This window comes from Amphiura filiformis, chromosome 9 (genome assembly GCF_039555335.1).
Source record: "Amphiura filiformis chromosome 9, Afil_fr2py, whole genome shotgun sequence".
In the NCBI taxonomy this organism is placed as follows: domain Eukaryota; kingdom Metazoa; phylum Echinodermata; class Ophiuroidea; order Amphilepidida; family Amphiuridae; genus Amphiura; species Amphiura filiformis.
Genome location: NC_092636.1, coordinates 32,612,034 through 32,749,443, shown reverse-complemented (window position 1 = coordinate 32,749,443; position 137,410 = coordinate 32,612,034). Strand labels below are relative to the sequence as shown.

The 137,410-nt window shown below is 36.6% G+C and overlaps 3 protein-coding genes and 1 non-coding gene across 5 annotated transcripts; 1 reads left to right on the top strand and 3 right to left on the bottom strand.

The window, feature by feature from the left end:
* Positions 1-22,754: 22,754 nt before the first annotated feature.
* LOC140160889 (major facilitator superfamily domain-containing protein 6-like) lies at positions 22,755-73,245 on the bottom strand. Its single transcript, XM_072184225.1, is given in 6 exon segments — positions 22,755-23,665; positions 27,750-27,938; positions 29,719-30,643; positions 30,646-31,367; positions 33,259-33,639; positions 73,140-73,245. Coding segments are annotated over 5 exon segments (2,340 nt in total). The 5' UTR covers positions 33,323-33,639; positions 73,140-73,245; the 3' UTR covers positions 22,755-23,225.
* A 3,613-nt stretch (positions 73,246-76,858) lies between these two features.
* Positions 76,859-88,681, bottom strand: LOC140160888 (major facilitator superfamily domain-containing protein 6-like). The gene is given in 4 exon segments (XM_072184224.1): positions 76,859-77,120; positions 77,798-79,087; positions 79,269-79,352; positions 88,530-88,681. Coding segments are annotated over 4 exon segments (1,635 nt in total). The 5' UTR covers positions 88,597-88,681; the 3' UTR covers positions 76,859-76,926.
* A 59-nt stretch (positions 88,682-88,740) lies between these two features.
* On the top strand, positions 88,741-106,181 carry LOC140160887 (mitochondrial 2-oxoglutarate/malate carrier protein-like). Of its 2 annotated transcripts, XM_072184221.1 has the most exons (12): positions 88,741-88,935; positions 93,231-93,386; positions 93,831-93,892; positions 94,430-94,520; positions 94,894-94,977; positions 95,551-95,594; positions 96,324-96,402; positions 98,870-98,960; positions 100,743-100,833; positions 101,371-101,470; positions 104,969-105,020; positions 105,816-106,181. In XM_072184221.1, the coding sequence occupies exons 2-12, from the start codon at positions 93,277-93,279 to the stop codon at positions 105,966-105,968; spliced, it is 957 nt and encodes a 318-aa protein (XP_072040322.1). In that variant the 5' UTR covers positions 88,741-88,935; positions 93,231-93,276; the 3' UTR covers positions 105,969-106,181. The 2 variants fall into 2 exon arrangements, with proteins under 2 accessions (XP_072040322.1, XP_072040323.1); XM_072184222.1 differs by lacking the exon at positions 93,231-93,386.
* On the bottom strand, positions 94,031-94,102 carry Trnav-aac (transfer RNA valine (anticodon AAC)). The gene has a single exon. It is a non-coding gene; the product is annotated as a tRNA-Val (tRNA).
* Positions 106,182-137,410: the final 31,229 nt, after the last annotated feature.

The following is a 137,410-nucleotide window of genomic DNA, read 5'->3' as shown; positions in this document are numbered from 1 at the left end:
TTTTTGGTCCTCTCGGGAGAACCCTCCCTCTTGAACCTCTTGATTTTGTATCACATTTTTGGAGCCATTTTCGACGGTTTTGGAACCATTTTGGGATCTTTAGAGAACCTCTAAGGGTAAATATGAATATATTACAATTGTTATATATATTTTCACAAATGCACATAAAAGACAATGTATAATTTTATCTGTGGTGACTTTCAACCTCCAAAGCAACCAACATCATATTATTGTGGCTGCCATCTTGGCTATGCATCATCATGATTTCAATTCTCAACAGCAACATTGCCTCACCAAGTGATGGCACACTAACGTAAAATAAAATAAAATAGTAGTATTTAGATGGCTATAGATATAAAACAATGCAAAAATTAAGCGTACAATCCAAATTGTCTTTGGTGCTTTAAAAATGTAATGAATATGGTAAATCAAGTTGTTTTACATTTTGTGGTGTTTCTTTAATAAAAAAATATCAGGACCAATGTAAACTCAACCCAGAAAGTATCGAAACGATTATAGATGGTCAGATATATCGGGAACTGAAATATATAGCAAAAATTTATTTAATGTATATAAAGTGCAGCTTTCTCCTGCGCATTTTGATACCTCTTTTGTTGCTCTACGATATCATTTCGTCGAGTTATGGGTGCTTGAGTGGCTTCAAGTCAGATTTTGAAAGTTGCACTTGGCTCCTATTCAAGCCAAATGCGTTCGTCGTGTACACACACCCCCACACCCCACACACAATCAAGACAAAGGACACCGATGTGCTCTGTTTACTTAAAACCATGAACTTTATTTTATTCCTTCGACTTCCAACTTCAATACTTGCTACCCTTATCTCTGACTTATCTCATGAACTCTTTCTGCTGACATCGCAATACTTGTAGGTGTGCCCACCATCACTGTCTATCACTGCCTGGATTTGTCGTCGTATATGCTCTGCACAGGATGTCTTATCTTTCCTTGGCTTGAATAGGAGCTAAGTGCAACTTTCAAAATCCGACTTGAAGCCACTCAAGTGCCCATAACTCGACCAAATGATATCGTAGAGCAACGAAAGAGGTATCAAAATGCGCAGGAGAAAGCTGCGCTTTACATACATTAAATAAGTTTTTGCTTTATATTTCAGTTCCCGATATATCTGACCATCTATATCGTTTCGATACTTTCTGGGTTGAGTTTATTTTATTATACATTTATATATTCAATATCTGTCATGTTTTTTACTGTAATTTCTATATATTATGTTTTTCTATATCATTAATTGACAGATATTCTGTCATCAACGTCAAAGTGTCTATAAATAATATTGGGTTATGTTGAAGACCAAAGTTTACGAAGTTTTACGGAGAAATTTCACAAATTGACAATCTCGAAAAACAGAAATCAAAATCTGAAATATGTTGCAAGTGGTAAAAACAAAAGAAGAAATATTGTAGAAATACCAAAAAAATCAATAAAGAATTAAATAAGTGCTGTGGCCATTATCTAAAACAAATTTTTAAATGACATAAATGGTTGTTTACCCATTAGTATACCTACTAACATATTTCTAACAATATAGTAGTGTAGTTTATGGCCATTTGAATTCTTGAAACAAGTATTTTTATAGGTCTTTAATGAAAACTGAAAATCTGACAAATTTCATTTTTGTAACATGGAATTTGACTATAGTAAAATGGCAAACTTTGGTCTTTAGTTTATGTATAGAAGCAGCAGTAGTCTAAAAGTTGTGTAGTAAATGACCAAAAATGACCTGCAACTAATACACCAATAAATGCTATCTACAGTAGATAGCACGGGGTATACATGTATTACTGGCGAATGTTAATTCTCAGTAAATAGTGTAGGACTTTAAAAAGAACAAATAGTGTAGGACCTAATACTGTCTATGAGCGTGTTTCTACAGGCGCTACGCTAAGTTAATGCTAAATGGATAATGGCATCTTCTCATACAGTACTCTGAGTATGGAGTCTCCTACACATGTTGGTAGCTTGTGGGTAGTAATCAGTTTCCTGGTCTGTAAAATTCACATACACGCAGTAGATGGCACAGATCACCAATGTTGTTAAGCAAAATCATGTCTTCAAATATTTTTAATCATTAAAAAGGCTGCAATGCCCTTAAATCTAATATAAATTGGACTTGATGTTCCTTAAGTTATATTTCTTTGTTGTTATTTTGAACCTTGTATATATTTAGGTCCACGGATTATAATGCTATGATAAAGTGTTGCATGAGGCAAAAAAAAGGTTTGTCTCAAACCCTTCCATGTGTTAATTTATGAAAGCCATCCTAGCCTTTCCTAGCAAGGCCTTTTCTACGAAAAAAAGTGGCTGTGTAGCACAGCAAAAAACAAGAAAGGCTAAAAACACCAAAACCTTAAAAAAGAAGAAGCATATAGACATGTATAGCAGGTGTTAGAGAGTTAAACTTTTTTTGGCCTGATGCCTGACTTACAGTGTAATCAGTATCAAAAGGTGGGCCTCATAACTGTGTGAATTAAAGGAGTGTTTCGTGATCCTAGCATCCTCTTTTTATGACATTTTTCAGTACATATCCACAAAAAAGCCTATTCCCAAAATTTCAGTTGATTCCGATTTTGCGTTTGCGAGTTATGCATGATTATGTGTATTACACTGCTCCATAGACAATGCGTTGTAATTTCGTTCTGGTGCACCAGAACGAAATTCAAATTTCACGATATCTTTGCAAAACGAATTAATCTGCAATAAATATTTTGGACATAAACATTATGTAGCCAGAGGTTTCCAGTGATATAAAGATCTCAACTTTTTTTGAGAAAAGTGGGGGGATGAGACTGTGGATCACGAAATGCCCTTTTAATAGTGAACAGTTGAGGCACATAAGTTTGTGCCACCCCAACACTTGCCAAAAGTTGTAACATAAGCATGCAGAGAAATAAAACATTCTGCCTATTTAGTACTGATTAAACTATAGTTCACATGTATCTTCTACAATGTAAACATGGTTGTTTGAAAACATTACACAGCACTGCTAACTACATGTCAAAAATTACATGAACCTAACAACTTGCTAAATTTTTTTACTCTTTTCAATGTTTACATCAGCATGTGGTTAAAGTTTTACACAAGTTGTAATAACATTTTATGCCAGGTTCATACAGTAGTTTTATTCTACCTGGTGGAAGGTATACTGGGATGTGCCATGGTTTTGGGGTACCTTTATAAGCGATTTCGGATATCAACAAGTGGGTTTTCAGTGGAGACAAATGCACCCAAATGGGTGCATTTGGTCAAAAGTGCCCATAAACTAAGTGCCAAATTAGGGTATATTGGGATGGTGTTTTTTTTGTGAAACATTGGTATACTGATGGCAGAAAAAGTCTGTTATCCGACAGTCTGTGTGGAACATCCCCGTAAAAATGTTTTTGAAGAACCTCCCAGAAACAGCACATGTGCATATTAATCAACCATTTTAACAATGTTTTGGTCAAGCTTGTTATTGTCTTGTAAAATTTGTTAAAAACTTTATTGTAAAACATGTTGCCCTAGCTGTATGGGGATGTTGCTCTGAATAATAGGCCTACATGTATATGCAAAATAAAAAAGTGCCGAGTTCCATTCATTTTCAACCAATGCAAATTCAACCAATGCATGTCTTTATAGAGGGACTTGCTGTATTTTCAGTAACTTTTCAACCATTTTAACTCGCAATTTGCAGCTGATGTTTTTCCAGTAGCCCATTTGATTTTTTAGCAGCCTAATGATGATTTCAGGAATGACATGCATGGTTTTGAAGAGTGCTACTACAATGACGAGAAATTTAACTATAGTAATAAAATTTCATTGGAATGAATACAGCTGTTGGCGATATGACCACGGTCATCTTTCAAAATAAATTTGAATGCACAACCTTGTATAGACCTATTTGATGAAAATACTAACCAATCACAAATGAGTTGGATTCACATGCATGTTACGTAAACGCCATCACACAATGTATGTGGGTAATCGTTTTTGGCAGCTGTGTTCATTCAAATGAAATTTTGACCATAAGAATTGACATTTTGAAAAATAAGATTGGGCTTCCACTCCTGGAAGTCATTTTGTAAATCATGGAAAAAAAAACCTAGTAGCATACTAAGAAATAAAGTGTTATCCTAACAGCAAACATGTGTGCTATTCACTTAAAAGTTGCAAGATGCATGCATCTGTAACGTCCGTAATGATAGAATTGGCCAAATGCGCTTTTATAAATGCGCACGTGACCCATGGGCATGACATACCAAGACCAGCAAGTGTGACCAAATCCTCATGTATTGACCACTATACAGAAAGGGATACGAACTATGTAGATAAATATCATCAAATTTAAGTATTAATTGAATTGCAAAATTATTACACATTTTGCAATTCCAAATTTGTAATATGTTATCAAAAACAACATTTTGAAAGTATTTGATGACGGAAAAAAATATTCAATGACGGAAACGTTTACAATATAATCATAAAGTTGAACAAAATAGACAATTTTGCATTCAAATGTATAGAAAGAGACTTTTTGAGACTTACAGTCTATAAGCTGTTATGGCAGCGCGGAGGTGGTCATGTGCACATTTATAAAAGCGCATTTATAAATATAACCAAAGTACACTGATAACAAGAGATAAATCAATGATGAGACCCTGGTACATTTGTTTTGTGAATGTGAAAAAATTACTTGTTTGTGGGATGGCTTGAGTGCCTTGATTGAAAGTAAAACCGGTGAGTGTTTTGGATTCTCAAATTTTCAGAAAATGTTTGGTTTGGATGTTGAAGAATCTGAGCACAAAAATGCCATCAACTTTCTTGTTTTATGTTTGAAATATATTCATAGATGCAAATTTCAGGATGTCAAACCTAGTTTTCAAGCTTACAAGAACATGGTGAAAGTTACATTTGGCACAGAAAGCAAGGGAACACTGAGTAATCATTTTAAGAAATTTTCCTTTGATCCTGGTTTTTAATGGGATGCAATTTTCATTTATCATGGTGTGTTTTATATTTTTACCCTTTTTTTCAATTTTTTTCTTGCCATGGTGGACCATGTTATTTGCACTGTGATATGGGAAAGTTTTCTGGGTTTTGTTTTGTCACTTGTCCTGCATGTTTGTGTGTTTGGGGGATGGGTGGGTGCATTGACTGTTGAGGGGGTGTTTGGGTGGGATTTGTGTTTTTGCAGGTGGTGGTCGCATTGCATTCTCTAAATTCAGTAAATTTTCATTGTCAACCGTGTAATTGAATGGGATTATTTTGAAATTTTAAAATGCTTGAAATATCACAAACAAATAGGCCTATGTTAATAAATAATATAAATACATGCTAAAACCGTTGGGGTTTGATAATGAACCCCACAAAACTAACCGAGCATATGGGCGGTTTCACAAGTTGCCGGCGCTATCACAAGTTGCCGGCGCTATCATGCCATTCGCCGCCTGTGTTTTTGTGTAGAAAATCCCTGGTCTAGTTTATTGATGCACTCGTAACCAACATTACATTACAGGTTGGCGCCGTGTTTAATGTTAGCTTTGGCCGATGCTCTCTTGAGAAACTTTGACGCATGCCTGTAATTGACTGCTGACAGGCAAAGCATGTAGAGTATAAACAATTAATTCTAGACCCTGGACCCTGCCCGGTTCCTACACCGTGACATGAAACACGCTGCACACAGATCAAATTTCAACATGTGGTGTCACCGATCAAACTGCAGTGTGCACCACCATGCATACACTGTGTGTGTATGTGCAATATGATATCTGTGATCAAACCAGGCAAGCTAGGTCCAAGGTTTTGCGCATGCACAACAGATGACCCCCAAATTTCCTCCGATGGAAAATTCCTACAATGCATGATTTGTTTACCCACAGAGATACATCCACTGTGAATAAAATTCGTGAACTTGAAACTTGAAACTTCATTATTCTATAATTTATAGGCCCTGCAGTGCGTATGAGCCTTAATAATAGTGTATTTTTTGTCTTCTGTTTTTAAAAAAGGCACGAGGTAACTTTAAATAATTATTAATTACTTTTTTTTACTTTGAAGCGAATCAAATGTATTATTATATTGCAATTATGGTTGATTTTATACATTGATAATAATGCAGAGGGGTTCTTTGTTTTTTCAGCATCATAGTTAATTTAGGAGGATCAAATTTATATGAGTAGCAAATTAATGTAATTAAAATGTCAGTTAATAGAGAAAATGTCAAATAAATATCAAATAGGTCTAATTAACTTTGCAATTCTCAATTTTGGATGCGGCAGTAAACTCAAAACCAATATTGTGAAGGGTCCTAAGATTTTGTTCGAGACCACACCCTTTCATTTGCTCCAGGCCTATGCAACCATTGCAACTTTGCCGTTGCTAAGTGTCGTATTCATGTCCCTTCATGGTAATAGAAAGGGGAGCGAGAAAGGGATGCGGACTTAACCGATAGTTATACATATACAGCAAAGGGACCAACTTGATGAATTGAACAATATGTCACCAGAACGATACTATAAAGGGGAGCGGGTTCGTGCTAGACCTATTATAGTTTAACTATGAACTAGATTTTCCATTTTAAAATTTAACCGTGTCAGTTTAATTTGATGCAGGCCTATGTGCCTTACATTTCCCTGTATGTTAATACCATAATAAATTTAGAAAGGATATGGACAAAGGAGAGCGAGTAAGAATGCGACTTGAAATTTGTGTCTTTGTAGGTGTAGTAAAAATTAAGGTACAGAAGAAACTGCAGTTAACAGAAAGTGGTGCGAGAAAGGGGTGCGAGCTATCGTATTTATATACATCATCATGATCATGACCGAACTAGAATTCCGCGACCTAACCCGTTCATTTGCTCCAGACCTATGCAACCATTGCCAGTTTGCCGGTGCTATTAAAGTGTCGTAATCATGTCCCTTAATAGAAAGGGGAGCGAGAAAGGGATGCGGACTTACCCGATAGCTGTAGTTGTAGAAAAAGGACCAATGAATTGAACACGATGTCACCAGAACCATATTAGAAAGGGAGCGGGTTCGTGCTAGACCTACCATAGCTTAACTATGAACTAGATTTTCCATGTTAAAATTGAACCGTGTCAGTTTAATTTGATGCAGGCCTATATGCCTTACATTTTCCTGCATCGTGTTAGTACGATAATAGAAAGGATATGGACTTAATATACAAAGGGGAGCGAGAAATGGATGCGACTTTAAATTTGTGTCTTTGTAGTAAAAATGAATGTACAGAAGAAACTGCAGTTCACGGAAAGTGGTGCGAGAAAGGGGTGCGAGCTATCGTATTTATGAACATCATAACCGAACTAGAATTCCGCGGTAAAATTCGAGGCCACACCCTTTCATTTGCTCCGGGCCTATGCAACCATGGCAACTTTCCGGTGCCTTCATTGTAAAAGGGGAGCGAGAAAGGGATGCGATAGTTGTAGCTGTGCCAGAATTCAGAAAGGGCACCAATGAATTGAACAAGTTATTATTACAACAATACGAGAAAGGGGAGCGGGATCGTGCTAGCCCTATCATAGCTAAAGCATCTAACTATGAGCTATAATTTCTATGTTAAAATTTGAACCTTGTCAGTTTAATTTGATGTAGGGCTTAAAGTCTTTCATTTCCTGTATGTTAATATCATAATAGAAAGGATACGAACTAAAATATACAAAGGGGAGCGAGAAAGGGATGCGACTTTAAATTTGTGTCTTTGTAGCTGTAGTGAAAAAGCACAGAAGAAACTGCAGTTAACAGAAAGTGGTGCGAGAAAGGGTGCGAGCTATCGATTTATGAACATCATGACCGAACTAGAATTCCGCGGTAAATCCGAGACCACACCCTTTCATTTGATCCAGGCCTATGCAACCATGGCAACTTTTCCGGTGCTAAGTGTCGTATTCATGTCCCTTCATGGTAATAGAAAGGGGAGCGAGAAAGGATGCGGACTTACCCGGGGGGCACTTCAATATGAAATGGATATAGGTGTAGGGCTGGCACTTTCGCACTAAGGGGCATTCGGTGAGAGCAAAATGTAAAAAATATGGGGTCATTGGGTGAGAGCATGATTTTGGCATTGGTGAGAGCAAAATGTAAAAAATATGGGGTCATTGGGTGAGAACATGACCTTTTTTTAAATGGAATCTTTGGGTGAGAGCCGAAAAAAGCGCCACAAAAACCTCTAAAATCGAATTTCTAGTTCTAAATGGCTTCAAATTTCATTGTTTTTTCAAAATAAGTAACAAAATCAGTGATAAATGAAAGTTGCTGTACAAATTGAACTTGTAAGGGTCTTTGGGTGACAGATCAAATGGAAAAATAGGGGGGTCTGCGGGTGACAGAGCATGTGTTCGTAAAAAAATATGGGGTCTTTGGGTGACAGCGAGTCTGAAAAAGGGGTCTTAACAGCCGGCCCTACATAATGCGTCACCTCCAAAGTTGGAGTGCCCCCGGGACTTACCCGATAGTTGTAGCTGTGCATAAAAGGGTCTCCTTGATGAGTTGAACAAGATGTCACCAGAACCATTTAAGAAAGGGGAGCGGGTTCGCGCTAGCCCTATCATAGCTTAATTATGAACTAGATGTTCCATGTTAAAATTTAACCGCGTCAGTTTAATTTGATGTAGGCCTAAATACCTTTCGTTTCCCTGTATGTTAATATCATAATAGAAAGGACATGGACTTAATGTACAAAGGGGAGCGAGAAAGGGATGCGACTTTAAATTTGTGTCTATGTAGCTGTAGTGAAAATTAATGTACAGAAGAAAATGCAGTTAACGGAAAGTGGTGCGAGAAAGGGGTGCGAGCTATCGTATTTATGAACATCATTACCGAACCGGTAAAATTCTACACCACACCCTTTCATTTGCTCCCGGCCTATGCAACCATGGAAACTTTTCCGGTGCTAAGTGTCGTATTCATGTCCCTTAATAGAAAGGGGAGCGAGAAAGGGATGCGGACTTACCCGATAGCTGTAGTTGTACAGAAAAGGGACCAATGAATTGAACAAGATGTCACCAGAACCATATTAGAAAGGGGAGCGGGTTCGTGCTAGACCTACCATAGCTTAACTATGAACTAGATTTTCCATGTTAAAATTGAACCGTGTCAGTTTAATTTGATGCAGGCCTATATGCCTTACATTTTCCTGCATCGTGTTAGTACCATAATAGAAAGGATATGGACTTAATATACAAAGGGGAGCGAGAAATGGATGCGACTTTAAATTTGTGTCTTTGTAGTAAAAATGAATGTACAGAAGAAACTGCAGTTCACGGAAAGTGGTGCGAGAAAGGGGTGCGAGCTATCGTATTTATGAACATCATACTAAAATTCCGCGGTAAAATTCGAGGCCACACCCTTTCATTTGCTCCGGCCTATGCAACCATGGCAACTTTCCGGTGCCTTCATTGTAAAAGGGGAGCGAGAAAGGGATGCGATAGTTGTAGCTGTGCAGAATTTCTATGTTAAAATGTGAACCTTGTCAGTTTAATTTGATGTAGGGCTTAAAGTCTTTCATTTTCCTGTATGTTAATATCATAATAGAAAGGATACGAACTAAAATATACAAAGGGGAGCGAGAAAGGGACGCGACTTTAAATTTGTGTCTTTGTAGCTGTAGTGAAAAAGTACAGAAGAAACTGCAGTTAACAGAAAGTGGTGCGAGAAAGGGGTGCGAGCTATCGTATTTATGAACATCATGACCGAACTAGAATTACGCGGTAAAATCCGAGACCACACCCTTTCATTTGCTCCAAGCCTATGCAACCATTGCAACTTTTCCGGTGCTAAGTGTCGTATTCATGTCCCTTCATGGTAATGGAAAGGGGAGCGAGAAAGGGATGCGGACTTTCCCGATAGTTGTAGCTGTACAGAAAAGAGACTCCTTGATGAATTGAAAAAGATGTCACCAGAACCATTTAAGAAAGGGGAGCGGGTTCGCGCTAGCCCTATCATAGCTTAACTATGAACTAGATTTTCCATGTTAAAATTTAACTGTGTCAGTTTAATTTGATGCAGGCCTAAATACCTTTCATTTCCCTGTATGTTAATATCATAATAGAAAAGATACGAACATAATATACAAAGGGGAGCGAGAAAGGGATGAGACTTTAAATTTGTGTCTTTGTAGCTGTAGTGAAAATTAATGTACAGAAGAAACTGCAGTTAACAGAAAGTGGTGCGAGAAAGGTTGCGAGCTATCGATTTATGAACATCATAACCGAACTAGAATTCGCGGTAAAATTCGAGACCACACCCTTTCATTTGCTCCGGCCTTTGCAACCATGGCAACTTTCCGGTGCCTTCATTGTAAAAGGGAGCGAGAAAGTGATGCGATAGTTGTAGCTGTGCAGAAAGGGCACCAATGAATTGAACAAGTTATTATTACAACAATACGAGAAAGGGGAGCGGGATCGTGCTAGCCCTATCATAGCTAAAGCATCTAACTATGAGCTATAATTTCTAAGTTAAAATTTTAACCATGTCAATTTAATTTAATGTATAGGCCTTAAAGTCTTTCATTTTCCTGTATGTTAATATCATAATAGAAAGGATACGAACTTAATATACAAAGGGGAGCGAGAAAGGGATGCGACTTTAAATTTGTGTCTTTGTAGCTGTAGTGAAAATTAATGTACAGAAGAAACTGCAGTTAACAGAATGTGGTGCGAGAAAGGGGTGCGAGCTATCGTATTTATGAACATCATGACCGAACTAGAATTCCGCGGTAAAATCCGAGACCACACCCTTTCATTTGCTCCAGGCCTATGCAACCATGGTAACTTTTCCAGTGCTAAGTGTCGTATTCATGTCCCTTCATGGTAATAGAAAGGGGAGCGAGAAAGGTATGCGGAATACCCGATAGTTGTAGCTGCACGGAAAGGGGACTCCTTGATTTGATGAATTGAACAAGATGTCACCAGAACCATTTAAATGTTTAAGAAAGGGGAGCGGGTTCGCGCTAGCCCTATCATAGCTTAACTATGAACTAGATTTTCCATGTTGAAATTTAACCATGTCAGGCAGTTTAATTTGATGTAGGCCTAGTATGTGCCTTTCATTTTCCTGTATCTAATATCAGAAAGGATATATGAACTTATACAAAGGGGAGCGAGAAAGGGATGCGACTTTAAATGTGTGTCTTTGTAGCTGTAAAGAAAAGTCACCCATAATTTGTACTGTACTGAAAAACTGCAGCTAACATAAAGTGGTGCGAGAAAGGGGTGCGAGCTATAGTATCGTATCTATGGACATCATGACCGATCTAGAAATTCCGTATTAAAACCCGAGACCACACCCTTTTATTTGTTGCAGGCCTATATACAACTTATCCGCTGCTAAGTATCGTATTCATGGTATAGAAAGTGGAGGGAGAAACGGATGCGGACTTAGCCGATAGTTGTAGCTGTACCAATGAATTGAACAAGTTATTATTACAACAATACGAGAAAGGGAGCGGATCGTACTAGCCAGAGCGAGAAAGGGATGCGACTTTAAATTTGTGTCTTTGTAGCTGTAGTGAAAATTAATGTACAGAAGGAACTGTTAACAGAAACTGTATATGATGACGCCATCAAAAATTTGAATTACCGTGCGTTTTAATGCACATTTTATTAGAACCCCGAAAATATCCACTACAAACACTAATGTTGTGAAATAACATCTATACATTCCAAATTCGTGGAGGTTCGAACTTGTACCAGGGTGTTTTTTTTAAATATTGAACTTAACTTTCTACAAAAGTTTAAAATGCAGAGCAGGGTTTTTTGAAACTTAGGCCTAAACATGACGAAAAGTGAAATAGCCTTGACAGAGATTTTCATTTCTTATTAATTTATCATGATAAAGTGAGCATGGTGAGATCAGATTAAAATCCAAATCCAGCTACACGTTAGTACAATAATTTGCGAAGTGCTCGATCAAAATTGATAAAATAAGGAAATAGCAAACGATTTGCCTAGCAAATTTCAATGAAAAATCAGCCGGAGAAAAAGGCCGTCATACTTTTGGCCGAAATATTTCCATAAAAACTCCTTCATTGTAGCTTAAATTTTTTGGAGCTCCGTTTTTCAATGAGAAATTATTCAAACATAGGCCTATAGGACATTGTAAATAAAGGTAATTTAATGTAAAAAAACAAATATCTAGCACGGGTCACAAATTTCAAAATCATTGCTTACCATTTAAATTAAATAACCTGACTTCATAAGCACCATTGCCACTTGTATTTGTTCTCTAATTTCTTATTTAAATTAGTTTAATCTAGTCTCACTTTATAAATTCAGAAAAATTATAATCTATGTTAAGGCGATTTCACTAGTTACGCAGGTTTGAATAAATGATTAGCTGCATGTGTGATAAGACGTGTATTCTTCCCGGATAAAGTCATAATCGTATAATAGGATGAGAAGATTTATGAAGTTTCAAGTTGAATTTCATTCGACTATGGATAAGTTGTACCCTGTATCACGTGTATAGCCATATCTTTGTGGGTAAACCAAGCATGCCTTGTAGGAATATTCCATCGTAGCGGTCATCTGTTGTGCATGCGCAAAACCTTGGCCCTTCCATGCGTGGTTTGATCACCGTATCACATTACACAGTGCGCAAATCCTTGGACCTTGCTTGTGTGCTTTGATCACAGATATCATATTGCACAGCACCATGCATGGCATGCATGGTTGTGCACACTGCAGTTTGATGAGTGAAACCATATGGTGAAACTTAATCTGTGTGCCACGGGTTTCATGTCACGGATACTGACAGAACAGGGTCAGATTCATTAGAGGCCATTAATTCCTACCCGGGAAAGCCGGGTAGGCCAAAGCTAACATTAAACACGGCGCCTCCGCCTAATGATTTGTTTGATTTTATTATGCATGTTGTATGGTGCTGATTCTGCCCACCCATGGCAGGGGGACCCAACTGTTGCCTTTGTGTTTTCATGCTTTTGCTGGGCTACCACTTCTTTTTCTGCTTGCCTTTTTCATCACTCTTGGTAGTTCATAGCATTTGCTCTTTTTTAAATTATTTTTTAACAGAGGTATTGGTTGGGTCCTGTCCGGGGGTCCTGTTGTCATGGTGGGGCAGTATTATTTAAATCTCATTGTCATAATCTGATTGTATCTTTGCATCTATCTTGGTTACAGTAATTAAGATGGGGTCTGGTGGACCATGTCTGTATGTTCTTTTTTCCCTTCCACCAGGCCCAAGTACAGGTGAATAAAAATGGAAAAACAAAAAAAGATAAATCAGTTGCAGCAAAAAGTGCTTGCATCATTTGCAAAGCTTATATTACAACATAAAATTTTAGTTTATTTTGCAACCATCGGTTTGATGCACTTCATGTGGTGATCATCATTTTTGCCTGATGATCGCCAAGGGTGTGTGGAACCGATAATTGAAAAAATAAACCAAAATGTTGTTGTTTGAACTCCTGTATAACTGTCAATCATAAATGCAGTCTTGCTCCCCCATATGCAGTTGTGCCTTATTATATTCTGTACAAAATGAAGAAACTGCAAAGTTATGCATTGATAATTTTGTAATCTTGAACTGCTACAAAATTATATCCAGTAATGGATTATATTGTCCATGTTTGGGATGCTCTATAATTTTACAATGTATTAAGAAATTACAATAAAGATCGATGAAAATTCAATCATTGCACAGGGCCGGGTTTACCTTTTTGGGGGCCCTGATGGGCCAGACCAAAATTAGGAGGTCCCCAAACGCACCATGAGGAAGGCATGTGCACTCAAGTGGCCAAGTTTTTAGATTCTCACTAGGACCTTTTCTGCGTGAAGCAACTATTTTAGCCCAAATTGAAGCTGAATTTTGCTATATAATAGGCCATTATGCACAACGTGCGCACAATTTTGTACACTATTTTGGCCAAAAACTGGTGTTTTCCGTTAAAATGTAAGATGCACACTACACAGGGCAAAATGGGGCCCAATGGTAAATCCGGCCCTGCTAATGCATCAATAATGTCACTTTTTATCTAAATATTTGCTCACAAAATTGGACATGACTGGTCCCAAACAGACCAAGGTAGGAAATGTGAAACCAATACCAAAAACTAATAAAATACATAACCAAAATTGGCACTGTAAATGCTCAGAACTTTGAAACCAAGTATTGCTAGGGAAACAAAATTAAAACTTAATGTTGTATTAGAGTAATAAAAGACAATAAAATAACAAGACACACTATTTGCATATAAAACATCCAAGCAAAGTTTATTACGAAAAGCACTTGGTTTGTTACAACAAGCTTACACTAAGGAACATCCTAAAGTTGAATGACTTCCTATAAACAAAAGTGCTTTCATTAGGAGGCTGAACCCCCCCCCCCCCACCCTCTCTGTAACATAAGTGTGAAATATTGAAAATTCAAACCTCAAAAGATCAACTTTGATCAATATTTTAAACTAATAGTTTTTTACAAACATAATTGGAAATTTTGACCCCCTCCTTAACGAAAGGCCTTTTGTTTATAGGACATCATCAAACCTTTGGTTTGTTCCCTAAAATCAACAAAATATTCAAATCTGAATAGGGATCATAATTTATAACTATAAAAACCTATTCCTAAAGTGCTGAGTAAAGTTTGTTTGGTTTATATAAGGTGGAAATTATTCGGCTTTTGTTACTGCACATGTCAATAAAGTCAAAACTTACCCTCACGTAATTCACATAAGCGTGCGCTAGTCAAGCATTACGCAATGCACACCAAGTGTAAGCATTGCGCCCAACAGCATGCACATCATTCTATATCAATACACAGTGTTATGAGTCTCATTTTTTCCACCTTATAAGCCAAACTAACTTTAGTGTGGGAAAGAGGAGAGCTATATGCTCTGGCAATTTTCCAAGAATATGGGAGGAGAAAGAGGAGGTGAAAAATGGGTAGCCACACCCATCCCTTCATCCACCATGTCCCTGCTCAGTGGCATAATGCGAGTCATCCTATTGGTGGGGCACTGACCATAATTGGGGACCGCCGGGCCTGATTGGGGAGGGGGAGGACACAATCTATTTTTTTGGAATTTTCCTATGGGATTTTTTTTATTTTCCAATCTGACACTTGATTTTAAGGCCAAGATAAAAATTTGATTTGCTTGTCCTCCAGTGGGATTTTTTGGGTGGGTCGGATGGTCAGAATTTGTTTTAATGACTCATTACTGTATAGGCCTGTAGGCAATGAACATTGTGGAAAGATACATCAATACTTCACTTCAGACCTTCAATATGCATGACACAGCATAGAAATTGATTCAATAAGAACGACTGCCTACTTAATACAGGCATAAAACACCCAAGTTTATTGGAACCACTGATGCAGGATAGTTAGAAATGTTATGAGTTTACAGTAAAAAATGTTGTTGGCCAAATTTAGTTTTGAAATGAAATTTAGACACAGAAAAAGTAATAAAAACCATTAAAATTATAAAGTAAAAACTATAAAAAAAAAAAAATTAACGGGCCGATCTTGATTTTGGCTATTTTGGGTTGGTCGGTGGAGGGCAAGCAAACAAATTTTGTTTTTGGCCTAACACTAATTCAAGTGTGGTTTCATTTAAATACAGTACTGTTTGCATCATCATTGTTTAGGCCTAAATGAACTTAAAATTTGGCTACAGAATTAAAGGCATTATAAATAACTTACAATTTTCAAGTATCATAATGAATTTACAATATCTTTGGTGTGCATTTAAAACTGTATGTGCAAAACAAAAACAATTTGTTACAAAATATCAGTGACATTCACAACTTCTACACATAGTACATGTTTATCTTATGTACACATAAAATAAAGAATATAATTGTTGATTTAACTTAAATATGTTATCATACATAATGCACCAAAATGGTTAAAATATTGCACAAATTCACTTTTACATCATAAATATATAACATACAAATTATTATCACTGCTATCTGTGTTAGCCTGATTTTTTTACACATCAAATATTTGCACGTTTTTGTTATTCAATCTAATTCCATTTCAACATCAAATTTTATAATTGATTGTTTTCAACAAACATTCTTCAGAAAGTATTAAACTTTGGTATTTATATAGGAACAAAATCAAGGAGAATTTAGACTTGTCTGACTTTCAACCCAATCTGGTGGAATAAAAATGTTCGGTTAAAAACAAAAAAGTTTTTCTTTTACCCTGAGTGGGATGAAAAGGGTATTCATCAGATTTCAGATCTTTATTATGGTAACAATTTGTTCAAAACATTTGAAGATTTAGTTGTTGAATTTGATATTCCGATTAAGAATAGGAGAAAATATAATTCTCTAATGAATGGGATTTATTTGAACTGGTTTCAGAATTCCAAGAATATTCAGGAAGATGTTTTTACTAAAATCTCTGCTGGTCTTGTGGGTGAGGCCAAAGTTCCCAAACATGTTTACTCTATTATGAGGAAATGTGCTGCAGTGGTGGTTGAAAATAACAATATTTTCTAATTGCCAAGGAGGGTGCTTTTTACTTTCACAATTTTTTTTGAGACAGGCTGTACTTCTCTGAACCCTCTCCACACAGGTGTTGACCAGGGTTGCCAAACCCGCGATTTGGTAGCCCAATTGGGCGACTTTTGAAGATTTTTCCCGCTACTTTTGACAATTTCCTGTCCCATAGACCCAATGGTTAAGAAAAAATTTGGGCGACTTTTCAACATTGGCTCCCGCGACTTCCGGTAGTTTCCTGCCCCATAGAAACCAATGGTGAAGAGAAAAATTGGGCGACTTTTCGATTATTTGACCCGCGATTCAGGCTGAAATCTTTTGGCAACCCTGGTGTTGACTGCAGATGACAAGTTTCAAATACATTTAAATTTTTTTTAAATTCAGAATTGTACATATTCATGACCATGGAATTGGCATGAAAAACCCATAAAATTGAGTATGGTACATACAAGCCTATTATTGGGTCAGTGGTTTTTGAGATAGCTCTAGAGAAAATATCTCAAAACGTGCAGAACATTAATACAAAATACTCTTACAGGGTTGTCAATAATTATGTGTACAGGGGGGGGGGGTAAAACTAATGCTCACTGGGCATTTCTTTGCCCCCCCCTTAAATAATAATGGTCTTCTCAATTCACACTGATAAATGAACCAACATAATAAAATATCAAATCATTTTAACAAATGGCACCAATAATTTTTACTTCATTGCTTCAAAAAACATTACATAATTGTGTACAATGTTTTTGTACAATGTAAGTTTGTTTTCATATTGCATATTTCCTGTTTCCATAGTTACCGGATATATGAATAGTTTCTAAATACAGCTGTCTGACAATATTAAAACCGAATATTCCAATAAATATGCGCACACCAACCATCCAAACATAAAATGTGGTGCCAACTAGCAAAATGAGTCATGTATAGCAATTGATTCCAACATAATGGTAAATAGAAAGCAAAATTATACTTCTACGCTACTCAATTTTGGTACAGTAGCGTAGAAGTATAATTTTGCTTTCTATTTACGTTTACCGCTACGTATGAATATACATCATTATAACATAATGGTAATTTTAAATTCTGGTTTCAGCAATGCAAGTCAAATACCACTGTTTTTATTGTGTTTTGTGTCACAGTTACCAGCCTTGGGCCCATATAGCCAGGAATTATTTTTTTGGGATGAGCAGATTTTTTATAATGGTTATGTTACTCTTTGTGACTGCAGCCTATAGAGGCCTTGCATGTGACGTATCGTATCATCCCGTAAATATGGCGGACTACTCAAATGCATTCAACAAAAGCATGATTGCAATCTACCGTGACAGTTCGTCTCACACACATAACCCTGCACTACGATCAAATAGGTTGATGACAACATTTGATTGAATGGAATGCACTCCGCCATAACTACGGTGAAGGACACCGGCTCAAATCCTTTGTTTGTAGCCAATCGATAATTTCATGCAGGGCCTCTATAGATTCTTACAACGTTATCAACACCACATAATTTGATCATTAAATGTATCAGGGGATCAATCAAAATGTGTTGCTTGTAGGTGACAAAAAAACAAAAAAACTGTTCTACATTCTACGAATTCACTGTTGCAATTAATGTGTTTATAATTATACTGACATTGCCATTTACAAAGGCATACATTTGTACTTGGTATTTGTTGCCATCATAGATTTGTGCCTTTTACAAGTAAATATTGCACATCATGTTGAATATTCCAGTTACATACACCCCATGTGGAAGGCATGACCTTAATCTCTCCCACATAGGGAGTGTAGATTTCAAATGGAATCACCCACTCAGGTAACCCCAATTGAAATTCACACACCCTGTGTGGAAGATTAATGTCATGTCTTCCATAGGGGGTGCACCAGGCCCGTCGGAACCGCTACGGCCGGTACGGCCATGGCCGTACCACTTTTCAGCCTAAAAAATCAGTCCATATAAACATTCAATATTTGTATAATATTGTATAAATATGATAACTTAAGGTGGTTATGGAGGCATTATAAAAGTACACTAAACATGTTTTAAACAGATTAATTGAGTAGAGCAAAGTACACTGATCAATATGCCTTTTGTTTGGAGTCAATCTGACATACGGTTTTCAAAATATATCAATTTATATTTTCTTTGTATCTAATTTCTAGAAAATGCATCCAATACCACCTTAAAGGGCAGGTCTATTGCAAAAACAAGTTTATCTCTATTCGAAGAGAATAATTATTACATTACAAGTTGATACTTGTTGCAATTTTTTTATGCGTATTTCTCCTGAAAAAGGAGATATTGTGTGGGTAAAGTTCAGCCTCGTACGTGTTCTTCCCCCGTTTGAAGCCTACATGCGTAAAGTAAATGAAGCGGACACTATATCATGCTCTCATCATACAATCACAATCACTTTGACAAGTTTGACATTAGCAACAATGAGTTGTACTATCATTTACCATAACAATGCTGCATAACAATATGCAGACTATTGTTCTCATTTCGGGAACAAAGCCCACACAGTATTGTTACTATGCGTTTGCTTTGTAATATATTTCATCCAACTGAAACTATAATAACTATAGCAGTGTAATATACAGGGAAATCAGATACAAGAGTTTGTGGACTTAACACGGTTTATATGCTAGTCTCAGATGAAATTCAAATTACGTATTTATTTTTTAGGCCTAATATTTCTCATGATATTGATATACATATGAATTGTAATATCACAATTTACTAATATATAAAAAAAGAAGCGGCTGAATTTATCCATATGTTTAAAAACCATTAAATTTGTAATACTTAATTTGGAGGTTTTTTTTTCTGGGAACAACAACATAATACGTTCTGTCCATTGAGAGCGTTTATAGTCCCTAAAGTTTCTCAAAGCGGGCACATCTCATCATTTTCATGACGTCGCCTTTTTTCTAGACCAAATGTGTCTTGTTCGAAGGAACGCTTAAGTTGGTTTTTGCGGAATATCAATTTTAAACGCCTTATTTTCTCAAAAAAGGAGTCATTTTCGTTGTCCTCATAATATTAGCTTGCCAATGATATGATGTTGTTTTTGCAATAGACCTGCCCTTTAATAACTTCGGTGATTTTGGAATGGTTGATTTTATATGTTATTTTATTTTTTTGAGGTGTGACTTACGAATTTAGTATCGTGTGTACTGCAATCGAGTCTTATCATGAATTGGTAACATGTTTTATGGTTGATCATTTTATTTTGAATGTCCTAGTTTTGAAGTTTAGTCCTATTAGGGGTATTACACCTCGATAAATTTCGTCTATTTTGCATTTTTCTCAAAAACTAATAACACAGTGGTAACAAAGTTATGTATATTATAGGGCAAGGAATCCAATTACTACACTCAATTTCAGTGACCCAAGACAAGCGGTTCGTTATTTATGATAAAAAATAAGGTACCGCTAAGATGTACCTCATTTCCTATCATATATACTGAACCGCTTGTCTTGAGTCACTGAAATTTCAGTGTAGTAATTGGATTCCTTGCCCCAATAATATACATAACTTTTGTTACCAGTGTGTTATTATTTTTGGAGAAAAATGCACAAATAGTCACAAATTTACCCTAGGGGTGTAGTACCCCCTTAACTTACCGTTGAAATTGTACTTTTCATTTTCAAAAGTGCTTGGGCTTCCAGGGGGCTTTTGAACCCCCATTAGGGGCTCTGCCCCTTTAAACCCTGCTGGACCCCCAATGTAGGCCGTACCACTTTTAATTTGCTTCCAACGGGCCTGGAGTGCACATATTCCAACTGGAATACCCCATTAATTTCACTAGCCCCTGGTCTGTACAAAGTGCATGTTTGAACTTGAAGACAAATCCGGGGTACTCAAGTTTGGTTTTGGTAGGGACGTGCCACTGAGAATATGAAAGTGGACCCATAAATATACCAATTTTTCAAGAAATTTGGACCCATTGATATACCAAATGTCAAAGTTTTCGGCCGAATTTAACCCAAATTGTCTTAGTTTTTACAAATTTTCCCAAAATTTTGAAAATTTTGGCTAGATTATGGAAAAATTGGACCATTTTCCGAAAAAATTGAGAAAATGACCCATTCATATACCAAAATAGGCTTTGAAAAACGGGTCATTGATATACCAAGAGGCTGAAAAGCTACCCATATTTGAGGCATGTCCCAGTATGGTCATTTGTACTGAGTACCCCCCCCCCCCCGAGACAAATAGATGATTTTTGGTGTGAACAATCCAGCAATTTTCATACTGCACATTTTATTTAATCCCAGTAACAACAATGGCAAAAATCTCTGAATGAGGCCAAACAAAATTAAATGTTGTGTTGCCCTCAAGTGGAGAAAATGGAAAGTTGGGTTGGTCGGTTCATTATCTTTTTTTTTTTTTTTTTTTTTAACCTTCAGTTTTTAAAAACTCCCCACAAATATTCAATAATGCTTCTTCCATTAGGAACATTTTGACTTTTGGATACTTATTAGATAATCAATTTAAGACTATCTTTCAATAAAATATTAATATAAAGTGAAAAACATTGATTTTTTGAACATATCTCTGTTAAACCTGTCATTCAAAACAAAATTCGACCCTGATCAGGATTTAGGGTCGGTGGCTGAGGGTAACACAACTATTTTTTTGCCTGATCAGTGATTCATAAAATAACATTTGTTCTTGCAAGCCTTGCAAGTAGGGCTGGTGGACAGCTAGGCAGACCTATGGTTGCATGCCTATGATATGGCCTACAAATGTTTGTGGATGGCAGATAGGAGCCTGCTGGGGAGCCTGCTAGCTTATATTTACCTATATCTGCTCCTTTTCTAGATAGAAACTGCTGGCAAAAGGACCCACACACGTATGGCAAGCCAAAAGGCCCATTACGTATTGCGACAACGCGTTGCTTTCGAAAGCAACGCGTTGCTAAGCCAGCCAATAGAAATAGAGCTTTTAGCAACGCGTTGCTTTCCCAACGCAACGCGTTGCTTACATACTCAATTCAGAGGCGCCCAAGCCGAGTTTTTATTTAGCCAATCATATCATCGCTTTGAAGAGATGTTGGTTATGTCCATCCCACCTTAGTGGTACCAGCTGGGAGTAATGGAGATATCCTGTAAGAGTCGATGTGATTGGTTGTCGCCACAAGACGTAAAGAATGACAAAAACGTGTTGCTTTCGCCTTCTGAAAGCAACACGTTGCTTTGGGCAAAGCAACATGTTGCTTGTGAAAGCAACGCGTTGCTAAAAGCCCTATTTCAATTGGCTAGTTTAGCAATGCGTTGCTTTCGAAAGCAACACGTTGTCGCAATACGTAATGGGTCTTTTGGCTTGCCATACACACGGCCCACACCTGTATTCACTCATTCTCCTTTGGTTCCATAGAGTGTGTCTTAACATGGGAACCAATTACACCAAAAGACTCCATAGACCTTTTCAGGAGACATTTTACAAAAAACCACAGATCATACAAACAAATTATTATTCAACCAATCAATTTCTGGCAATTTGAACACATATTGGACCACACAGTGGACATGCATTATGCTTTATTCCAGCTTGAGAGCTACTCAGTAAATAATTGGTGTGAATGATCATGCCACGTATGTCACTCAATCATTGAAGTGTGTTTTTGCCAGTGTGTGATTGGTTGAGGTGTTTTTGTTTACACTCATGTGACATCTTTCTGAACTATATTATTTTCTACCCTGATGTGGCACATTTCATCGGGAGCAGCTACAAATAGCTAGTGATCGCTCAAAGTGCTGGCATACGCACCCACAAACTCAAAGCCGGGACTTAAAGATGCCGTATCTTCGACTTCACTGCCACATTGGGGTGAAAAATGGTTTAGTTTCCGAAGAATTTTGATCATTTGATGAAAAGGCCTATTCCCTGCAAGGAAAATCACTGGAATATTGACCAAGTATCACACATACATTTGGCAAAGTAAAATAAATAATGTGTGTACCGTCCAAACTTTCTCAAAATTTGGTGGTGAAGGAGGCCCTTATTATTTGTTAATTTGTTACAAATTTACTATTCATTTCTGTGTAAAATTGTAATTGCAAAGGCTTTGTCAACACACCATAAAAATGGGGAGGCCCCTAATATTTTTGTTATTTCCCCAAAGCCTTACCACTAGCTTAAAGAAAGTGTTTGCAATGTGTTTATAAATGATAACCAAGAACTTCTCAATATGTCTTTTTCCTCGGGGTACTCAAGTTTGGTTTTGGTAGGGACGTGCGCTGAGAATTTGAAAGTGGACCCATAAATATACCAATTTTTCAAGAAATTTGGACCCATTGATATACCAAAAGTCAAAATTTTCTGCCAAATTTAACCCAAATTGTCTTATTTTTTACAAATTTTCCCAAAATTTTGGGAAAAGTTTGAAAATTTTTACTAGATTAAGGAAAAATTGGGCTATTTTCCGAAAAAATTGAGAAAATTTTGAAAAAAGGACCCATTCATATACCAAATTAGGCTTTGAAAAAGGGGTCATTGATATACCAAAAGGCTGAAAATGCTACCCATATTTGCAGCACGTCCCGTATGGTCATTTGTACTGAGTAACCCCCCCCCGGGTCTTTTCATCACAACAATTTTAGAAACAAATTAATGGAGCAAATAAGAAAAATAACAAACATATCTGAAAATCTCCCAAAGTCGGTGAGGGCAGGGACGATATACATGTTATTTCTTTTACTTGGCCTAATACAATCCTATACAGTGGTTGATTTTCCCCCATGAGGTAGAATAAGCGTCGTTGTATCATCATCATTATAATGATCATACTCGTCATCCTCCACACCAACGGCTGGTAACCGTACAGCGCCATCACTGCTATCCTCTCTTCCAATAGCCGGTAACCTCCCTCCTAATTTGAGTAGCTCTGAAAGACTTGATGATCCTGGCGAGTCATCATCAACTTTGTCACCACTTGGTATATCATCTCCTTGCCAACTAGGGCGCTTTCCGTTTGTGGACATTTCAATGGCTGAGCTACTGGATGGATCGGAGGGGTCGTCAGGATCCATAAAATCTGTGATTGTACCCAATGCCAGCTGCATGGCATGAGCATCAACACTACAAGAGTTGAAGTCTTCAATTTCAAGACGACATCGGTCAAATTCAGTGGGAGCTGATTCATCACGGCTTTCCTCTGAAAGAAAACAAAGCGAAATCTTACATTTAAATTGTCATCACTGAAATTTTCAGAAAGCAGGACTGTGCCTCTTTCACATTAGAAATCCCCAAATGAGGGACAGTCCCTCAAAATGAGGGACAATTGGCAGGTCTGCATTTATCTAATAAAATATGCCACAAACAAACAAAAAGATATTACTTTGGAAGCCATTTTGAATTTTTGAAAAGTAGAGGGTCAAACATCATCGGAGGTCTAAAGTTTTGACAGATTGGTGTTTTACGTTAAATTTGGCCATACAGGCTGAGTCAAAAAGAAGTAAACTCAAGTTTGAAGGGCTATAACTAGAGATCTGTAAGGAATCTGCTAAAAATGAAAATATCATTGGAAAGAGCAAATTTCACACATCTAAATAAAAAAAAGAATTGTTTTTGTTTAAGTTATACTTATTTGAATATATAACCACCCATTTTTGTAGCTGCACACGGCTGATTGATTTTCATCCTCTTCAATTTCGAACCAACAAAGTATAGGTTTTCCTGGCCAATTTCGCAACTTGTGCGTTCGATTTCATAAAAGTGTCATTCGTTTTCGCGCAAGATTGAATGATTGCAACGAATCCCGATTTCTTTTTCGCATTATGAGCAATCGATTTCATTTTAGTTCAATCAAATTAATGTATGATCAGAACAATTCATTATTGTGAATTCAATTTCGTTCTCGAATGTTTCAATTTCACCATTAGACGTCTAATTTAAAGGAATAGGCAATCAATTTCGCAAAAGATGCACGGGGACTCGAAGCGTTGTCAATCCTATTTTCAATTTCATGCATTGACAATCTAATTAGCGAAAAGGATTTCAATTTGAACTTTTGCGGATTTTCAAGTATACTGACATAGGCCTATAGGCCCCACGTCTACCTTGCAGCAGAAAAAAGTGAGTAGCCCTATGTAACACAGAATAAACACACACATGTTTTAATGGGTAATGCTTGTAATGAGAAGTATATACTTTAGGTACAGTGTTCATTAAAGCACATTAATGCTTGCAAATCTGAATCTGAATGTAACATGTTAATATTGTTTTTAACACACGAACACATTAAAATATGTTTAAAGCGTAAGCTTAACACATTCGGTGTTAGCAATATTAACACTTTAACACGTCAGTTAATCCAGTGGCGTAGCGTCATAGGGGCACGGGGTGGGGGAGGCACGCCCCCAATCGATCTGAAATTTTTAAAATCCCACAGGAAAATGGCGAAAAACGGCTTGTGCCTTTAATCAGACCGGTGCCCCTCAATAATGGTCGGTGCCCCCAATAAAAATTAATGAAATGTTATACTATAGGCCTATATTTAATTCAGATGGAAATGGACACGATTGAGGTCTAATTAAACAGGTTGTGATGTGAAGGATATGTTTATAAGTCGACTGCAAAATATGCTTATTTAATTTCTAGATGTTGTTTTGACTGTGTTCATTCAGTTTTTATTCTTATACGATAGATAAAGGTTATAGGCCTATTATACAATTAAAAATACGAAGATTGAAAACAGATCTATCGTAAGAAAAAGTAGCATTAACTTAAAGGAAAAGTTTCATTATATTTTTACAATTTATATGATTAACGAGACTGAGCTTGATTGAACTATGAGACATACATCACTTTATGGTTTCTGAACTAAACCGGGAAAATACTTTTAAATATTATAATTAGTTATAATTCATTTTCTGTTACTAGGCCTATGCATACGGCAATTTTTAACATTACTTAAAAATATGTTTTCCCTTCACTGACATTTAATATAGCAACGTGCTTGTTTGAACAATGTTGACGATACATATATCTAATGTTCAATATAAACACGATAAACAGCATTTTTATATTTGAACCACTGTAAAATATTTAAGAACTTCTGGATGTGATTTTGCACTTTGCGAATTCGATTGAACATTTTTCCATTTTGTTTCCGCATATATGAATTTGTATTTCCAAATAGGCTCTGAATTCAAGGCCACGTGAAGTTGGCTGCACAATTTGCGAAATTTGCTGCACAATGTGCGAAATTGGGTGCTCTATTTAGAATGTTGAATGCGTATTAAATGAAATAGATTGCACATTTGCTAAATTGAAATCGAGAATGTAAGCGTTCATTCAATTTCGGGCGAAAAGGAATGACACTTATACTAAATTGAACGACCAAAGTTTGAAATTGGACGGGAAAACCTATACTAACAGGATGTATTGTTGAATTGACAACTTTTGCTTTTAATTAATTACAAACAGCGTCCCCAGGATGAAGTCCATGGCAGTACTGTAGTTTGTAGGGATACCAATTCAAGTCTTTACGAAGGATCTGGCAGAAACTTGATTGGGAATGTTGGGTAAAGGATTGCGTCTTGAGCTGATCTTTGGATCTTGCTGTAACACATGTCTAACTCTTACATGGAATCTGATTAGCTGTGGGAAATTGGAGACGAAAAAGACGCCGAGTTTCATGATATTTCGTCTGCAGAAATGTGCGCTCCCGTGCGGTAAATTGTGATGCCATGTTGTCATTTGGCCCGTTTCATTATAATGTAGTGCAATGACGCAAAATTCAAATTGAAAAGAATCCTTTCACATGTAGGATTTTTTTATCGAAACCACACCTGCCACATAACTTTATTTGCATTTGAATAACGCGCCTTACCAATCAATACAATAGGTACTTGGGAAATGAAACCGTGTGCAGCTACAAAAATGGGTGGTTGTATTCAAATGAGTATAACTTGAGTTTGCTGGGAGCAATTGCAACTATTTGTTTTTCATTTAAACGTGTAGAATTTGCTCTTTCCAATGATATTTTCATTTTTAGCAGATTCCTTACAGATCTCTAGTTACAGCCCTTCAAACATGAGTTTGCTCCAAGCGCCAATTCTCCTGTATCTGCTCATACCAAGTCCGGTCACAATATTGACTGGGACGGAGTTACTATTTTGGAAAAGGACAGCAGGAACGATACAAGGAAAATTCGCAAGCGATCCACATTAGGAGAGACCAAGAGCCCAAAATCAACAGCTCGTGAGGGGTACGAACTATCTCCAGTTTACAACAGCTTGCTGAAATCAGTGAAACCAACTGGCAACTCTAGTAGAAGATCTTCTAGAAACACTGATTTCAGCAGCATCTCACACACCATCACCCACTGAGGAAGGAACCAGTTGGTTCTGAAATATTTGGGAAAATAACCTGGTGAGTGCAGTTGAAAGTTTTAATCTTTTTACTTCATGAGTTTACTTCTTTTTGAATCGGCCTGTAGAAACAACTCATTTGAAATCAGTTTTGTAAAAAACATTCAGATTCGCCCAACTCTACTAATGAAATAATAGTAAACAGTCTATAATATCGAATTGATTAATTCAAATTAAACAATAGAGGCCGTCAGTGTGACATCATATGCTGCCATCTTGTGGGTACACGCTGCGATGGTCGTTCGATCTGCATGCGTGAACAACAAAATCAACGTGTGATAACAGCTGCGTGGCAAGCTGCGCCCTGCGCGTAGCGTCCGATGCATGAACACGCAGATCATTTGTACCCACAAGATGGCGAAAGGCTGACAGCCTCTATTCATTGATGTTAGCACTGGGTAGTAGCCATTACTGCCAGTAGACAGGAAGTCTAGAAAGTTGACCTCAACACTCTGGGTGGTCTTCCTGTGCTTTTGAATGGGACAGCGGTAACCTTCGCCAATTTTTAGACCAAAATTTAGATTTTTCAGATTTTTTTCTAAGTTTGTAAGAGCAAAACAAGACTATCCGTCTATGGATTTTTATTTCCGTCAGTGAATAGTTTTAAAATTAAGTTTTTCATAACATATTAAAAAGGCAGAGACCCCTGTTGTATAATAAATTAGCTAGGTAAGTTTTGAGTAACCTTGATGAAAAATATCAAAAAAGTGCCCATTCTTTTTTGTGTGTACGGTCCATCAGTTTTGTAACATGTCTAATGGCGCTGCCCATGGCCACTCGATGAATTGTTTAATTCAAATTAATCAATTCGATATTATAGACTGGTAAAGCTGGCCAAATGTTAGATATGACATGATACCCTACCTAGCCTCTCGGACCCATCACATATCTCATGAAACCTGCTGTAGCGTAAACCTTTTCTTATGACAAAGTTTTGTAGAAGGAAGAACGTGATCGCAGAAAGAAGGCACAAACCAGCGGAGACTCGAAAAAGATTCCTTGCCCCAAACCAATGGTAGATGAGTCCACCAAAAAGTGTTCCAAGACCCTTGCCTAAGAAATGAAATAACAATGCATTATAAATAGTTATGGCATGTTAGAATCTTCACTTTCAAAAGATACATAAAAACTGGATATCAATGCCAGCCATATAATTTGCAAGTTATGAGAGGGTCACAGAACTTATTCAGTAGAAAATTTATAAAAGGTTGCTCTCCTATACTTACAAACACTACCATTGCTACTATAACTAGTATAATTAAAGCCATAATGTGTGATATGCCACAAATGATACAAAATAGCCCCCAATTCCTGAATTGTGTGCCCTAAGCATGCAAAAATTTGCACACATACCACTAATTTGGTTATAATCAAGTTGAATTTCAGTCTTTCAAATGACTATTTATGGGTGCAAAAATTTTGACTTTCACCGCTTGCATGGAGTGCGCCTCGCAAAGACGGTGCCCAGGGCACATGCCCTCCCTTGCCCCCTAGCTATGCTAAGTTTAGTACATCTACTGAAGACAGCATCCTGATGTCTAATAATGCATAATCAATGGAAGGACCTTGTCTGTTATAAAATACTGAGCAGTCAGAACCTTGTGTTGTGCCATACTGAAGTAGACAGACTTCTATCAACTGAAGGTAGCACATATCTCATTTCATACTGTAGTTAAAAACTCCTACTGAAGATAGCATCCTTTTACAACAACAATCTATTTATTTAAAGCTGCAAATCTATATGTAAACTTATATAAGGTACAACGCTATCTACTGAAGATAGCTATGTTTAAAAGAGTATACATAGCTATCTTCAGTAGATAGCGTTGTTAGCTATCTTTAGTAGATAGCATTGTACCTTTACTGAATATAGCTATGTAAATTAATAATATAATAATATAACGGTACAATGCTAACTACTGAAGATAGCTATATAAATTAATATAACGGTACAATGCTATCTACTGAAGATAGCTATATAAATTAATATAACGGTACAATGCTATCTACTGAAGATAGCTATATAAATTAATATAACGGTACAATGCTATCTACTGAAGATAGCTATATAAACTAACATAACGGTACAATGCTATCTACTGAATATAGCACCTATCAGTAAGAGTACATACCCAGCAAACACAAAACGTTTTTGACATCATTCGCAAAAGGTTATAAAAGGTCGTCAGAAAACGTTTAAATGTCGGGTTATATAAAGGGTATATTAAGAGTATCAAACGTTTTCATAACCTTAAAAAACATTTTTTGATAATCTACTGCTCAGCAAACAAAAATGTTTTACAGAAAACATTTAAATGTCGGGATATATAAAGGGTATAAAAACGTTTTAATAATATTCCAAAAACAATTCTTGAAAACTTGATACAAAACGTTCTAAACAGAATGTTATTTTGGGGTTGAAAAAATAATTTTGCGAAAAATGTTTGCCCCAAATATTTTCAATAACGTTTTAAAAACGTTTTCATGACCTTTGTATAACCCGACATTTAAATGTTATTAAAAGGTTTTGAAAAAACATTTTAAGAACATTTCTGTGTTTGCTGGGTTCAAACATTTTAACATAATGTTATTTAAGTATTGACACAATATTTGGCAAAAATGTTTGTAAAATAGTTTACAATAACATTTTTGAAAACATTAAAAAATATTGTTGTAGTGTGTTTTTCATACAAAACGTTTTAAAACGTTATCATGACCTTTATATAACCCGACATTTTAATGTTATTAAAACGCGTTTTACCTAAAACCAAAAGCCAAAATATAACTTATTTAAAACGTTTTTAAAACGTTTTTGTGTTTGCTGGGTACATACCTAATCCCATGTGAGTCACAGAGAACAATGACTGTAAATTGGCCCCCATTCCAGGGGGAGCACACACATTAGCATATCCACTACATGTTGCCCAGGCAGCTCCATATGTGATTCCATGAAGCAATTCTACTGGTATCACTACCCATGGATTCCGTAGCAATGAATATCCCAAAAATCTGATAGCATAACATAATAAGGTGAAATACAGTACATTATTATGGCCCAGATACTTCACAAGATGTCCAGAAAAAAAGAACACTGGAATTTCTGATATGCAGGTTACTGTCAATGTCAAACCCATCAATGTGTATAGACCTCCAAGCTCTTCCAAATACAAGAATAAAAAAGTTCCAATGATTCCAAATGAAAATCCTAGCACAAACACAAGCAAAAGAAATGTAGTGATGGTTGGTTGTCGTAACAACCCAAATGAATGTAGAAGCAACGTCCTATTGCTGGTGTGGGGAGGGAAGACCAGCACAGCAGCGGTCATAGCTGATGCAACCATGAACGCAAGATACAGATAAAAGGCTGGGCTCAGTTGCAAAGTTCTCGTAGTGTAACTAATGCCGTCAATGAGGGCGCCTGTTGCGAGTGCAAATGTACCCCATCCAATGGTACCCCATATCTTTTGTTTACTGTAGTCCTTACGTGCATCTTGCAGTAATTCCATAACGGTTGAGTCTAGAATTGGAAATACATTACAGTTGAAAATTTTTGCAAATAGTACAAAAAACAGCATCAGGGCAAAGGTCACTGAATCTGATTCATTCTTAATAATTTTCTTGACATTCTCCAAATGAGGAGGTGTGCAGATGCATTCCAATGACTCCATACATTGTGGTGAACGGGTACTAGTTTGTATGTTATATATTGGACACTGAGTGGTATTCTCTAATCCTGAACATAAACTTGAGTTTGTTTGACCTAAATTTGTCTCAAATTTCTTGTGACGTTCCAACAGATGACATTCACTTTCAAAGAACAATGGGTTTGTGATTTCAACACTACTTCCATAATCAAATCAAATCCATCACTGTTATATTTTTGTTTTCGTTGCTTCAAACAAACATGGCAATCATATGTTTGATTTTGAGCTGACCTGTAAGTTTGGTTAGTTCTTTCATCTGTAGTATATTGTTTGTGCATGATTTTGTTATTGTCTGAATCACTTGCATGACAGATATCTGGACATACATCGGTTAACGTCATGCTTGTTGTATCGCCGAAAAAATAAAAATTGTTGCAAAAGGCACTTAGTAAGTCATAACGTTTGGTAGCATTACATCCGATTCTAAAGCTGAAGTTTCTTGTCCAATTATTATCATAATAAGCAGTCACTGACAAATTATTGCTGTCATTTTGAAAGGCAGCAACTGAAGGTCCTGGGTTCGTGTCTGTGTAGGGATGCAAATTTAACTGTTCAACGGGTGGTATAAATAATGTCACAAAAAGAAAGAAGGCTGATATGAGGAGTGATCCAATAAGGATTGGTTTATGTTTGTTGAATTTATCGGCAAAGGCTCCCCATAGCGGACAGAAGACAAAATTAATGATCGGTTCCAAACCTCTGATAATGCCAATCTCAGCTGCTGTGAGTCCTAAATGATGCATGTAGATTGGTAGAAATGGGATGAGGCAGGCCAGACCTAAAAACAGTAATGCAAATACAATGGCAGTTTAGTTGTAACATTGCATTAGCTAGTATCATTATTTTTCTTTTTACAGATTTGATAGAATGTTTAGCTCAATGTTGAGCAGATATCATGAAGCATAGTGTTCTATAACATGCACATTTGCAGAATATTTAAAATAATATTGAGTCCATTGGAGTAATGTTTACTGTAGTATGTTTAAGTGTACATCAGGGGCGTAGCCAGCTTTCTTGGTCAGGGGGGCAAAATAAAATTTTGGGGGCACAGACGAAAAAAATTGCAGTTGCATCATACAATACATAGAGACTGTATGTCTTCGAGATTCCCGTAAAGGGCCTTATTGGGATGATGTGCGCACGTAGCGAAAAAAAATGGTATTTTACACTATTTTACGCCCATTATCCGCTAAAAAGGGCTTTATTGTTACAATGTGCTTGGCGCATAGTGCGTAAAATTTTGTATTTTACACTATTTTGGCCCTGAATTTTGCTAGAAAAGGGCTCCTTCCCTTTTCTTTTCCTTTGCCCTCCTGATTTTCTCTTTCATTTTTTTGTCAGGGGGGCACTCTGCCCCCTTGCCCTCCCCCCAGCTGGCTACGCTACTGGTGTACATGTTTTATGGTAGAATGCTTCAAGAACTAGTTTGAAAGTGAGAATAGCACCTGTTTTGATTCAAAATTTTATTAATAATATCCTTGTGGCCTAAAGGTCAATTACATATTTTTTGCATGGTATAAAACATCAAAATAATCAAATAAAAACTGGTATAGAAAAACACTCATTACTAAAATACATTGCACCTTGCAAAGCATACTGCTATCTACTGAAGATAGTATATTGCTATCTACTGAAGATAGTATACTGCTATCTACTGAAGATAGTATACTGCTATCTGCTGAAGATAGTATACTGCTATCTACTAAAGATAGTATACTGCTATCTACTGAAGATAGTATACTGCTATCTACTAAAGATAGTATACTGCTATCTATTAAAGATAGCACACATCTATATCTAAAGTTAGACCTGGTCTAAGTGGAATTTAGTCCCAGGAGAAAGGACATTTTCCTTTACATTTGCTTAAGATATTTTGTATTATTTTTGAACTCTGCATTTAAATCTTTAGAATTTGCTAGCTACTTTAGGAAGGAAATAGGAGTAAAGGACCATTCCTGATGGAACTAAAATCCACTTAGACCAGGTCTAACTTTAGACCCGGTCTAACTCTTTTGTGCATACGGACAGAGTCTAGATTCCTGTCATTCATTCATTCATTCATGCATTCTTCATTCATTCACATTAATTCAATCAACGGAATACAAATTGAATGCATCTAACGAGGAAACTTAAGCAATCCTACATGACATGCACAAGTTTAATGTTAGTCATAACTCTGGAACTATGGAAACTTCTGAGCCTCAAAACTACTATATTGTTCTCAAGTATGTATATATGCATTCTTGCATTCATCATTCATCCATTCGTTCATTCATTCATTTATTCATTCATTCATTCAACTGAAGACAATATGAATGCATCTAAAAATAAAAAGTAAGCAATTCTACATGACTCGTACACAAGTTTAAGGTTGGTCTTAACTCTGGAATTATGGACACTTTTGGGCCTCATAACTGTTTTGTTGGTCTAAAGTATAATAATAGAAGTATACATATTTAAAATGACAAACACTTGACAAATTTGATATCTGACGTCAAATTGAGTAGTTATGATACCCATAAGTTTTCATACTTTCAGGGTTAAGACAAACCTTAAAGAATTGTACAGATATAACATAGAGTGATATTAAACATTTTTGATACAAATTGCATTTAACTTTTCTGATTGGCTATGTGGTTATATGAATGTAATATTCAGATATTACCTACCTGCAAGTGTAAGAAAATATATGGCTTTGACAGGGAGTAACTTGGTGTTGATCTCTGATTTCATGGCTCACACTTGGCAACCTGATGTGTTGGTTGCTGATGATGATGATGATGACGATGATGATGATGATGATATCGGCTATGGGTGGAGGTGAAGTTATCAGTCTATTTAACTGTGGCATTATGGGATGTTATTGTTTAACTAATCACTGGTGATGATTTTCCCTCATGCATATTCATGAAGAATATGCTGCTAATGGTGTACAGTTCAATTGTTTCATTATTGAGTTTCAGTTGCTTTGATGTTGATGGGCTGTACTGGTTTTGGTAGAACTGCATCTTAGATAAAAAATTTGAATTTTTACAAAGTAGTCATTTTGCCTGAAAGAAAAAAGAAAAGAAAAAAGAAATACTAATAAAATATTTCACAAAACTTGATATGATTTACAGAATGAAATTAACATGGCATACTGAATATATGTTGAGATACAGCATTTGGACAAACAATAGATGGACAAACAAAATTGTATTCCTCTCCGGAAAGGTTCCCCCTATTTATTTGGTTCGCTTCAAGTTCCGTAGTGACGTCAATGCTTTTTCGCTGTTGCATCGCAAGCGTGCTGACAAAGCGCTCTGGAACGTGTGAGTGTACGCTCTGCATGATTAACTTTACGCAGCGATTCACTATTGCGGCAAGCGAATTACACACATACGTCACTACCGAACTTGAGGTGAACCAAATTATAGAGCCTGTTTATAGCGAGCCAGCTTATCCATTATTTAGCGTATATTAGCATATAAGTACTTCAAAATCAATTGTTATTGCACATAATTGCAGTACTTATAATCTTTCCAGACAGCCACTATAAACCTGCACACTCCTTTTTGTCATAGCTGTTGTTAACATATTGTCTAAACATTGTCTATGTACACTTGCCACTTGCTCTAGTTAGTTGCTAAACATCATACACATATGTATGTTATGTGTGAATCCCCACCCACATACACACCCACATACACACCCCCACTCATCTTTTCTCTCTTTTCGTCAATTGATAAATTAGGAAATAAAGCCATAAAGCCACACAACAAGTGTAAAACATTAAAGAGCTAGGTTAAATCCATCTATCAAGAATAGCCTTTTATACAAACATATATGGCGACATCTCATATGGCACTTCTAACCCATCTATACATCCTCATTGTGCTATGGGCTATTCCTGTTGAAATCCATACACCCCCTATAGAAGACTTGATCTTAATACAGGGAGTGTGAATTTCAAATAGGGTTACCTGAATGGGTGACTCCGTATGTGTGGGTGAGCAAGGTCGTGTGTTCCACAGGGGTGTGTGGATTTCAACTGGAATTGCCCAATAAAGCTGCATGCGCTGGAATGATACAAGATACGGGTACTCATCGCCACACAATATTCTTGTACAAACAAACACACAGATTGATGATGGCACGGCATTTCTCTTTGATGCCATACAATACAAGATAACCATCAATTAAAAGGGACAGTGTTTGCATGTCCAACTTTTAAACGAGTCGGGGAACATTGAATAATATTTTTTAGATATGATTTAAGACATAGTGTACAATTTGTTTTATATGTCATTATTTAATGAAAATGCTGATAAGAAAGTTCACTGAAAATCTATCGACTGCAGACGACAAGTTTCAAATTTTTTTAAATAAAAAATGTTAGAATTGTAAATGTTAATAACCATATTTGGAATCAGCATGAGGAATACATTAAAATGAGTACAAACAAGCCTAGTATTGGTTCAGTGGTGCTTGAGATAGCTCTTAATGTTTTGAGAAAATATCTCAAAACTTGGGACTTTTTATGTTGAAGCCTATGGCTAGCACGCAGAGCATTAAACATGATGTACAATGTAGGGAGATGAAAGAATATCCTACATGTTTGTTTTGCCTGACTTGTGCCACATTCTGGTAGATCAAACCTGTCACCATCATGCATCTTTGTGTTAGGAGGGACACAAGGCTGGGTTACGTCAATTACTTGCATGATGTAAGCTAGAGTCCGAAGTTTTCCGTTTTACGGAAAACGGAAGAAAATCACAGAATCGGATGTGACAAAAATTGTTAAAAGATAATATTAGAAATAGGCCTAAATGTTAAAAACAATCATGAGTTGTGTATGTCAATTTTTATGATAGAAATACTGTTTAATAATACGGAAATAAAGGTATATTACCAAGGCATGAACCCGCTATATCCCCCCAAACATCGTAATAGTCTGCCTAATATTCCAAGCAGAACATATTGATCGCAATATTGAACATTTTATTGTGACATTAATATCATTGTTTATACATTTTAAGCTTTATTCATGACACAGATTTACAAATTTTACAACACGGATTACAACACGGAAAATGAATTTTACAAAACGGTAAACTTCGGACTCTGTAAGCCTCCACTTCTGCACGGAGATAAAGATAACTCAGAGGATGATTTCAGCACTTCCCAGCAAGTCTTGCGGTTAGCACAGCTGTGTGAGTGAACATGACACCACTGCCGCCCACGGCATACTCACGTTCATGGTAAAAATTGAATTTGGACAGATATATTTACAATAAAAACACCTTCAAAAAGTTGGTCGATTTCACATTTTATGTTATCTACAGAAGGTGTGAATTATCCTTCATGCATACATCACTTTAGATCTGAATCGACCCAGTAATAATGACACACGGGCAATTCTAAAACAACATCTTTTGCACAGAGTTCAATGGGATTTGAAAAGTAAAGTGGCAGTTGAAACTCTAGTGATAACACTTTTACAGTGCATGATGGGGCTTCCTTAAATCATCCTCTGAAGATAACTATAGCCTGATATGTGCCATTGCCAAAAAAAACCAACTGCGTGATATCCCATATGCTTTGCAACACCATCTAACCAGGTGTAAATAATCATGTCAACTCAAGTTGTGGAGTCAAGCTTGATCATGCTCGTGCATTAAAATCTCAAATTTTGGCTGCATTTTCAGCTGTAATTGGTCAGTTTTAAAACCCTGGATTGAATTTCTTTGGTGAAAATGCTAAATTGAAGAAAATTCTCCTCTTGATTGTATATGTGAGTTCAAGTTTGTTTGGTAGGATCTTGTTTTGTCTATAGTTATTCTTTATGAAAGCAATTTCAGTCAAAATGTGCACATGAAATTGTGAAAAGGTGATTGTTTCAATCCTCTTGAAAGGGGGCACATCCCCTAGGTGCCACCCTTAGGGGGGTGCCAAATTGACCAATTCAGCATTGATTTTGCGTCCCCTTCAAGCGATGAAAATCAAAATTTTCACGCCCTGCCTGTGCAATTCAGCACAAAATCATAAAACATTTGAACCATTAGAAAGAGCTATAAAGGGTATGATGTGATAAAAACATTAAAAGTCCCTCTATGGAAGTTGCCAGCATCAATAATTGCAACACAAGTAGAGTATATAGGCACAAGTTTCACGTTTGGGGAAGTTATATTTCTTAATCAAATTTATCCTACCAAATCCACCTGCCATAATAATAAGATGTAAAAACAAAAATTCAAGTGATCCCACAAGACATCACTTGGCACCATTATAGTACTCATTTATCATGCCAAGTGTTTAGCAGTGTCCTCATCCATCATCTCTCCCATCATGTATTGTCTCATGTACACTTTGAACTATGAGCCTTAAGCCCGATCCTGACTCCACTTCACAGCGCTATACGATGCTGCGATGCTTTTCAAACATCGTAGCATCGCGCGATGAAATTGAAATGTACATTTTAATTTTATCGCGTGATGTTGCGATGTTTTAAAAGGGTCTCCATCTCCTGTTAATGTCATTCTACTGACCTTGGTTTTCCAGCAGCCAATCAGAAGCGCGTATGGCTGCGATATCGCAGCGCGATGCGAAAAAGTTGAACATTGTTCAACTCCATCGCGGACCCAAATTTCCACCCCGCGATGAGAATTTTCACCGCTGAGCTCGTAAAAACCTGGCTCAGATTACAGTTTTTATAGCATCGCAGCAACGCATCGCGCTGCGATGTGTTGTCAGGATCGGGCTTTACTTTTCTATTAATTGCTTATATTGCATTAGTGTGTTGTATTTTATGATGATTGGATAAAATAAAACTGAAACAGAAAAAGACATCAGCACATTTTACAGAAAACACATTGGTGAAACCTTCATTAAGAAACTGAAAATACCAGGCATATGTTATAAAGAATTTGGATTCATTTGAATGTTCTGTCAATCTGCAAAATCAGCATTTTTTCAGGTGATTAATCCTGTCTGCCATTAATTGTCAAACCCTGCATTCATCTGTGATATCAATTTAGCACATCTTCATCAAAAAATTTGCGCTAAATTTGTGATACGATCAAGCAAAATCAGTCGGAACTCGGAAATATTGATTTTGAGATATAGCCATACAAAGGAAATATTTCCTTTTGTTCCATGTTGTTTTGGAAACGCTTTAATTGCTCACATCTTTGGAACTGGTTGTTCAATTTCAGTGGTGTTTCTGCAAAATGCAGCTTTGTAAACACTTTTTACTAACCTATAATAAACTGAAAATTTAATATATCCGAGTTCTGACTGATTTTGCTTGATCGCATCACATATATCTTCATCATTGTTTATGATCATTCATGTGAAAAGTCCATAAATGTTCACCTTTTACTATTTTTTCTAATAAAAACTCCTAAAGTGGGAGAAAAATTGACAAAGGTGCAATATTTGGTGATATGATGTTCAAAAGTACAAAAAAATTGCCATTTTTAGAGGGTATACTATATTTAATTTTATGCTAGCTCCACTCTTTCCATAAATCTGCACAAATGCCCTTTACATTTTAAAAGTCCCACCCCAAACAATAAATTGTGCATCGGTCTGTTCTATGTATGTGCCTAGTAGCACTGATTGAGAGGTTATCACCATGATCACTAGTTTTTTAAATTGTACCATATGGAATGTTTTCAATATTTTCATTTGAATAGAGGAGAAATGTATTAATCTCATAATGACTCAGAGCTGTGCATTATATTTATATTTTTGGCTTAAAAATTAGAATATGTGGCTGATACTGACAGACATTGTTTTTACTGAACATTCCATATTGTCCGACTCACCGACTGACCTTTAAGCTCATCCCTATCATAAAATCAGGTTTGTTTCGACTTAACACACTACTGGAAAAGTGGAAATTTTTGCTGAACATTAATTTTCACACCTGTCGTGGTCAACACAGCTTCCACAAAAATAACTAAAGCGCAAAAGTGTTCTTTTATGCATGGGCTGGGCATAGGGGTATGTATATGAAAACTCACGATTGCGATTTTAAGAATAAGCGAAGTATAGTTCAAACTCACCAAAGCACAACAAAATTATATGACCATTTTCACAATATATGAACAGGTTCAACCTTACACACTGTAAGCAAACATGACAGCTAAAATACATCAATATTATGGCACGCGAGACAAGACAAAAAACGGCGAGACTTAAAAAATGACGACCAGATGTAAAAATGACGCCGAGAATAAAAAAAAATTAACGCCGAGAATAAAAAACAACGTCGAGAATGAAATGATAACGTCGAGAATGAAATAATAACGTCGAGTTTTAAAATACAACGTTGAGTTCAAAACGATGACGTTGAGATTGTAAAACCAACGCCGAGTTTGTAACCCGATTTGTAACGGGCCGAGTTTTTTCGCGTCCAGATTTTTTTCGCGTCCAGATTTTTTTTCGCGTCCAGATTTTTTTCGCGCCGAGAAGCGCCCTCTATAGTCTTTCTGTATATATTATATCTCAATACTAGTAATTATTATAAACCATGCAATTTATTGATTATTTACTAATATTATTCAAGAAACAACAATGATAAAGATAGCACTTGAGCTGCGATTATTGGCAGTATATTGTTCATGTTTCATTGTAGGTAAGTGCTATGCGTGTTTGTTTAAGTCCATGATAGGTGTCTCCTTTCATATCTATGGTTGAATCCAGCATAGCATGGTCTTGACTTGGTGGAGGTCAGTGCAGAACTGCCTAGCACATGAAAAAGCACATAGTATGGGGTGGGTTACCATGGTTATCAGGTCAAATTGCAAGGATAGGACAGGAAATGGGCAAGGTCAGTGATGTAATGTTAGGTATGGGTAGCAGGTAGGGTCAAAATGGGTTAACAAAGACACATTGGGTATGGAGGCAACATAAGACAAAACATGAAATTTATAGGCCTACCTGTTACAATAATTTGAGTGATAATTCATGTTTGACCAATTGGCTCTGGGGAGTGTACAGGGTGTCCCAGAAAAATAAACAACTGGACCTAAGTTGAGAAATAGGCATCAGAATCCAAATATTTAAAAAACAGCGTATAGCCCATTATAATACGATGATTTTACTTGAATCGGTTGAATGATTGCGAATAAATTAGCGATTACATAACGCATGAATCAATCACTTCATTTCAAGTTTGAAAGAAAGTTCATTCAGAATCAGAATCAGCATTTTATAGACAATCACCCAAACAAAGCAGGTATAAGTCAAACTAGACATTAAATGAAAATACAGGATCGAACATAGAGAATACAACATATTATTATGAACATGAGAAATTAACTATCATTATTTAACATGTTTAAAGAACGCTTTTTAAGCAGAATGAATGAAATTAGCAAGATCAGTGATGGCATCATTCTCATTATCGCTCATAATGAATATAAACTTATTATTATCATTAAGGTTGCCAATATCAAAAATTCAAACAAAGTACATGCCAATGGGCTTTATATTTTGGTAAAATTCTTTCTTTAAATAATCTGTTAATAAGTTTAATCTGTTCAATAAGTTTGTTGCAGAAATCAAAATTTTCCCCGACAAAAATATTGTCTGAATATTGAATGCAAAAGTTTTAAACAAAACATTGCACAGTATCAACAATTACACTGTAAATTGGCTAGAACACATTGAACACGTCCCCCTAAAAATCATAATAGAAGAAACAAAGTAATAATTCCCATGTGCATCTTCCTTTTTAGCACCATTGTTGGGCCCAAATGGGTAAAATTACACAATTGTACGCGCTTCGTGCGCGATGACCCATCAAATAGCAAAACGCACGTTCATCTAGGGCTAAAATAGTCCAATATGAAATGGATATAGGTGTAGGGCTGACACTTTCACAGTAAGGGGCATTTGGTGAGAGCAAAATATAAAAAAATATGGGGTCATTGGGTGAGAGCATACATATTGGCATTTGGCGGGATCAAAATGCACAAAATATGGGGTATTGGCGTTTGGATCTAAATTAGTCGGGGCATTGGGTAAGAATGACCTTTTTAAAATAGGGTCTTGGACGAGATCCTCGAAAATTGAATTTCTAGTTCTAAATGGCTTCAAATGGCTTTGTTATTTCAAAATAAGTAACAAAATCAGTGATAATGGATATACATGTATAAGGGTCTTTGGGTGACAGATCAAAAGGAAAATATAAGGAGTATTTGGGTGACAGAGCATGTGATAATAAAAAAAATATGGGGTCTTTGGGTGATCTGCGGTGCTGATAAAGGGAGTCTTAATGGCCCTACATACGGCGTCACTTCCCAGCGGAAATTGCATTGATGCGGCATTATCATGATTATCGCTCATTTCTTCACAAACAGTCAACCGAATCAAATATAATTTGCGTACATAATAATATTATAATAATATGATGTACAATACAATTAGCTAAACGCCGCTTTTTACATTTTTTCCGATGCCAGTTTCTTGACTTATGTCCAAATTCATTCACCAGGGTATTTCTGGTACATGGTTATGCTGGTTATTTAAATTTCACACGACATAAGAGTCATTCCATTGAACTGACTATGGCAAGTATACAGCTAGAAAGGTCGTAACTTAATTACACAAATGCTCTTCTACCATTCTTCCTAGTCTGTCCACGGAATTAACCTCGGAATCAATGTCTGTCCTCTGAATCTCACTCATAAGATTTGCCACACTCACCATATTATTTTATTTCCGCCATTGCAGATATTGAAAATGACTAGCTATTTGGACCATGTCAACATGGCCAATCAGAAACTATAGAGGGCGCTTCTCGACGCGAACAAATCTGGACGCGAAAAAAATCTGGACGCCAAGAAACTCGGCGTTACAAACTCGGCGTTGGTTTTACAATCTCAACGTCATCGTTTTGAACTCAACGTCGTATTTTAAAACTCGACGTTATCATTTCATTCTCGACGTCATTTTTTTCATTCTCGGCGTCATTTTTTAAACTGGACGCCATTTTTTAAGTCCCGCCGTTTTTTGTCCGGTGTGGCGTGCCATACAATATGGGAAATTTGAGAAGGTAAATATGATCTGAAAATATTGAAAATGCACTGTTTGCAAGCAGACAACACTAATGCGATCCTTCCATTAGGCAGAAGCTGCCTTAAGAATAAGTATACCAAATGCTATGGTGATGGATTTATATAAGCCAATCCTTAATTGTCTGCTCGATACTGTAATAAACATCAGGTTTATTATTTCCGCAAAAATGCAATGAGAATCTTCACAAACGTGCCACAAGAACAGGTTGAACTTCTCACACACTCTGAGCAAACAAGCCCGATGAATAACTGACAAAAGTAGAAATTTGAGAAGGGTGTTGCATAGAGATGTTTATTAACTTTGATTTAAGGATGAAGAAAAGATATAATTTTATTCTGGAAAGGGACACTTTGTTACTAGCTTCCATTTGCAGTTTTTGCACTGAATATATTTTGATATATTACTGAAATAATTATTTTGATTGATGTGACAGTGTATTATTACCATGATTACAAAGAGAACTTAAAAGGGCATTTCGTGATCCACAGCCTCATCCCCCCACTTTTCTAAAAAAAAGTTGAGATTTTTTATACCACTGGATAACTTTGGCTTCATAATGTTTATATACCAAAAATTTCTTGCTGATTAATTTATTTAGCGAAAATATCGCCAAATTTGAATTTCGTTTTACAATTACAACAGTGGCCTATGGAGGGGTAATACACATAATCACTCATAACTCGCAAAATCGGAATCAACTGAAATTTTGGGAATAAGCTTTTTTCTTTGATATCTACTGAACTTGTCATAAAAAGAAGATGCTAGGATCACGAAATCCTCCTTTAAATATCAAGTTGCCAAGAATGAGACAGATTGTCATGTCTTCATAACAAATACTGACATTTAATTGGATTTACTTATTGCTCAGAACAGTACAATGGGCAAAACAAAAACATGCATAAAATTAAAACTGTCACCAAAAGTGGTTCAAAATGACATATGTACACTTTAAATGTTTTAGACTTTTTAAAGTTTAAAAACACTTTCTAAACACTAAATTTCACCATGTTTCTAAACATGTCAAATTTCATGATTCCATGTGTTTAATTCCTAAACACAAGCTATCACATTTTGAAATATGTTTAGCAAGAAACTTGTTTAGAAACATGGAGCCATTTAGTGTTAAGAAAAGTATTTAAAGTCCAAACATTGTTTTTATACAATATTGAAATATTATGACCCTTCCATGATTTCCATCGTTTATATTAGTTATTTATCTTCTTCAAAATATGATACAATAAGTAGTTTCAATTAGGCAAAAAAATAAAGGTTTGTCTCAAAGCTCGCGCTCGCATTTGTAAAATCACGCAATTTGAAAAAAAAAAGAAATGCAGAATCTTATTTTATTTTTTAAAAAATCCGGAAAATCCAGAAAATCAGATTTTTTCTCAAAACATAAAAATACCAAATCGGGAATTTAAAAAAAAAAATCGCATTTCACATTTTTTTTTTTCAAACTACTTTGAGACAAACTTTTTTTTTTTGGCCTTAGGCACTTTGCACTTGACTCCAAGTTTCCCATCACCCACCCACATTTGAGAATAACGCTCGGTTTTGAATTAATTATTGTGATTTTTCACAAATTAAAATAGTGTGTTTTTGCAGTCGAAAAGCAAGTTTAATCTGAATTCGCTCAGTAGGATATGTCTCCTTTATTGGGTAAATTGGCATGTAAAAGATTGCAATATTATTCTGGATCATTAATATTTCATGCAAAACTTGGCATTCACTTTTTCATACGTAACAGGGTGAATGAGCAAGGTAGAGTACATATTGTGTCTGTGCATGCCTGTGCATTAAAATTGCTTGCAATGAAGGCAATGTTTGTGCAAGATTTTAAAAGATGTGACATGATGTCAGAAATTTGTTAGAATTTGAGAAAACATGGTTCGAATAACAATAAAACAGCATTTTGTTTAAAATTGTATAGTTTGTATTGTATTGTATAGTTCATCAGATGTATAAAGTTTACTTCGAGTACTGTAAAATATCAATTTTTAATCATTTGCCATAAAATGTGTATTACATTGCGAATTTCAATAAATCAAAATTATTTGATATCAGAAGGACATTCTCCGTATTCAGAATGCAATTCGATATGTCTGATGTGCTCTATATGTCCCACAATAAATACTGTCCAAACGTTCATACCCCACCCCTTAAAAAATGAGCTTTTAGCAAAATTTAAGGTTAATGGTAAGTTTTATTATTATTGTTATTGTTGTTATTATTACACATTTATTACACATTTATTAAAGCCTTAATGTACAATCTTTTTTAAATTTGTAGATTTTTCTTTTTTTTCTTCCAAAATGATAATATGCAATCATTATGAAAGTTCCTAATACATTTGGACGCGAAAAACATTGGGAATTTGCAAAGAAACAACATCATAAACTTCACCTCTATCACTCAAAATATCTCGCACTATTTGGATTAGGACGGGGATTGCGGCCTCAGAGTTAGTCTCCTACACAGCCAGTTTGGTTACACTCCCTCCACATGTGGAGAGAGCGTAACCAAACTGGCTTTGTAGGAGACTATGATTTGCAATCGTTCCCATATTATGATAAGGCTATTGAAACTTGATGTTGAGTTTAGCGTCCCATTTTTTTCAGCTCATAATGAGGCAACTATTTCATTATTCATTATTCATTATTCATTATTTTCAAGGTTTCATTATCAGTGGCCTTTTACCAATGCTTATATGCGCTTTTGTTCATTCTGATTGGGTATCGCCAGTCGCAATATAATGTCACAAACACACATAAACATTTATAAAAATAATTATCTTGCTTTTTGTTTTTCAAGTTTTAAAACAAACTAAATGTATTCCGAAGTATACCATGCCAGTCTTCTTCTTGCACTCCAATTTGTACTAACCTCTCCGTATACATTTGAGGATGGGGAAATGGGGGGATTGAATCATTAAATACAAAAATAACAATCATACGGAACATTATGAAATAAATTTTTGGCACCAATTTGTCAAAACTAGGTCTTTCCTAGTTTAAATTATTTACAACATCAACAATCTGGTAAAAACATTTTGGCTAGCTAGGTTGATTTCTCTTCTCCACCTGGTATCCCAAAGGTATAATTGAAATAATTGGATAGAGCAAGGGTCAAAAACCTGTATATTTTTAATGCTAAAATATTTAGATGGATTCATCTAACAGTTCTCAAGGCTTTCTATAGTTTTTGAAGGGTTTACAAATTTTGCAGAACAAATTTTCTTTCTGGTTTAGTAGTAATTTGCAAAATAATGAATTATTTTCAGATTTTACATCTCAAATGCGGCACAAAATTCATAACGCGGGCGGTGGACGCTAAACTCAGAATCAAGTTTCAAGTGCCTAATCTAAAAATTATGATGTCGGACCAACAGAAAATCATCCCGTTTTACTACAAATAGGGCGAATTTGACAGTTTGCTCATAGATTTAATATGTTGTAACATGTGTAAGTATTACAAATATGACAAAAAAAAAAAAAAAAAAAAAAATAAAGGTATATTCTGAAAAAGATCGCTTTTGCAGTACTTAAAAGTACTCCAATAACAAGACTTCTACCCAGCAAACACAAAACGTTTTTGACATTATTCACAAAACGTTAGAAAGGGTTTCCAGAAAACGTTTGAAATAGTTTTCAAAAATGTTTTTGAATGTTACGAAAATGTTTTATACTCTTTATATACCCTTTCGTTGGGTTATTATAAAGGGTATATAAAGAGTATAAAACATTTTAGTAACATTCAAAAACATTTTTGAAAACGTCTGCAAAAATATTCTAACATAATGGTCAACCCTGCCCATCACTTCCATAAACCTTTTCCAGTGTGTATTGAAAACAAAATAACTGTAACTATCCATCTGCAATGTACTCATCTGTCAACTAGGCAATGTCTTTCAAATCTATCTGGCTGACTGTCTGAGTGTGTGTCGGGGTGATTTCATTAGTTTATACACCCAAACAAGTCAATTCCATTTCCATGTCTGGGAAAACAATATGCTACGATGCAGACATCTCAAGGTTGATGCTAGAATGACACATATGTATGTCACCAATGTGTACTAATGATGATGATGACACCTGCAGGATTTTTGCTATTGACAATTTTTGCAGACTTTGACATTATTTTAATAACTCTAAATTCAAGTCCAATATTGTTGGTCTTTCTTTTTTCATGATATTTTTCGCCAGCTAAGAGCTGGCTATCTAATTCCGAGATCGTCTTTGTTTGCTAAAGAGATTACGGGTACTAGCATTGGTTTGAATTACTTTTATGGAACTTTTTATGGTGAAAATATATGTAAGACCTGTTATTCGATTTGTAAGAAAAAGAAAGTATGTTTTGCCGTTTCAACGAATGAAAACGAGTAAGAATTTCAAAAGTTATGGTTTGAAGGAAATATGACATTAAAAGTTACATGCCAGGCCTATAATAGTTTCCACGGCATATCAACGAAAGAAAATGATAGTATCCTTGTTATCAAGCGTTCTTAGATTTACATTTGCAGACCTCCTGGAGATCAGCACAGCATGAGATGTGAGTGTATTGATAACATGATTAAAACCTTTATGGACGTAAAAGTCAAAGTAAAAATATCCTATATCCTGTATCGTTTTATGGATAAAATGACTCAAAATGTCATTTATGAAATATTTGATATCTTAAACATCAGTTTTGTCTTTTCAACGGGAAAAATTCGATGCAATTTCAGGGCCTATTTTTGATATGGGTATAATTTATATACATGTAGGCCTATTGAACAATATCAGCTAGTCTTTATACATTTTATAATGTGCTATATTAAGTATAAATTGCGAATTAATATAAAATTAATGTGCATGTATAAGGCAAGTATGGTGGCAGTTTTTAGCCAATTAACTAAAAACTGCAGTGTATTTCTTTATATTAATATTATGAGCTAAGGGTAGCCTAAAAGGCAGAAAAGACAAAAAGACAGAACAATTTGGAGTGATTAATTAAAGAGTGGACAGGAAGTTATAGGAGTTAATGTTTGGTTTGCTGTTATGTTCTCATCATTGATGGTTTGGTGGACTGTCATGAAACATCATGGATCATAAAAAAGAGTGATCCTAAAAATGCCACCACCCAAACTAATTACAAGGCCTCTTCTGCATTGAAGCTGGCTTTCCCTTTTAAAGGGAATTTTTATTGATTTTTTGAACAAGCTGAAAATTATGGGAACATTTTTTTTTACCTAAATGCAAACAAAATTTATGATGCCTAATAAAAAAACTCACTGTGAGTTCACATGGTTTTATTATGTAAGTAGACACTATGGATTTTTATATATTCTCACACTTCAGACACGATGATATATTCAGACATTTTGTGCAAAGGTGTGCATACAGACTGATTCAAAAAGAAGTAAACTCATGTTTGAGGGGCTGTAACTAGAGATCTGTAAGGAATCTGTTGAAACTCATGTTTGAGGGCTGTAAACTAGAGATCTGTAAGGAATCTGTGGAAGGATGTGTAAAATTTGCTCTTTCCAATGATATTTTCATTTTAAGCAGATTCCTTACAGATCTCTAGTTATATCCCCTCAAACATGAGTTTACTTCTTTTTTGACTCAGCCTGTACACTATACAGCTTTAGTATTGGATCATTATAATTTCACACAAAACTTGTGTGAAATGAGCATGGTAGAGTACAGATTGTGTCTGTGCATGCCTGTGCATACCAAATTGCTTGTCGTGAAGTTTATGTACAGCTTCATGAAAACATTTTTAATTCATTTTAAAATATTTTTTCACAAACATTTTTTGCAAAATATTTTTTCAACACTTACCATTTATATGATAGAATGATTTGCATTCATTTTTCAAACAAAAGTCTTCTGAAAGTTACTAAAACGTTATATAACCTTTATATAACCCGTTATTTAAACGTTTTCTGTAAAATGTTTTGTGTTTCCTGGGTTCATTGTGTAAGTAGACATTATGGTTTTTCATAATTATACTCGCAGCCTTCAGACATGATCATAATGCAGACATGTAATGCAAAGTTGTACATACACTCTACAGCTTTAGTCCCATCACGCAGGTTGCACCATTAATATTTTGTGGAAAACTTCATCAATGGCATTCACTTCTTCATACAATGTGAATGGGCATGGTAGAGGTTGTGTCTCTGCATAAAATAATTGCTTGTCCTGAAGGGAAGTTTATGTACAGCTTTATCAGCATGGAAATAAGCTGCAAGATATTACTGAGAAAGTCAGTACTCAAAAGATGTGGCATCTTGTATGAAATGTGATCAAATTTGAGAAAACATGGTTCAAATAACAATATGTAAAACAGCAGACATTTTTATTATGTTATAACTCACAACCAAGTATGCTTATGCTAGCGATACATAACAGGTTTTCATCATCAAGTTAGTGAGTAAAAGTAACTTGTTTTTCAAAACTACCATTTTACTGCTATCTACTGCTGATAACACTACTACTGCATGAGCCCATTAATCATACACCAAGTCACCAATAAACCACTCACTGCTCTATCGTTGCTTATTCAATGCATATAGCACATCTGCTAATATGTGACTGGACGCGACGAATTAGCCGTAAAGTCGGCCCGGTCTATTTTGTTTTATTTCGTGTTTAGAAAATATATACCATAAGCTTTAAAATGGTATATCATTTGACTTCAAACAATATCCAAAAGCGGGGTTATGATTTGTTGAACTCTGTTCCTTCGACAAAATTGTATTTTTTATCGGTTCTACATGTGTCTCTTTTTCTACATTTCTGGTAATAAATATCCATGCAACAGTCATAATTGGCGGTCATTTCAAATCATCCCCAAGTCAACTAGGTTCAGAAATATCCTCTCATTGTTCATTGTTGATTATACATACCTAGACAAAATACAATGCTTTGTTATCTACCACTTGAACAGGATTTAGCCAAAGCAAACAAAGACAAGAACTATTCTATAGAAATAGGTAGAAGCTTATTATCCTCTTCAGCAGTAGTATTATTGATTGATTTAAACAGCGTTTGATAAGATACTTGTCCCAACGAATTGATACACCTATGAATACGACCTTCACATACATTTTATGCTTTAACTCAGAACACAATTTGCCGAGTTTATGGCTGATTCGCCGCGTCCACTCACATATATAAGTGCATTACACCAATGGACTACTTAGTGTTATCTACTGCTGATAGCACTGAATGAGAACATTAAACCAACAGACCTTCTACTACTGGTCTGATACCACATCTACCACTGCAAGAGCCCATCATACCAACATACTAATGTTGAATGATATAGCACATCATGATACTACAATATGAGCTCAAGTCACCAACAGACCATTTGTAGTTATCTACTGCTGATAGCACATCTACTATAATACATATACATTAATATTACACCAATATTATATTTCCTGTTATATCTACTGCTGATACGACATCAGCTAATGTAAGAGTAAATTACATGAACATACCATTTTACTTCTGCTATCTACTGCTGATAGCACATCTACCACTGAAAGAGCCCATTAGGCCCAAAAAAAAGTTTGTTTGTCCATAGAGGCTTATGAAACAGTTGGGTCGGTAGGTCGGATTTTTTTTTACAGATATTGCACTTGAAACTGACAATTTGAAGACTGGTAAATGAGTCAAAACACACAGCACTTTACTGGTTTAACTCTTGAGATGGTTCTGCATGTTATACTGTTCATTTTCTTTACATTTTCTTTCTTTAAATTTATACTAACAACTGTTTTACTAGCACAAAAAAAGAAAAAAGACACGGCCGGGACCAGAGTACACAGTCGGTCGGACGTGGACAAACAATTTTTTTTGGGCCTTATACCAAAATACTATTTATTGCTATCTACTGCTGATAGCACATTACATACTACAGCAAGAAACCATTATACCAAAATACCATTTATTGCTATCTACTGCTGATAGCACATTACATACTACAGCAAGAAACCATTATACCAAAATACCATTTATTGCTATCTACTGCTGATAGCACATTACATACTACAGCAAGAAACCATTATACCAAAATACCATTTATTGCTATCTACTGCTGATAGCACATTACATACTACAGCAAGAAACCATTATACCAAAATACCATTTAATGCTAATGTCTATAGCACATCTAATAATAAACATTGACAAGCTCAATCCACTAATGCTGACAGTAAATCAACACATGAAAGCTGTTGCACTACAATAGGTATTTTATATTTTATCACATTAGTACAATCATTGTACTAGTTTGCTAATGTTTATTATAATATAATCTGTTCATGTTTAATATCAATTACTGCAGATGGTGCTATTATCTGTTTTCACAGAATAATTCACAAGATGAGTTTATATCATAGATGTATTATACAGGTCTGTGGTTTATATTAACAGACAAGGTTATTACATACAAGGTGTCCCATAAAAGGGTTACATGTAGAAAATGAACCACATTTTGTCATTTTGTCTATATTAATTATTCATCCTTCTTCCAATTATCTGTTAAGTATCAACTTAAAAGCAACCTAACTTATGAGTGCAAGATGACAGGGGTGTCAAGAGTGGCTAACCATCAAAATATCTCACAACAAAAGTTGAACATAAGTACACCTTTGTTTTTATTTTTTATTTATAATTTATTACTTTTTATTTTTCTCTTGTCTTTTCATGGTTCAACTTGCACAAAAGAAACAAACTGAAAAAATAAATATTGCACACTGAAAATTAATCAGTTTTTTCTTGGTGGTAACGCATAGAGAAGAACACGTTTTTGCTGAATGTGTTTCTGCACGCTGCATCTCCTGTCATCAACATAGTGAAATTAATAGTGGTATGTAACCCAATGTGTTTAATTACTGAGTATACAAGTACATAATTACTGAACTACAAGTGCATAATATCATATGGCTAATAAACCCATCCACAATACAGGTCAAATTACAAACCCTAGATTACAATCACAAGTAGTCTAACTGTAACAACCACATTATTTCCTTTCCTGAATCTAGACTTAATATGGTCCAAAATATGTAGAATAAATAGGAGCACCGATAAGCTAAGAACTATCCAATGGTCACGTCACTGTGTGGATTTCAGTGTTTGGTGCCACAGGACTAATTTTTGTCGGGTTAGCACTATAGAACATCGTAAATTTGTAAGGTGAATTGTGGGATAGGCTTTGTCTGCTTGTTCTCTGTTGACAAGGGGCAGTCTTCAGTGAACAGCTCTTTTCAGAGCCATCAGTAGACAAGGGGCGGTCTACATGTCTAATTCTTAGGTACTTTGTCCTGAAGAAGTCAGAGCTACTCCTGACGAAAGCTTGACAGTTCTAAACTTGTCCGACGGCGAACCCGCTAAAAACCCACAAATTGTTGTAAGGTGAAATTGAGTTTTAAATGGATTATGAAAACAAAGAAAATGCAGACATTTTAAAATATTCTACAAGTCATAGAAGCAGTTAATTAAATTCTAAATAAAGTTAAAGAACTAAAAAAAGAAGCACAAAAATGATTCTCATATAAAAGTTACAAAAATATAGATACAATGTTCTTCCACTAACACAACAATTTGGTTCATCAGTCTTGAGCGCCGCTCCCTTGCATTTGCCTTTTTTTTTAAGACAAAATAAATATTACGGAAAATTCTGATTATGGGGCAAAAATCACCAGATCTGACAGTTTTTGTGTTTCCATATTCTCCAAAATCTCCCCCCTCCCCCACCCCAAAAAATTGGATGTGCTGCCACTGCACTAGTCACTGGTACCATTTCTTTCATGCTACATATATTGTGTAAAGTTGGGATTTTTACTGTTTTACACATCAGACTAATAGTATGAAATTATGAGCAAGCAGGAAGAAACCCTACCCAGATCACCATATGCCATCAATTGAATCAAATTAAGAAGATGACCCCTTTATTCCAAAGCTTAAACTGATTATATCACAAAAGACAGGAGCTGACAGGGGACATACGTTTGTTATCTCTTCTGTGTCTCATCTTTAAACAAGGCCGTTATTATCAAATTAAATCTCTGTCTGCATATTATTCCCTTTAGATTATTCATCTAGTGGTACCTTGTGTTACAAGCAAATTAGTGCCAATGAAGGTTCAAATTGTCAGATTTCATTTCCTGCATTATGCAGTAGCTTGAATAACTGAGCAGTGTGGGTGGATGGGGGAAAGTGGGAGCACAATAGATTTTTTTATTTTCAATCAAGCTGGCTAGTATTTCAAAATGAACAACTTCAATTATTTTATGACTAAAACCAGTTTTTTTTGTGTGTTGGACCATTTATTTAATTTACATTTTATTATGGTATTATGAAGCCTGAATAAATACATTATCGTAAATTGAATGCAGTAAATATGAGCATGGGAACATTGTGTTGTAGCACATCCTTGTAAATGCTGAAATATATCTGTAGCATATAAACTGAGCTAAAAAAGAAACTTATAATTTTTTACAACTTGTGAATCACAAGGTCATATCTTAAAATACTGTCAATCAAAATGAACCAAAATTACACACAGGATTACCTTAAGGGAAGGGGTATGAACGTTAGGACAGTATTTATTGTGGGACATTAGAGCACATCAGACATATCGAATTGCATTCTGAATACGAAGCATATCCTTCTGATATCAAATAATTTTGATTTTTGTAAATTCGCAATGTAATACACATTTTATGGCAAATCATTAAAAATTGATATTTTTGATATTTAACAGTACATGAAGTAAACTTTATAAATCTGATGATTTATACTTAAAGTGTATGTAGGTGGGATGAAAAGCCGACGATCAATTGAAAATTTTGACCTTTCAGTATTGAAGATATGGATTTTTTCCCAAAACACCCAAAAAAATAGGTCTTTTGGGGAAAAATCCATATCTTCAATATAAAAGGTCAAAATTTTCAATTGATCGTCGGCTTTTCCTCCCAGCTACATACACTTTAAGAATATATCATTAGATTTATAAAATTTATTTCGAGGACTGTTATATATCAAAAATTTGAAAAATATCAAATTTTAATAATTTGTCATAAAATTTGTATTATATCGTGAATTTCATAAAATGAAAATTATTTGATATCAGAAAGACATGCTTCAGTATTCAGAATGCAATTCGACACGCCTGGGGTGCTCTCATGTCCCACAAAAAATACTGTCGAAATGCCATAAACGCTCATTCTAGATCCCTTAATACTCATACTTAAGAATAATTAAAAAAGAATAAAAATATATTTCTTTTGTTTTTAATTGTATTATGAGGAAAATTATTAGAATTGAAAATAAGCATCTAAAAAAGTCATTCTTATGTTTGACTTTGTTTTATTAGGATATATAAATATATTTCTTTTGTTTTTCATTGTATTATGAGGAAAATTATGAGAATTGAAAATGAGCATCTAGAAAAAAATATTCTTATGTTTGACTCTGTAAATCCATTTCTTTTGTTTTTTATTGTATTATGAGGAAAATTATGAGAATTGAAAATAAGCATCTAGAAAAAAAGTCATTCTTATGTTTGACTTTGTTTTATTAGGATCTGTAAATATATTTCTTTTGTTTTTTATTGTATTATGAGAAAAATTATGAGAATTGAAAATAAGTATCTAGAAAAAAGTCATTCTTATGTTTGACTTTGTTTTATTAGAGTATGTAAATCCATTTCTTTTGTTTTTTATTGTATTATGAGGAAAATTATGAGAATTGAAAATAAACATCTAGAAAAAAGTCATTCTTATGTTTGACTTTGTTTTATTAGGATCTGTAAATATATTTCTTTTGTTTTTCATTATATTATGAGGAAAATTATGAGAATTGAAAATAAGCATCTGGAAAAAAGTCATTCTTATGTTTGACTTTGTTTTATTAGGATCTGTAAATCCATTTCTTTTGTTTTTTATTGTATTATGAGGAAAATTATGAGAATGGAAAATAAGCATTGAAAAGAAGCATCTAGAAATTCTTATGTTTGACTTTGTTTTATTAGGGTTTGTAAATCTAAAAAAAAATATGAGAATTACAAATTTATTGAAAAGTTAGAATCTTTATATTAAGTTTTGTATTTTGTCTTTTACTTTATCCCGCATTATACGGTATATTGTTTAGTGTCTCAAATGAGTATGAGGTATTAGGGTTTCTTTTCAAAACATGTCCGGTTTTTTTCCGACCCTAAATCGTGCCGTATCTAGTAGGGCTGGGCTGTGAATGTGGTCCAGGAAGCTCTCCCATGTCAGTGCATTTTGCTGTTGTGTCAGTTGGATAACTGCTTGGTTACTGGCATGTGTTAAGAATAGAGTATTGAAGTAAATCTGTGTGTAATTTTGGTTCAATTTGATGGACAGGATTTCAAGATATGACCTTGTGAAAAATTATAAGTTTCTTTTGAGCTCAGTTTACTTAGTTTCAAAGTGGACCTTTCATAAATGCCCATGTATTTTTGTGTTTACTGAGTACATGCAAATATAATGTAAAGCTACATCCAACGCACCAATTCTCTCACTGCGATATTTAATTGCTGAGAAAACTTGATTTTAGAGAACAACTTTATATGATATGTCTTTTATATGTTTTTTATATATTTCTTTCTGTAACCTTATGAATAACATTCAATGCAAGCATACATAGCTCTCTAAAACTATAAAAGTAAAAATTCATCAGTTTTATTTTCTTGGCCCTGTGAAAAACAGGTTCACTGACATTAAATTTAATTAAAATCTGCATATTTTTCAAGACATTTTACCTGTATGAATTCTTGTCATTTTTGTTATTACAAACAACATGGCATGACATTTACGGCAAAGATACCAAAATTTAGAAATGTCATGTACATGTAGTAGGTAAGATATTTAATCATGAATTAAATATGACACAAAGCTCCCTTAAAATGTGCTTTTATTAAAAAATATCTGAAAATTGAAAATAAAGTTTGCACTTGAAAATGAAGTTGACAAATTTGAAATAGATTTTAATATTTTTTTACCACAGGGTTTTTCCCTACATTGGGTGGGGCATACTTAATTTCTAACAGTAACTGCTTGAATGTACAAAGTCACAAGTAAACTGAATTTAAACTTTTCAAGATTTGAAATGTCTATCATATCATCTAATACTGCGGAATATCTTTAATAGAACATGAATCTGAAAGAGTCGGATTTTCAAATGATCAATCTTGAAATAGTTTCAAATGACTCATGGTAACTAATTATAAACTATTAAACGACGTAAAAGTTTGTTTCCTGTAGCGGGCGCATTTCATTTTTGACAGCTTATTGTGCGCAATAACAAAAAAACCTGGAAAAACACTACTGGAGTAAACATTTACACATTACACAAAAAAACGAGCATAGTGAAAAACTACTACAGGTTGAAAGGGGGTCATAAATATTCTTGAATATGAAGAAATATGATTTTGTGTGTGTGTCGGAGAGACCCACTGTAACTTACTTCCCATTCCAATTTGCAGGAAAAAAGGTATTTTTTTTAAATTTGAAGATATGGATGATAAAAAAAAATAAAAATAAAAAAAACGATTTCGCAGATTTGACTTTTTTGACCTGCTACAGGAAACAAACATGTTTTTTTTTGCCTAATCCACAATTTGAGATTTGGATCACAAGCTTCCCATAATGAAGTACATGCAAAAGGCAGCTATTACAATCTAACTTTTGTTCACTCTGTGATATATCAGAGGACGATTTAAGGAAGCCCCATTATGCACTGCAAAAGTGTTATCACTAGAGTTTCAACTGCCACTTTACTTTTCAAATCCCATTGAACTCTGTGCAAAAGATGTTGTTTAAGAATTGTGCGTGTGTCATTATTACTTGGTCGATTTCAGAACAAAAGTGATGTGTGTATAAAGGATAATTCACACCTTCTGTAGATAACATAAAATGTGAAATTGACCAGCAAATTAACAGTGTTTTTATTGCAAATATAGCAGTACAAATTCAAATTTTACCATGCATGTCTATGCAGAACACACTTACTCATACAGCTCTGCTCATTGCACAGTTAACCCAGTGGGGTGTTGGGTAGTGCTTAAATCGTCCTCTGGTGATATATGAATACTGTCTGCTTAGATTTCACATGATATGCAAGACGCATTGAATGAGTGATAAATTATAAGACACAGCTCACTTATTAGGAGCATCTTCCCTCCAACTTAATGAGCAGCTCTAATTGAAAATTATATTTTATTACCATAACATGTTGCAATTATTTATAGGTCCTAGTCCTACTACATAGGCAACATCCAGGCCAAAGAATTTTGAAAATTGAGTTCTAATCATTGTTGTCTTGCTCAATCATTCCGAGTGTGCTATTGCCAAAATCATATAATACATCCAGTGCATACATGATTGCAGCTTTTATTTGCGCATTTGTTTTCTGTATCCTCTTTTTGGCTTCCTATATTTGCCTGCATGTATATAAATTTCCATTTGCTGACATCACATAGACCTAATGCTTTGTATACTGGCAATAGGGTTCAACATAAAAAAAATCCAAGTTTTGAGATATTTTTTCAAAATACCGGTATCAAACTAAAGAACCTCCAAACCAATACTGGGCCTGCTTGTACTCATTCTAATGCCTTTTTCATGATGATTCCAAATATGGCCATGAAAATGTGCAATTCTAAAATTTTGAATTTTGAAAGAAAATTTGGAACTTTGGACACCGGTCTGTCAATACCAAACTACAGCCTTCCCTAGCCACATGTCATTGTTTTGTACTTTTTAGAACATTAACTCATGTAGCAACTAACTCCTATAATGAACTTTTAACACTGCATTTCCTTGTCAAGAAAAAAAAATGTAATTCTTTATGCTCATGTATAATAAATTCTGTGCAAATCCAATAGGGGACGTGGGTCACATGAGCTCAAAGATGGGTGTAACCTTTCAGTTTTCTATATTTTTGTTGTTGATATTTTTGAAATGAAAATGGTATTTTCCTCATTTTTAGCTAACCTCAGACAATTTTACAGATTTTTTTGGTCATTGACAATCTATGAAAGTCACTTTAAAGCTTTAGAATATAAAAAATAAAGACAACATGGGTATGGGTAAATCATAAAAGCAGTGCGCCAGAGTGTCAAACTCATAACTCAAAAATGAAAATTGTGACTTGTTTCTTAAATGTTGTGATGTATCTCATCCATCATGGAAGGAGCTGGTCTTATTATTATTCTGCTTCAATAGCTTCATCACCTGCCAATCTTCTGAATCATTCAAAAATCCAGCCAGAAAACCGTCGAGAGTTTCACAAGGTACACGCTCATATGACGGATTTGCCATCATGCATTTAGCACTCAGCAACTACTTTGGGGATTTAATTAAAGGTACCCTGCATTATCAGCCGTATCCAAGAACAAAAGTGATCTACTATGTTTAAGAGTCTGCTGGATTCTTTAGGGTACCTATATATTTATGTAATAAAAGAAAGCTTTCCCACTTTAATCTAAAAATATCAACTCAACTTCCCAAAGCTGTTGAAAAATAGTATATGCTAAAGAAAATAAAAATGTTTACTTCTATGATGACAAATTTAATTGTATCTTTGTATAATGTTCATTCAACTGAAATAATCTGGTTTCATCACTGGTTACAAGCATCAAAATTGACAGCAAAAATGTCAAAACAATTAATGCAGCAGAAACTATGTCAAGCTTGAAGTTGGTAAATCACATCTAGCAGGGCAGGGCAGCCTCAATACATGCTCATTACTAAACAGGTTTCTGCACTATCATCTTTCACTTCAATAAATGCGGAACTGATCTGACGATAAATACCAAGTGGTTTGAGGTACGTATCAGATGTCTTTATTGCCTCGTCTGATAGTGCCTGCAGGCCCTGCACCAGGGGCGGATTTAGGGGCGAGCCGACGCGCCGCCTCTATTTTTTTTACTAGCAAAGGCGCCGGTAACTTAAAAATACAAAAATTGTAAGAAATTTAAAAAAAAGGAACAAATTCGGCCATGAACAGCAAACAATGGGCCAAAACCGTTGAGTTTTCGAGGGGGTAACCCCCTTTAACACATTTTTTTCGTTGTCGACCAAAAGGCGTCCCCTTTATCAAAAATTCCTGGATCCGACCCTGTGCACTATGATCTCAATTTCTTTTGTCTTCCTCTTAAGGCTTGAGACAGTGGGATTTGTTGTTGTTGTTGTTTTTTGATAAGAAGCTTATTGATAACATCATATCATAACTAAATTTAAACTTATCCAACAGCATTACTGCATTAGGCAACGGAAAAACAAAACCCTGTTCTATGGGAGGAGGTTGACAGCCACATTCGGGGAAAATTGATCTACTATAATTATTACAGTTTGAGAGTCTGCATGATTCTTTGGGGTGTTTATATATTTGCGTAACAGATGAAATCTTATCCACTTAGATCTAAAACAAGTCTAAAAATACAACTCAAAGTCTCCCCGAGGCTTTTGAAAAATAATATCTGCTATAGAAAATAAACATTGTTATTCTGTGATGACAAATTTGATTTTGATTTAAAACAAATAATTGGATGTATCTATGTACAAAGTTCATTCAACTGAAATAATCTGGTTTCATCACAAACATCAAAATTGACAGCAAAAATTGCATTGCTCAATTCATAGCGTAGCGTGTAGAAGAATTAAAATATCACAGATATACTTTTATAGGTGCTGCGGTTCTTGAGTTACGCTAAGTAAGAGGGCTGAAACAACAACACTTTTGTAATACGTACATAACTAATTAACAACAATAAATTAAGCAAGTTTGCAGAGTATACGATTTGTAGAATGATCTTTTGCAAAACATCAAGGTGTTAATTTTCAATAATATATTGATCTAGATAATGAAAATCGCTTTTTAAGGTTGCTTCGACCAACAATACCTCATCTACCCTTAATGCCATTGATTCACTTGTGTTTTTTAGATTCTCAAGTAAAGCATTAGAGAAATAGTAGTTGAGGACATTGACTCTATAATGCACACTTCCATTTGATCATAAAGAGAAAATTGTTACAGATTCCGATTTTAAATCATCAATTCAATATTCAGTGATAATATGAAAACTGTCTGACATTTTATGTTGAGTAATTGAGAAAATTTGATCAGTCAATCTATACACTTAAAATATCTAGCCGCTTAGCAATTACATTTAATATAAAAACCGTAATAAAGCATGCAACCCCACGAGGCTTTGCCACGTTATTACAAAAATAGCTTACTGAGCAAACATGTCTTTACATCAAAGGTTTTACAAAACATACAAAATGCAAATAGTAAGCCTTTAGAAATTTGTTTGTAAAGCGCATTATAAATCTCTGTTCTTATTATTAGAAGGTTTTCTTTGCTATCAATACTGTTTTTGCCTGTGTGAAATACTATAATAAAACAGAATAAAGCTGATTGAAAATTTGTGATGATGTTATTCACAAATTTTGAATTGTGAATTCTCAAGTAATTCAGAAGGTGTGGTTTGCGATCAAATCCAACAGCAGAAGATAAAGGTCAAACGTTGTTTGTCACAGATATTTAGTCCCCTGGGAATCAATTACACTCACAGTTAACAAAACTGAAGAAAAATGCCGAAATCCAATCTACGATGATTGAATTTGAATTGAAAACTTGCCAAACTAATTTGTGAGCTAAGTACTTCGGATATGTACAACAGGAAGATGTCGTTGGAAATATGACAGCTTTGTACTTTTTCCCATTTGACAAGAATCTTTCAAAATCCTCTTAAATTGGGCCGCATCATGAAATTTAATATGATGCATTCCTTCAAAAACATGTTAGCAGGCCATATTTGAAAAAATATTATATTTATTAATGCATGCTGCATACAGCAGATAGCATTTGTTGTATTTATAAATGGGATGCCAACAGGACTTTATTGGACAAAGATATGCATATGGGAAGAAGTCCGATTTTAGATACAGGAGGAAAACCCTGGAGAAAAACCTACGAGGACATGCATGGATTGGCAACCAAACTCACATGTGGCACCAGGGGGAATTGAATCCGGGCCACAGTGGTGAGAAGGGATTGAGAAGACCACTACACTAACCCGCCCTCCATGTTATTGACAGTAGCTAGCACTGTTTATATTTTCTAATACATGCTATCTGCAGCATATAACATTTATTACATTTACTAATGCATTCTATCTACAGTAGATATAATTTATTATATTTACAAATGCATACTATTTACAGTAGATAGCATTTATTACATTTACAAATGCATGCTATCTACAGTAGATAGCATTTGATATATTTACTAACACATGCTATCTACAGTAGATAGCATTTGATATATTTACTAATGCTTACTATCTACAGTAGATAGTATTTTGTTATATTTACAAATGCATGCTATCTATGGTGGATAGCATTTATTGCATTTACAAATGCATGCTATATTTAGTAATACATTATTACTAATATATACTACAGTAGATAGCATTTGATATATTTACTAATGCTTACTATCTACAGTAGATAGCATTTATTACATTTACAAATGCATGCTATCTACAGCAGATAGCATTTATTACATTTACAAATGCATACTATCTACAGTAGATAGCATTTATTACATTTACAAATGCATGGTATCTACAGTAGAGATAGTATTGTTATATTTACAAATGCATGCTATCTACAGTAGATCGCAGTTATTACATTTACAAATGCATGCTATCTACAGTAGATAGCATTTATTACATTTACAAATGCATGCTATCTACAGTAGATTGCATTTATTACATTTACAAATGCATGCTATCTACAGTAGATAGCATTTATTACATTTACAAATGCATGCTATCTACAGTAGATAGCATTTATTACATTTACAAATGCATGCTATCTACAGTAGATAGTATTTATTACATTTACAAATGCAAGCTATCTACAGTAGATAGCATTTGATATATTTACTAACACATGCTATTTACAGTAGATAGCATTTATTACACTTACCAATGCTTACTATCTACAGTAGATAGCATTTATTACATTTACAAATGCATGCTATCTACAGTAGATAGCATTTATTACATTTACAAATGCATGCTATCTACAGTAGATAGCATTTGATATAGTTACAAATGCATGCTATCTACTGTAGATAGCATTTATTACATTTACAAACGCATGCTATCTACAGTAGATAGCATTTGATATATTTACTAACACATGCTATTTACAGTAGATAGCATTTATTACATTTTAAATGATAAATGCTATCTACAATAGATATTATTTGATACATTTACAAGTGCATGTCATCTTCAGTAGACAGCATTGATTGCATTTATTAATGCTGTCCAGGGTTGATTGATTTAAATCACATGATTTTTTTTCTTCAAAATAATACAAAATCATCAACCTGATGCTGTCTACAATAGACAGCATTTTTATATACGGTCCACAACTTATAAGTTCCTTAATACTTTTTAGAATAAGTCACAAAATATTTTAAGAAATGTAAAATGTAAAAAGATACGTTTTTTTTTAGCCCTATTTGTTTTACACATGTGGACCAAATTATAGCGTCACACGTCATTGCGTTCAGTCACAATGGTTAATTGTGTAAGAAAAGAGACCGTTTTAAAAGTTGCACCAGAGTCCATGGCAGTCAGGTTTTCTGTAACAAACACATGAATAGACCTGACCTACTGTATTGTTTGAGAGCTGACTCCTATGGACTCTGATGCAACTTTTAACACTGTTTAAAATGGTCTCTTTTTTTACATATGAACCATTGTGACTGAACGCAATGACGTGTGACACTATAATTTGGTCCATATGTGTAAAACAAATACGGCTACCCATACCCTTTTACATGTTTGCATTTTGTCAAATATTTTTCGATTTATTTTAAAAAGTATTTAGGGGGGAACTTATAAGTTGTAGACCCTATATTTACTAATGCATGTTATCTACAGCAGACATACTTACATTTGCTAATAAGCTTTAATATACTCATATAAAATCAATGACCACAGACATCAATAAAATCATATTTATTCTTTATAATACACAAAACACATGCACTAAGTCATTTCACACACACAAATAAACTGTATCACTCAGACAACAACAACCTGCATCACAAACATTTTACAAGTATAGAAGTAACAGCCATGTGATAGAGTGATTATCATTGAATCTAGTCATGTAGTCAATAATTGATGTCACTTTTAATAGCTCTCTGTTATGAGTCATTTATACAATACATAAGATATGTACATGGATTTGTACACTTAGCAGTTGAGGTGATTTCATTAAACTAAGATGACTATAGTTGCAGCTGTGAATATTAGTGGTAATCGTGACTTTCAACTATGACCAGGTGTTTGAGTATATTGTGTCTTCAAAAACAATGACCAGTCTACTTATGGTTTAATAACTATAGTAGGCCCTAAACCATTTCCCATGCAGCCTTTTGTTTGGTATTGGTCATCAAGACATCGCGTATCGCTCCACATGGAAAAGTGGCATGATCGACAGGAATTAAATACAGGGTGTATCAAAATGATTGGTACCCATCAATTTTGATGTTTGTTGAAAAGACTGCCTCTTATTTTGGATACTCTTGAAATGTCCAGAATGTTTAGTTTATGACTTGTTTTACAATTAATCTATAAATTATTTGGATCTTATGTTGAATTTTGATGTGCCAAGCTTATCCATTATTGATGAAAACTGATGGGTACCAATCATTTTGATACAGCTTGTACAACAAACATAATTTTCTACCAGGAGACAAATAGAGATGTTTAAGTGACCACTTACAGCCTAATCATGAAGCTCACGTGGCCGAGTGGTTATGGCACATATCTCGTAAACCTGAGGTTCTGGGTTTGACTCCCAGGCGGGATCACTTTTTCTACTTGGCTCCTTTATTATTTGTGACACCGAACCTGGTGGAACATCACTCTACACTACCTTTCTTACTCTTTTAAAACAAGCATTGATTTCATAGCAGACTCAACCTGAATCAACTATATACATACATAGTCATAGGCATATTCAGAAGGCAGAAAGCCCTACAGCATAATTTCAATATCTCTCTCATTAGACACTGGCTTAGCAATATCACCATAATAGCTAGCTCACATCATATGACAATATTTTTCTCCCGCTTGTGCACAATATAATTACAACGCCTAGCAATTACTAAACTAAATCATGCAGGCAAAATTGGTTTTCAAGAAAGAATATCATGACTTTATAACATCATCAGGAAAGAAGAGGGATTACTATCAGGGCCGTTCCTAGAGATTTTGCAGCCCTAGGCAAAGCCTCTCCCTGCCGCCCCACCAAAGCATACCAAAAAAGTGTATACCAAAAAGGAGGGTTACCCCCTTGAAAACTATTTTGTCTTTTTATCCGCCCTCATTTTTTCTTCCCTTTTCTTTCTCCATTCTGTTTTTTTCTCTTTTTTTTGCGCCCCTCTGCATTTGCCGCCCTAGGCGACCGCCTTACCTGGCCTAATAGTCAGAACGGCACCTGCTTACTATTCCTCACCTAACCCCAACTGTTTCTAGAATTAGAAATAACCCCTTTTAAGTAACCCCTGTTTTATTATGTGGTTTATATTCAGTGGCGTAGATTTCTTTTTGACATGGGGGGGGGATGGGGTTGGAAAGAAATCTAAAAGTATAGTGAATCCAGCACCTTTTGGCGACAGAATAAGTTTATGGTACAAATGCGTGCGAAAAGCTAAACTGATGAAATATGGTGCAAAAGTGGAATAAATGTGCACGAAGCGCATGAAAATTTGCACTTTTGGGGCTAAAATGGGCAAATATGAGGTTAATTTGGTCAGACACCTATATTCAGGTGTCAACATGGGGGGTGATTGTATGGACCATCCCCCCGGCAAAATATTGGGGGGATAAATCCCCCATCCCCCTGGGATCTACGCCTATGTTTATATTCATCATGTTTATCATGTATGCATATATCAATTGTCATGCTTTGCAAGATGCTATAATTAGACACAGATTCTTCATTCTGTGAGCATTGATAAAATTAACTGCGGTAGGTATGGGCATTAATAAACTACCTAATATCAGCAGCAGATGTGAGCATTGATAAACTACCCGATATCAGCAGTAGGTATATGGGTATTAATAAACTACCTAATGTCAGCAGCAGATGTGAGCATTGATAAACTAACTGATGTAAGCAGTAGAGAGGAATTAATATTGATAAACTACCCGATATCAGCACCAGATGTGAGCATTGATAAACTACCCGATATCAGCAGCAGATATGTGCATTAATAAACTACCTAATATCAGCAGCAGATGTGAGCATTGATAAACTAACTGATGTAAGCAGTAGATAGGAATTAATATTGATAAACTACCTGATATCAGCACCAGATGTGTGCATTGATAAACTACCCGATATCAGCAGTAGATGTGAGCATTGATAAACTACCTGATATCAGCAGTAGATGTGAGCATTGATAAACTACCTGATATCAGCAGTAGATGTGTGCATTGATAAACTACCTGATATCAGCAGTAGATGTGTGCATTGATAAACTACCCGATATCAGCAGTAGATGTGAGCATTGATAAACTACCTGATATCAACAGTAGATGTGTGCATTGATAAACTAGCCGATATCAGCAGTAGATATGTGCATTGATAAACTACCTGATATCAGCAGTAGATGTGTGCATTGATAAACTACCCGATATCAGCAGTAGATATGCGCATTGATAAACTACCCGATATCAGCAGTAGATGTGAGCATTGATAAACTACCCGATATCAGCAGTAGATATGTGCATTGATAAACTACCTGATATCAGCAGTAGATGTGTGCATTGATAAACTACCCGATATCAGCAGTAGATATGCGCATTGATAAACTACCTGATATCAGCAGTAGATATGTGCATTGATAAACTACCTGATATCGGCAGTTAGATATGTGCATTGATAAACTACCCGATATCAGCAGTTAGATGTGAGCATTGATAAACTACCCGATATCAGCAGTAGATGTGTGCATTGATAAACTACCCGATATCAGCAGTAGATGTGTGCATTGATAAACTACCCGATATCAGCAGTAGATATGTGCATTGATAAACTACCCGATATCAGCAGTAGATATTTGCATTGATAAACTACCTAATATCAGCAGCAGATATGTGCATTGATAAACTACCTGATATCAGCAGAAGATGTGAGCATTGATAAACTACCCGATATCAGCAGTAGATATTTGCATTGATAAACTACCTAATATCAGCAGCAGATATGTGCATTGATAAACTACCTGATATCAGCAGAAGATGTGAGCATTGATAAACTACCCGATATCAGCAGTAGATATGTGCATTAATAAACTACCTGATATCAGCAGAAGATATGTGCATTAATAAACTACCCGATATCAGCAGTAGATGTGTGCATTGATAAACTACCTGATATCAGCAGTAGATGTGTGCATTGATAAACTACCCGATATCAGCAGTAGATATGTGCATTGATAAACTACCCGATATCAGCAGTAGATATGTGCATTGATAAACTACCCGATATCAGCAGTAGATATGTGCATTGATAAACTACCCGATATCAGCAGTAGATATGTGCATTGATAAACTACCTGATATCAGCAGAAGATGTGAGCATTGATAAACTACCCGATATCAGCAGAAGATGTGAGCATTGATAAACTACCTGATATCAGCAGTAGATGTGAGTATTGATAAACTACCTAATATCAGCAGTATATGTGAGCATTGACAAACTACCATATCAGCAGTGGATGTGAATATTATACAAATACAACATGTTTTGAGGGAAAGTAGTCAAATCATCCAACACCGAGGGACCAGTAGGTTTGAATACTTCCCCGAAATGGAACATGTTGTATTTGTTTTACTAGACCTCATAAATATTTTCACTATCACGGTTATCACGGTAAAATCGTATAAACATGATAAACAAAAGCCAAAACACACCGGTAGGCGGTACCAGTCAGGGTGCCAGCCGAATTGGTAAAACTAAGCTTTATATTTTGCTTACCTGATTTTATTGGAGGATTTCAGTTCAATCAATATACATTTAGGCCTACAGAAGTTTGCTACTGATTTTTATACATATATTATTTTGATTTCATGTTTTTTTTAATAATACACAGAACTTTGAAACTGTAGAGATTTTTTTTTGCTTTTATCACTTTTAATGAATTAATTTTTCAAATAAATGGTACAATGAGAAAACTTTCTTTCCAAACAACTATTCATTCTAATGTGATCAGTGATAAAAGATCCAAGCCAAATGAAATGTTGAGAATGATCAAAACAGATTCATGCATGAGGTTTAATTTCCCCTTGCAGGCTTTCAATTTTGTAGTTATCTCCAGCATCACACAAACCACCATTTAAAGCCATACTACCAAACTCTTACCACAGTACACAAATAATTTTATCTTTAATGAAGAATATATAAAATGCTACACACTTTGAAAAATTCTTGGCACAAAAGATTCAAATTTCAAATTAAAAACAAAATCACTACTGTACCTGTTTATTTGTGGCGTGGCGGGGGGGGGCAGAGGGGCACATGCCCTGGGTGTCACTCTTAGGGTCGCCAAATTGACCAATTCAGCATCAATTCTACGCCCCTCCTAGCGATGAAAGTCAAAGTCATTGGAAATATCAATTTAAGACCAATATTCTTCATTATAATTTATAACAAAAGCGCAGTAACCATAATAATAGGCCCTATTTGTGCAAATTTTGCACTTGTTTCAAGAATTGGGGAGGGCGACATTATGTATCCTTAGCCCTGGGCGCCACAACTCCTAGCTATGCCACTGCTCTTTATCGATATTGCAAGTATTGATAAGTAGATTTCTTTGGGTATCATATTCTTAAAATGCTAGTCTATAGGTAAAGAAGGTTGACACAATAAATGCACCATGTTTATTGCCACTCAAACCCAGCACTTGCCCTCAAGGCATTTTGCTCTTTCAGAAATTATATTAAAATGATGTTGATTTCCTTTCTGAAGCACATTGCCTTTCATTACTGGGGTCACTGTCATCACCAAAGAACTTCAAGGGACTCTATCAAATCTGCCGTTATGAATTTTTATGAATACCGCTCACAGAGTGTATTTTATTTAGGCCAAAAAAATTTGTTTGTTGTGTTGCCCTCAAGTGGGAAAAGTTGGGTCGGTCGGCCGATTATCTTTTTTGTTTGTTTTAAAACCTTCAGTTTTTTTTAATCTCCACAAATATTAAATAATGTTTCTTCCATTAGGCTGCGATCACATAGAAGTATACTGTATACGGTATTCAGTATACGAAATACGCTCATTCGATCAGGTTGAGTTCACATAGGAGTATACACCAATCCGAGAAGCGTTTACTGTATTTGGCCCTCTATTGACGGCAACGCAGATGTACCAGAGCGGGAGATTTAATTCGTAATTCAATACTCATGATTGTGTATTGAATATCACTGTTGTGTACAATTCCCGGGTACAATTCTGTATAGCACACAATAAATAATGGATGGGACAACCCCGACCTCGGGACACCGCAGTTTTACATCGGGGACACCGCAGTAATGGTGAAGTCGGATAGGTGTATACTATGTGAACTCAGCCTGATCGAATGAGCGTATTTCGCATAGCGAATAGCGAATACCATATACAGTATACTTCTATATGTGATCGCAGCCTTTATAGGAACATTTGTCAATTTTGACCACTGGATACTTGTTAGATAATAATCAATGAAGACTAACCTTTCCATTATTGATTTGAAGTGAAAAACATTGATTTTTTGAACATAACTGTAAAAACCATCATTAAAAAAAATGCGACCCTGATTTATCAGGATTTACGGTCAGTCGCAGAGGGCAACACAACATTTATTTTGGCTTTATCATGTTTATATCAAAGCCTTATTAAATTTTCCCACTGAATATTCAATCAAAACAGATTGATTTTTCAATCTATTGCTGACTGCAATTAGTAACAAATCGTTTTTGACTATTCAGTTGAATGATTGAATTTTAATAGCTCTGTATGAACATGCTCATATTGAACACATTATCTTTTATAATCATTATGGTTAGGATTTATATTGAAGTTTTCAAAATATCCATCGATTCTCTTTAGCAGCACCTTTATCTACTGTGCACTGGCATGTCCCATTTATGGAATCCCATTAAGCAACCAAATGTCAATTCAACTCAATTTATTGCAATAAATTAAATCATATTTAATGAACTGAAAGGCAGCAGCTGAGTGCACAATATGAATTAGAAAGCAGTGTAAACATGGTAAATGAAAACAATTAGTTCACTTGATTGAATTTAACGTCAATTTTATACACAGAAATACAATTTATGCCTTCATTTTTTATTTGCATTGTCATCATGCTTTATTCTTTTCAAAATAATTAAAAGATTATAATTTTTCAAGATGAAATTAAATTCAAATTTGGGATTTTCTCACAGCAAACACAAACGATATGATCTTGTTTTGATACTGCGGAAAGGACCCTTCACAAGCTTCTGGGATTTTCTTACAGCAAACACTTGTGATCAAGCAAAATCAGTTGGAACTCAGCAATAATAAATTCAGTTTCTTGTAGGATAGTTAAAAGTGTTTATAAAGCTGGATTTTGCAGAAAACCCCAATTGAAATTTAACAACCAGTTCCAAGGATATGAGGAATTAGAGTTTCCAAACAAGAAGAAACAAAAGGAAATATTTCCTTTGTGTGGCTATATCTCAAAATCAATATTTCCGAGTTCCGACTGATTTTGCTTGATCGCATCACATATATTGAACAGGGAAAAAATCAGTAATTCAAGTTAAGTATTTAACTATTATTTGTGGATTTGCTTCAATTTATCAACCTAATTAAATAATGATTGATTAAATTAAATGTCGGGTTATACATTCAGAAAACATTGAAACCTAATGCCAACATTATGACATTCTGTTATGAAGTGTTGAAAAAATATTTTGCCAAAATGATTGCTAAAAACATTTTGCAATAACATTTTAAACAGGTTGTGGTGATATTTTTCATATAAAATGTTTAACAATGTTTTCATGACCTTTATACAACTGATATTTGAATGTTATTAAACTGTTTTAACTAAAACCAAAGCATATTTATAACATGTTCATAATGTTTTAAAACACCTTTGTGTTTGCTAGGAAGTTCACATAAATCATTGTTATCATTGACTTACAAAACAATGTTCGGCTGCAAAAGGTATGTATAACTCATAGGCAACCTTAGAATGAGCAAAAAAACTCAATCAAGATCAATAATCCCCCTCCCTTGTTTTTTTTAGACAGGTCCAACATGGGAATTTGATCCTTTTATGTGAATCTTTTGTCATCATAGCTCATAGCTGTCATTGCCATGGTCAATGACCACATGCCCTGTGGCTGGCATGTTTGCAACCAAAAGCATGCTCAGTATTATCAATTTGAATGCATTTTTACATGAATCAAAATTGAATGTTACACTCTGATCAGCTCATGTGGGACTCCATAACATTACAGATTTATATGGATATAGAATGACGTACACAGCTAGGTGCATCACCTATCACGAACTTCGTGTGATCGATGCACGCTTTTGTGAATTTATGCGGATGTACGTTGGAATGGCGTATACATAGCTGGGCGCAGTACCTACTTTTCTTTGTGTATTGCGTAACTAATGTGTGCTTTTGTGAATTTACAATTTTTGTCAGTTAACTTAATTGACTAGCGTGCTAGCAAAAATCAAATAATTCTCACTTTTTATGAGCCGATCATAGTTAGTATTTAAATGTATGAGTTGACATCTCAATGTCCTCCACCTCTCACTCTTGACTATAATGCTATCCAATATTGTGCAACCTAATTATATAGTGTATCAAATAAATGTATCACACAGCTTTCTCACATAGGCATATGGAGATGTGCTGCTTCAATGGATATGTTTTTCTTATCAAATCCATGGACATAGATCTATGGTTTGAGAAAAAAAATTCTGAGACATTGGTTTCCTTTTTAATAATTTCCTTGCTACACATAAAGAAATCCATTGCTTTAACAAGTAGCTCCTGTTTTTGTAGTGCTGTGTGCTAACATATTTTGACAAATCACATTTTTGCAGATTTTTCAAGCTTTCAGTGATATTAGAGTCATTTTAGCCTAAAACATCCCCAATTGACCAACCCTACTTGAAAAGTCTGTCCATCGCCTAATATCCCTGACTGCAAATTACATTTTAAACTACATAGGTCAATACAGACCTTGTACTGTAAGAGGAAATGACATGAGACAGATAGGGCCTCTATGAATTCAATGATAATATCCTGGGATGGGACGGTGAGGAGAAGATGACAAAAAGTGCCTCTAGTATATCAAAGGAGTATGTCAACACTAGTCCATATACAATGTGAATTTGTTTAAATGTCAGCCATGAGCCCACATGCCATAGCATGTTAAACATAAACTGGTAATTGCACATGTAATAAAGCATTGTACATGTACCGATATCATGCGTGTATTGTGGCATGGCCGCACCTACCGGGGGCTAAAGAAAATGTAATTTTGCGCCCCTTGCAGCAACAGTCTGAAAAGGTTGACCCAATTTTTCCAGCTGGCTCTCGAAAATCTAACAAGTGGGGGGGTAAATGTGGGGGGGGTGGAGCAAATAATTTTTCACCAAATTTGTTAATTAAAGAATTAGAAGTGTTCCCCCCAATACACCCACCACCTCGAGATGTGCCCAGTTGGCAACCCAAAAAGTATAGTTACCCATAATTTTTCAGGCTTTTTAATTAATAATTCTTTTTCCGCCCATTCTGCCCCGCCCTTTTTCCTTTATTGATTCTTGTTGCCGCCCTTCATCTTCCGCCACCCCTTCTTTTTTGCCACCCCCTGCTTTTATCACGGGGGCTCGTGCCCCCAAAGCCCCCCTCAAAATCAGTGGCGTAGATTTCTTTTTGACATTGGGGGGGGATGAAGTTGGAAATCTTGAAGTATAGTCAATCCAGCACCCTTTGGCGACAGAATTAGTTTGTGATATAAATTCGCGCGAAGCGCGCGAAAATTGTTGCTATTTTGAAGCTAAACTGATGTAATGTGGTGTAAAAGTAGATTAAATGCGCTAAAATTTGCACTTTTGGGGCTAAAATGGGCAAATATGAGGTTAATTTGGTCAGAAACCCATTATCAGGCGTCAACATTGGGGGGATGATTGTATGGAACATCCCCCTGGCAAAATATTGGGGGATAAATCCCCCATCCCCCGGGATCTACGCCTATGCTCAAAATATGCATGGATATAGATTCACTTGTTGGATATCTGCTTTATGCAAATGTACGTAGCTATATGATCATCTAGGAAGGAGAAAGAGGTTTGCAAGGGAGTAATTTATGTAAAAGAGTGAACCCAAAGAGTGAGATCTATGAACTCCAAAAGTACCGAGTGATATTTTTACTTCAATAGAGTGTCATTTTCACTCTTCAAAGTTCAAGGAGCCATAAAGAACCACTCCAAAAAACGGTTGTCCTTATATCATACCTTAAAGAGTGAAAATCTCAGCTCTAAAAGACCCCTAAATTTCTAAATCCTCAATTTTCCGTTTTTTAGGCAATTTTATTGCAAAATTGGCACAGCATACAGGGAATAGCATGGGGAGGGTGCATGTGTGTGTGTAGGGGGGGGGGTAAATGTTGGCACATTGTACAGACATTTTACCCTTTAACCAGCTGTATAATCATGATAATAGGCATATTCTAATAGAAAACACTATAGCTTGATAAATGTGGGCTCTGGGCACATTTATGGTGGATGGTCCCAAATTGACTGCTCCTCAAATTTGTCATTTGCCCATTTGAGAGTTGTATGAAAGCCAAATTTTCATTACCATTTGTTAATTTTTTGTCCTATTAAATATGACACTTTACTCTTGGTTGTCCCCCATTTTATCCCTGAACAACTTCTGTGGGGGAAAATCTACCCCAGCTGCACCCTAGCTACATCAATGGGTTAGTTACCACATTAGTAATTTAAAATCTGAAAGTGAAAAAATGACATGTATGGGGAATAGTTTGGAATGGCTGCATTATGTCTAATTGTAAATTCAGGCTTTTTGTGAGTAAACTCTCACCCAAGACACTAATAAAACAAAATTTAACGATCATTCACACACAAAATATGTGGTCAATGCTTTTGAAATGCGGATAGACCAGCTATCTAGGCTAATGATGAATCCTGACTGCTATAAATATGGTTTCCACAGATAGCAATTTGATCAAATTCTCTAGAAACCACGAACATTGCAGACATGCAATGATGCACCACCAATTATACAATGTATAATTACCAGCATGTATAAGCATTTTGGCAAATTATATTATCATGAAATGTATTAAAGTAAAAAGGCCTGTCTGTACATGTATTTGTAATACAAACAAACAAGTGAAATATATTAATTACCATGGTTACAGTGAAAGAAATGATCATTTTTATGAAAAGACAGTAGTAGCAGAGCCAATGTGTGCAAAGGCTAGAAATTTTGAAAGTAAAAAATTGGAATGGCAAATATATGAAAATGTATAGGCCTATATGTCTTTGTGGTCTACAAACTTGCCAAAATACCACGTTGCACTGGCTTAACAACTAGGGAGGCTGGTTACATGCCTCTATAAATCATTCATTTATGGATCAAAAACACAGTGTTGGAAGTAATTGGAAATAAGACCATGTGGCATGTTGTAATTTAAGCTAATTTAGTGGGCGATGGAGACTCATAAACAAATGATAAAGCTTGGTGTATATACGCTACAGTTTTGATTTAATAATTCTCTTAAATTCTGTGAATAATAAATAATAAATTTATGAAAATTAGTGAATGAATAATTCATGTAATAACAAAAGAGTAAAAAATAAATAGAATTAATAAACCAATAAATATAAAAAAATCAAAGATAAATATAAAGTAAATGCAAACTTTGACAGTTCTTATTTTGTTCATTCAACATAAGAAAGGTTTAATGGCCTATGCTTCCTGTCATATCCGGCTGGGTCAATTTGAGGCCTTACTCTAAATAAAGAAATAGGCCTACATAAAAATCCTATAAAGCATCAGTGTAACCCAATTTGCCTTTCATCAATATTGCAATTAGCTTACTAATGTTTACAGTCATTCCAATAAAACCTTGACCGCGGTGACCAGAATCATCAATGGCTATTATCTGTGCGTGCGTTGCTATCGTAGGTAGATGGCCGCATTGATGAAATACGTGAAGGCAGCATGTACTGGTACTGGTAGTTTGCTTATGCGATGTGCCAAAAGAGGGGAAATGTGTTGTATATCCAATTGAAAAAATAACGCAAATAAGGTAGTTTTATGAAATATGTGCTTACCTTTAATTTAGAACCAGCTTTTTATGTTGTATAATATTCCAGCAAGCAGCCCATCCCACCGTTTATCACGTCGTGATGATGCTTTCAGAACCTGCATGCATGAATCAATTCCGGTTTTGGGTTGCCAGTTGGTTTTATTTACTAACCACCTGATGCATTACTGAAATTACTTTTGCAAAATCACAGCTCAAAAGAGTAAAATCTGTAAATTATTGATATTTTTGTTCAAAGATGATATTTTTGTAATGTTATGGCAGGGTGGGATTTTATTTTTTGAATTTCATACAATTATTGGAAAATTATAATGCAATAACAAACTTATTCTTTTCATTTTTAATGAGGCAATTGTGCCAATCTGAGCTCTTATTTTTGCAAAGTATTTATTGTTTTGCATCAAAGTTTTATCCAAAGGTTGCTGGACATTCAACAAGAGGGAGTGCATTAACAATAACATTTTACTTCCAGTATTGCGACTATAAAATCAGTGTTTCTTTAGAACTCAGGATTTGTAGTATAATGGTACAAGCATATTTGGGTATATCATGCCCAATGACCCAAACATTTAAAATTTACATTTAAATATTTTCATTTGTTTAAAACCTGCTTTAAACAGGGCTATTCCATTTATGGGGCTATTCCATTTAAAATCCACACTACCCCTGTGGAAGATTTTGGAAATATCTTCCACAGAGGGAGTATGATTTTCAAATGGAATTAACACATAATTCAGCTCCATTTGAAACTCGCCCTCCCTCTGCGGAAGATTCAGGTCGAATCTTTCTCAGAGGGTGCATGAAATTTAAAAGCAGCTGCTAATGTGCTCATTCCATTTAAAAATCATACTCCCTCTGTGGCAAATATTTCCAAAATCTTCCACAGGAGTAGTGTGAATTTTTAAATGGAATAGCCCAATGTTCCATGTCACCAAAAGACCCAAGGCACTCCATGACATGAAGTGAAATATCAAGTTTTTTCTTTCTCTCATCTCACTTTCTAAGCAAAGGTCCTACTTTGCCTGCCCAGGAAATTCAATGCTGCATTTGGGACATTAAACAGTCACAAAATTTACAAGAAAGAAAGTCATAAGACAGACAAATATTTTTTATTGTACTTTATTTGCAAATTATAAATCAGTTGAAATACAAATAAAGCATAAAATAATACTAATCTAAATCATAAAGTCATGCAATATGATAATGTTCAATCAATAATCTGTTAAAAATTGAGGCAGTTGGCAAGTTCAAACATGATTTTAATGTTATAATATTTTATATTATAAAATTATCAAAACAATAATACATACCTAGCCTTGTTCAAGGCCCTCTAAGCATCATGACCAGCACTTGAATCCTATCACTACTTTTAGGCTCGCCAAGTCCATGATATGAGGGCCACAGACTGCGGCTGCTTATATGCGTAATAGTTGAACGATCGAACTCTGGTTGAGCCTGCGAGCCCGTAGGGCAAGACAAGGGCCTTGTATAAATTGTCACTAATCCAGTCACTAATTTATGCAAGTGGCGATTCGTAAACTCAGTCCGAGCTCGATTTTTCAACATACGTACGGTCATTAGTAGCCGTAATATGTGGCCCTCACTGACTTGGCGAGCCTGAAAATGGGTCCGCGCTACAGATAGGAGGATTCAAGTGCTGATCATGAGGGATGGGAGGAAATCTTAGAAGGCCTTGAACAAGGCTATAGCAAGCTATGTTTGGGCCCAGTCAACCATTTTGTCTAAATCTGCTTGTAGTTGGTGTTCATCCTCAGCTGACTTGATGTCAGTAGTGTGTCATTAAAAAAACATTCCAACCTACTGACCCTACCCAAAAATCCCACTGGAGTGCAAGCAAACAATTTTTTTAATAGCTGCAAGTATTCAAACAAGATATAGGATTGTAAACATAATGCACAGTGGCGGTGCCAGGAATTTTGTTCGGGGGGGGCAAAATCAACAAATTTTGCGCAAAATTGCTGCAAAAAGTGGACATTTTTTGTGATTTTGGGTTTTTACTGGGGAAACAGGGGGGCAAGAGTTCTGACTGGGGGCATTGCCATTGCCCATGGGGCGCGGCCACTGATAATGCAGTGTTGACAGGTAAAATGAGGGAACTAACTTCAGTGATATTCAGCTGACTTGACCCCACTGAATTTGTATAGTGACTTAAAAATTAGGCCAATGACATGAGTTGATGTGATGCTTGGTGACTTGTTACAACCCTGACACAATGTTATCCAATACACTTGAGCAAATGAGATGCTTTGTCAGAAGTTGACAAATATGAGGTATTAATCTATATCCATAGTAACTAGTGATATTTTTAACAAGAATTTCACGGATCAGGTGTATAGTGCATGTACTTTGAGTTACTTTGGTATAACATTTAATATTCATATCTAACCTACTCTGCACTTATTCAACAATAAATAAGTGGTATGAGGCTTAATAATGATACCTGCGTCTTGACTCTGGAAAACAATATTTTTTTAAAACCTCATTTTGCATTTAGTTTTTTAAGCCGCCTCGGGAGCCACCTATACAGGATCTCATTTTGCATTTAAGTTTTTATGGCGTTGCAAAGTAGCAAAACTTTCTTTATATATGGCCCAATTCGTGCCTGGAAAAGGCTATCCCCTCTTACAACCTATCGACAGGTCTGATTTCTATAATGAGGTGTCACCGGGTTTGCAAGAGATAATAATACCAAATCTAAACACCATGAAATTCACCACATCATGACCAAGCTCACATTGGGTGCCCCATTCCTTTTTAAAGGAATTTTTATTAAACCACCTACAGGAAACAAATTTGGCTATAACTATGAAGAAAAATGCATGCAAGATTGTATGCCTTTAAGTAAACAAATTACACAGCCATTTGCTCTTGCTAGCTTTTGTCAGGGTCAGGGATTTTATGAACACCAATATTATACAGGTTTATACACATGGGTTATTACAAGAGTCAATAAACATTCAATTAACCCTAACACTGGACCCTGCTTTTTGGGATCGGAAGTCAAAGAAGATCCGAAAAAGTCAAGGAGAAGAAGAATTTTGACTTGGCACCCCCGGGATTCGAATCTTTGACCCTCGCATGCCAAGCACACGATCACGGACCGGTAGCTACACGGGTTTTTGCTGCCCGGCCAGCAATTCTGTGCGCATATAACACTTGGGGTGATTGCGTCATCGCAGACCCTGGGATTCATGCATGCACAGATTTTTTCATCGTAAGATTTTTGGGTGTTAGGGTTAACTATAGATAATGGACTTAGTTTTGTGCAATGTAGTTAAATTGAACTTTTTCTGAAGTAAATCGCCTGCTGCATAGTTTTCTATACAGATGATTATGTTTACTTTGTGATTAGGCCTGACCATGACCTGCTAGTTTTGATTAACCAATCAGTTATGTGTATTGTCAGCATGTGATGGCTATAAGCCAATTGCAAACATGTTTATAAAATAAAAAAAGGCTAAAAAAATCCTACACTGAACAGACTCTTTGTCAGGTTTAAGGGCTAAATATAGTAAGTTGTCATGTGGGCCAAGATTAGATAAAGGCATACAAACTAGGGTATGAGATATTAGGAATTATTTCCTAGACTCTTAACCACAGGGCTGGTGGGCTACAATACCTATTCATGACACAGGATATGTAAGGGATAAACTGTGCATATGAGATGTGGGGGCAAGTGGCATCATTTCAAAAAAAAAAAAAAAATAAAACATTGTATCGAACCTGAGAAGCATAATATGCTATGAACCAATTAAATTTACCCTGTTTTTTTCCTATATAGCACCATATTGTATTGAACCATTAATGGCTCTATTTAGTCTTCTAGTCCTTGTTAGTTTAAGGCACCAATGGAGTAGTAAGCACAGAGCTAATACAGCAGCACACAGTATAGCAGATGCTCTGAATAGAAATCGTCCTCCATAGATGTGGTAAATAACACCTCCTACTAGGGTCCCAATGCCTTCACCTGTTAATGATATAACACAATAATCACAGTTTTACAAGTATCAAGTGATTATTGCTTGCATACTTTGCACTCAGGACATATCTGGCTTGTGCCCTTGCTACATTTCAGTTCCTTTCTCTTTAACCCTTGCTCTCTCATTCCATTACTCATTCAATCATACAGTGCCTGATCACCGGTCACCCACCACCTGTCCACTGCCTTTCAACTCAATCACTCAACCTGTTATTAATTTAGGGATTCAATCATGTTTCACCATTGTTCATCACCGTTTAACAATGATGTGTCTGTGTCGTCTGCATGGTTTACTTCGCAAGGGCAGCTTTAGCTGACTGAGCGAAGTAAACCACGCATACGCGCCGGACGCGAGTTGTTAAACGGTGATGAACAACAGTGAAACATGATTGAATCCTTTCAACAACGAAAACAAGCTAAAGACCGTATAATTCAAAGGATTTCATGTTTACTCGTGACTTTTTCAGATGCTCTCTCTGTCTCCTTTGCTTGATCTCCTGCCAATATCCTCACATGACACAGTCTCTTTTTCTTCCAGTTTCTTTTGTGCCTTTTCTTGTTAGCTTCAACTCTATCATATATGCTGTCTATATCTGTCCCCATCAGTCTATCTCACTGTCTGTCTCTAAATCTCATGTTTCTACTTTCAATACATGTATACTCACCAAATCCACAGTTGACAGCAAATGCCATCGTCTGTATGGTTGCTTCCATCCCATCAGGAGCTATCAAACTACAGTAAGATGTCGTTGTTGGCCAAAACGCACCATAACACACACCATGGAGTAATTCAATTGGAAGCACCATCCATGGGTTGTGCAGTAATGAATACACAACAAGCCTAATCCCATAGCACAGTAAACAGAGGTAGAAGATGCACTTGTGACCAAAATATTCCAGAAGTTTCTTTGAATAGTACATAAAAGGAACTTCTGAAACACAGCTGATAGTTAGGGTTAGACCCATCAATGCATGAGGTCCATCAAGTTCTTGTAAAAACAGGAACAAATATGTGCTAATAACCCTACAGATACACCAACAACAAAAGTATAAGTAGAAATACTAAGACTTCTGGATTTTTAGTAGAGGACAAATGTTTTTTGAAATGGAATCAGGAGATTGGTGGGTGTGAAATTTCATCTTCAACATCGAAAATATTGCTAAAACTACAAGTCCAACAAACAGTGCGTAGGCAGGTGCATAAATATATTGTTGAGGGCAGTATTTGGTACAAGTATCAACAGCAGCACCAGAGATGACTGCAAATAGACCCCAACTGATGGCACCCCACATTCGCTGCCTACCAAAGTCGCTGTTTAGTTCTTGAGAAAGTGCCATGGCAACTGCATCTAAAATAGGACCAGTTGTACAAAAACAGCTCTTTGCAGCAAAGATGAGAACTATCATCAATACGAATGTTAGACTTGTACCACTTAAAATATTTGTAATACTAGTAACATTATCTACTTGGCTAGTTGTATAGTCTTTTAAAAGAGAGATTTCACGGGAGATTTCACAACAATAGGAGTCATTGTTTTCTCCACTTCTAAAGCACTTAATGGAATTTGATTTTGTATCAAAATTGTTGACAATATGCTGACCATGTTCCAGTGATTTACACTTATTGCTAGAGGTCAATCTATTATCAACATAATAAGTCAAATCATTCCAATCAATTAAAGAAACTGGTGTGGAGTTAGCCAAGGGAAGCCACTGTGACCTTTCTGGTTTAGTGTGAGGCACAAAGTAAGTGGAAGCATAAAAAATCCCAGATGCTATCATTGTAGATGCCAACACAGAGCGGTGTTTGCTATACTTGTCTGCAAGTGTTCCCCAAAGAGGTGTGATAAGGAAATCTAGAAATGGCTCAATACCACGGATGATTCCAGTTTGCACAGCTGATAGTCCAAGGTATGACATGTACACAGGGAGAAATGGCAGCAGGCTCACACAACCTTTAAAGAAGAACAATGAATTAAAAAAATTTAACAATATTGATCAGTGGAACAGAGCTGTTAAATTGATATTCCTGTTTGTAACCACAAAGTTGTAAAATATTTGCACATTTGAAAGATCATTTTGACATGTCACATATATTGTCTGTCAGTGTCATTTATAATGTAAATCAAGGCTTACCTGCCAAATATAAGAAGTAAGTCAACTTAATGGGGAGAAAGGTCCAGTTCACTTGGCAAGCATCAGACCAATCCACACTTTGAACTGAAATGAAATTAACAAACAATGAAGCTATTATTTTTGTTTGAATTTATAAATCAGGCTTTTTAGAGGAGGCTATTGACACAGTGAAGTATGTTATAGTCATGATCAAGGTGAATGAGTCGGATGGCGCTACGCTAATATTGTTTTTGAGATATTGTTAAAAGCAGTGTTTTTAAACATTCTTCTTCTTCCCTTCTATGTTCTGATGACCAATGGTCCGACTGTTTTGTTACACCCATCAAATGTGTGTCATTGGCCCTCAGATCGGCCCTCAGACTGTAGGAACCCATGGATTTGATCCAAGTACTGTCTTGTTGGTAGACAGTGCATGATTTGAGGTTGGTAATTTGGCATGTTATATTATTGCTTTTTTGTTTTTGTTATTTTTTATATTTTTTTAATACTTTTTTGCGCTTCTTGATCCTGTTCCTTGTTCCCATGGAACCAAAAAAACATGCCGAATCACCAACCTCAAATCCCGGGCTCAAATCGTGCATGTTTATGCTTGTTGGACATGACCGTTGGACCATTGTCGTTGAACATCTCATCAGCATCATCATTTATCACTTCTGCATTCATGCTCGTATACCCTCGACGCACAGTACACACCATGGAAGAATTCAAAACTTTACTTTAGCAATTAGTAATGCTAATGCTGTGAATTTTGTGTACCAACACCTACGACAAAACCACCAGCATCACTAAACTGGTCAGAGCTGGAATGGGATAAATTGGAGGACCGAAGAACTGCCAATATAGAGTAACAATACTACATGTATATAGGCCCATTCCATGTCAACTCCAGGGATGTACACTTGTAGCACCTCTTCAATTTTTTCTTTTTTCTGTGTGGTGGTAGATATTGATGAGAAAGTAAAATCCTGAAAATTTGAGCTTCATACTCCATTTACGTTTTCCTGTGGCATCAATTTGAAATTTAGGGGTCAGCGTGAAAAATGTACAACTCATGGAGAAGGCAAGGTCCTAACTAATGTGTTGAAGCCACCCTTAAAACTTTGAAAAGTAATATCCTGGGGTACTGTTTCCAAGAATTCAAATCTGCTATCAGAAAACTTGTAACTGAAATTAAATGATGGGGCCCTAAAATTGTCAACATTGGTTTTCACCAGGACCAAAAACTAAAAAAGTGGTTTTTAATGGGTTTATCTCAGCCAAATGTATTTAATATGGACATTATTGATAAGAGCATGTTAGAATAGGGCTCTGACTGGCAAAAAATGGACAATGGAAAAATTATTTTTTTTTGGAGTTCTGACCCCCCAAAGTTGGTCCTGGTCAGACGGTTGCATTTTGAGGGCCCATATATCAGGTTTTAAAGTATGTTCTTGGACAAGTTTCTGATACCAGATTTGATTTCTTACACCAAAAAGTACCCCAGGATACATACTTTTCAAAGTTTTAAAGGGTTCCCTATATACATTTATGGACCTCCAAACATCGCCTTTCGCTACATACACATTTTTACGCTGACCCCCTAAATTTCAAATTGATGCCACGGAAAACGAAATGGAGTATGAAGCTCAATTTTTCAGGATTTTACTTTCTCATCAATATCTACCACCACACAGAAAAAGAAAAAAATTGAAGAGGTGCTGCAGTGCACATCCCTGGAGTTGACATGGAATGGGCCTATACACAAAGCTAGACAGGGCCTCCTGGCCCTGCCGGTCGATAACTTACTGCAGCCAAACCCGCGACAATCACGACACAACCATCCAGAAGCCTACAAGGTGATCACTTGCAACAAAGACTGCTATAAGCAATCCTATACTTTCCTAAGACAGTCATCGACTGGAACAGACTCGATCCCCTATTCTATAATTCAAATCCAAGACCCCAACATCTTCAAAGCTGCAGTGTTGGAGAACCTCAGACAGAACTAAGTTAAAACCATGCGCACACCAATTCCAACATGCCTGGTTCCAGTAGGGAGGCGTTGTGTAGTACCTACTACAGATACAGTACGCTTAAAAAAATACTATCAATATTATTTCACTGTATTTAGCAAGTTACAAATGAAGAAAAAGTGGGTAATGGTGAATCCAACGGACGAGGACACAAAACACATCGAGGATCAATAAATGATACAAGAGGATAGCTTGAATATGAACAACAGAAAAGAAAACGAGCAAGGTACACCAACTTGATGTGGGGAAACATGTAAAATACAGACTAGACAATATGCAGGGGGGGGGGACAAAACCAGCAAATGTAGGCATAGGAAGTAGGCAAAGTTCGATAGCCAAAAATTACCAGTTCCAAGGCTCACAAAAGTGCTAAACCTGCAAAAACAACAAGGATCAATGATGTAAATCACTGTGCACACTCGGTAAACCAAACAACCAATGTAGGTACCAAAACAGGCAAAGTTTGATGGCCAAAAATTGCCAATTTCAGAGCCCACAGAAGTGTCAGCAAAACAGTACAAAATAACCTGGAGCAGACAAACAAAACCAAACAGACAAAAAACATATAATATTTGTTGCCCGGATTTGTTGGTTTTGCCCCCCCCCCCCCTGCATATTGTCTAGTTTTTGAGAGAGACGTCAGAGAGAGTGGTCGCACTTTTCGGAGCTCCCGTTTTTACACCAAATTTTTCTAATTTATTCTCCACTTTTTCGATTTATTCCAAATTTTTGCCCTTATTACCCTCTCCGCTATTTATTCGACACCGTTTTGACGACTTGTGGAGAATTTTTGGACCACTGGAGCTGTATTTTAAAGACTTTAATTTTTCCCGCCATTGGATGTTTTGATATTGGATACGTGGATACCATTGTTGTGCAATTACTGCTGCGTCACCGAGTTGTTTTACTTGAGATTCCATCATCGCTTGCAGATTTACTTTCTACAACTCATCCACCCAATTTTTAACCAATTTTGATGTGTTATTTTACTGTGGACTTTTAGACGTTTTTGAACATTTTTAACCTGTGTGTGTGCAATTTTTAATCGTGACGGGGCCTACTGCTTCAATTTTAACTGACCGGTTCCACCATGTTTTTATTCGCATTGGATCGCCGTGGGAGATTCTTGGGATCATACTCTTTGGTTTGTATGGCATTGTACCTTACTGTGAGACACTCAGGACTACACCGGAAGATAAATGGTAGGATCATTCCTTTTTTTGACTCAACTTTCAATCCTGTTGACATTGATGTGCCGCTGAACTTTATAGACTATCCGTGCAATTTCACGAGGCTTACATAGTTTCACATTCATGCAGTGCTAACCCGTATGCGGGAAGGGTATTGTTATGAGCGCCACGCCCTTTCTTGGCTACCCCAGGGGAAGATTGCCCGGAAGATTGCCCCTCTTCCTCCTTGTTAATTTGCTCGCTGGAGATATTAATTTAAACCCTGGCCCCCCAGTGGCTAGTTTTGACAATGAAAATCATATCAATACCAATAACATTGGCATTAATGGCGTGTGTAATCAGAGCCAGTCCCAGACCACTCGTAGATCAAGGAGTGGAAGGAAACCCAAGTGGCCCTGCGGTATGTGTGGTTACTCGGCTGCTAAAGACTCTATTCAGTGTTCTACTTGTGAGACATGGTTTCACTTCAATTGCTCTAACGCTTCGAATAATTCCATCCGGTACCATAATGACCATCGATCCTGATGCAATTTGGTTGTGTCCAACATGCGACATTGTTAATTTTGCAAGCTCCTTTTTCGAGGATAGTGATTTGAACTCCAACCTCAGTAACCCTTTTGAGTGTTTATCATCCCTGGATGACTCTGACATTGAACTTGAAGTTAGTGTTCCATCGTATCCACTCAGTGCATCCAGTCCCAGGGGTGTCAAAAAAGTCCCCCCCACCAAGTTAACCCGTGATGGCGATGGTTGGAAATCACAAAGGGTTGACCCGTTGTTTCTGAAGAAACAAGAGAATGGTTGGACAATCGCCGACAGGAAAGGTCATCACAAGTTTGCCAATATTCAACAAAACCCTGCCAATAGTCAAAATTCTACTGATTTTAGACACAACTCTGCCAACGATAGACAATTCTCTGCCAATATTAGACAAAATTCTGCCAACCTTAGACCAAACTCTGCCAATGTTAGACAAAACTCTGCCAATGTTAGACAAAACTCTGCCAATGTTAGACAAAACTCTGCCAATGTTAGACAAAACTCTGCCAATGTCAGACAAAACTCTGCCAATGTTAAAAGTAAACCCAGTAGCAATGGACATAACATCAGCATTGCCGTTGTCAACTGTCGCAGCATTAAAGGGAAATCGGCCGTCCTTGAATCCTTCACTGAACTTGAGAATCCTGATATCATTTTTGGTACAGAATCCTGGCTGGATGATAATATCAATTCCGCCGAAGTTTTTCCAGATCATATGCAAGTTTTCCGTAAAGACAGGAATTCGCACGGTGGTGGCGTATTTGTTGCAGTAAACAAAGACATACCCTGTTTTGAGAGAACCGATCTTGATACTGATGACGACACAGAACTGTTGTGGTGTCAGGCTTCTCTACCTGGCCAAAACGTCCTGATTGGAGGATTCTACAGACCCCCCAGATGCAGGGTTGGACCCTCTGTTAAGTCTTGGTGATAGCCTTGCTAAAATAAACAGCAGTGCTGGTTCTGCGTACATCATCCTAGGAGGGGACTTCAATGTCCCAAATCTTGATTGGTCATGTGAAGAGGAAGTGATACCCAGAGGTGAACTCCAAACTTCATTGATCCAAATTATTAATGATAATTTCCTGTCACAGAAAGTGAATTTTCCTACCAGGAAAGATGTGAATGGGACTGAGAACACACTTGATTTATTGCTCACCACTCATCCTTCTCTGATGCAAAATGTGAGGCCACATGCAGGCATAAGTGATCATTGCATCATCCAGAGCACCATTTCCACCAAAGCCAAGCTTCAAGTTAAACCCCCCAGAAACATCCCTCTGTGGCGTAAGGTCGACGAGAGTGAGTTCAAAGCAAGATCGTCTATTTTGAGCGAAGAATTCTTTGCTCGTCTGCGGAGACAAGTACCGAGAGGGAAATTGGACCTGGTTTAAAGACTCTATGAAATCGCTCGTGGTTGAACTAGTTCCACATAAGCGTGTTAAAGGTAGACCGCCGGCACCGTGGTTTAACTCCAAGATGAAGCGCCTCTGCAGCAAGAAGGAAAAAGCTTACGTGAGAGCAAAGAAGAGTGGTTTAAGATCTGATTGGGATAAGTTCTGCAGTATCCGCAAGCAAGTGGACCGAGCTCTCCGGAAGGCACACAGAGAACATGTGCAGACAGTAGCTGAGTCAGAAGACCCCAAAATATTTTGGCGTTACATCAGATCCAGTCGCCAAGATAACACTGGTGTGCAGCCACTGAAGGTTGACGGCGAGCTGTTTACAAGTGACTCTGATAAAGCCCAGGTTCTTGCTAACCAGTTCCAGAGTGTTTTTACAAGAGAAGACTCAGATCCGGAATCAATGCCCATTTTGCCTGATAGTCCATACCCAGACATGCCTGAGATTAAAATCCAGACTGAAGGAGTCGAGAAACTTCTTAACGACATCAAAGTTTCCAAAGCAATTGGACCAGATGAGATCCAGAACCAGGCTTTGAAACTGGCGGCTCACGAACTTGCGCCTATATTGACTTTCATATTTCAACAGTCCTTGGACTCTGGTTCATTGCCACTCGACTGGAGGAGAGCAAACATAAGCCCCATTTTCAAGAAAGGTACCACCACCGATCCTGCCAATTACAGGCGGTGTCCTTGACCAGTACATGTTGCAAATTGTTGGAGCACATCGTGGATAGTCAGGTGATGAGACACTTGAACAAGTTTAACATCATCGCAGACAACCAACATGCTTTTAAGTAAAAGCGAGATCCTCACGAAACCCAACTCATCCTCACTTCACAAGATTTGCTACAGAATCTGGACAGTAAACATACTACTGACTTGGGAGTGCTTGACTTCTCAAAAGCTTTTGATGTCATGCCACATAACCGGCTACTTCTCAAGATAGGATATTATGGCATCAGAAATAAAACCAAAGAGTGGATTGCTTCCTTTTTAACCAAACGTTTCCAGCGTGTAGTGGTGAATGGGAACTCATCCGACTGGAAACCAGTTCTCAGTGGAGCTCCACAGGGGACAGTTTTGGGTCCTCATCTCTTCCTCATGTTCATAAATGACATCCATGAAAACATCTCTAGTACCACCCGCTTATTTGCTGATGATTGCCTGGTTTACAACAACATCAAGTCAGCTGAAGATGAACACCAGCTACAAGCAGATTTAGACAAAATGGTTGAGTGGGCCCAAACATGGGGCATGAGATTTAATCCATCAAAGTGTAAAACCATGAGGATCACCCGCAAGAGGAATCCAGAACCTTGCAACTACTCCATGATGGGAGTCGACCTAGAGGAGACGAATAATACCCAGTATTTAGGTGTCCACTTTCAACGTGATCTTCGTTGGAACAAACAGACAGAGTATGCTACATCAAAAGCAACCAGGGTGCTTAACTTCATCAGAAGAAATTTTTATCACTGTGCTCCATCTGTCAAGGAAAAATTGTACTTGACGCTTTCGTTAGACCCCACTTAGACTATGCAACAGCTTCTTGGGACCCCTTTACCAAGAAGAACATTGACACCATTGAAAGAGTCCAGAAGAGGGCTGCAAGATTTGTGTCCAACACTTATGGGCAAGATACCAGCATCACTGCCATCCTGAAAGAATTGAATTGGTCCTCGCTTCAGGAAAGAAGGAAGTGCCATCGGCTTACCTGCTTTTATAAGATCCTGAATGGCCACCTGGAGATTAAGCACTCCGACCACATCAAGCCCAAAACAACCAGACCCAGAAGAGGACACTCACAGCAATTCCAGCAGCAACACACAAACACAGATGCAAATGCAAACTCATTCTTCATCCGAACCACCAGGGAATGGAATAGACTCCTTCATACCACAGTAGACCAGCCTTCACCATTGACCTTCAAAACAGCTCTCAAATCCGACCCTGCAATTCACATCAATTAGACCACTCTCTCCGACCTCCAGTTAAAACTCTTTTTGGAGTATTTAGGAGGAAGAACTACCAAGTACCAAGTACCAAGTCTGTATTTTACATGTTTCCCCACATTAAGTTGGTGTCCTTGCTCGTTTTCTTTTCTACAAATGAAGAGCTTATTTCCAAACCGTGTTAAGTCCACTATCCCATGTTTCTGATTTCCCTGTGCGATATTGCAATGTGTCGTGATGCTAGGTATTATAATTTCAGTTGGATGCACCATTACAAAGCAAACAGTGGATGGACGCACTAGTAACAACTGTGTGAGGCTTTTGTCTACCAAATGAGAACAATAGCCTGCATATTGTTATGCAGCATTGTTATGGTAAATAATAGCTTGTTGATGGTACAACTCATTGTTGCTAATGTCAAACTTGTCAAAGTAATTATGATTGTAAAATATTATTCAGATTTCCTTAAGCGTACTCAGTACGGTACTGCTAGCCACGTACTGCTAGCCGCGTCCAGCGCATATTATTTTGCACATGGTCCAATGCACACGCTTGAAGTCGCGCACGTATACACGATGGTTAATTTGTAAAAGGAAATCTGAATGCAGGTGTATCTCACAAGTAAATGAGACACATGGGCATGGGGTTGAGGACTTACCACGTCCGTCCACGACTATATCCAGGCTGGACACATCACACTACCGTGTGATGTGTCCAGTTCGTCGCCGAACTCGCATATAACATGGAGAGCTTAGCATAACGGCCTGCCTATTTACGCTTCCTGAAAACACTCTTGCACATAACATACAAAACCACAAATTCACTAACTTCAACTTGCACTACCGACACCATGAAAAATATTTTAATTATTACCGATCCTTCAGAATACTTGCAAATATTGGCAGTTTCATAAAATCCTGCTGCTGAAAATCGTAAATTCCACAATCTTCTGTCAGATCCAGGTCAGTAATCACAGGTGGGCGAATCTACCAGCGTGACAAGACCAGAGATAATAAAAAGGATGAGAGGCCACGCCGCACAAATAGCTAGCCTGATTGGCAAGCGCCGCTGGCCAGATCTTCTCGACGGTCGTGTATGATGAGTAGAGACCATAGAGCCCTATATAGGGCTCTGTGGAAGAAACAGTTCCTAATTTTGAAGCCATGGATAATATATTCATTTATACGAGAACCATATTTTTGTACCAATCACAGAACAGAATTTCACTTAACTCACAGCTGTCAATCAGTCTTGTAAAACGTAAGCTCCGCCTAGTATCAAGGTCTTCTTCTGCGCATTGGTTATGCGCATTAACTAGCCTCCAGCACAAATCCTGTGCACACGATCAGGTTGGATGGGCGGTTTACGCCTGGTTTACACAACAGGAACTGCGATGCATCCTAAACTGGATCGTTTCCGTGTATTCACATTGCATGGTGGGTAATCGCCTGCCAATTTGCGTAGCTCCACGTTCACAACAGTTTAAAATCAACACAGGTAAATCCATATAAAAATTAACATGGACACAAAATTGACATAGCTTATGTAATTCAAATAATAAAATAATAAAATGTAATATTATCATGATAGATGCACGTTTTATTAAAACTTGAAAAGATTATTAAGTCCAATAATTTGTTTGTGTTAGCTTGCACGAGTCACAAAATGGCGACCCATCACGCATTTTCTGCATGTGCCGACATTAGTAACTCATAGTGACTGTCCTCAAACTAGCGCCAGTGTGTCTCAGGCCTGATAATGCTGACCCCAGGTAATTTAATGCAGAAAGTTTTCTTGCGAACAGCTGCAGGTGACAATTAAACAATGAACACGGCTTGTTTATGTACATGCGTGGGGAGGCTTGTACGTCAGCTGGCGTGTTTTGGACATGTTCCGCGTAAAAAAGTGTCGTTTTTCTTCATGAAAAATACCAGCGATGACCAGTTTTTTGTGGGCTATTTGATTTACAGGTATGTCGGTTCGTTATAGGGTAGAAATGATAGCTGTACAATTTGTATAACATACAGTTTAACATAGGCCTAAACATTTATGGGCACAAATCGACCTTCCGTATTATGCACAAGTATGTGGAAGTGGCAGGCATAGTCCACGACCACGGTTTGGAAATAAGCTCTTCAAATATAACTTTTTTAGAACCTACCTGAATTAAGAATCGTTGTTACTACCATCCCACCTCCAGAGTGGTAAAAATGCATATATGTTGCCATGTTTGTCTTTATAGCTGTGAGCGATCTACACTAAAAAAATACTCATTTTAACAGAAACTTGTCTTGTTTTGGTTTTTTTTACTACACACAGCCTGTCTCATACCCGGAAGTACTAAAAAAGCCCGTAGTCTATTAGTAGCTCGATGTCTTCGTGCATGATGAGAAGATGATCTGACTTTCTGTACCGAGATTTAGCTTTTTACTGGGCGTTGTGTACAGTACAAAACTTCAAAAGCAAAGAGCAGAAGATGAAGGAGACGATAAGAAGACTATACAGGGCCGACGATGCAAACATGTGTGTGATGAATGATGACAAGTCAATGAATTTATAAAATGACGGTAAGCTTAAAAATTAAAATAATTTTAAAAATTGTATTAAAATATATATGAAACACTTCAAAAAAGTTCTCCTTTAAGGGAGTATTTCGTGATCCTAGCATCCTCTTTTTATGACATTTTTCAGAAGATATCCACAATAAAAGCTTATTCCCAAAATTTTAATTTATTCTGATTTTTCGTTTGCGAGTTATGCATGATTTAATAGTAGGCCCAAGTAAAAGTAAAACATGTTTCACGTCCGGGTTTTATTTTTATCGCAAAATCGGTGTAAATACTAGACTCGCTCGCCAGTCCTACGATACATACCGTACCGGTATATGTGTGAAATATAAAATAGGGAGACATGAAGTCCATGTACTACAAAGACCAGAAATTACATTTCAAATGTACACCAAGGTATTCTTTCCTAACTATTTCACTTACCATGTCACTGTTGCCCTAAACATCTTTGAAGTAATAAGCTTCCTTGGTTGTATTATGTCTCTGGAAATTTATTGGTCCAAATTTGTAGTCAATATCCTGAAATTATGTGTCCTGCTTGTAAGCTACAACATGCTTCAAATGGTGTTGATCAAATCTGGCTCTCAAAATGTCTGACAAAACAATCCCTAACTTTTGACCTTTCATAAAGACTTGTGTTATTCTACCAATACCCCACAGAACAGAGACTATCAGGTTGATATCATGACATTGCTAAATATGACACATCAGCAGTTGAAGCATGTGCTGACATGTGCAGGTCAAATGAACATGTGGACTCTCAACCAGTCTCTTGTTCAGCATGAATTGGGCTATTGACTGCACATGGCAGTGCTATCAAGGCCTTGTGCATGTGTCTAAGGTCTGAAAGGTTATGATTTTGGGTTATACAAATGACTTCGTACCCATGCACAGCATGGGTACGAATAAGCAGTATACAAAGACAGTGTACATGGATATCCATGGAGGAGCTGTCAAAAATTACATATTTCAAAACCAGGATAACTGCGCCTATTATGAAAATTTACACAAACCCATCATTTTCAAAATACACTGAAACCCTATATTCCATTTTTGAAAAATATGATCCCTAATGTTTACTTACTTTTGTTCAGCAAAAACCAAATTCCAGTTTGTCAAATTCATGTCTCAGAATGTTTATATTTTGTAGACTGATAAATGTTTCCATATATTGCACCCAAGTGTCAGTGCTAAACCCCTCATGTGGAGCAAATGATATTACAAAGTCAATTTGACCAACCACATTATAGATTAGGCTGTTCTTCCCCATCCATAATGATGTTTTGAAGCATGAAAAGGCAACACCTTTAATCTACTCAAGGCTAGATGACAGCATGTCATGTTTTAATTGGCCAACACCAAACATGTGATACACATGGCAGACCTAAGCCAAGCTCTTTCAGTGAGTATGAAATCTCTGTTACCAGTGTATTGAAAAGCACATGTTCGGTGAAGTGCATCAAAGAAATAAATTGTTTTTAAAGACTTGATACAGACTATTAGGCAACATGCTGTGATTAAAGGCCTACAGGCTGTAGTTTGCCAAATGAAAATGGTGGCAAGTTTGATCAGAAGAATTTATGTTGTGGAATTAAAACATTTATACATCATTTTTGGCAACAAATTTCAACCAAATTGTTATTTTAAAAGGATATTCTTACAGAAGGACTTCTCCTTATCAAGTTTAGCAACAAAAGACATTGGTGAGTAAGTAACTTGTTGTAAAAAAACCTGCTGCACATGGCCTAGTGCCGTACTATTACGCTGACTTTCGTATTCGGCGAGGAGGGCGATTTCGACCTCCTGGTTTGTTTACAAACAGAGAGGTAGACAAAAGACCGCTCCGCTTGTCCAAACACTCAAGTATCAGAAGGATGGTCCACAATAGCGTGATTCACGTAACATGAATAGGGATTAAAAAGCTGTCACGTAGAACCATGTGCTTCTATTGTCCAAATTGCCATCAAGATTTCATATGGAAACAGTTCAGACCCAGTACACGATCATGTCAGAAATTAATATTTTGTTCTGGGTCTGATTATTTGGACTACACATGGCCATGTCATGGAAATCATGATTTCCTAGTTTCCATGTGGATTGTTAATTGATACCATTTTCCACGTATAATTTTGGGTCATGTTGTGAACATATACAATGGACATGTACAGCTGAATTTGTCATGTGGATATTTAAACTTTTATCAATAAAGTAAGTACAAATTGGGGATCATATTTTTCAGATATGGAATAAGGACTTTGAGTGCATTTTAAAAGTGGTATGTGTTTGGGAATTTTTATAACTGGTGCAGTTATCATGTTTTGAAATATACACTCTTTGACAGCTCTATCTGTGGCTGTTTGAATGCATGGTTATAACATGTACCCATACACTATGGGTACATGAGACCAGGTATACCGTACCGGTACCTACAATGTAAGGACTGGCTCACGCCATTTTGTCTGTCTATGGAAAATACACACTTAACGGTTTGCGCAGGTCAGATATTCGAAACATTTCTTCAAAATTTCATCAAAGGTACATATAAAATTAATACCCACCTTATTTTGCTTGCTAATTTAAGACTCGGTTGAAACAAAATTAAGGATCAAATGCATTTTAGTGTCCAAAAAGGCAAAATTATCGTCAAAGTTCTGCCGAATTCTCCACCCTTGCGAAGGGTGCAGAATTGGAATCGGGAATAAAAATATCCGATCTTTGCGATCAAAAACACAAAATTACAACTTTGGACGTACTATTGGCAAATGACATTGTCAAACAATATAGAATAGAACATTTTATGTAAACTTGTCAAAATATTGAAGAAATGTGCTCCCTAAACTTGTGGCGACTAGGCAAAATAATTCCCATTCAAACGCATGGGAAACTGAAAGTGCATAACACCGGCTAGTAAATACCCATAATTAGAGCTGTTTTAGCATATACAATAATGCCTGGAAAAAGGAGGAGGCCTCTTTATTTGTTGTTCTGAGAGATACATGTAGGTCCCCTATCACAAAACCTTATAAAAGTGTTAGCAAGGCTATAAAGCATCTCTACTTCCTAGACATATTTTATGAAAAGTTATAATTGAATTTCAAAAAATAAAAATAAAATTGAAGAAACCTCAAAAAAGGAAGCGGGAGGGGACGTGAAACATGTTTATTTTTTTATTTGGCCGTATGTGTATTACACTGCTCCATTAGTCCATAGACAATGTGTTGTAATTTCATTCTGGTATACCAGAACGAAATTCAACTTTCACGATATCTTTGCTAAATATGAATTAATCTGCAAGAAATTTTTTGTACATAAACATTATGTAGCCAGAGGTTTCCAGTGATATTCAACTTTTTTTGAGAAAAGGGGGGGATGATGCTGTGGATCACGAAATGCCCTTTTAAATTCTATTCGGCCTGATATTGTCAAAACTGTGGAATAGATTATATCTAAATCAAAGGAAATTACCGTACCCAAATTGAAATATGCCATGAATGTCATGATGATGATGTATGGTACATGATAAGTACATCATTACAAATAGTGCAATATTTATATTTGGGACCCTGCCCTAGCAAGTAGCTTCCACAAGATGAAGTCCAAATATGCTGCGAGATTTGTGAAGAAATTGGGTGGAAAAACCTGGAAACTCGAAGCTGTGAATTCTCGCATATTCATGAGAGCAGATCGTTTGATTGTGTGTGTCTAACAATCACGCCAGTGTTGTGTGACTTTGCGTACATGTATATGGCGATTCTCGTACATGTATTTGCAATAGAGTGCATTTCAACTAGTGATGTAGGATTGCAAGGTGAGTGAATTTGTGAAGAGGTTTCCTGTTTGAGCGATAGTAGGATCAGAGGCGTACGCTAAAACACTACTTTGACCTGCTCTGAACTTTCAATTGATCTGGACTCGTTTCATATTTGCTTATATAATTATATTACACAGCCAGTACTGCGTATTGGCTGTACAATGTATGGGTACAATTACCGAATAGGGTGCAACTTGCTAGACTTGAGTCCAGTCCTCGTTTACGGAGTTTAGGGTTAGGGTTGGGGTAGGGCAGTCTTGTAATAAGACTAGTAGAGTTGCACCCTATTCGGCAATCGCTCCAATGTATGGAACCACACATATACAAAGTAGAGAGGGTGTACCAGTGTATTGTCAGTACCGGTGGCACAAGCATGTTTCCCCCAATTCACACTCTACATTGATATGCACTTGACATTCACGAAATCCATTTTCTACTTTTCTATGTTATTATCCATTTTTTAATTTTGAATGTTTTTTTACAGCTCTTCTAGAAAATGGAAAGTGCTGTTAGCTACCTCTCATAGTACCATGACTCCAAATACAAATATGGGGTCACAGGTGCACTCCCGGGTGCACTACCCACCTATAGCTAAATCTATTCCAAAGAAAACAAAGTTTGTGATCGGAGGCATGTCAGCGTAAGTTTTTATTTCAAGTTATTTTATACAATATTGTACAAAAAGCAGCAAAGACAAAAAATTTTAAAATTGTACAAACATGTATTAAATGAAAACAGTTGTTGTCAAGATGTTATTGTAAAATATTTGTAGTAAACATTTTTGCAAAATATTTTGTCAACACATAAATAACATTATATTTTAATCACTGAATAGATTTAGCAGGTTTGCACATGTACATGTTGGTAAACAGACTGAATAAATTTCTTTTGCTCAAATCCAGGATGTTTCAGTTTTTGTTTTGTCTATCATGGTCGATGGGCATCTTCAGGTTTGCCGGATCACGACTGTAGATGGTGTGTTTTGATCAGTCAGGAGGGGATCATACTGAGACATACTGTGTTTTTTTGTTGTGTTTTTTGGCCTTATGGGAATAATTGACTTTTTTTCTTAATCTCCTTGCAGGATGGGAGCAACTATATTAGTGCATCCATTGGACTTGATTAAAAACCGTATGCAGCTCAGCAGTAAGTAACAAATTATAACACCATATACAGGGGAAAGAAGAATTACGCATCACACACTAGCACAATTAAACATGAAATTACAAATGGAAACATGACATGCATAGGCAGATATACCAGAGTAAAAACTCCGGACATACCTGCCTGTGTGGGGACTTGAACCCCAGACCTCTCATTTGTTGGGTAAACGCTCTACCACTGAGCTACACAGACTGTCCCTGATAAACAGGACTCAAGTCTGGTGCTTAATGCTTGATATGATACACTCCAATAAAGCAGAAGAAAGCTTGACGTTGGAGGAATCTGTGCTGTGCGTAGGTGCTCACTTGGTGCTCACAATATATACAACGGGTGTGAGTAAAAAACTGGACATCTACAGCTTTTAATACCACTGGAAACCTCTGGCTATATAATGTTTATGTACCAAAAATTTCTTGCAGATTAATTCGTTAAGCAATAATGTACTTTATTGTACATTTCTGCAGATATCATTTACACTCCATATATTTTTTTTTGATTGATTGATTTATGTGTGTTCAGTTGAAGGAGGTGGTGTCCTACATCACAGAACTACTCTACACGCTGCCAGGAATGTCATAATGAGAGAAGGCTTTTTTGCCTTATACAATGGGTAAGTAAAGTGTGCTGAGGCTTGTGGATCACCGTCTAGGCGTTGTGCCTACAGGGCGTAGCGCACTATAAATCACAGCGCTTTTTTTTTTTTAAGTATTCTTATGTAGGGGGTGTTGCTGGTGTGGGGGTTGAAAGCTGGTATCATTGGTGTGAGATATTCACTTGAATAGTGAGGAAAAGTTTTAAACAGTAACGTGACAAAAATCAAAGGTGCATGTCCTCAGTTGGATGCATAATAAGTTAACTTTGACACCTAGGACCATGGTCCCTGGACAGCGTTACTGGATCAGTTTATATTGCATCCAAGTCTGATAAAAAATGGAAAGTATTATACATTTTTTGAACCATATCTGCATGTGATTTATTTACAGCCTTTCAGCAGGGTTGTTACGCCAAGGCACGTATGGCACTACAAGGATTGGCATCTACTCTAACTTGATGGAGATGAATACTGGGTGAGTATCACGGTATAAGACAAAAGAAACTGGTATAGAAAAACCCGACTGGGCCGGAGGATACAAATGTATGGCAAGTTTTACCAATAATGATTCACAAGATTTTCACAAGGAGGGCAGCATGTTTTCCTGTTCTGATATGATTTTCTGCTACTCGATTTGTGAGTTTCCATTCCATTTCTGTCAGATAACCCTTTCAGTGTACAAAATAAGAAATTCAGGTGGTATATGAGGAACAATATTGAGGGTATTTCTGGAAATTAGGGTTTCATCTAAGCATGTTTTCAATAGATTAATTGAGTAGGGCAAAGTACACTGATCAATATGCCTTTTGTTTGAAGCAAATCGGACTTACGATTTTCATAATACATCAAGTTATATTCTCCTTGTAATCCATTTGTTTTTGTTAATAATCAGTGTAGTTAATGAGCTAAAATGACTGAATGACTGCAGGCTTTGACATTATATAATGTATGATGGCTCCTTAATAAGCTACAAATAAGTGCACTCTCAAAAACAGTATGTTAAGTGGTCTTTGTATTTTAACATGTAGAGATTTTTAATGTCTTACAGTCCTGATGGCACACCACCAAGTTATATTTCCAAAGTTTTAATAGGTAAGAAATATTGCATTTAATATTCATAGATTTGCTGTAAAGATCAGGGTCCAAATCCACTGATTGGAAAAGCGCTAGCAGCAGAGAGGATTTATTATAATAAAATAACAACTTATCAATAATTTGAGCTAGGTCAATGTCCGATTCATTGTACCCACAGTTACGCATGGTTACTAAGAAAGTTTAGATGGTTTATTATTTTGTACAGAACTGAATGAAACAGTTCATTTGATCAAGTCATATTTCTCTTTGAGGAAAATTTGTGGATAATTTGGTTGAATATTATTAATTTATGGTATGTAACTTGATTTGGTTGTCAAGAATATAACTAACACCTGTTTATGTTGTATCATATTGCTCTTAAGATGTAAGATCTTCTGGTATTAATATGTTCACATTACGTTTCACTACCTGGAGAGAATTGATCAAAAATTGAATTCCCTCCTGAGGTTCATATCTGTCAGTGAGTTGACCATATCACAAGGATGTCATTATAGCTAGGGGCAGTATGTAACACAAATGGGTCAATGAGTTACATAAATATGACCATGTGTGGTATTTGGTTCCCTGAAAGTGAGTTTTGCCTGAGGCATTTTTGGTTATAAAATGTTGATCCCTCACTTAGTACAAGAGTTATTACCATCAATTTGGTTGAAAAGGGAGGTGAGACATGATCAAATCTCTCCAGGTAACAAAACATAATGAGTTTTTGCATCATATCATTTACAGGTATATCAGCAGGAGGTGTTAGTGCTTTAATGTGGACACCCACTGATGTGTGTTTAGTCAGAATGCTAGCAGATGGAAGGTAATGCATATCAGTATAATAACTTTAGTTTTTGCCGATACTGCAAACTATTTTTTTCATAGCTTGCTTCCCTTTCTACTGAAAAAGGCATACATAGAGAGCACATTAATTTTAGACCTGCCCAAGTTTCCTCGGATTGCAATGTCTCACAAATTATATGCAAGGTGCCATCCTTTGCATCAGCTTGGCTTGAGCTGATTGCTATAGATGAGTTGACTTCTGACGTCAATACTTGGCGCTATGTGCACGCATTATCACATTTTCTATTATTTTTTGCCTGGCATTATGCATGCGCATCATATTTGGTTCAGGGCTTATGTTTGTAAAACTCCCGCCACATCACAATGAGGCTATTGATCAGTGTAGTGGTTGCATGGGGTTCATTCAAGCATATCGATATACCAGTCCCTTGCCTTTGTTGATAAACATTGAGGTCAACTCATCTATATTCTACAGTCTACATGCAATGACCAATTAACTTCAAATTTGGTAGAGTGATATACGAACCGTGTAATTGTCCATAGCTCTACTGAGAAAGACGTATGTATAGCATCTGCAGAGCTCTACAGCACACTGCATATTCATTCGTATTATGTACTTACATAGGTCATTTATAGGGCTAACATCAATCATTTCATTTGATCTATCTTTATTCTGGTAAGCTGTTTCAATACATAATTACTGATCTCCCAAGAGGTCCAGATATCGGACAATATAAATTTATATTTATCAGACAATAATTACAAAGTCAGAATGGGCTATTCCATTTAAAATCCACACTATACTCTGATCAGCTCGTAATAGGCGGGACTCATAACATCGTGGATTGATACAGAATGGCGTACACACAGCTAGGCGCAGCACCTACGCGAACTGCGCCTGGCTTTTTATGCGTGTATGCCGCATGCTTTTGTGAATTTCTGGCATGCGTAAGTTGGAACTTTATTGACTCGCGCAGTAACAAAAACCGAATAATTCCCGCCTATTAAGAGCTGATCAAAGTATACCCCTGTGGTAGATTTTGGAAATATCTTCCACAGAGGGAGTATGAATTTCAAATGGAATGAACACATTAGGCAGTTCCATTTGAAACTCGCACTCCCTCAGTGGAAGATTCATGTTGAATCTTTTTCTTCAGGTGTATGAAATTCTAATGGAGCTGCCTAATGTGTTCATTCCATTTGAAATTCATCCTCCCCTGTGGAAGACATTTCCAAAATCTTCCACAGGGGTAGTATGGATTTTAAATGGAATAGCCCGATGCAAAGAATACTATAATACAAAATGAAGATATGAAAATAATACAGCAATGAAATGGCCAGTTACCACAATTCAGGCCTTTTGTTTTGAGGAGAGCTGGAGCTGACACTCAGCCACAGCTCTCCTTAATTGCCTTTGGCCTTAAGGGATGGGGTATGAACGTTTGGACAGGTGGGATGAAAAGCGATGATCAATTGAAAATGTTGACCTTTCAGTATTGAAGATATGGATTTTTTTCCCAAAACACCAAAAAAAATTAGGTCTTTTTGGGAAAAAATCCATATCTTCAATATGAAAGGTCAAAATTTTCAATTGATCGTCAAACTTTTCCTCCCAGCTACATACACTTTAAGAATATACATGTATCATTAGATTTATATAATTTACTTCGAGGACTGTTATATATCAAAAATGTGAAAAATATCAAATTTTAATAATTTGTCATAAAATTTGTATTATATCGTGAATTTCAAAAAATGAATATTATTTGATATCAGAAAGACATTCTTCAGTATTCAGAATGCAATTCGATATGTCTGATGTGCTCTCATGTCCCACAAAAATACTGTCGAAACGCAAGCAAAACGCTCATTCCAGATCCTTTAACTGCAGTCCAGTAATTTTTGCCAATTATAAGCCGAACAATCTTTAGTAGATGTTATAAATACAATAAACAAAACAATAAACTTTCATTTTGTTCTTATTTATGTTATTGCTTATAGATGGAAAAAAGCTATAATCACTTCCATAACACTTGAACAAAAATTTATCAGGATCGTTCATAGCTCATTAAAGTAGAATAGGTTCTTTTTCAGATCCAAGTAATATGGTATTCACTCAGAAATATTTCAATTCCTATCAAGAGTCTTGATCACTCTGTTGTGGTTTTTATGAAACGGCAACACTGTTTGGTCTTGATGACATTTCCAAACTTCCTGGTTGCCGTTTATTGATGAGTTGATCATAGATCATGTTTAGTTTGTAAGCCCCCTCATCTTTGTTCATGGTGTTGTGCCCCCTACTTCTTATCCAGATTACTTCTTTCCGTCAGTGAGTTGTTTTGTCTACTTCTTGCTTCTTCTATCCACGCCTTGGATCTGAAATAGAACTTTTCTACTTCAACACTGCCATAACAGTTGTGTTGAGTTTCATTTTGCAACATACTGCTGGTCATTACATGGTGTGATTTGCTCTCATTTTGCCTCAGATTACCCCCAGCACACAGACGTGGATACACCAATGCATTCAATGCTTTATATAGGATAGTCAAAGAAGAAGGAATTCTTACACTATGGCGTGTAGGTTTTTGTATTTATTTGTATTTGTTATTCCACTGAAGAGCTGATATACCTGTGATAAAGCCTAAAGAGAATAATGGAATGCTAGACAGATGCATAATCCTATTAGGTATTTACCAAAAGTCAATGTTTTAACATGTGAAAATTTGGTAAAATCATGGGAAAAAAATGTTGAATTCTGCACCTTGAAGGTGAATTTTTAGCAATAGATAAAATGATATCATAGAGGTATTTGATTGTATCCAGGAACCATTTCAGTTCCCCTTCATGTTTCTTTTTGCTTTGTATCCATCCAAGCTATCACACTTGCATCCATGTTTCAGCATTCTATTGGGAAAACAGATGCATGAATTCAACTGTCTATTGATTATTTTAGACATGAATTCTAGACAGCTCATTGATTGATTGCCATTTGCAGTGGTGGCACCCCCCCCAATATTTTTCTTGCCCCCCCAGTTTTGAGGCAAATTCCTAAATTTCCGCTTTTATGCAATTTTTCCCAAAATTTGTTGATTTTGCCCCACAGGAATTCACTTTGCCCCCATGCCCCCCCCAAATACTGGTGCCGCCACTGGCATTTGTCAGTTTTTCCATCAGTCTATCTGTGTGATAGTTTTTACCATGCGTGTGTGCCAGGCCATGCACTGACTCGAAGGCTTGCCAATTTAGTTATGGAATAAATTCCAATATGTGAAGCGTGGCATGGCAAAACATGGTGTCATGTTTATGAAACAAATTTCAACAACTCTTCCTATACCTTTGTACAGGAGCCAACCGTTGTTAAACCGTGATGAACCCACTTTTACTGAAGCGTGATACGCCGAACGACAGCGAGACTACGCGTTACGCGAGAGCGCGTAAAATTCGTCATGCCTGGAACCTTTGTGCGTATGCCAGCTTACAAGTTGAATCAAGGAAGATGCACGGTTACGCACGAAGTGTGGTTGAATTCAGTATTTTTCAGGTAGCGGCTAAAGCCTCCAGCAAACTTTCCTGCCGCTTGCCGCTGCGGCAAGCGGCAGGGCGTTTCAACCAATGACAAGCCTTTATTGTGTTCGTTTGTCTGCAATTATGCGATTGCGCCACGCCGCTCAGCGGCAAGCGGCAGGGTAGTATGAAACCTTCATAAACATTGCCGTTTTATTCTGTAGTTTTATTGCTGATCAAAAGAGAAATCATTGAAGTTTTTGTTAGGCTGAGTGGCAATGATTAATTGACATTCCTCGTAAAATAATCGTGAATTATACGATATTTAGCTTCTTTTCGTTGTTGAAAGGGTTTCAATCATGTTTCACCGTTGTTCATCACCGTTTAACAACTCGCGTCCGGCGCGTCTGCGTGGTTTACTTCGCTTTAGCTGCCCTCGTGAAGTAAACCACGCAGACGACACGCCCGCATCGTTGTTAAACGGTGATGAACAACGGTGAAACATGATTGAATCCCTAAATTAACTGTCTTAAATAATTTGTAATGGTCAAAATATAATCACTTGGTGAAAGATTTATTGTTCCATTCAATGTACCATTTGTGGACTCAGAACAATCCCTACTTCCCCTTGTGATTATTATATTTTGACCATCACACTGATAGACAATTAATATTTGTGTACTGATGTGCATTAAAAATCAGGATATTTCAGATATTTTTATGTTGGAAAGATGTCCCCATAAACAATCAATTATATAATTTTTTTCAGGCATGATAAGCACTTAGTGATCATGCAAAGCTGACTATAATTTTGAGTCTGAATGTAACATGCTTATTATTTCTTCTTTTTGACAGGGTTGTATACCAACAGTTACCAGGGCGATGGTAGTCAATGCATCAGAGCTTGCCACATACACACAATCTAAGCAATTATTATTATCCTCAGGTAAGACACACAGGGCCACAAAAAAAAAGCAGAGCAGTTCCGCCAAAAGCGGAATGGTTGGCAGGTATGACAAACTACCGGTACACATAAAAAATTGTACATTTAATACATTCAGGAATCTCCTGAAAAAGTGTTTTCAGTAGGCATATATATGAGCAGTATTTAAGTTTTTGAACTACAGCACCTTAGAGCATGTTTTATAACAATTGTTTCTTCCAATAAACATGACTATGGTCAAGGTGTGGAACATTATTTTTACCAGCATCCAAAACAATAATTATCTTTGTATTCATCCCTATTGTGCAATAACTATGAGCCTTGAGAAAGGTAACTTGGGAGAGGGGCCAAGAAATTTTTGGCAAGCCGAAAGGGGAAAAGCAATTTTTAGCATGCCAAGAAGGGGAAGCAATTTTTGTCATGCTGTTTTTACATGCTCATAATTATTGCGCAGCTCCTAACGTCTGATAATCTGATTTGTATCAATGCCCTATTACATTTGTATTTAACTGCACATTTCTGTTGCTCTTCTAATTTCAGGGTATTTCAAGGACAATATAGTATGTCATTTTGGTGCTAGTGTTGTGACAGGACTTGTCACAGCGACAACCTCTACACCTTGGGATGTAGCAAAAACAAGGTAAATTCTATTGCTGTGGTTGTAGTATACCATTTTAAGCACGTCATGTAAGGGGACGGATAGTAACGTTTGCACAGTAGTTTTTTGTGGGACGTGAGGGCACATCAGACATACCAAATTGCATTTTGAATATGAGGAATGTTCTCATATCAAATAATTTGGATTTTTGAAATTCGTGATATACATGTGAAATTTAACAGTCCTTAAAGTTTGGGAAAAAATGTGTATCTTAAAAAAAAAAAGGTCAACATTTTCAAATGATTGTTGGCTTTGCCTCCCAGCTGCATACACTTTAAGTGCATATCAGTAGATTTATAAGTTTACTTAGGACTGTTTAATATCAAAAATATGAATTTGTAATAATATGCCATAAAATTTGTATTTATTTATATCAAAAGTTTTCAGTCAAAATCAATAATTTTTGGCTCATAAATGGCTGATTATACATAATTTTATCAAAAAGTTTAATTAAAAAAAATTCTCCCAAAAGGCAAAATCTGGATTGTTCGGGCCCGTTAAGGGGGTACTACACCCCTGTGGTAAATTTGTGACTATTTTTGCTTTTTCTCAAAAAATAATAAAACACTGGTAACAAAAGTTATGTATATTATTGGGGCAAGGAATCCAATTACTACACTGAAATTTCAGTGACTCAAGACAAGCGGTTCAGTATATGTGATAGGAAATGAGGTACATCCTAGTGGTACCTTATTTCTTATCATAAATAACAAACTGCTTGTCTTGGGTCACTGAAATTCCAGTGTAGTAATTGGATTCCTTGCCCCAATAATATACATAACTTTTGTTACCATTGTGTTATTAGTTTTTGAGAAAAATGCAAAAATAGACACAAATTTATCGAGGGGTGTAGTACCCCCTTAAACAGGGTTCTTTTTTGTGGCCTTATGGTAATGTTACAATATGGTTTTAATGTCTGAATACGGCATTATGTCAAAATTGCCCGATTAACCTGACGAACACAACAAATATAGCTTTACTGAACATTTTCCTAAGGACTGTTGTTGATAAATAAATGAAGAGATTTCATACTTCTAGTCCAATAAAACAGTACTCACTGTGGACGTTTCGAAGTCTTGCAGACTTCTTTTTCAACACTGATGTTGTTGTGATGATCTTCTGTTTACCGCTGATGATACAGGTTGCTTAGCAACGCGGTTGCCAGTTGGTTTTCCAAGAAGATCGTCAAATGCGTGAGCAATTAAAGACCTCAAGAAAGTTGAGTCGATCATTATCCTCCCTGCAGATAAGGGTAAGGCTACGGTGGTTCTTGATAAAAAGGATTATGAGGAGAAGGTTAACACCATGTTGGGAGATGAAAAAATGTACGAGACTCTTCCCACTGACCCCACTCCAAAATATAAAAGAAAACTGGTTGGCATTCTTTCAAGACTTGTGAATGAGGAAAAGATCCCTAAGGAAAAGTACAAAAAATTGTATCCAACTGCAGAAAATGTACCAAGACTTTATTGCACGCCGAAAATCCATAAACCCAATGCACCACTGAGACCCATAGTAGATTATACTGCCACCATCGGCTACGTGACTTCTAGGTGGTTAGACGATATTTTGTCTATTATGGTCGGAAACTCCACCCATCATGTGGTAAATTCAAAACAACTTGCTGAGGAGTTAGGAGACTTAGTAATTGAGGAAGATGACATCTTAAATTCTCATGATGTTGTGTCTCTATTCACGTGCACTCCGATACACAAGGTTCTTGAAATTGTGAGAGAGAGATTAGAGAAAGGTTACATGAAGGCGTACAATAAGACTTCTGGTTACAACTTGTCGGTGGATTATTTTACCTTCAGAGGTAAGATCTTCAGACAGCTATTTGGGGCAGCTATGGGCAGTCCTGTCTCACCGCTTGCTGCAAATATTTTCATGGAACATCTTGAACAGTCTGCTATCGCCACGGCTCCATTGAATTGTAATAAGCCTAAGCTCTGGAAAAGGTATGTGGATGACATTTTGGAGGTTGTCAGCAAAGAGGAGTCATACCACTCACAGATCATCTCAACAGTATCGACGATTCGAATTCTATAAAGTTCACCTTTGAGGAGGAGAAAGATGGCAGGATTCCATTCCTGGACACCCTCATCGTTAAATCGGGATGATGGCTCTGTCAAACTGTTGGTGTACCTGAATTTTGCGTCCCACCACCCGTTACACCAGAAATTGGGCGTAGTAAGAACTCTAATGGACAGAAAAAATAAAATCATCACAGAAGACACAGACAAGGAAGAGGAAGAAGCTAACGTCAAAAAAGCGCTCAACACTTGTGGGTACCCGCCTTGGAGTATTGACAGAGTTAAAAAGCAAATGGAGACACCTAGAGAGAAGAAGAACACCAAGAAGGATGAGAACAGCAAATCCAAAGGTATGGTCGTCATCCCATATGTGGAAGGGGTATCTGAACGTATAGCCAGGACTTTCAAAAATTACAACATTGCAACAGCTATGAAACCTCATTGTACGCTCAGAAACATGTTGGTTCATCCCAAAGATAAGCGTGATCCACTCAACACTACGAATGTCATATACGCCATTCCATGTAAAAACTGTGAATCTACGTATGTTGGAGAGACAGGCAGGAAGTTTGGCAAGCGTATCGAAGAGCACCGGGCAGAGGCGGAGAAAGCAGGGGCTACAGTAAGAACCAGAGCTAGCAAAAAGGCATCAGAATCAAAGGTCAATAAATCAGCCATCACGGACCATGTTATGGACAAAGATCACATTATAGACTGGGAAGAGGCTAGGGTAGTAGGCAAGGAGGCGGACAGATATAAGCGATGGATAAAGGAGGCAATTCAGATCAGGAAGCAAGACAACATCATGAACAGGGACGAGGGGCAATACAATCTTACTCACGCATTTGACGATCTTCTTGGAAAACCAACTGGCACCGCGTTGCTAAGCAACCTGTATCATCAGCGGTAAACAGAAGATCATCACAACAACATCAGTGTTGAAAAAGAAGTCTGCAAGACTTCGAAATGTCCACAGTGAGTACTGTTTTATTGGACTAGAAGTATGAAATCTCTTAACAAATATAGCTGATTCCATTTATAGCAGGAATCCCAATTGAATGAACGGAGCTTTCAATAGCGCGACTTTTTTGTGACACTGCATGGTGTACGCCAGCGTGTGCGACTGTGCGTGAGTAACATGGAAGTGAATCCAACCATGCCAACGCAGGCGTGATTGGTCAGCATTGTGTCCAAGGTTGTGCGTTTGCATTGTAGTTTAAAATACGCAATATACGATCGCGGTTGGATCAAGTACAGCTGTTGAATTGGAATTCCTACTATAGGTGACAGTTGGGACATGTGTAACATTACAAATATACCAAAAAATAAAAAAAAAAAAAAAAAATGCATTATGAGATTGTACATTATGTTTTTTTAAGCCATACTTACTTATCTAAATATAAGTAAACATAAAATAAAGTATGTCACTCTTTTTATTGAATTTCAGAATTCAAAATATGCAAGTCATAAATGGCAGACCTGAATACAAAGGCCTCATTGTAAGTAAAGCTTTCTTGAAATGTTGTTACATCTTTTAAAAATAGAATACAATACTTCACTGTTGGCCGTAGATGTGACATAATTAATCGGATTAACTACCATAGCAATAGAGCAATAATACTTTACTAGTGTACGCACATGTGAATTTGGTGGTAGAAAAACCGAATAGTATAAATTTGCCAATTGTAAGCTGAACAAATTACAGTGCGCAAAAGAATTAAGGTACCAGTCAGTGGCGTAACTAGGGGCAAGGGGGCTACCACTAGGGGGCGCCAAATCGCCAAATCATAATGCCGATGCAATTCCCACATAATATCTCAAAGGAACACAATATTATTTCAAGGAAACAAGATTAAAAAAAGATTTCCATGTTACCTCTGGGGTACATATTTTTTTCCAATCATCATTCTCCATTCCAAATTCCATTTGCCACATTCTTCATCTTTGATCCAATAGAAATAGATGGCCAAAGATGATGTCACACGGATAACTGCTATTTCACACTGATTGTCATGATTTGAATGATTTTGAGATTTTCATGAAAAACCCATTCTCATTCCCAAACGACAGGAATCAACTAGCATGTATTTTGTTAAATATGTTATTTTGACTGCTCAGTGCCAGAAGTGGGTAAGTGCAATAGCTGCCATGTGTAGATGAATACAATTCACTATGTGTAAATTGCCAAATGTTCACAAGACAGCTATTGCACTGCGCCACTTGTGGCACTGAGCAGTTGATTTGTATGTTATCATATCAACTAATTTAATGTGTATTATTATTTGTATTTGCAGGATGTTTTCACGCAGATCATAAGTAAGGAGGGTTTCTTCAGCTTGTGGAAAGGTTTCACACCATATTATGTCAGAGTTGGACCATATACAGTGTGCTTATTTATATTTATGGAGCAACTAAATAGATTGCATCATAAGCTCCGTGGTTCGTGAAAGGGTGTGATTGTTTTGGGTTTTTTGGTTTTTTCTAATGCTAGAGTGAACAATAGCCCAGGTCAAGAACTTATATGTGACACGATCAAGGGAAATGAGTCAGATGTCGCTAATATTGATTCTGAAATATTGGCAATGAAAGTGTTAAAATTCTTTTGTTTTATATTGTTTACAGTGATTGATAAATTGACATAACTTACATACATACATTATAAATATCGTCGGGTGCATCACATACTGGTCTATCTTGAATTTTTGACTTTTTTGAGAAAATTGGTATATAGTTCTTTTTTACGGAGCTCTTCAAATACAACAAATTACAGACCTCAATTTTCCTAGATAATTAGTTATAAAATGTTTAATTTAAACTATCTATGATTTTTTCAAAATACGTATTTTCACATACTGATCTATCTAAGAAAAAAAACACGCATTTCTAGAAAATCACAATTGAAAATCTTCGTATTAAGTTTACCTTTCTATAATTTAATTAGACTACGGATTTTCATGAAAGTGGTTTTAAATTAAAGCATATACTTAACAAATTTATTTAAGTGGAATTTTGAATTATATTTATGTATGTAATATTGCTTAAAACTACACTTAAGTTGTAGTTCTGTATGTGAAATCGTTAATTTCCGATATCGTATTGAAAGTGCATATGCATACTGGTCTATGACCAGTATGTGATGCAAATCTAAAGTCACATCATTGTTCATGAAATCGAGATAGCCCCAAGATAGACCAGTATGAAGCGAATTTTAAATACGATATCGGAAATTAACTATTTCACATACAGAACTACAACTTTAGTGTAGTTTTAAGCAACACTGCATACATAAATATAATACAAAATTCCACTTAAATAAATTTGTTAAGTATATGCTTTAATTTAAAACCACTTTCATTAAAATCCATAGTCTAATTAAATTATAGAAAGGTTAACTTAATACGAAGATTTTCAATTGCGATTTTCTTGAAATGCGTGTTTTTCGAGATAGACCAGTATGTGATGCGTCCGACGATATTTATATAGCGCTGCTACATTTAGAACGTAGCGCTTAAAACAAAAACAAAGCAAAAGAAGAACATGAAGAAAAAAAATAACTTGGCAAAGAACAGTCTAATCAACATGGGGTTTTCAGTTTCTGAAAGCTGTAAGTGTCCTCTTCAGAAACCTATATAAAACTCATTTTCGACCAGGGTCGATATGTGACTCATTCCCCCTGATCATGTCACATATAGGCACCTAGGTACTATAAAAGACAACCACAAGGGCCAATCAGTAGTTCTCAGCAGCTTAGGAAGAACAAGAGTGAAGGGGTACAGTAAAGCATCATACACAAGTAATAAGATGCTTATGCACTCTGCTCTTGAAGGATGGTGCGCCGTTGTCAGATATGTCTCCGACTACTCCATCTGGTAGGCTATTCCAAACTTGACCTGCAGTGTGGATGAAGGTCCTGCCAATAGATATGGTTCTAGAAACAGGTACTGTGAGAGCATGGCAAGGCATGCATATGTTTCATGTGCAATTATCTGATATGACATGACATGACATGTATGTCCGGGTTGACTGAAATGAGTTGCAACCGGGTGGTTTATGTTTGTTAAAACCACAGGGTATTAAGTATAAAATCACAGACGAAAAACACCTGCTTGCAACTCATTTCAATCAACCCGGACACACATTACATGCTACAGGAATTGAACATTGTTTTGAGAAACCAAACTCACACAGCAGAACCTTGAAAACAATTGGCAACACCAGTTAAAATCATTCAAACCACTAAGCCCTAAACATAAAACAGGCATGAGAATTTTCAGTTTTAAAACTGAATTCAGTTTTTTTAGTCCAAATTTTCACAACTTTATTTAATTTCATCCTGTTTTTGGTACTTTTTGTCCAATTTCACATTTATTTTTAGTTTTTGCTGAACCATGAAATGGTATCAGCCTATATTAGTGTATGTCCCTTACTTACTTACTTACTTACTTACCAACCATTTGGTCTAAAATGGACATATCTTTAAATGCCACGAAGGTATGAACCCCCAAGTGGTGTCAAATGAAAGAGAAAGAAGTAAAGAATATGATAAAGAAACACAGGGGGTGCTACTGCTAATAGTTTTAAAGTTGTGGTTCATTTTGATTCAGAAGGCGCCCAATTGGGCTACTAAATCACAGATTTGCACTGGGAGACAGCTTGTCTGCTATTTTGATAACAAGCATATTGTTTCCAAGAAAGTGAAGTAAATATTGTGAAAATTCCCAAAGTATTATTAAAACAGTATCTTAACCACAGTATGGACCAAACTGGACATGTCTAAGATCGCCCACTATAGCCCATTTTGTGGTTAGTATTTAGATCACAGGAAATTACGGTAGCCCCATGATGCATTTATGAAAATACACACTAAGGGTATGTGATAAATGCTATATACAATAGTGCCTCTGAATGCTGTAGTTGCCTCTGATTGCATAATAATGGTGAATACTTGTGCGGTGGGGGTTTGGTGGTCAAATGTTATTCCTTCCCATGATGCATTTATGAAAATCAATACATACACACTATAAGGCTTCAAGGTAAATGCTGTATAGTTTCTACCAACATTTTGAAATATGTCCGACTCCGATTGAGCTAAAACTTGGTACAAATAATCCTTGATCATAAGGGGATCATGAAACAGCATCTGGTATGAAACCGCCAAGGTCATGTGAGGTCAAAGGTCAGGTCAAATTTAATGTTCCTCCGATGGGGCTGTAACTGGGGAAAAACAATCCGCGGCATTTGGGAAGTATGAAACTTCAAAGGACATCTGAGGTCAAAGGTGAGGCCAAATTTATAGTTGCTCCGATCGGGCATGGTTCAGCTATGGTGCGGTTACCGCTCTTGTTTCATTTCTTTTAGGAAAGTGCAGTCTTCTGCCTTCCGCACATATAATAATGTTATTTTTTGCATCACAGTAGTGTTTCTAGTTTTTCATCACCTAGCACCTCCGTTGAAGACTAACTAACACTAGCCGAAAGCCAAGGTCAAAAACTGGTTATTTTTGTACTGTTTTTTATAATTTTGCACCGCATCCAGCATGTTTTATTTAGTTATTTATTTATTTATTTACACTTTTGTTATACAGGGTAGGTAGCTCCTTTAGTGGCAAAGCACTGCTAATAAAGAAATAATACAGTACATAAAGAAATTGGTTAATATACAATTACAAATATGATTACATAATGATAAATCACCCTGAATATAGTATTTGAATTGGCCAATAGACATTGAATCAAAGTTGGAATGTGTATTAATGTCAACTGAGTTATTCCAAAGATTAGCTGCTCTAACATGAAAACTTCTGAGACCAGATGCTCTTGTAACGAGGAACAGACGATAGTGGAATAGTCAAATGTGATACGATCAAGGGAAATGAGTCGGATGTCGCTAATATTGATTTTGAGATATTGGCAAAGAAAGTGTTGCAATTCTTTTGTTTTATATTGTTTTCAGCGATTGATAAATTGATGTAACTTCGCAAAGAAAAGTCGTATATTCATGGGGTTTTCAGTTTCTGAAAGCTCTAAATGTCTTTTTTAGAAACATATGTAAAACTAATTTTCGACCTGGGTCGACATGTGACTCGTTCCCCTTAATTGATCATGTCACAAATGCTTGACTTCATTTTGAAAATGGGGTTACCTGAATGAGTGACTCCATTTCAAATCTACACCCCCTGTGCGGTAGATTATTCTCTCATAGGATTGTATGGGTTATTTACTCCTGTGAAACAATTGAGTTAGTGAGGAATTCTATGAACAACTTACAATTAACTGAACAATTTGAACATTTGCCTGTGTCTTTTTTGCTCATTCAGTCGCATTATGTTGTTTGCACTCTGTTCATTTGTGAGTCATCACTGCCAATGTCCGACTGGATTGTCTTTATGGTCAGCTTTACCTTTTTAAATTTTGGAGGCCCAAAACTCACCATGAGGAAGGCATGTGCACCCAAGTTTTAAGATCAACATTGGTGGCTGAAGCATTAAAATTTAGAGGCGAGCATTTTTTGTTCCGATTCTACTAGCGCATTTGCGTGTGAAGTGCACAAAAATTATAGCACTATTGTAGCCAAAAATGGAAGTGATTTTTGGTATATAAAGAGCCAGTGCATGCAAAGTGTGCAAAATTTTGCAATTGTACCCTATTTGAGCCAAAACATGGTGTTTTCGGGCTAAAAAGGAAGAAGCGCCAGGCAATTTGGGAGACAACTATGCAACGTCTTGTATTTTTTTAATTTTTTTGTTGGTTTTTTATGTTGCCAAAATTGTATACTTGATTGTTACCATTGTTTTCATTTGAGTATTTTGATTATTGTTTATATATGGACCAGGGGAATAGCAGCCATAGTTGATTTTGCATGGTGACTGTGTTGAAATAAAGTTTTGAAATGAAATGAAAGTGATTTTGGGCCACATGTACTCAAGAGACCATGGTGCTGTTATTGTTGGCATTCACATGGTGTGATATATCCTAGTGGCAGCGGAATATACAGTGTTTTGAACAATTTGAAAAGGTGCTATAAAAACGTGCTGACATTTATATACTTATAATATTTACAAAAATATGCAATTGTTATGTCATGGTACGATACTGCACGATTATACTTTGCACTTACAGAAATTCTGCAAAATACACAATTCGCACAATTTTGTATTTTGTATGTATGTGTAAAGAAGAACAATATGATGAGGAGAATCTGGCGGTGCGTGTTTCCTGTATTGGAAGATAAGGTTAAAGCTATAATATGTGATTTGCTCCACAGCGACATCATCAGTTTTTCTTGAATTTCTTTTGAATTTTTTTGCATGATTGTAATGCCCAATTGTGTACTAAAATACCACATGAAAGACTAAGCCTGAAGTGCTTTAATTACAGTAACATTCAAGTTTTTGTATTAAATTTAGAAATCTCTGGTTTTATTCCGAGTTCACCGATCGCTAACACATCTCGTGCATGTGTTACCATTGAACGTCCCAAGTTAATACACGCATTGTAGATGCTGCAATAATAAAATAGCAATTTTCTTTGTTTTTACTTAAATTGTTTGATTGAAGTAACTAGGAATCTATTCTTTATGCAAATCACATATTATTGCTTTAAGCCACAATTTTACCTCATTATTAGAACAGTATGCAATATATCAATTATTGTTATCACTATATTCTGTGAATATAACACTATATTCTGTAAATATAATTGTAAGCATCATGTCTTGTGCAAACGACAACATTTTTATGAAAACGTTATAAACAGACTATAGACATGTTTAAGTCAAAACATTTTAATAAATATCAGGTTATATAAAGATCATTAACCTTTTGAAATGTTTAATAATAAAAAAAAACACTACATATTTTTTTATAAATGTTGTTAAAATGTTTTGGGCAAATGCTTTGGGAAAATATTTTGTCAACACTTAAATAACATTATTATGTTGGAATGTTTTCCAGTAGGTTTTCACAAATGTTTTGGAGTGTTATAAAACGCTTTATATCCTTAATATAACCTGACATGTGTTTGTTGACTGCAGTTGACCTCCAGTTCCATGCGGTTTCTATTGTTCTAAACAATGGAAACCAGACAGAACCGTGGTCAACCACCGTTGAGTTCTAATCTAAGCCTAACAGTGAGAGGCATATAGACAAAACCCTTGCCATGTGTCCAGGGTAAATCTCAGTCCAGAAATGATCAGAATTGGCACATATTGAACCACCCAAACATCACCGGGTGCTACAAAATTCTACAGCCTGTGTGCTTTCTCTTCAGCGGGGTGGGCTGAGCAACCACTGGTGGTGCCAGGAATTTTTTTGGGGTGGGGGAAAAGGGAATGTGGGGGGGGGGGGTATCACCAAACTTTGTGCAAAATAGCCACAAAAAGTGGAAAGTTTCGTAATTTTATGTTTTTACTTTTGCCGCCACTGTGAGCAATACCTGCATAAAGGGCACCTTCAACCAAACTGCCCTCCGGCTGTTAGGGTTGTTAGTGCAAACTAATTCTGTACTGCAAAATGAAATAATAAAATGCCAAAGTGTTTCAATATTCAATTTTCAGTTTCTTTAGGACTGTAAACAAAATTTGCAAAGCTACATTTTGCAGAAAACCCCATTAAATTTAGACAACCAGATCAAAAGATATGAAAATTTAAAGAGTTTCCAAAACAATAGGAATCAAAATGAAATACTTTGGCTATATCTTTAAATCAATATTTCCAACTTCCAACTGATTTTGCTTGATCACATCGCATATGGGTAGGTCACTTCAGTGCCAAAACCAAACCAAAGACTTGACCTAAGCAACAAACTAAGTGTGCCAAAACAGACAAAACTTTGCCCCCCCCCCCCCCTACCTTCGTAAAGAGGTCCGTATACCCATAGGACGCTCATTATTATTGTCATTAAATGTATTGCCTCACCTTGTATGATAATGTATATAAAAATAAAGCTGCAGTTGAATGAATAAATGTATTTTACAACAAACTTGCCGTTTTTGACAATTAATTTCTGTTCTTGTGTGTGTACAGGGCAGCCACACCCCCGGGATAAAGTCCAGTTTCAGAATACCAAACAGAAGATCTAGCTTAGTTGGATTCCAGGGTTTTCTTTAAGCATTTTGCTGAAGGGGTATTTTCAAATTTTTTTGACCCTTTCAATTGTGAATTTTTCCTCTGAAGGAGTCAAAAACATTGCCCAAGGAGTATTTTTATAATATTATTTTTGAAGACATTTTAAACAATATGTGTGTTTTTGGAGCCATAGGCGTAGATCCGGATTGGGGTGGTGGGGGGGATCTACCCCAATATTTTGCCAGGGGGATGGTCCATACAATCATCCCCCAATGTTGACGCCTGTATGTGGGTTTCTGACCAAATTAACGTCATATTTGGCCATTTTAGCCCCAAAAGTGCACATTTTGCCGCTTCTCTAATTTATTCCACTTTTGCACCATATATTTCAACAGTTAAGCTTCAAAATGGCAAAATTTGTTGTACCATAAACTTATTCTTTCTCCAAAAGGTGCTGGATTCACTATACTTCAAGACACACACCTCCCCGAGTCAAAGAAATCTACGCCACTGTTTGGAGCAGTGGCTGATCTAGAAGCAGTCAGAAGGGGTGGGGGCAATTTTAGAAGAAAATAATAATATTTAAAGATGCCCCCTGAGAAGTAAGAAACTTTTGCAAAATGAAGACCTAATTGAAGCAATTTGGTGAATCATTTTGGCAATATTAATGTGTAAAATTTTAGTTTAAAAAAGCCGAACATTTGTCAAATGAGCAGTCCACGGAGTCTTTCGTGGACGGCAAGTTTTCCCTATTATGGTAGGCCTATAAATTATGTAAAACATAAATTGGCAAATGTTGAAAGCAGAAGTGAAAGTGGCCATTTGTTTATCAACTACGCAGGGTGATGTTCCCCCTTAGAACTTGGAAAATTTTGCAAAATGAAGACCTAATTGAAGCGATTTGGTGGACCATTTTGGCACTATCACTGTATAAAATTTAAATTTGAACAGTTGAAAAGCTGAAAATTGTGAAATGCCGGTCCATAAAGCCTTTCGTTGTCCTACATATCGGGAGTATAGGTCCTAAATGCCAAAAGCCGAGAATAAATACACAATATCAGGTGTTTCTCTATTCAATTCTTGCAATATCTGAACGCGTACGTTTTCAAGATTTTGTACGCATTGGACTTTGGAACTAGGGATTTGAAGGAGTCAGAAAAGTGCCTGAACGCGTAAATACGCGTGTTTTGTGCGTTAAAGAAAACCCTGTTGGATTCCTCTTTCTTGATATTGTCATTGCCTTATATTTTGATGCTCGAAGGTCACCTTCCATCTGTCTGCCCAGATCCTCATTTTCTCCAGGTCTTTGTTTAGGCTAGCAGTAATTGCTTCAGGGTTGTCTCCAGATGTAATCTCACAAAACAAGGTGGAATCATCTGCGTATAGGCACAGCTGGTTTTCACACTCATCACCCAGGTCATCAATGAAGACAGAAATAAAAGTGGGCCAATATAGACCCCTGGGAAACTGATGCATTGATGGAGGAAGTACTTGATGACTGGCCAGATAGGACAACTTTGATGGAGCGATCTGTCAGGTAGCTCCTAATCCAGGTGAGAAGCTTGCGGATACTCCTTTTGCCATGAGTTTTGAGCAAAGACCATTATGCCTTGTCAAATGCTCCTTTGATGTCCAGGCCATCAGGCACACTTCATTACCTTTGTCCAGGGAGTTGGACCACCCTTGAGTCAGAATGGTGAGGATGTCAGCTGTGCTGTGGTGTGGCCTTAATCCAAACTGTTCAACTGAAATCAGTTGGTTTCAAGGAGATACTTCTGAAGTTAGTTCTGTACAACAGCCTCCATGACCTTGCTGATGATGCAGAGCAGACAGATGGGGCGGTACATAGATGGATGAGACTTCAAATCTCTCATGTGAATAGGGATGTTAGATGCAGTCTTCCATTGGCTTGGGAAAACTCCCTTGGAGAAGCAAAACTGAAACAGCAGGCTGAGTGGTCTTGCAAGTTCTGTGCTGCACTCCTTCAGGACTCTTGGACCAGTGGCTTTATCTGGTTGCAGATTCCTGAGAAGCTTCCTAACATCTTTGACCTATCTTTTCCATTGAGCACGATTCTGAATGCTGAACTTCAGGAGCAGATTCTTCTACGCTGGGAAGCTGACATTTAGCGGCAAAGGTTTGGCAAAAATTTTCAGCTTTGTGTAGGACTTGACGGTCATCTTTAAGCACTGGTATATCAACTCTGGTGGACCTACCAGCTAAGGTGTTAACAGTATTCCACCATTTCCTGCTGCTGAGGCTGCCATCTGAGAATTCTTTCCTCAACTTGCTGTTATAGCTCTTTCTGGCTACCTTCTCTGCACGAATATACTCTTTTCTAGCTTTGGTAAACTTATCCTTGTATTCCTTGGTGTTATTCTTTTTCAGCTTCCAGAATAATCGGCGCTTCTTAATTGCTGCTCGTTTGCAGTGGTCATCAAACCATACCTTGTCTCCAGTCTTCTTGATTACGAGCTTTGCTGGTATAAAAATCTCCATAGCAACACTGATGATAGTGGCGGGGATAGTGGTGATGTTGCGGCAAGCTTCTTCTGGGTCATCAGATTGGAGTGTTTTGCCGTGTTCATCAAACCATACCTTGTCTCCAGTCTTCTTGATTACGAGCTTTGCTGGTATGAAAATCATGATGTTGCTGTAAGCTTCTTCTGGGTCATCAGATTGGAGCGCAAGGTGGGGGTTGATGGCCCCCTCACCCCAGATTCACAACTATTAAAAGCGGTGCGATGGGGTGTGCACTATACATGACCTAAACGGAAAGCATCCTGAGTTTCAGAATAGTTCGGGTATCCAGATGGCAGACGATACCTCTCGGGCAAGGGTGGGGTGGTCAGTGCTTTAGGTTATGTACACCCCTCACTATACCTGTGAGAATGCAATTCGACATGTCTGATGTGCTCTCATGTCCCACAAAATACTGTCGAAACGCTCATACCCCACCCCTTAAAACAAAGACTTCAATTTGCATAGCTTGCGACCTGCATCTACAGGTGTTCTTTAAGACGTGACTCAATATGTCAATAGTTTCGCGTATGGGTGTACACATGAACAGAACTGCGCCAGTTAAGAAAATAAGGAGAAGTGTACAAAAACTAGAAAGGAGTACAATGATGCAGAGAAGGTAGCCAGAAGGAGATTTAACAACAAATTGAGGAAAGAACTCTCAGATTGCAGGCTCAGCAGCATGAAATGATGGAACACTGTGACAACCAGAGTTGATATACCAGTGCTGACTCGATGAGGGATGCGCATCAAGTCTACACTACATCAACTGAACAATTTTGCCAGACCTTTGCCGCTAAATGTCAGCTTGTCAGCGCAGAAGAATCTGCCCCTGAAGTTCAGCATTCAGCAACATGCTCAATATGCTCAATGAAAAAGACAGCCTTCAAGATCAAAGATGTTAGGAAGCTTCGGCAACCAGATAAAGCTACTGCGGCAGCTACTCCTGACGAAATATCTGCAAGAGTCCTGAAGGAGTGCAGTGCAGAACTTGCAAGATCACTCAGCCTGCTGTTTGAGATTTTCTTCTCCAAGGGAGTTTTCCCAAGCCAATGGAAGACTGCATCTGTTATCTCTATTCACAAGAGAGATTCGAAGTCTAATCCATCTATGTACCGCCCCATCTCTCTGCTTTGCATCATCAGCACGGTCACACCACAGCACAGCTGACATCCTCACCATTCTGACCCAAGAGTGGTCAAACTCCCTGGACAGAGACAACGAAGTGCGCCTGATTGCCCTTAATATCAAAGGAGCATTTGACAACGTCTGGCAAGTGGCATTTGTTCGAAAATCATGGCAAAAGGAATATAAGTTGTCTTATCTGGCCAGTCACTAAGTACTTCCTCTGTCAATGCATCAGTTTCCCATGTGTCCATTTTGGGCCCACTTTTGTTCTCTGTCTTCATTGACGACCTGGGTGATGAGTGTGAAAACCAACATAAGGGTGATCAATCTATACCAATGTTAAATGGATGCGGTTATCAGCAGATATATGGGTGACCAATCTACACCAATGTTTGATGGATGCGGTTATCAGCAGATATGTTTGGTGGATACGGTTATCATAAGGGTGACCAATCTATACCAAGGTTATATCAATCTGCCTTTGTGTGATTGTCCTTGTACAATTTTAGGTCTCATCATTAACATTCCACGTTGAGCATGTTCAGTGTGACAGCACTGCGGTTAATGTCACGCGGATAATGTAACATGGTTAATGTCACATGATATTTTAATAATGCATTCTCAACTTTTACCTACATCCTTTGAAACGTGCAAGTGTATTGCCATGGTTTCGTGCTTGTTGAAACAGATTCACAGTTACCATGATTATTTATTTATTTATTTTATTTGATTTGATTTATTATGCTTCATCACTGGCTCATATACAATTACAAAGATAAATATATTATATAAATATTGCACATACTAATAATCAAGACAAAGTAAAGAATAAAATGCCAGCGAAAAGAATGGGACAAACAGGTGCAAAATCACCTCTAGGACCATCCCACCTTTCGATTTTTGAAAACAAATTATTGGGGAAAAAAAACCATCACAGCCCCAAATTAAATAAGCCTGCAATTCGAGCATCTGCAGTAAGAGCTCCAAGAGCATGTTTTCAAAGAACAAAAATTTTGAGTAAAATGAGAATTCAAAAATTCAACCACCCCGGATTTGAAGGAAGAAAAGGAACCGGCTGTCCACTACTATCAGAAGTTGTTCATGCAAGCGATTGATAATTAAATTATCAATCTTTACCAATGTTTGATGGATGAGGTTTTCAGCAGATAGATATAAAGGTAACCAATCTATATCAATGTTTGATGGACGCGGTTATCAGTGGATATAAGGGTGGCCAATCTATACCAATGTTTGATGGATGATGCTATCAGCCGATATAAGGATGACCAATCTTTACCAATGAAGGGTGGCCAATCTACACCAATGTTGATGGATGAGGTTATCAGCCGATATAAGGATGACCAATCTTTACCAATGATTGATGGATGCGGTTATCAGCCGATATAAGGATGACCAATCTTTACCAATGTTTGATGGATGCGGTTATCAGCCGATATAAGGATGACCAATCTTTACCAATGATTGATGGATGATGTTATCAGCCGATATAAGGATGACCAATCTTTACCAATATTTGATGGATGCGGTTATCAGCCGATATAAGGATGACCAATCTTTACCAATGATTGATGGATGAGGTTATCAGCCGATATAAGGATGACCAATCTTTACCAATGATTGATGGATGCGGTTATCAGCCGCTATAAGGATGACCAATCTTTACCAATGTTTGATGGATGCGGTTATCAGCCGATATAAGGATGACCAATCTTTACCAATGATTGATGGATGAGGTTATCAGCCGATATAAGGATGACCAATATTTACCAATGTTTGATGGATGCGGTTATCAGCCGATATAAGGATGACAAATCTTTACCAATGATTGATGGATGAGGTTATCAGCCGATATAAGGATGACCAATCTTTACCAATGATTGACGGATGAGGTTATCAGCCGATATAAGGATGACCAATCTTTACCAATGTTTGATGGATGCGGTTATCAGCCGATATAAGGATGACCAATCTTTACCAATGATTGATGGATGAGGTTATCAGCCGATATAAGGATGACCAATCTTTACCAATGATTGATGGATGCGGTTATCAGCCGATATAAGGATGACCAGTCTTTACCAATGATTGATGGATGAGGTTATCAGCCGATATAAGGATGACCAATCTTTACCAATGATTGATGAATGAGGTTATCAGCAAATATTAGGGTGACCAATCTTTACTAATGTTTAATGGATGCGGTTATCAGCAGATATAAGGGTGACCAAATGTATACCAATGGTTGATGGATGAGGTTATCAGCAGATATAAGGGTGGCCAATATATACCAATGTTTGATGGCTGCGGTTATCAGCAAATATAAGGGTGACCAATACACTAATGTTTGATGGATGAGTTTATCAGCAGGGTGACCAATCTACACCAATGTTTTAATAGGTTATCAATCTGCTTTTGTCTGCATTTTGTTCTTGTATAATTTTAGTGCACTGTGGATGATTAACATGGTTAATGTCACACAGTAGAAAGGTGACCGTATTTGCCGGAAAGGGTTAGGGTTCCGGCAAATACGGTAATTTTCACTCTCTGCATCATGATATTATAATAATGCCTTTTCAACTTTTACCTACATCCTTTGAAACGAGCAAGTGTATTACCATGGTTACGTGCTTGAACAGATTCGCAATTACTATCTGAAGTTGTTCGTGCAAGCTTAGCTAAGCGTTGATAATTATATTGACGGATTTTGATATAAAGACCACGGTGTTACTCATATATCAAAGCTGATTTCAATACGTCCTCTATTATTAATTGCACATAATTTGACATTAAAAAAACGTGCTCTGTTATTTCAGGAGACAAGGTTGCTACGCCGGCACGCAATGTATTAAATAGATAAGTAATTTCTCTGTTATTTCATATGCATCTCACAGTGTCTACTTCTTGAAATAATAATTTCCCTTCGATTCCTTTTGACTTTCTTTCTTGCTACTACAGGATGGGGAGATAATGTCATGTTCTTTGTGAAGATCATTCTCCTCTGGATATGCGGTATAATGATAGTTGCAACAAACATTATTTGTCTACTGGCGCTTCGTAGGGTTAAATCCATCAACTCGGCAACAAAAGTGTTTCTGATGTCTTTGCAAATCGGAAACTTATGTTTGGGACTATTCCTATGCGTACCAAACTCAATAGCCATTTCGATATCTTTGCAGTCGCTGCCTCCGTGGATGTGTACGTTGTATTTTATTCTCACCACCGCCATTTTAGGTGGTGGAATTGTAGCTTTACTTGGAGTTGCTCTGGATCGCTTCATCGCTGTTTCTTGGCCGTATTATTACCAAGCCAAAGCTACAAAAAGAAACGCTATCACAATTGTCTGTCTTTGCTGGTCTGTTGCCTTCGTGATGTCTTCGCTCCGTTTACTGCCGTATCTAGATACACGGTTTGGATACAACTTTGGTATTACAGTTTGCAAGAATATAGTGAACAATAAAACCAGTGAAATTAACGGCACACTACCTGGCTTTGACAAAGTATCTGCTAGAATCAGCATAAGTCATATTGCGTTGTGCTTCATAATACTGATCGTCGTTTACTTGTATCTACTCTTGGTTTCGCGCCAACATGCTAAAAAGATAGCACTTCAAATAAACGCGGGAAATAATGTGAAGGTAAAAAATGAACTACGCAAATCCCAATTCCGTGGCATCCGAACATTTTTGTATGTAACCACAGCATATTTCATCACATGGGCACCTTTCATTACGATTCTGAGCTACGAATTGATTTATTCTGTCGAAGTGTCACTAAATATCAAATTTGTAGCTGATATTTGCATTTATTACAACGCCTGGATAAATTGCATCATTTATTTAAGAAGGAATAATGATATTGATTTGGTTATCCACAACGAACTTTGTCGCTGTTGGTTTAAACAAACAGTTTAGAATTAGGGGTTCATTCATATATTTTCATGACTAAACGGTTGTTTATGCCCGAGGGGCCGCTTGCGGCCCGAGGGCATAAACAACCGTTTAGTCATGAAAATATATGAATGAACCCCGTTCATACATACCAGAACATTTTGTGATTCTTATTTCATCAAAATAATAACCAAAAATCATGATTTTCCTTCATTTTTGCTACCCGGCGATCGCACATCCGGGACACCGGGCATAAACGCTGTTTATGCCCGGCTCTCGACCAATCACGCGCGCCGTTACATAGCGTGTATGTATGAACTTCAAATCACTCACTTCTATAATTTGGTTCACCTCAAGTTCGGTAGTGACGTACGTGCGTAGTTTCGCTCGCGTAATCGAATCGAAACTCGCGCGTAAAGTTACACGCCCTGAGTGTACACGCACGCGTTTGTTGGCACGCATGTGACGCAATCGCTAAAAAACAATGACGTCTCTACCGAACTTGAAATTATATGGCTGTGCCTAGAGTAATAGAGTAGCTGAGGTAGAAGTTTAATATTGGGGGCCTCAGGCCGGGCCTCAGGCGCATCGAACCGCGAAGCTTTCCTTGAAATATCAATTTGTATGTTCCAATGTTTCAAAGTGTCTGCTTACACGTTTTATTAAATTTTATATACTTGGAACCATGGGGCTGAAGGATATTTAAGCCCTTTACCCACCAGGGCTGTACATTAACATTTGGACTTTACCAACCCAACATGGTGGCTTCAGAACGCGTTATTCGAGAATATGAATGAAAACACATGAAAAATATCATGAGACTGAGAGCCCGACTAAGAGATTCATAGCAAATTATATTTGCTTTTACCTGAAAATAACCTGTTTTTTTCTACAACGAACCGGACAATAACAATTTATAACCTTTTGTTTGCTTCTCATTTCCTTTCTTCCATACGTGAACTTGATTATTTTCATAATGTATATATTATATACATCTAAAACTATAAAAAGCAAACGACCAGTTATGGAGATGGCCGGAAGGCCATCATGACTATCCTCTTAACGTTCACAAGAAAACGTTCGGAAAAATAAATAATGCAATCGTTCATGTAGACCGTTTTGGACATTTTAAGGTAATTTTCAAAATTATTACAAAGAATAGGACCACTTGTTCTAATAGCATTGTTGGAAAATACTTTGTTTTAGTGACTTTAAGGGCTGGGGTATGAACGTTTGGACAGTATTTATTTTGGGACATTAGAGCACATCAGACATATCGAATTGCATTCTGAATACGAAGAATGTCATTCTGATATCAAATAATTTTGGTTTTTGAAATTCGCAATTTAATACACATTTTATGGCAAATCATTAAAATTGATATTTTGATATTTAACAGTACTCGAAGTAAACTTTATAAATCTGATGATTTATACTTAACGTGTATGTAGGTGGGATGAAATGCCGACGATCAATTGAAAATTTTGACCTTTCGTATTGAAGATATGGATTTTTTTTCCCAAAACACCAAAAAAATAGGTCTTTTTGGGAAAAAAATCTATATCTTCAATATGAAAGGTCAAAATTTTCAATTGACCGTCGGCTTATCCTCCTGCTACATACACTTTAAGAATATATCATTAGATTTATATAATTTACTTCGAGGACTGTTATATATCAAAAATTGAAAAATATCAAATTTTTATAATTTGTCATAAAATTTGTATTATATTGTGATTTTCAAAAATGAAAATTATTTGATATCAGAAAGACATGCTTCGTATTCAGAATGCAATTCGATAGGTCTGAGGTGCTCTCATGTCCCACAAAAATACTGTCGAAACGCAATAAAGGCTCATTTTAGATCCCTTAAGATTACTGATACTTATTGTCTGGTTGCTGAATATTGTATTGTGTACTGTTCTATTGAATAAATACTTCCAATTCTAATTTGTACATATATCATTAATATTGCTTAACAACTATGGAGGTAATAACGCTTCTGTAATTCTAATCTCCCACCTTTAAAGTTTGTCAAGATATAATTATGTTGTACAAGTTTAGTGTTTCCCCGCACAAGAATTCAGTAGGTAATGGGGTAAATCAAATAGACCGTTTAGTCCACCCTTGCACTGCTCTATCGGTGCTTCTTTGCCACTCAAGTACGATGGTCAGGGAATTATGTTTAGAATACGATGACTCTCCATGAACATTTCCATGACATACTTATGGTCCATGAGTATGTCAGAGATGGTCAATGATTGGAAAGACGATATTTATATTCGTGCATCTTTGCATCTTAGAAAAGCGTATAAACAGCAGCAACTATGGTGACAGATTCCGTTACGCTAACACCTTAGATAGATCACTGTTCACATTATGTTCAGTACAGCTTCAGTAATGACATAAATTAGCTTCGTATCACATTAAATCGCAACTGAGGTTAAAACATTCTTTAGCTCATCAAATGATTTTTCAGTCACATTCCGTGAAAAGCTGTCGAAGCAACTTGATGTGTGCATTATTTAAATGCAGGATAAGCTAGCAAAATGTCAGGTCAGGAATTGGATCCAGCCGAATGTGTCAAATGTTTACGTGTTATTCCACAGCAACATCTATTGACCTCTTTCATTGCTTGTCGAATTCCCTCAAATCGCCTGTAATAGAATATCGGATTAATAACACTATTACAGCATATGAGTAAACTTGTCAATGTCTCCACAAAGCCTGGTACATCCTTTCTAGCAAACATCCAGTAGAATGCTATTCCAATCCGTGGAGACCATGCTACCAGATATGTGATTGTGATGATGAACAGAGACTTCGCTGCTCCAAGAGCAGGTGTCTTGTGGCCACCTTCGGCCATATTCCCGCGTTGCGATGCCACGAACCGCGTGTGCCGCCTTGCTATTAGATATATCTTGGTGTATATCAAGATCAGAATTACTAGTGGTATGCAGAAAAACACAAGATGAGTAACTGAATCGGTTATAATATTGACTTCATGTTTGGCGGTAAAATTGATAAAACATTCAGTGTTGTTAGCATTGTACATCAGTAACAGGGGTACATCAGAAAAAGCGAAGTTTGTTAAATCCAAACTGGCAGCAATCCAGATTCCTATAACCACAAATCTCGCGCGTCTTCGCGTCACCAGAGCAGGGTAACGCAGGGGCCAAACTATAGCAATAAAACGATCGAAACTGACGGCGAGCAACGAATACATCCCGGTGATGACAAACAGACTGCCTGTGCCATATGTGATAAGGCACATGGTGTATTTGATGGCATGATTCCTTGCAGCAGTTAAGATGGACGATGGTAGTGCGACCAGTATGCCGACAAGTAAGTCAGACGTAGTCAGCGATTTTAGGAAAACAATCTTGATATCGTTTGGATCCTTACATCTTAGGAGAGCGCGTAAACAGCAACAATTAATTACGATGATGACAAAACCGATGGATGCAAAAAGAAAAGAGGTAATTATCGAGATTACGGGGTTCATCTTGCTTTGAAATGAAACTCAGACAAGGTAGATTTATAAATGATTGCGTCTTCAAAATGGGAAAAATGTCAAGTTGATAACCTGAATAAGTCCATTTTGTTGTATGAGTTATGCATTTCGAAATTTCTAAGTACTGATTTATTGTTATTATTATTGGCACCTTTTAAAAGATCCATTAACGTCCGCTTATAAACAACATTAAGAATGAAATAGTTCGTGTTTGACCTTGAGAACAAAACTTAAATATTTCCACATTGAGATGAGGACAGAATTTATTACAACTAAAATACGTGTTTGTAATTAGTATCACAAAGTCATATTTTGTAGCCTGATTTGTTCAAACATTAAAAAATAACAAGAAATGTCTTTAAAAAGACAACGCCATGGATGAAATTCATGTTTCATAAGTTTTATATTTGTTCAAACATTAAAAAGAAAAAAAGATAGAAAGTCTCAGTAAAAAAAGGTCAAAGTCTGAACAGTACATTCTTTGTAGTTTGTTCCACCAAAGTGAGATGACGTGATGTTCTGTGATTTTATTAAAAATGATTGATTTTTACATAGTGTTTAATTTTAGATTCCGTGACTAATTTTCTTGTCGATTTCATTCCTTTGCTACCCACAATGCACAGGGCCGTGTGAATTGTGAAATATCAATAAAGTGTTACCACAAATCGACGGTTTTCTATTTTATTCGGAAATACATCGGAGCGTCAAATTTCATGAAAATAATAAAAAAAATATGGTCTATTATAATATACCAAAAACTCATCAACAATGAGAAAAATCGGAGGAACGAAGCTGTCGATCGGGTTGTTGACCTTTAAATCGTCAAGTTACATTAAGGAATGTGACTATAGCAACATTTACACAGTATTTTTGTGGGACCTGATGTGAATATTCAACGAACAAATAGTAACAGTGGCAATTAAGCAACGAGTGCTCTTAGGTATCGCAAAGATCAGTGGCCTGCTTCATCTTTGCTTCTTTGCCTGTCAAGTAAGATGTTCAGGTAATTATGTTTATCATAGGGTCCCTGCATCTGTGAAGATCGTGTAAACAGTAACAACTATGGTGACACAAACTCCGTTAGGCTAACACGTTAAAGAGATCACTGTTTACATTATGGACAAATAATTAGAACGATACAAATTAGGGCCAAAAACCTTTAAAAATTACATACTTGGCTCGTCGCATAATTTATAGCTGATGTGTTTTAGAGTTAATAATCATATTTTAGAATTAGAATAAGATTCCCAAAATGTCAGGTCAGGAATTTGACTCAGACAAATGTGTCAAATGTTTACGTTTTATTCCACAGCAACATCTATTGACCTCTTTCATTGCTTGTCGAATTCCCTCAAATCGCCTGTAATAGAATATCGGATTAATAACACTATTACAGCATATGAGTAAACTTGCCAATGTCTCCACAAAGCCTGGTACATCCTTTCTAGCAAATATCCAGTAGAATGCTATTCCAATCCGTGGAGACCATGCTACCAGATATGTGATTGTGATGATGAACAGAGACTTGGCTGCCTCAAGAGCAGGTGTCTTGTGGTTACCATCGGCCATATTCCCGCGTTGCGATGCCACGAACTGCGCATGACGTCTTGCTATTAGATATATCTTGGTATATATCATGATCAGAATTACTAGTGGTATGCAGAAAAACGCAATACGAATAACTGAATCGGTTATACTACTGACTTCATCTTTGGCGGCGAAATTAATAAAACATTCAGTGTCATTAGCATTGTACATCAGTAACAATGGTACATCAGAAACAAGAAAGCTTGTTACATCAAAAACGGCACCAATCCAGATTCCTATAACTACAAATCGTCCGCGTCTTCGCGTCACCAGAGCAGGGTAACGCAGGGGCCAAACTATAGCAATAAAACGATCGAAACTGACGGCGAGCAACGAGTACAACCAAGTGATGACAAAAGAGTGCCTGAGCCATAGGTGATAAGGCACATGGTGTATTTGATGGCATGATTCCCCGCACCAGTTAAGATGGCTAATGGTAATGCGAGCAATATGCCGGTGAGTAAGTCGGAGTTAGTCAATGATTTGAGAAAAACTATCTTAATATCGTTTGGATCCTTACATCTTTGAAGAGCGCGTAAACAGCAACAATTTATTACGATACTGGCCAAACCGATGGACGCTAAAAGAAAAGCGGTAATTGTCGAGATAATCGGGTTCATCTTCATATGAGATGAATCTCAGAGTAGGTAGGTTTATAAATGACTGCGTCTTAAGAAAATGTATCACTGCTTCTAAATTACGCTCTGATCCATATGGATTTCAAATATTAATCAATATTTATTTATTGATAGACGCTTTAAAAAAAAGCACAATTACCGTCCGTTTCACAAAACTCAATTACGAATATAGTAGTTCGTGTTTAACCTTGAGAACAAAATATGAACATTTCAACATTAACATCATATTAATATTAACTTTTCATTTAGTTTGTTATTGCAGCTGAAATATAAACACGTACATGATGTGGTACGTGTCCGTGATTTAATGTGGAATTTGTCTGAGGATGCAAGATAGATTGTTACCGTTAAATATCTGGTGTAATTTGGCCTTATTTGGGCACTTTGCAAGTGTCAAATTCTCAACTTAATGTTTTAAATCTTTATGCTAATATGCTTCTACGAATTAATAGGAACAGTGGCAATTAAGCAACAAGTGCTTTTATGAGTTCTGGCAGGTATCGTAAAGATCATTTAGTCCATGGCCATTGCCTCTAGATCTCAAGTAAGATGTCCAGGTAAATTATGTTTAGGTATTTTAGAGAGCGACAATCTACGCCTGCCAATGATTTTTATCATAGGATCCTGAAGAGCTTGTAAAGAGTAACAACTACGGCAACACCTTAGAGATCACTGTTCACATCATGGTAAGAAATAATTTAAAACGACACAAATTAGCTTCGTACGTTGCAGATGAGGGACAACAACATTTAAGAACTACATACTTGGCTCGTCGCATAATTTGCTAATGATATTCTGTCGACAACTTGTGTTTATAATCGTATTCTAAAATAAGATAGTCAGGTCAGGAATTGGACCCAGACAAATGTGTCGAATGTTTACGTGTTATTCCACAGCAACATCTATTGACCTCTTCCATTGCCTGTCGAATTCCCTCAAATCGCCTGTAATAGTTATCTTGTGGCTACCCGCGTTAATGCGACGTGTATGACGCCTTGCTATTGGATTTGCAAAAACTATTTCTTTGATTGAAAAATATTTTTGACATGCATCATAGACTCATAGCTTATTCATACACAGTGGTTCTAATCCCATAGGTGATCTGATGCATGAGTATTAAATCAAACATGAATGGAGAGATTGCTGATTTCAAAAGTCGCAACAGGAGGATGTTCATCTGATATCATGCCCCGCCTGTCTGACCAGAATAAGGCAATTGCAATCTGGCACTTGCATTATAATCAGGCACCCGGTATCAGGAAAACTTGCATTATAATCGGACAACAATTATTCACAAGTACACTTGGATTATAATTGAGCACCCAGTATCAGGAAAACGTGCATTATAAAACGAGTACTTGATATATATTAACTTTTTGCAACTTTTGATGTAGTGAACCGTTCGCTTAATGTGTGCTAGTTCAAGCATGAAGTCAACTACAGGTATGAAATCGGTCTCTTTGACGCTTTTCAGTTGAAGAAATACTGTTATAAAAACAAATCCAAATGGGTAGTTCATAATTTGCAAATGTTCTTCTGTACAAATCCAAAAATATTTCGGTATAGAGATCTTAAATATACCTCAATGACGTTTCATACTACACCTTTCTCAAATTGACTGATCAATTCTTAAACACACGTCTAGCACGCTAGGAAAGTCTTCAGATGCAGGGATCCTATGATAAAGATCATTGACCCTCTCAGGGAATATTCTGTGCATTGTGGGTAGTCAAGGAATAAATTCGGGATGAATTCGACACGGAAATGAGTCACGGACCTTAATATAAAACACTAATGTAAAAATCAACCATTTTTGATAAAATCACAGAACATCACGTATTGATCCATAGTTGGTGGAACAAACTACAAAAAATATACTGTTCAGAAAAATATTATTATGACTTTTTTTTTATTATTGACCAAATCAGGCTACAAAATATGACTTTGGGATACTTAATTACAAACACGTATTTTAGTTGCAATAAAAAAGTAAATAACATTATCATAATTTAAATATCAGTCCGCATCTCAATGTGGAAATATTTAAGTTTTGTTCTCAAGGTCAAACACGAACTACTTCATTCTTAATGGTGTTTCTGACTGAACGTTAATGGATCTTTTAAAAGGCGCCTTTAATAATAACAATAAATTAGTACTAATTTCAAAATGCATACAACAAAATGGATTTATTCAGGTTACCAATTTGACATTTTCTCCCATTTTGAAGACGGAATCATTTATAAATCTACCTTGTTCGAGTTTCTTCTCAAAGCAAGATGAACCCCGTAATCTCGATAATTACCTCTTTTTATTTTTGCGTCCATCGGTTTTGTCATCATCGTAATTAATTGTTGCTGTTTACGCGCTCTCCTAAGATGTAAGGATCCAAACGATATCAAGATTGTTTTCCTAAAATCGCTGACTACGTCTGACTTACTAGTCGGCATACTGGTCGCACTACCATCGGCCATCTTAACTGCTGCGGGGAATCATGCCATCAAATACACCATGTGCCTTATCACCTATGCAAGCAGTCTTTTTGTCATCACTGGGATGTATTCGTTGCTCGCCGTCAGTTTCGATCGTTTTATTGCTATAGTTTGGCCCCTGCGTTACCCTGCTCTGGTGACGCGAAGACGTGCAAGATTTGTGGTTATAGGAATCTGGATTGTTGCCAGTTTGGATTTAACAAACTTCGCCTTTTCTGATGTATCTCTGTTACTGATACACAATACTAATAATAACACTGAATGTTTGATCAATTTCACCGCCAAAGATGAAGGCAAAATTATATTCGAATCGGTGTCCCATCTTGTGTTTTTCTCCATACCACTAGTAATTCTGATTTTGATATACACAAAGATATATCTAATAGCAAGGCGTCATGCGCAGTTCGTGGCATCGCAACGCGGGAATATGGCTGAAGGTAGCCACAAGACACCTGCTCTTGGAGCAGCGAAGTCTCTGTTCATCATCACAATCACATATCTGGTAGCATGGTCTCCACGGATTGGATAGCATTCTACTGGATATTTGCTAGAAAGGACGTACCAGGCTTTGTGGAGACATTGGCAAGTTTACTCATATGCTGTAATAGCGTTATTAATCCGATATTCTATTACAGGCGATTTGAGGGAATTCGACAAGTAATGAAAGAGGTCAATAGATGTTGCTGTGGAATAAAACGTAAACATTTGACACATTTGTCTGAGTCAAATTCCTGACTTGACTTTGGCTATAAACACTAAAACACATCAGCTATAATGTTGACGACAGAATATCATCAATAAATTATGCGACGAGCGAGTATGTAGTTTTTAAATGCTTTTTTTTTTACCCTCATCTGCAAATTTGTGTCATTTCAAATTATTTCTCACCATGATGTGAACATTGAAATGGTGTTTACGGAATCTGTGTCATCATACATTGTCATAGTTGTTACTGTTTATACGCTCTTCACAGATGCAAGGATCCTATGATAAAGATCATTGACCCTCTCAGGGAATAGTCTGTAGTACATATAGGCTGGCATAGATTATCGCTTTCTAAACAGTGTACTTCAGTTATATTTATAAATGCGCTTTTATAAATACGCATAGATTTGGAGGGTCAAATGAAAAAAGTATGGTCTATTTTTATGATACCAAAAACTCATCAACAGTGAGAAAAAATCTTCAAATTTCAGAATGGTAATGAATAAAATATGGTCTCGTGATTTAAAAGATAACAAAAACTCATCAACATTGAGAAATATTGTCAAATTTCAGAATGGTAATGAAAAAAATCGGGGGATTGAAGCTGTCGATCGGGTTGCGGACCTTTAAATCGTCAAGTTACACTAGGAATGTGACTATAACAACGTTTGCACAGTATTTTTGTGGGACCTGATGTTATTCTTCAACGAGCAATACGAACAATGTCAATTAAGCAACGAGTGCATTTATGAGTCCTAGCAGGTATCGCATACATCATTTAGTCCGCGGCCTGCTGTATCTTTGTTTCTTTGCCCTCAAGTAAGATGTTAAGGTAATTATGTTTAGAGAGCGATAATCTATGCCTGGCAATGTACAGAATATTCCTTGAGAGGGTCAATGATCTTAGAGGTATGGGAGGGAGGCATAATTAGAGAGCTAGTATATAGAGAATCTTAATTAATACCGCCCGGAGGGTAAAAAGGGATTTCTTTTCGGGAATAATCTAAGCTAAAAGAAGGGCTTGGTTTGTTTTTTGGGGGCAACTACAAAGAAGATCTGCACTCAAGAAGAATTTTTGCCCAAACTAATATGCCTTCAAAAGTCCAAACTAATATGCCTCCAATTTTTTTTCTGGAGGCTTAAAATGACTATAAAATATATTACTGAACGCTTGAAAAGCTGAAAAAAATCTGATGATTTTTTACAAACACATTTTGAAAAGGAGGCATTATTATTAGTTTGGAAATTAACACAATAGAAATTAGCATCTCGTGAATGCGCTACCAAGTTCGCGTCTCTCTAATGCCTCCCTCCCATTTTTGAATAGATCGCTCTGCCCTGATCACCTGTAATGTAATCATAGATTGAATACAATACCGTTCTTTTCAAAGATACTAATCTTACAGGTGCGAGTGATCAGCATTTCTTTGACATCTATTGTTCAATGTATAGGTACCCCGTGAACGTTACAATGCAGGGCGATCTATTCAAAAATTGTATTCATCTAGTGCTATGGTAATTAATCCTGTTACATCATCAATTCGACAACATATAGACGAATCCAATTTCACGCATTCCTACACCTCAATGGCAGCCATAGCTGGGTCCCCCTTAGGTCTATTCCACCTAAAATGTGAAATGATGTGGCCTTGGCGGGGATATTAAGCTGCATTCCATCGCCCGTGTTAAACGTAGACAAAAGAATGATGAAAATTTACAACACAGTACAATTAATCATCGATTTTTAAGCGGATTTAATACACCCAATTGGGCAGTAACAACACCAATTTTGTGCAGACGTGACCCAGTAATGGCCGACTGAATTCTGACCATCACTTGGCTCGTTGGATTCGTCTATACACTAGCGCGCTCGCCTTTTAATCTAAGGGTCGTGGGTTCGAGTCCCGGCAGGACTGAGTGTCTCGAGAAGGCGCAGGATATTTCCGTGAGCGGTTTGTGACAATACTACTATATACAAGACGATATATAAATCATGGTACACAAACAAGAAAATAATCTTTTGGTCATTAGGCAAAAAAAAAACATGTTTGTTTCCTGTAGCAGGTCAAAAAAGTCCAATGCGAAATGCGGTTTTTTGTTTTATTTTTTTTTATAATCCATGTCTTCTTTTTTGCTACAAATTGGAATGGGAATTTACAGTGAGTCTCTCCGACACACAAAAAACAACATTTTCTTTATATTCAAGAATATTTATGATCCCCTTTCAACCTGTAGATTAAAAAAAGTTTTTTAAAAAAATGTAATATTTTCTCCAGTAGTTTTTCACTACGCTCGTTTGTTGTGTGATGTGTAAATGTTTATTCCAGTAGTATTTTATATTATTTTTTGCGATTTTTTTCCGGTTTGGAAACAAATTTCTAATGCGCAAAATAAGCCGCCAAAAACCATGAAAACCTAATTCACGAGCTACAGGAAACAAACTTGTAGGTTTATATGGCCTTATCAGCTATTATCCCAGAGTCTTCACCTTCAATGCGCTATATTCACAGCAACAGTTGCAGCCTTCATTGGGTTCATAGGAGAATAATCTGTACCCTAACGATTCCAAATGTTTCCAGATTTGTTCCCATTCCGAATAACTTACTGGACGGCCATTCATGCCTGGTTTGGGAATATGCATGTGGAATTCGATGGCGAGTTGATAAGGTAATGAATCATCTTTGTCAAACCCAGGTATTACTTCAAATTCATAACGTTCAATATCCATTTTAATACATCGAGATACTGATGTCCAAGTTTTTCCATTATAGTTTTTACAGTGTAAAACTGTCCCGGAGTTCGTCGGTTTGCTGGTTTCTTTTTTAGCTCTGAATACGGTCTGGACTTCACCGCATCTTCGCCGCCAATACACCAAGGATAAAATATAACTCCTTTTGGAATTTCATTTTTAAATCCGTCCGGGTCTCCTACAGTACAATCAAACGTGAACACTTCGCATTGGAATCTTTCGATCATTTCAATCTCAAAATCGAACTCCAAATTTGAGCCCAAAGAGTACACAATGCAACTCCCGGTTTTGATTGCATCAAGGCAAATATATTTACCGCCATTTTTCGAACCACCGATACGTTTCATGTTGTTGCATGTGGTTTTCAAATCAATGTATTTAGATTTAAATACATGCTGTATGAATTGTTCAGCTTCCGATCCAATATCAACGCAGTTATAACGTTGAATTCCAATTTCTTTGCATCTACGCCGTTGAATCTCCTGTAAATCGGATGGAAGATGTTTATTCCAGAGTTGTTCCGTATCTGATAAATCAGAAGGAAGATGTTTATTCCAGAGTTGTTCAGTATCTGTAGATCTTGCCACAAAATTACCATGATCCTTTCTAGGTGTAATAGAAAGATATGACACTAACCATACAATTAGCGCTGTTATCATGGTTATTGTAAATATTCCAAAGACAAAACCACGCCTGTTAATAGCCATTAGCCCTAGAACTCTGGCCATAGTAGCCGTTTTTACTTCTACTAGGGCCAGAGGCACTTACATTGAAAAATTTGTTGGAGATGCTTGAACGATCCAGATCCAGTACAAAAATGACAGCATTTCAATGCTTGATCGAGGTCACTAATTAACATGATAAAACCCACTTGAGAACACACAATCGCCGGTCATTTCTAAAGATGCATTTATACTCAATCGCTTTTGGAGAAACCTGAATCGCACGCATGGTCAGTCAGGTGGATGTCAGTTCATAAGAGCAATGTCGGGGATTATAGATCACAATTTTTCAATCGATGGGGAGAGATCACAGGGAGAGATGAGGTCCCACCAGGTCCGACCGAGTCTCCTACACAGGTTACGCCCCCTGTGGAGGGGCGGAACCAAACTGGCTGATGTGGAGACTAAGCCAGTTTGCGTCGGTCTGATACTCGTCTATCCTCGTCTTTGACCATGCGCAGATCTGGCTGGTCAGGAAGATATTTAATAGAACTTTTAATATCCCGAATTTATAATATGCCTACCAGTTCCACCGTATATTAACCGATTTGCTAGAGAATATTTGTTACCATGTTTAATAAATTCGTATTAATCGTATAATAAAATGTGGCCAAATGTATATTTGTGTACATAGTGTGTGGATCCACTCTTCTACGGACTTGGCTACTAAGCATGTCTGGAAGGATATGGCGGTATGCTGACCTGGGTCAATGTGTTCTGGGCAGATGAGGTCCCACCAATTGCCTACGACCTTGTGTGCGATCATGTGTGACAGGCAATTCCCGATAATAATAGAGGTTCCCTGGGTCAGTGTACTAAATCGCCGTCGTATTTGCCTGCTGAGCATGCGCATGATTCGCTGTTTTTCAAAAGCGACACGTAGGCCTATATTGACACCCTCTGTCGGTCAACGTTCTCTAAAATTGCACACATAACTTGTGTAGTTAGCGACAATGATTCAGTCTGGGTATAAAAACAGCTTTACACATGCAATGACTAATTTACATACGCACAAAAGACCGTGTTCATGTACCGTTACTCAGCCAAAAATGGCAGAGTAGGTCCCGGATCTTCTGTACATGTTCCTATCTCCTCAACGTTATACCACAGAGCATACCTTGAGAGGACACTTGGCTCATTTGCATGGCAGGCGGACTCTCCATTGTATTTGTTCATTTGTGTATGGAGAGCAATGGCGACCCTTCATTGTATTTGTTCATTTGTGTATGGAGAGCCATTCTTGGAGCCCTTGGGACTCAGGCTAGGTCCTCAGGTAGAGTCAGACGCTGTATATACTAGAAACGCATATTCTTAATTCCGCGTTTATTCAATGTTAGCATTAAATTTGTATTGCCCGGCAGCGCGCGCAATGGAAAAACCTGAATTTGTTACATAAAAAGAAATGAAAATTAAAAAAAGTCGGGTTCCACCTGAGTACATATTAAATGGGTGTAGAAATTGTTCTGAAAATATTAATTAATTTAGACAAACATACGGGATATAATGAACCTTTGACATGACGCCATGATGACATGATTTTATTAGTCGTTTTATATCACCTAGGCCTATACCGTGTGTCATAATACCAATATTTTGTAATTTTATATAAGAACTAATATTTTGCATCATAAATGCGCAGTCCATATATACAAACGAATACTAATCTTCAAGATATTAAGCTTTAGAAGACTTCAAAATAACATGTCACTAAGCAGGTCATAGGTGCTGGCCTTGTCCTATTGTACTTGTTCATTTGTGTATGGAGAGCTCACTGACCTGTATAGAGGTCAATGGGAGCTAGAGCTTCTTTACGGGGCACTATCGGTTTCAGGGCGTAGTTCATTGAACTCAACGGGCTGTTATTTGAAGTGCTTTTATGTTATTGCAAAACGGATCGTGGCGAAAGCTAATAAATAATTCATACCAGGGTTTAATTGATCTGGGATGCGGACATTTCATTATTCGCAAACCACCGGGATTCGATATAGGTTTGCGTTGTAAAATGAAAATGTGAATAAGAGTGTCATCCCCCTGGTTATACCTTTCCAACAAGGAAAGAGATACGAAAGGCGAACGTCTAATAGCCATGGTGCATGTACGAGTTTTAGACAACTAGCACTGCTATGCTATGCCACGAAATAGACCCACAAATAGTACGCGCGCGCAATGGAAAAACCTGAATTTGTTACATAAAAAGAAAATGAAAATTAAACAAAGTCTGGTTCCACCACATATTAAATGGGTGTAGAAATTGTTCTCAAAATATTAATTAATTTAGACAAACATACGGGATATAATGAACCTTTGACATGACGCCATGATGACATGATTTTATTAGTCGTTATATCACCTATACCGTGTGTCATAATTCCAATATTTGTAATTTTATATAAGAACTAATATTTTGCATCAAAATAACATGTCACTAAGCAGGTCATAGGTGCTGGCATTGTCCTATTGTACTTGTTCATTTGTGTATGGAGAGCTCACTGACCTGAATAGAGGTCAATGGGAGAGCTTCTTTATAAGGCACAACTCCATAGGTTTCAGGGCGTAGTTCATTGAACTCAACGGGCTGTTATTTGAAGTGCTTTTATGTTATTGCAAAACGGATCGTGGCGAAAGCTAATAAATAATTCATACCAGGGTTTAATTGATCCTGGGATGCAGACATTTCATTATTCCCAAACCACCGGGATTCGATATAGGTTTGCGTTGTAAATAAACATGTGAATAAGAGTGTCATCCCCCTGGTAGGTACAGAGAGTTGATATTCTATCATTAATAGTTTTGCTTAGCAACTACGGAGGTAATAACGCTTCTGTAATTCTAATCTCCCACCTTTACAATTTGTCAAAATATAATTATGTTTCACAAGTTTAGTATTCCCCTGCACAAGAATTCCATAGGTAATGGGATAAATCAAATAGACCGTTTAGTCCACCCTTGCACTGCTCTATCGGTGCTTCTTTGCCACTCAAGTACGATGGTCAGGGAATTATGTTTAGAATACGATGACTCTCCATGAACATTTCCATGACATACTTATGGTCCATGAGTATGTCAGAGATGGTCAATGATTGGAAAGACGATATTTATATTCGTGCATCTTTGCATCTTAGAAAAGCGTGTAAACAGCAGCAACTATGGTGACAGATTCCGTTACGCTAACACCTTAGATAGATCACTGTTCACATTATGTTCAGTACAGCTTCAGTAATGACATAAATTAGCTTCGTATCACATTAAATCGCAAATGAGGTTAAAACATTCTTTAGCTCATCAAATGATTTTTCAGTCACATTCCGTGAAAAGCTGTCGAAGCAACTTGATGTGTGCATTATTTAAATGCAGGATAAGCTAGCAAAATGTCAGGTCAGGAATTGGATCCAGCCGAATGTGTCAAATGTTTACGTTTTATTCCACAGCAACATCTATTGACCTCTTTCATTGCTTGTCGAATTCCCTCAAATCGCCTGTAATAGAATATCGGATTAATAACACTATTACAGCATATGAGTAAACTTGCCAATGTCTCCACAAAGCCTGGTACGTCCTTTCTAGCAAATATCCAGTAGAATGCTATTCCAATCCGTGGAGACCATGCTACCAGATATGTGATTGTGATGATGAACAGAGACTTCGCTGCCTCAAGAGCAGGTGTCTTGTGGCTACCTTCGGCCATATTCCCGCGTTGCGATGCCACGAACCGCGTATGCCGCCTTGCTATTAGATATATCTTTGTGTATATCAAAATCAGAATTACTAGTGGTATGGAGAAAAACACAAGATGGGTAACTGAATCGGTTATAATATTGACTTCATGTTTGGCGGTGAAATTGATAAAACATTCAGTGTTGTTAGCATTGTACATTAGTAACAGGGGTACATCAGAAAAAGCGAAGTTTGTTAAATCCAAACTGGCAGCAATCCAGATTCCTATAACCACAAATCTCGCGCATCTTCGCGTCACCAGAGCAGGGTAACGCAGGGGCCAAACTATAGCAATAAAACGATCGAAACTGACGGCGAGCAACGAATACATCCCGGTGATGACAAACAGACTGCCTGTGCCATAGGTGATAAGGCACATGGTGTATTTGATGGCATGATTCCTTACACCAGTTAAGATGGCCGATGGTAGTGCGACCAGTATGCCGATAAGTAAGTCAGACGTAGTCAGCGATTTTAGGAAAACAATCTTGATATCGTTTGGATCCTTACATCTTAGGAGAGCGCGTAAACAGCAACAATTAATTACGATGATGACAAAACCGATGGACGCAAAAAGAAAAGAGGTAATTACCGATATAACGGGGTTCATCTTGCTTTGAAATGAAACTCAGGCAAGGTAGATTTATAAATGATTGCGTCTTCAAAATGGGAAAAATGTCAAGTTGATAACCTGAATAAGTCCATTTTGTTGTATGAGTTATGCATTTCGAAATTTCTAAGTACTGATTTATTGTTATTATTATTGGCACCTTTTAAAAGATCCATTAACGTCCGCTTATAAACACCATTAAGAATGAAATAGTTCGTGTTTGACCTTGAGAACAAAACTTAAATATTTCCACATTGAGATGAGGACAGATATTTTAATATCAATATGATTTTTTTATTACAACTAAAATACGTGTTTGTAATTAGTATCACAAAGTCATATTTTGTAGCCTGATTTGTTCAAACATTAAAAAATAACAAGAAATGTCTTTTAAAAAGACAACGCCATGGATGAAATTCATGTTTCATAATTTTATATTTGTTCAAACAAAAAAAAAAAAAAAAGGTAGAAAGTCCCAGTAAAAAAGGTCAAAGTCTGAACAGTACATATTTCTTTGTAGTTTGTTCCACCAAAGTGAGAT

Coding starts and splice junctions, on each gene's coding strand:
- LOC140160887 (XM_072184221.1), top strand. CDS start 93,277: ATGACTCCAAATACAAATATGGGGTCACAGGTGCACTCCCGGGTGCAC. Junction 93,893..94,429: donor AAACCGTATGCAGCTCAGCA/GTAAGTAACAAA, acceptor ATGTGTGTTCAG/TTGAAGGAGGTGGTGTCCTA. Junction 105,021..105,815: donor CTGAATACAAAGGCCTCATT/GTAAGTAAAGCT, acceptor TTGTATTTGCAG/GATGTTTTCACGCAGATCAT.